We start from the raw sequence: 144179 nt of genomic DNA on the forward strand, positions 1-144179 counted from the left end.
ACGCATTACACTTTTCCACGCTATTATGCCATTGGTCCCGGAATGTAAACAAACGTATGCGGGTGTTGTGAAATAACGGGATGCTAAATGAGTTTCATTGTGGCAGCTCTTGCCGTTGTTTATTGTGATAGATGAATGAATAAATATTAAACACCAATCCGTATTGTTGCTTGAAGGGGACTTGCGAATCTTTATCGTAATATGCCCTTCGTGTAAGCTTTGTCTTCTTGAGACCAGTAATGCATTCATGTTAATTGACTCAGATGATGATTCCACCTGGGGACTGCTTATATGCTGGGAGGAAGAGAAGGAAGCCCATCCAAAAACAGTTGAGTACCACTACCAGATATTGTCACTTTTGTATTGAATGTTTTATTTGATTTGATTAATTAAATCATAATTGACCTATCTTATCAAGCTATATGATTGGAATAATGCAACCATCTATTTCTCATCTGTTGCACACTACCGATCATGAATGAATGATTCTATTTGACATGTGCAAAAGTTGTACAAAAGTGACTTGTTACATTCAATAATAATATTTTTTTTTATTAATCTAGGCAAGTCAGTTAAGAACAAATTCTTATTTCCAATGATTGCCTACCAGAAGGCTAAAGGCCCCCTGTGGGGATGGTGGCTGGGATTAAAAAAAAATTATATATAATACAATTATAGGACATAACACACATCACGACAAGACTACATAAAGAGAGACCTAAAGATGGCAGCAACACATGCCAACACAATAGTAGTCATGAGTTCTTAGAATCAACCTATTTGATTTTAGTAGTTCATCTCACATGAAATGCATACCTGTTGGTTACATGTGCAAACTAAAATATATTCTATAATGACAGTAACCTTGTTTAAAGTCTGGCATTGATAGATATTCCACACATTTGTAAATTAATTGACAAAAATAATTTATGTTCAAACATAGGCTACAATTTAAACAGAGCATCAAACCCAAAAGCATTCGTTGTTATATTGTGTTTATTTCCAAGGGTATTTGGTTACACTTTGAATTGTGGTGCTAATACCATGTATTTACATTATTACATTGGAGAGTAAGATTTGGTACAGTACACCTGTTACACCAGTTTATTTGATATAGTTCATGCTCATCTGTGAGCATTTGTCTCTTCAGCATTATTCTGTTGAAGGACCTGCTAGCTACAGAGGCTTTCCCTCTTCATTATTTAGTCATTGTTGTTTTTACTTTTTACTCAAGGACTTTACTGTTTCTCAGACCCCACAGACCACCCCTGACCATTCTCAAAATATCCCCTTAGACAGGATACAGGTTCCAATAACTATTGATTAATATACCAGAGGAGACTATATGTCATTAATGCATGCTTGCTTATTGAATAAACCAGTCATCATTGGGGAAATAGCACTGTATTTTTGGCCTCAGGAAATTGATCTAATACTTCCTAGATTATTTATTTTTCATAACATCAATTAACCTTGTTAAATTATTTGGCTCTATATCCGACAGAAAACAGACAGCGGCCAGCCAGAAGACCAACCCGTCTAAGAGGCACCGTGACCGTCTGAATGCAGAGCTGGAGCGGTTGGCCAGTCTCCTACCCTTCACCCCAGACATCATCTCCAAACTGGACAAGCTCTCAGTGCTCCGCCTCAGCGTCAGCTACCTCCGGGTCAAAAGCTTCTTTCAAGGTACGGACAGCACAGCGTCCCCATGTGGTGCAGTTACACCCTATACAGTCTCTCGTGACAGCAGTTACACCTTATCGTGACAGCGAGCATGCAGGTTTTGGCCCTGAATGCTAAGATTACAACCTATACTGTAGTATGAAAATGATTTATTTTTACTGCAGGATCTGTTGTATATTAGATGTCACACTTCATGGTGCACTAGTGTACATTCTATATCATATGCATACAGTACTGTGCAATTCATTATCACAACCTTACAAAGTTTGTTTTTATGATGAAAATTTTGTTTTGTACACTTGAGTTGCATCACATCCACAGTGCTGCCACACTTATTTTACCCTAGTGCTGCTTCCCTGTCATGAAGCTATAATTCTGTTAACATTATTAATGAGAACATTTAGACAACATTTTAGACAACATTTAGACAGCTGAAAGAATGTTATTTATCATACAAAAAGGGTGGTATGAATCATCAGGCTGGGTGTAACACATTCAGACAGCTAGCTGAACTAGGTTCTACATGTGCTCTGCTGTTTATCTCATGGACCGCTACAGCAGGCATACAAGACATCACGAGCCTTTTGATATTTTCACCATGCACACTCCTACCTCTCTCCTACTTTTCTACGTATTTGACAAGGTTTACTACATTGAGAAAATGAAGGTGGAAAACATGACCAAACAGATATTTTACCCATGCATGCATGACGCCACTGTGGCACCCTTGATCATTGTATTGGATTAACATGCCTGGTAGCCTATATGAACTATTGCAATATACTTATGACTATGTTGGTTAAATGTACCTTCTTGTTTTTTTCTGTGTCATTTCCAGTCCCTTCTGTAATTAAATATGTTAGGTCAAGGTGGGGTTGCCACATGTGTTAACTTAATTTGATTATCTGATTCAGAACAGGTTTTGACTCAAATGGCCACATGTTAAATGAGGTGTCAGCCATCAGCTATTTATGACTTCTTTGCAATATGCTGTACATCTTTAAAGCTTTGAATTGCATCAAAGGCAAAGCTCATACTGGAGGTAGCTTACCTGTTTTGAACAAAAAGGATAGATATGCTATCTAATGACGGAAATTAGTAGCTCTGCTCTTTTCACTAATATCAATAGCTACAAACTTAAAGTAATTGTCTTGTCCAATTGAAATCTCCCATCTACAGTTACAGCAGAACAGAAAACAAATATTAAACCATCTTCCCTCATTAGGGATGTAATGAGCTTGTCTCTTTCTGTGGCCATGCTGGAGCTGGTGGGTATCTTTGCATGAATAGTCTCATGTCAATAATTGTGTAGATTGGCACTGCACAACAAAAGGCGTGAGTGGCAGACCCCAAACCACTAAATATTTTGGTCCATCAAGGACAAGCTGAGAGCACAGCATGCAGCAGAGCGAAATCCTTTGTTGTCCCAACACTATTGTTGGACTATTGTCGGGCACAATTATGCTCAAATTTGATCACCCAGTACTCAACTCCCCGAGTTGATCACCAAGTCTGATTTTATGACCCCTGGATAAGACTAAATGAAGCACTACAAATATTGGTTAAGATTTGACCCTCAAACACAAGAATATATTCCAGTTTCAACAGGTGGTTGTTTTTTAATAGGTTTTTAGCACCCTACAAACCTTCAAGTTTAGAGCAGATGTTATTTACAGCTACAGCCTGAGACAATGCTGTAGCTGTTACACCACTAACACAGGATGTGTGCCAGAACTGTGGTTTTCTTGTTTTTCAGTCATCTCTCATTTTGTGTGCTGTTTGCTAAGTACATTTGTGAATAATCTTGATGACGTATCTCATTCAGCTGACACAGTGTGTGAGTAAGGGGGATCGATGCTGTTCTTTTAAAGGATACTGTATAAGGATATATCATATATCATAAGCTGGGTGGGTCGAGCCCTGACTGCTGATTGGCTGACAGTCGTGGTATATCAGACCGTATTCCACGGGAATGACGAAACATTTATTTTTATTGTTCAAATTACTTTAGTAACCAGTTTATAATAGCAATAAGGCACCTCGGGGTTTGTGTTATATGGGCAATATACCACGACTAAGGGCTGTATCCAGGCAATCCGCATTGCGATGTGCCTAAGAACAGCCCTTAGCCGACTTAGTCATGTGTGCATACATTTTTATGTATGGGTGGTCCCAGCGGGAATCGTTGTTAGCATCATGCTCTACCGACTTAGCCACACAGGAGCATAATAACGCTGTAAACCCCTATGGCCTTATGAATGGGTGTGCAGTACAAGTTGTGCTATGTACTGTTCCTCCTTTTTGTCAGCAGCTGTGGTTCCCCTTGCCAGGTTCTGTTCATCAGGCCCATTTAGACATCACGCACTCTTGTACGGTCTTCACTGCTGATCGCAATAAGCTCACAGAGTGGTTAATAGGATTGAGGCATGCACTTCACTTCATTGCAGTGAGCTCAATTATAAAAGGGCAGGTAAAGTGATGGGGTGGCAGGTAGCCTAGTGGTTAAGAGCATTGGGCCAGTAACCGAAAGATCACTGGTTTGAATCACTGAGCATGGGATGTGCCCTTGCGCATGGCACCTAAACCTAAATGCTCCTGTAAGTCGCTCCAGATAAGATCGCCTGCTAAATGACTAAAACGTCAATATAAAACGATAGAACTAGTACAAACTACACTGCTCACTGTGGTTTCAGGTATGTGTCCTTGCAGGTAGGATCACAGTGTCAATGGTAAATAATACCATGGTTCTGATACTGCCTGTTGCACATTCATCATGAAAAGGCTTCTCTTTGATCAGACTAGAGAAGGATGTGATGGATTCATAAGAATCCCCAAAAGTCCATAGAAATCATGTCATTTTCCATGCTGCCTGTTCCTTAAGTGTTACCTGAAGCTTGATGTATGCTGAGCGTCTTGTCAGCGCCAGCTAACTTGCCTGTTTGATTTCTATGAGCCGACATGACAGTGTATTTCTGTGAAATACAGAGTAACGGGGGAAAAGATCATGAAAGATATTAGGAAGCTGTGATGTGCTCCAGCACATGAGGGAGTAATTGTGCACTAGTGAAAGTGTCAGGGAAGGCATAGTCAGATCAGAGAGTTAATGAATTCTCCACTTTCTCCCGAGTACATCGCGTGACTGCTCCCTGGCAAGGCCCTGGGCTGCCCTCAGGGCTCATTGTAATGCTCAAGAAAGAAAGGTATGTACCAAGTGCACTATGCCACAATGTTGGGTTTTATAGATCAGCTTTGCTTGGTTGGAATCTGATGCCTTCACATGACACGAGGAGGATGCTGTGTGTGAATATGAATGATGGCTTTCAAATGTGATTATTTTCTGATTTTGTTTATGATCTGTTGCGTATTGTAAACACAATTTGAATTGGTTATAATCAAATCAAATAATTATATACTGTACCTAAATTGTTGAATCAGATCCGACTTTCAGGGAATTATATCCCAGATGTGGCCAAATTAAGTAATTAAAATGAAGCTAATCCGAGCTAATGTATTTGAGGCGCTGCCAGGTGAGTGGATTTGACCACATGAAAGCAAGAGAGGTAGACTGGGTAATCGTCCATAACCTTTAAATGCTCTTCTGGAAACACACTGTATGTACAGACTGATAGTCTTCATAGGGAAATGCAGAAAATGTTCTAGGTTTGATTTAATGACATTGAGAGTGATGAGTGACAGGGTTTTGAAATGTTATACAGTTGGTACAAAGAGAGGCACATTTTGAAGTACCAATGAGAGAGCATTACTTTTATGTAAAACCTTTTGGTGTAAGTACTGTGAATGCTTTGAATTGTGATGTTTCACACTGCAGTCTGGTTCCTTATTTCCCATTCCAGTTACATGTAGTGTTTATCATCAAGGGGCTAAAATGGAACCAGTAAACAGAAGAGGTCTTGAGTTCTCCCATCTCCATGTTTACTGGAGGGCAGAGTGTTACACTGCTGTTTGGCAGCTGCAAAACCTTCTCTGGCAGATTCCCTTCAGCTTGCGTGCAGATCGGGGAAATTCCAGTTCCCTCTTGTTTCTAGTCATCATGTTTGAATAGACTGTTTTTCAATACGGATCAGAAACATTCCTTCCAATGGATCCAAGCAATTAACTCCCGATTCTAATATGGGCCAGGATAATTTACAATCATATTAGCTTTTCTCAAATCCCATTTGTTGTTACACTTAATCCAGAAAGCTATTGTTCACTTCATTTGTTTTTAGAAAAGGGTACAATTCATTTAGCTTGTTCTGTTTGTAACACATAATTATTATCATTGAAAATGATTATCATTCTTTACAGATGTCATATTATATCATATAGTATGTACAGTATGTTTGATCCAGTGAATGTATTTTTTGTATTTTTACTGCTTTTCACTGATATTCAGTCACCAGATTATCGGTTAAAGTGTTCAATCAGCTCAAAGGCGATATTCACGGAGTGAAAATATATTCTGATTTGTCTGCACGCAATAGCGTGAGGTAGTGACCCCAATGTGTCATAAGGCAGGGGCACTACTCTTGGTCTTATTGCAGAGACTGCAGTGCTAACTGATTTGGCATAAGCCCTTTTGTCTAAACTGTGATTTTTAATGTGACATCAGATCATAAAAAAACATTCCATCAGCTTAATCTCTAGTCACACCCTCTTAACAAGCATTTTCACCACTGATATTGTGATGCATTTTGGCATGATAACAACGAAAGCTGCAAGACAACAAATGTATGTTAATGGAAACAGACAAATAGACAAATGTTCAAAAGTGAGGATGACAGGGGTTGATCATCTGTAATAGCATACAGTAGTAGCATACCATCTTCAGGGCTTCTAGTGTTTCAACGGACATGCTTTTCTACAACAAATCCAACTGCCCTTCGGACTAGTCACTCTACCACTTGTCACTTCATATACAACTCTATCGACTCAAGAACGTAATCTCTGATTAGAACTAAGATGATAGCTAAACTTCTCACCAGCTCTGTCGCCCTCGTGAGACAGACGCACAATTGCTTCCATCAGCTTGGGTGTCACTTTGGCCTGTAACCTAATTGGTGTTGGAAGAGCTACCATTACTAGGGATAAGTTGTCCATCTGCAGACTGCAGGACAGCACCATATGTGAACCATACGTGAACAAACCCCTGAAAACTGAAAGATAAGATCTCGGACTGGGAATTTAGGCAGTAACAATTGAGTTGAATTAATTTGTTAATTAAGCTTTTAAATTAGGTAGGTATATTATGGTAGTTACGGTAATGTGTAAACAACAATGATATAATTTCAAAAGATGTAGGTTCAACATGGCTGTGAAAGTAAGTAGTCTTATTTAGATTTCAGATTTCGCTCCTCAAGTAACTTCACTGATGTTTATATAGGCTTCTCTTTATTTTGGAGATTTTTTTTATTGATTTAACCTTTTATTTAACTAGCCAAGTCAGTTAAGTACAAACTCTTATTTACAATGACGGCCAAACCCTAACCCGGATGATGATGGGCCAATTGTGCACCGCCCTATGGGACTCCAAATCAATGTTGTGGTACAGCCGGGAATCGAACCAGGGTCTGTAGTGACGCCTCTAGCACTTAGACCGCTGCGCCACTCTTCTTGAGATTCCCAGTGATTTATCCTCTCCTCTGCACCTTACACTGACCCTCTGAAGACTCGCATTACTGTAGTAGCTACTCACAGTAATGTCAATCAGCAAGGGTGAAATGTTGCAGGTTGACGTTTATTGGGATGAGTCTAGTCCTGTAGGCAGAACTGAGTGATTTCCGCTATATGGGCCAGCTGCAAAGTAAAAATTGGATATATTGTAAAAATGAAGAAAAAAAAATGTAAGGTTATGTTTAGGTTTAAATCAGATTTTACGACTTTGTGTCTGTGCCGGCTAGTGACCACTGCAGAGCTGCCTCCAGAACAAGATTCGTCATGAAAGACACTAACCTGCAAATCAGTCCTAGAAATTAAAACCTCCTCCCTGCCTCTCATCCAGTTCACCTCACAAAACCCAGTGATTGATACAAAGGTATCACTCAAAAATACAAGGACGAGAGGTGAACATGTTTGCTCTTAGAGCCATTGAGGAGGAAAACCTCACAGTGTTAGTAACAGTAGAGCCCTCCTGATACAGGTAAGTACTGTAACTACTTGTGACTGAGTAATGACTTTTAGCCTCTTAGGAAGTCGGCACACGGTCTCTTTAAGAGGCTCTTCGTGTAGTAGTGGTGTAGTTAAGCTCACCAGCCGAGCAGTTGCGTGACTGCAGCAGACTGGGTTCTGACCTCAGAAACGGTTATGAAAACGATCTGTAGATCAGTGCAACGAGTAGAAGACCAGCCCTGCAGAAATGAGTGACCCTTATTGCCTTTACAGCACTACACAGAGACCAGGACATACGTTTTTACAGATGTTAAGATTGATTCACATACCCAGTCTAGAGGTGGTATGGAGCAGGAAGCTCCATTGACTTCAATGTGAGTTATTATACTGTACCTTTCTTAAAAGCTTTCTATGACATTTATAGCGTAGTTAAGTCAGCGTTTAGAAGGTTGATATATTTATTTGGTGTCCTTGATGTCATTATTTCGTATACGTTTTATCCCTCCATAGCCACCCAGACTTTTTTGCTTTGTGTAGTACTGCTGTATACATGTTCCAAGCCAATGAAATTAAAGAATTAAAGGCTCTGGTCTGAATGCATTAGTCATGGCATTGCTTATGCTTGGCAGCTGCATATTCCTCTTGTCTAATTCACTTCTCTACCTCATTACTCTACTGGCAGATGTGTTTTAGAGAGAAATGCTCATGGGCAATTGTTATTAGCCTCTACATTTGCTGGTTTGTATGACAATCTTTTGAGATAAATCTTGCTGTTTTATACTTACAACTGGGTCTGACAAGACAGCGTGACAAGGTCAATTGAATGGTATTAGTCAATATGGGGAGGGAGAAACCCTGTGTATTCTGCACCAGGATCAGGGAACTCCTGTTGTATATGGGACACCACTGACATGTTTGCAAAGGTCCCAATACCACCAGACAAAATGGTGGTAGCACAGTATCTGTATTGGCTGGCAATGACAATGAAAGGTGCAAATTGCTACAGTATACTAGTAGAACACTGCTTCTATGGTATTATGTAAAGGGTTTATTCTACATGGATCTGTTCCTACATTTGAAAGTTAACAAAACACTTAGTGTAGAATATCTACATAAATTCAGCAATTGCGTTTTGCTCATATTCATCTGTAGGCTATTGACCTATTCAAAGGTAATTTGCTGTCATTTGATTGCTGTTTAATATTGTGTTCGATTGTTGCATTGCTTTAATCAGGGCACCCTTGTGAATAAGACCCAGGTATCAATGAGAGTGTCAAATTTGGTTAACAAAAAATGTAATGGCTTATTTGCTGCGTGTGGCCTATTTGATCAAATAGATGTTTTGTGATGCTTAAGTTGTTACAAGTGTACTGATATACCCTGTCTTTGTCTAGAATGGCCCCACCTGATCTTGCCTCCTCCCGACTGCCTTCCATTTTTGAAAACATTTATTTTCATTGTTAGAGTGGTCAGTTGAGTATAATTTTTTTCTTCTGTGGTATAGCTAGGGCTTTTCAGTCTCAAACGGCCGTGACCTTTGATTGCGTTGGGGGCGATGAAACAACAGAGCCCTACTTAATGAAGGGATGCAAAGAGGGCGGAGGTGTGAATTACACGTGGAGTTTGGCAAAAGGCAGCATGATTTGTTGACATTATTGTAATCCAAACCCATCCTTAATTTACTCGTTGTGACGCACTGTTTTAAACAAGTCTGACTTTATACCAACATTATTTTATTTATACTTTTTAGTCAATTTTGATACTAGAATAAAGGTTTCTGACTCATATCGATGCCACATTGGCCATTTTCAAGAGATTGGTTGGTTTCAGGGGCAGTCGCTCTTTAAAGGTCAGTGGCTTTTTGTTGGATTTGATTAAATGCCCAGTGCAGTCAACAATGTGATTTTCCTGTGATTTATATACACTGAGTGTATAAAACATTAGGAACACTTGCTATTTCTATGACATAAATTGATTAGGTGAAAGCTATGATCCCTTATTGATGTCACCTGTTAAATCCACTTCAATCAGTGTAGATGAAGGGGAGGAGACAGGTTAAAGAAGGATTTTTAAGCCTTGAGACAATTTAGACATGGATTGTGTTTGTGTGCCATTCAGAGGGTGAACAGGCAAGACAAAAAAATGTAAGTGCCTTTGAATGGGATTTGGTAGTAGGTGCCAGGTGTACCGGTTTGACTGTGTCAAGAACTGCAACGCTGCTGTTTTTTTTTTTTTCACTCAACAGAAGTTGGAAAGGATGATAATGCCCTTTTAGCATAAGAGCTGTTTGAAAAGACCCGGCCTGAATTTCTAGCCTGTTTGGGTGGGATGGAGATTTGGCCTGCCTGGTGACATCACCAGTTAGTTCAGTTTCCCCCTCTCCACTCAGACCACTCCCAGACAGTCCAAACAAAATTGCTTGAGAAGCTATTTTAGTTTCTTTTTAACAATTTTAATTGAAAACAATCACAGTAAGGTACTTACCCAGGAATTATTTCATGTTGAGATGAAAACTGCTGCATTGGACCTTTAATGCAAGGCGGGACAAATACTTATTGAAAACACATTCTACTCAACCCCGGCTTGCTTTTTTGTGTGCTCAGTTTTATTTTGCATGCAAGCAACCATACAGAACAACACATAAACCAAGATTGGTATTAAGATTATTTTCGGCTCTTCTTTATGACTCCCATGATGTCACTTGGCTTTTATGCAATCTGCTCCTTGGCTAAATGGCTGTCTCTCAAACATAAAACCTACAACAATGGCATTATATATAGTTAATGGAACAACTACGAGGGCCTGCTGGCCTGGAATTCGAAAGTGGAATGGAATTGAGGGTATATAATTTGGGTAATTCTACACATAGTTGGTTGGCTATAGCTCAAAATCTGATTACATAAGCAAATTAGATCACTAATAGTTCCAAAACCTACAAAGGCGTTATTTTGGGGGTAGGTGTTCGTTGCTCTCCTTGATTCATTGTCAGTGGATTAAAATGATTGCCTTAAATCCAGAATTGAGAGTTTTTTTCCCCCTTCAAAGTTTGGAGGTAAAGAGTCATTATGATGGTCAATGTTAGTCCAATCACCATGGTTTCTGACATCTGAGATTGGTGTTTGTAATTCTCATGTTTTTAATATTACAAAAATATGTTGTTTTATAAAAAGATCATGAACCAGAGCATTTGGGCAGTGTTGTCATTCCATTCCCACCGACACTATTTCCCCTGCATAAACACACATCTGGTTGTAAATGTAACGTTGACTGTCTGTCAGGGGAGTGTCTGGGTTTGATTAGCATGTAATCTCCCATCAACAACAGCCCCAGCAGTGTATCCCAGGGAGAGAGAGGGTTGGTCCTTTTCAATATATTCTTTACTAAAACAAAAGATAAAGATACAGTTTTGTAGCTTTCATGCTGTAGGTATATCTATCATGTCAGAGTTGGATAGCTGTTGCATCAGGCCAGATACAGTATATGAGAAAGGAATGTGTATTTGGAACAAAACTTTTTCTGTGGGGAAAAAAATACTATTTTCAACCACAAATTGAGATATTGTTGAAATTAACAATGAACTATGCAATTCTTCAGTTCAGCGATATTACTTAGTGGTCCTCTGAGTATTTTTACAACAACCTGTAGGAATTTGATTTGACTGTTGCTAACTGTCCTCACTATTACAACAACGGCTCTATAACTGAAAACATTCTTGTTGTATTTGACTCTTTATTTAAAAAGATACGGCATTTGGATGTGCAGCATGCCCCTATAGTAATGAAGCTTGGTTTATGGACCTTTTGTTTTCATGTGTTCCGTGTCAATGTGTGAAGTAGCAGACATCTGCTTTCCTTTTAGACCACAGATTTAAAGATTCTCCCCACCATGTTTTTCCAGTCAAGCCCTGAAAGCTGCCCTGGCTCCAGTCAGTGGATTGCGTGTAAATTACAGTATGTATATGTGTCAGTATATGAGCCATTGTCTGCTGTGAAATTCTCCCCATTTGGGCTCGGAAAGTGAGTGCCATGAGGGTGACAGATTAAAACGTCTGAACACTGTTGGGTCTGTCACACCGCAGGCTTTTAACCTGAAGTGTTCAGGCCTCATTGACCCTGTCAGGGCCTGTTGTGGAGTGATGCCGCACACCACAGAAAAGTGTTGGGATGTTACTGAAAGAGAGCACGCTCAGAGCCAGGCGGGAGGAGAGCAGGAGCGGGAGCCGCCGGAACCCCCCTCACGCAACGCCTGGGATTCCGTGCAGGGGAAGGATTTACACGGCACGCTTTGGGAGTCCCACAGCTTCACACTCTCTTCCCCCCCTTTTGCCTACTAATTCCCTGCTCTGTTATTTTCTGTTCCCCTCCCCATTCTCGATAGGAAGTATTTACTCAGCTGACACAAAACAGGTGAAATCACACCCACACATTCTTCTGTTTCTCTCACACTGGTACAGGAGAGGCAATAGTCATGCAATGGTGTTGCTTGCTATCTCTTTTTTTAATTCACTCTATTTCTTTCCTCTTTGACTTATTCCCAAAGAACAAAACACTTTTGAGTTTCCAAATCCCCTATTGTTATATCACCAGGTAGTTTTGAACTATTCTGGGGTGTTGGCTCAGGTCAGCAATGACATAGTTGAAGCTAGTGGGGTCCGTTGTCTGATGGTAGACAATAGGATTCTTCTGCCACTCAGCAAACCGCTCAGACAACCTTACAACCGCTTCAATATTCATATATAAAGGATGGTATTGTTTTTCAGTCACAGTCAACGTGTCACTAAGTCCTGGCACAGAAACTGTGGGATCCAAGCTTGCTTTTAACATCTTTAAATGGGTGGTTTGTATTCTCACATTTTCTAGTTTGACCTCAACAGTCTCACCATGTTAACATTCAGCTGAATTAAGTCTGGTCCACTAATAACAATTCCTTCATTTTTATGGTCTGTGGACAATTGACTTTGTCCTCTTTTGTTTCTGGTGAGAGTCTGCCAGTATAGCAGCAGTGACCAACCCATGTCAATAGTCACCAGAGGGACATTTTGGCAACTAAGAGTACAACATCCAGCCATAGATACTGTACCTCTTTAAGACTGTGTTAATATTGGAGCTTCATAACACAAGTGCATCATTAGTTTTCCTGCTATTTCCTCCAAGGCAGCATCACATCAACATTAACATGGATGCTATTGCTGGCTACAGTCGTTTGACTTACAGTACCAGTCAAAGGTTTGGACACACCTACTCATTCCAGGGTTTGTCTTTATTTTCATTATTTTCTACATTGTAGAATACTAGTGAAGACATCAAAACTATGAAATAACACATATGTAATCATGTAATAACCAAAAAAGTGTTAAACAAATCAAAATATATTTTATATTTGAGATTCATCAAAGTAGCCACCCTTTGCCTTGATGACAACTTTGCACACTCTTGGCATGCTCTTAACCAGCTTCATGAGGTAGTCACCTGGAATGTATTTCAATAAACAGGTGTTTCTTGTTAAAGTTAATTTGTAGAATTGATTTCCTTCTTATTGCGTTTGAGCCAATCAGTTGTGACAAGGTAGGGGTGGTATACAGAAGATAGCCCTATTTGGTAAAATACCAAGTCCATATTATTGCAAGAACTGATCATTTGTTTTTCAACAGGACAATGACCAAACACACATCCAGGCTGTGTAAAGGCTATTTAACCAAGAAGGAGAGTGATGGAGTGCTGCATCAGATGACCTGGCCTCCACAATCACCCGACCTCAACCCAATTGACATGGTTTGGGATGAGTTGGACCCCGGAGTGAAGGAAAAGCAGCCATCAAGTGCTCAGCATATGTGGGAACTCCTTCAATACTGTTGGAAAAGCATTCCAGGTGAAGCTGGTTGAGAGAATGCCAAGAGTGTACACAGCTGTCATCAAGGCAAAGGGTGGCTACTTTGAAGAATCTCAAATATAAAATATATTTAGATTTGTTTAAGTAGGTGTCTCCAAACCTTTGATTGGTACTGTATATGTCATGCTATTCTGAAGTCCTAAGCAGTGGTTGCCTGCCCGTGCCCACTCCCCACAGCCTGGGAGTGATGGACAGAACAGAAGGAATGGCTGGTGATGTGAGTGGTGGTAGGTAACTGTTGGCTTGCCACTCGCCACTGCTTGACTCTATCTTCAGTCGGTCGTTCCTTCCCCTCCACAGCTACACATCCCTTCTTCCCTTTATCTCTCCCTCCCCGCTAGCAGGTGTATGCCTCTGCCTGATTGCTGGGTTGGTGGGATGTGTATCTCAGGTGTATCTCTTCCTCCCCCACTAGCAGGTGTATGCCTCTGCCTGATTGCTGGGTTGGTGGGATGTTATGTGGCCTTAAAGGTGATGTGTAGTGGTGGTGGATGCTGGGATCCATCCAGCAGCAATCCCACCCCTCCTACCCCAACGCACCACTCCCAGATCCCCCCTTCAGGCTTGCGTGATGAAAACTGCTGTTTGTATTGATAATGGAGAGCCAAACCTCCAACTGGAGCACGTGATAATGAAATCATGGCCTGGATTAGCGTGCTGATTTGCCCTGCAACCGATCACATGAGGAATCCTTGTGATGAGTCGGATTTCCATGGACTGTGGAGGGAACATTCATTAGAAATCGTGTCACAGGCAGACCGATGAAGTCAACTCTATCTGCTTGAATCACGCCATGAGACAAGCTATAGAGAGAATAAACTATGTGGAGTAGAGGGAATAGCATCCAGGCGATTCAATGTCAAAGTCAATTTGGGTGTACTTTCAAAAGCTTCAGTCTCCTGATGAAGAGTGATTGGTGCTGTGATGTGGTTATGAACCAGAGCCACTTTAGTGGATTCCGTTGTAAATACATCAGTGAATTAAGAACTAGCAAGCACACCATGTACTCTTCAGTTGATGGTAATAGGTCCATTTTTTGGGCATACCTAGTTAACTAGTATGGCTCCTCTCCATCTCGTGTAACAATGCGTGTGTACCTTTGACAAAGATCACTCCCTCCATATGATCCATTTGATCATACTTATTGTATACAGTCACAAGCAGTGCTTAGTGTTCATCTCACACAACCTACTGAATAAAACAACATCTAGAACAGATACAGTAGATACTCATCACAAGCCTCTGAAGGAAGAGTACAGTAAACGTGATGAAATCATCTGAATGATTTATGCCTTGCCCTTGCTGTGACTGTGAGGACAACAGAAGCAAATATGAATGACTCATTGTGTGTTTGAGGGCAAGTGTATTAAAGGAAGCTTGTGTTTACATTTCACTGGATCCGCTGTGATTGAGGCGTAATGATCATTGACTGTAACAATGGCACCTCTCCCATTGAGTTCCTGTGGTCAGTTCAAGCAGTTTGTCTGAATGTGGAAATGTCAAACCTGTGGTAATCTAACTGGACATATTGTGCAAACAATTTTCTCTTGTTTTCACTGGTTCTTCCAGATGAGGCTCATATGCTTTGTACTGTATGTGGTATCATTATCTTAGGAAGGGCAAAGATGTGCGTGCTCTTCGTCATTGCCCTCACATAAGTCGTGACCTCTTTGTTGTAAGTGAGCATTAACATCCATTGTGAGTGGAAATTATATTGAATGTGCCTTCTATGAAACATACCAAGTTGTCTGTAGTAATTCCCAGCAAAGCATATGCTGGCCGTTTCCGACCAATAGGGAATGGCTGGAAGAGGATTTGTTGGCACGATTGCTATTACTACTATTCTGTTTTTTTTCATATCATCCCCAGAGGTGTGTGTGTGTGTGCCTGCCACCAAGCGTGTGTGTGTTAGCTCATGTCCGTGCATGTGTTTGCCTGCTTGCCTGTGTGTTTGTGGGTTAGCTCCATTAGCTCACTCCTAAAAGTAGAAATAATACAATTGATAGAGTGCATTTCCATGTTATCCATGCTTTCACCAATGCAGTTGTCATGGCATGCAGTATAGACTGTTGATGCTAAAAGGTATATCAACTTAAGGACATGATGTTTGGACAATTCCACAAGGAATAATGTCATGGATTTCCCACAGTCTTAGTTATTACCTTGACAGCGTATGTTTGCATGTAATACTATACATATAAATGTAACTGCATGCATTATTTATCCCATCTACTAGGTATGTTGTTTCAGTTGCATTGTGGGCCTAATGTTTAGGCAGAGAATTCTGTGTAAGTTAGCGGTCGTCAATATTTAACAGCTGTAGGTATTATGAAATTCTTTGTAGGCTAATGTAGCTTGCCATCTTACATGCAATGGCTTGAACAGGCGCCAGACCACTGTTAGGGATATGGAGGAGATTGACAGACGTTTTAGTTGCGTGACAGTGTCACCTCAGCCAGCCAGCTCCTACTCCCTCTCTCTCCCCGTCTCTCTCTATCCATTTCTCCCTTCCTCCCTCTAGTGATCCTGACCTGGATTTCCTGGTTTAGTCATGGAGGGGGCAGCCAGGGAGCCAGGAGGGTGGGAATACGCTAATGAGGTGGCTTGGGGCCAATTTCCCGCCCATTTTCCTCCCTGACCCCCTTGTGCCGCTGGTGAATATACTGTATCTTTGTGCTGTGAACACGCAAAGGCTGTCAGACAGCAGGGACTCTCACACGCACTCTGGGCACAGTCACTTCTGCTCTGTGCTCTCCCTCCCTTGCCGTCCGGAAGATGCCACAGCACAGGGAAGCAGCAGAGCGGACCAGGAGCAGGGGCAGCCTGGTACTGTACTGCCTCTCTCTCTCCTCTGTGGTTCCCAGGGAGACAGGTGTAAACACTGCCTCTCTCTGGACACAGAATGTAGGATCCACACACCCTTTAATCATAGCTCCAAGAAAAAGGGAGATAGGAAATGATGCTGTAAAAAAAGTGTGTGTGTACTGTACTGCCTCTCTGTGTGTGCATATTGCAGTAATGAGTTCATATCAGTATGAATTGAAATCTGAATTGTGAGAATTGTTCTTTTGGAATGGAGAATGTTACCTTTTTTAATGTACCCTAATCATCTGATATTTCATTTTTATTTCACCTTTATTTAACCAGGTAGGCAAGTTGAGAACAAGTTCTCATTATCCAATTGAGACCTGGCCAAGAGAAAGCAAAGCAGTTCGACACATATAACAACACAGAGTTACACATGGAGTAAAACAAACATGCAGTCAATAATACAGTAAAAAAAGAAGTCTATATACAATGTGAGCAAATGAGGTGAGATAAGGGAGGTAAAGGCAAAACATTTCTTTGATTACTTATCATACACTCCACATCTACAGTAATAAACCTGTTAGTCCCTTGAAAGTTGTCTTTTTTTCTCTCATCCAGCCATCCAGGAGAAGCCATGCAGAAAGCACATCATGGAGTCGCCTGTGAACCACCAGGATACCAGGAAAGGGAGCCTGTCCATGGGGACCCCGGGGACCAGCAGCAGCGTGGTGGAGAGTGACCTCTTACTGGAGGTGAGACAAAGTGGAGCAGAAGGGTCAGGTTGTGATTTGTCCTCCCAAGAGATCACTGATGAGAGTACTGATAGGGCTGGAAATCAGAAAGGAATGGGACATCATAGTCTTGTGCCCAGTTGGTGAAAGCTTAAGCTTAAGACTAACAAACCATAAATACAACATGTTCATTAAACAGAATTAAATGCAGTCTGCCCTGACTGTGTTTTTTCTTAAATAATAAATACAATTGTTGAATGAAAAAATGACACAAAGTTGAATTTAGCCACATTGATTATTGAGGTTTAGAACATGTCTTGATGATATCGTGGCACAAAAGTGGAACTGGTTGGATGATGAGTAAGACCAACCCTCCGCCCGGAACTACCCTCAGCCCTCCGTGTCTCAGAATACCCGTCCTCCCCAAACCCCCGCCCTGCCCGAACTCCCGCCCTCCCCTCCCACAATAGCGTGACACCAAAGCAGCCGACCATGATTCTGCTGAATGAAGATGGTGACACGGTTAGGTCAGTATCACACCAGAGAGTGGGAAAAGAGGGCCCAGCTGACCTGGGCTGACTTGAATTAGACGGGAGGTGACAGGGCCTGCCAAGGAGCAGGCCAGAGTCACGACAATGTCAAACACAACAGCTCCAGCACCAGCCAACACAGGGAAGTCAATGAGGAACTCTGTGTGTTGTTTCCTTCCGTTCTCCCTGTTTTTCTCTTCAAATCAGGAGGCATGAAGAGAATATTTTGCATGTTTCATTCCGATATCCATTCATTATCGGAAAAAAACATTTATCAACAAACTACTCATCAATCAAGTGCAACTGAAGTTTGTCCCCTGTGTGTTCTTAGTACACACATACAGTATGAATGACATTTATTATTTAAGTTTTAAGGCAAACAAAATGTTGACTTTGGTAATACTGAAAGTGTTGGAAAAGTATAAGAAATACAGAGGACAAATATACAGAACATTTTCTGATTCAATTAAAAGAGATGATATCCTGAATTCATGTTCAGACATTTAACATGACTGTTAATGCCGTTGTGTATTAACATGTGGGTCTGTCTCTTGTCTCTTCTAGTCCCTGACTGGGTTTGCCTTGGTGGTGAGCACAGATGGGTTGATCTTCTACACCTCCACCTCCATTGTTGACTACTTGGGCTTTCATCAGGTATGTTTCAATCACACCTTGTATTCTCAAAGTCATGATAAATCAGCATTCACTTTGCTACTGAGGGTCAATGATCAATCAAGCCGTAATAAATGCAGTTGAAGTACAGTACCATTGTACAAGCCTTTCATAGAAAATTACATTCTGAGGAAACATTATACAGCATTGTAAAACTGTTTTATAGTAAACCACCAACAATAGAAAACATAACAAAATTGACATAGAAGAGTTTTTTATTACAAGGCCATGCCCTTTTAGTAATTAAATTAAACATAACAGAAATCAAACTGTGGTTGAATGAAAAAGATTCATATGACCAACCATGTCAAAAGTTGAAAATAGCCAATTGTGTAGTTCACTGGATTTTAACAACATTTATTTTATTCTAGAAGCAAACAGCTGGAACTTTTCCATTTAATTTACTTTGCAAGTTTGTAACTGTCCTTTTTGAGTGAATAGCTTTCTATTAGGCCTAATTAAAGCTGGGGTTTTAACATGGGAAGGAGACTAAAGAGACAGTGATCGTTCCTCTGATGGGAATTAAGATGGTGTTGCTGTGTGTTCAACAAGCGGGGTGCTTCACAGGGCAAGTGTTCAAAGCGTTGCATGCAAAAGAAGCGGATATTATGGGAAGGTTGAATATTTTAGTGGGAGTCTGTCGTTTTATGAACAGAGGGTATAGCTGAGATGGAAAAAAGAGAGGAATTACGAGTGTGGGCTGGGGTTGCAGGGTTTTTCATCAGGATAGTGTTGCGTCTGTCCTCATGCAAGCAGCTCTAGTGTCACGCAAAGCACAATCAAGGCAGCGAGGAGGGCCACCCATCATCCCACTAACTGAGGAGAGGGGAGGTCGGGATCTTTATTATACATGCAAACTGCAGGGAGTCATAACTCATCACTCACCGATTCAACTGTTGTCACCAATTACTCTGCTGTGATACACATTGTATACAAGTCATTACTTAATGCTTTCACTATTTACTCCTCAGTTTTATTGATTTAAATCATCATTTATAGATCTCTGACTGGCAAACAGTTAAACAAAGCAGTTTGAAATGACTGAACACACTCGGTAATGATGACAGCACAGTTACAAGCTCTTTATACATTCTGACTTTCCGTTTCACATCTAAGCTTTTCTTCTACAAAAACAATTATTTGAAAAAAACAGTTTATGCCATGTTTAGAATCAAGATCTCCCACATAGAGGGAGGGATGCTGATTGAACTGAGTCTGTCACAGAAGGTCCTCCCTCCCACACCCTTCTGGTCAGCGGTGGGAAACCGAAAAACAGAAGAGTTAAGTTCTCAGTGGGCTCGCTGCAGGCTGACACTTGCGGTGTCTGTCTAGAAACCTCCATGGCGTCTGACCATAGATGTGTTTCACCCGACCGAGACACAGGTTAAGTGGGGAGGTCAATGCGTTGACCAAACACAATGGACGGGTAACTGGGGGTTAATTGGTTGGAGGGCTGAATGTTTGATGACTCGTTCCTCCTTTACCACTGCTCCTCCCCATCTCCTCCCCGTCTCCTCCCCTCTCCTCCCCATCTCCTCCCCGTTTCCTCCCCATCTCCTCCCCATCTCCTCCCCTCTCCTCCCCATCTCCTCCCCTCTCCCTCTTCTCCTCCGTAGACGGATGTGATGCACCAGAATGTTTTTGATTATATCCATGTGGAAGAGCGGCAGGAGTTCAGAAGACAACTCCACTGGGCCATGAACCCCGGGACCCAGGGGGCCTCCCTGGACCAGCACTCAGCCACAGGAATTGGTGTGTAGATCATTTCCATCAACAGAACCTTTGTCTCTCTGTGGAACTGCTAAAGGATGCAGGAAAGCCCCTCATGATCACATGCAACTTGTCATTTACATTAGTTTCCATTCATGACCATTTTGTAGAGGGACAAAGGGATTAGTACATTAGTTGCTGTATACAAGACACAGAAAGAAAGAAAGGATACTGTATTTTATTTGTCATTTGCAATACTATCCTAAACCCCTCACTGTAATATTGGTGGTTAGGAGACCAAAACAAATTTAAAGTAGAGCGTTTATTACATAGGTTGTACTAACAAAAATGCTGTGGCTGTCCTGTAGGTGATGACTTTGTGATGAGCAGTCTCTTCCATGCCCAGGAGCCTGACGGTGTTCCTCTAGAGCGCACCTCCTTCCTCACGCGCTGTTTCATTTCCCGAGTCCGTTGCTTGCTGGACAGCACCTCAGGCTTCCTGGTGAGTGAGTACCTTGGCTCGCACAAGTACCTGACAATATCCACTCTTTTACAAACGGCATTAACCGTTATGCTCCACACAGTATGAAGTCAATTCTGATTGGCTATTCAGTAATGTATGTGCACTTTCTCCTTGGGGGTCTAGGTTAGGTTACTGTTACTGTAAAGCACAAATACTATGAAGATATATGTTGACATAAAAAGGGCTTTATAGTTCACTTTGATTGTTTGATTGATTTTTTTATGTTTGGCAGAGCATGCAGTTCCAGGGCAGCCTGAAGTTCCTGCAGGGCCAGAAGCAAAAGACAGACTCCGGGGCACTGCTGCCCCCCCAGCTGGCCCTGTTCTGTGTGGCCGTGCCCCTCATGATTCCCTCCATCACAGAGCCGAAGATGAAGAGCACGACGATCAGGAACAAGAACAAGGGCCCCGTCATCCCCACACCAGATAAGCACAGGTAAGCAGTACTGTGGGAGTGGTGAGCATGGGGAGAGCTGAGCAGTGAGCATTCTTTTTTAAATACTGTGTCTGTCTATATCATGGTTTTACTAAACACTTTTTGAAGGAGCCAGGCATGTACACCATTTAGCTTACAATCAATTTACATTTTAAGACACATGTTTATTACAGCATCAGTTTCAGAATCCAATCACTGGGTATGCTGAAATCAGTCAAATTACTACTTCATACTGTAAATGTACACAACTAGAAGATTATATAATGCATACATGACCATGGATATATTTTCCTTAGCCATTTTCCTAAATAAAGGAATGCTGTCTGTCATCTTTGTTTGTGTTCCCACAGTGACAAGAGGCATCGAAACACCAGAGGTTCATGTGACAGCAGTGACGTATTGCTTCTGAATTGGTCCAGCAGCTCCAGCAGAGACCCTTGCCACTATAGCCCATGGACACCCCTCTCCAAAGACGGCATCAGGTATAGGAACAATGGTTACTACACCCAGGAGGAGCCCATCAACTTCTGCCTGTCTTCCATGGGTGGTGGGCCCAAAGCTCAGAGCGTTAATCATCCATGGGACATCCGCACCGGGTCCACCATAAGAAAGGGCCCCAGCAGCAGCTACATACCATGCAGACAAGGCAAGTACAACAACCTGGGGAAGTCTGGACCTTACAGGATGTCTCCAGGATATCACGCTAAAAGACAGGATGCCTCTCAGAACAAACTGTACGGAGGCCTCCACAGCCCAGAGGCGGAGAGCTTCTGTGAGGACGGCATGAAGGCAGACAACAACTACATGGGCGGCCATCTTGACTGTTACAATGGCATGGTGTTGCCTGAGACAGCCATAAAGACAGAGCAGGACTCTGACTCTGAGAACGGTTGCAACATCTACAGCATGCCCCACAACCTAGCCTGGGTGGGGAATGAGAAGCGCTACAGCATGGCCTACTCAGAAGAACCACAGGTGAAGTCGGAGGCTGACTACCATGACCAATACACCACCTGCCAAAGGAACAAGACCAACATGAGCCCAACGCTCAACGGATACCACAAATACTTATACCCAGTGGGGAGCAGGGCTCAGAAGGATCATAGGATACCTCACTCAGACCCTCTGTGTAGCAGTCAGGGAGCAAACTGTATGGTCAGCAATGTGTATGGGAATGGTACTGTGGAGCATAAAGGCTACATACAGCAAGACAACAAACTGAACTACGAGTTCAGGAATCATCTGGTCCACTCTATAAAGAGGGAACCCATGGACTCACCTCCTTGGTCAGACAATGGACATGACATTAGCCAAATACCCATGCAGAGAAATATGATTCACAACTGTGCATTGAATGATATTGTACACAAACCAAACCCATATATCTACATGCAATGAGGTCAATGGAAAATCTCATAAACCATCTGGGCACCACCTTGCTTCTTTATTGTATTGATGCATAATATGGCAGGGTGGGTAGTTATTTAATCTCAGGTAATCAGCAGTGTTACAAAGCAAAAATATATGGAAGCAAAGACAGGTGTTTTAATAAGGACTTTGTACATAAGACACACAAGATAAATATAACTTTTTTTCAGATTTACAGGACCAGTCAAAAGTTTGGACACCTACTAATTCCATGGTTTTTCTTTATTTTTTACATTGTAGAATAATAGTGAGGACATCAAAACTATGAAAGAACACATATGGAATCATGTAGTAACCAAAAAAGTGTTAAACAAATAGAAAAAAAACTAAATAGATTTTAGATTTTATATTCTTCAAAGTAGCCACCTTTACCTTGATGACAGCTTTGCACACTCTTGGCATTCTCTCAACCAGCTTCATGAGGTAGTCACCTGGATTGCATTTCAATTAACAGGTGTTGCTTGTTAAAAGTGAATTAAATGAATTATTCTTTGATCGGTTGAATTAATGTATTATTTTAACAGTGAGTTTGTCATTTTTGTTTTAAAGACAGTGTTATAAATTAAGATTTAACAAAGCGTCACTTAACAGCTATTTACACACATTAATGTCTAAGGCGGTATCTGAACATAATAATGTCCAAATGTATTGCACAGCAATACTGTTAATTTATGTTCGTGGTCCATTGTTATATTTGTACATTTTTGTAAAATTGTAGTGCATTCAAAAGAAATGTTAGGAACTGTAGTTCTGTTTTATGAAGCCAATGTTTTATTATATTTTGAAAAGATTGAAAAAAATACAGTATGTGAAATTATGACATGTTCCCTTACATATTCCATAGCTGCATAGCTGCAACATTTCTACAGCATTCTATTATGCTGTTTTTAAAATAAAAATCTGTAAATTAATTTATTTCTTTCAAAGCTATTCTAAAAATTGTAATACTTTAATTGCAGACTTGTTTCTAAACAACTTTTGGTAACACTTTTTATTTGTGTATTTTTTATTACTGGTATTTCTGCCATTTGCCCAGATGGCCAGTCCAACCCCACATGAGTGAAACAATAAAAGATTTGTAGTAATACAGTGTAACAATGAATCGATACAACAGCCTGCTTGTTGCACTGTATGCTACATTTTTCAGGAAGGATTACAGTTATACAAGTTTCAGATATCAATTAAATTCAATAGGCATCTAACATAGAATATTACACTATTTAGCACAATAATATCACAAAACGGATAATACTCTTATCATTGTTAAAATAAACGAAATAGTATCATCTGTTTTATAATTTAATCGTGCCAAAAAAAATACAATTGTATGTTCGATGCCTATTGAATTTAATTGATGCTGGATGCCGGTATAGAAAGCAATGCTATTTAATATGAGAATGTGTTTGCATTCAGTGCTTAGTACAGTTGGGGAAATAAAAACAATTTTATGCGCCTACACATAGTAGCTACTGACTTGTATAAAAAGCAAAGGGATTATAAAATGAAGTATTGAGAAATTGCGTAGTCTGCCAAAAAATTGCACACAGAGGATCCTTTCGAGGGCGCTGCAGTCAGCTGGGCGGCGCTCGGGAACTGTCAACCAGGAAAAGCAGTTGATAGTGTTGGAATTAATATCATATTAATCGAACGACTTCTTACTTATTCAAACCGATTATTGGAGTTGGTAAGATATTGTGTTTTGTGTTTATCCCGTGTACAAATGTTTATTCCGTGTTTTGTACACGGGATAGCGTTGTGTTTATCTAATGGCCCGTGTGTGTCCTTCCTCTCGTCGACCTCGGTATCGTTAGTTAGCAAGCTAACTTAGTTGTCTCGCTAACGTTAGCTAGTTTGGCTGCTAGATGGCAACCCTACCATGATTGCAAATGGGCCGCTGCTTGCTAGGTAGTCAATAGTTACTGTACTCCAGTAAAATAAATTTTATGAGACAGTTGTCTTCGCTTCCAGCTTGTAGTAGCTAGCTAACGTTTTGCTGACATTTTATAGCAATATTAAGTAGCATTAGCCAAGGCTGCTAGCGTTAGCAAGCAGGCTAGCTAACTGTTGGTCTAGCTAACGTTACCCTGCTATGCAATGAGCACCCTCTCCACACACCGTTAGTACCAACGGATTAATAACGTCGTCGACCTATCAACAGGGCGTTTCAGCATTTTGGTCGTAATCACTACTTGTAAAATTCAGTTTCGTGAACATCTTGATCTTTGATAGACACAACTTGCCGTCGTTGTCATGGAGGAGACGAACAGGGAGGCGGTTGCTACGGCCGTGCAGAGAGTGGCAGGGATGCTGCAGCGCTCAGACCAGTTGGACAAAGTGGAGCAGTATCGCCGGCGAGAGGCCCGCAAGAAAGCTTCAGTAGAAGCCCGACTGAAGGTAGAAAATTATGACTCTAAGAAGACATAATACATTCTGTACAGCCCTATTATTCATAAAGCCCTAACTATTGTCTGAATGAGAGCTGTATATTTATTGTAAGTACATGGCTCTGGCCTGAAGCACCTTACATGGTCTGTATCACTCTCCCCAGGCTGCCATCCAGTCCCAGTTGGATGGGGTCCGCACAGGTCTCAGTCAGCTCCACAATGCCCTTGGGGATGTAAAGGACATCCAGAACTCCCTGGCAGACGTTAGTAAGGACTGGAGGCAGAGTATCAACACTATTGAAAACCTCAAAGATGTAAAAGATGCCGTGGTCCAACACAGTCAGCTTGCCTCAGCCGTCGAGAACTTAAAGAATATCTTCTCAGGTATGCTACACAACTACATACCTCAGAGATACCACTTAATTAGAAACTGTTATTGTTGTGTCGCTGTGCATTTGTGTAATTACTGACTATTGTTACAATATATTATTAATGTATATCATCACCTTCCTGTGCAGTGCCTGAGATAGTCGCAGACACCCAGGTTCTGATTGAGCAGGCCGAGCTGCTAGAGGCCCACCGTAAACTCATGGATCTGGAGTGTTCGCGGGACGACCTCATGTACGAGCAGTACCGAATGGACAGCAAAAACACTCACGACATGAACCTGATCCGCAACTACTTTGGCGAGGTGCAGGGCCTATCTGACGATCTGGCCAAGCAGCTGTGGATGGTGCTGCAGCGCGCCATGGGCACGGTGCGCCGCGACCCCACCATGCTGGTCTCAGTGGTGCGCATCATTGAGCGTGAGGAGAAGATCGACCGGCGCATGCTGGACCGCAAGAAGCAGACCGGCTTTATCCCCCCGGGCCGGCCCAAGAGCTGGAAAGAGAAGATGTTTGAAGTGCTGGAAGGCACAGTCACCACACGCATCGAGGGCAGCCAGTCGGTGACACGTGAGGCAGACAAGATGTGGATGGTGAGGCTGCTAGAGATCACCAGGAAGTACGTACTGGACGACCTGATTGTGGTGAAGAACCTGATGGTGCAGTGCTTCCCACCACACTACAACACCTTTGACAGATTCTTTAAGCTCTACCACAACGCCGTGTCCATGCGGGTGCAGGAGCTGGCTGCAGAAGACCTGGAGGCCAATGAAATTGTGTCCCTCCTCACCTGGGTCCTCAACACATACAAAAGGTATCCTGTCTTGGCCCGTATTCACTGAGTTTCAAAGTAGGAGTGCTGATACAGGATCAGTTTAGCCTTTTAGATAATAGTGAATAAGATTATATGGACAGGGGGAGCCTGATCCTAGATCAGCACACTTTGAATACAGGTGATGCTCTGATCTTCCATCTCTGTGACTGCTGTCGCATCAGTGATAACTGGGCACTAGTCCAATCATAGCTGAGTGCAATATGCAGGAGTTGTAGTACATTAGCTCTGTGCTGCTGCAACCAGTTTAGGCTGATGAATATCTTTATAGATCTTGTTGTCATAGTTATACCGTTCATTCCATTGTAGGAATATCTTGTTTGAATTTACAATGTGAAGAGTTGGAACACTAAGGAGAGAGAGGAGGAGGTATTCCCATTGTAAAAATGTTGGCCTGCACCATTTTAACCTCTCTCCTCATGTGTCTGTGGAGAGGTAACTTATCTCGTGTGTGTGTGGAGAGGAAACTTATTTCACTCTGTCAAAATCATTAAAATGATATAGAGGGAACATAGTCACGGAAATACTGTTGTACTCTCCTTATATGGGAAGGACTTGTAAGTGCTGCAAAGAGCAATTAACTCAATATTTAAAGCTAAAGTCCCCAGGCACAAGAGGTAGGGCATGGCATGTGATTTAAGCAAAACTGGTGTGGATAATCCAATGAATGCACATTGCATGCAACAACAGAATTGAACAGAGAAAGACTAATGAACAGCTTGGGGATGTAATGTATGCACATTCAAAACACAAAGAACTAGCCTTATATCCAATTATGACTTGAGCATCAGCCTGCTGTGCATTAGGCTACAATGGAAACCACGACCACCGATTGATTGACTGATGCTGTTTAATTATAGATATTCACTGATTTTCTGTGAATTTGTGTGTGTTTCTGAGTATGTGTGTTTGTGTGACTGCTTGTGAGTAGCCTATATTTCTGGGTATCTGTGTATATCATTTATATTCAGGCATTGCCATATGTCAGGGATTGTCAACTAGATTCAGCCACGGGCCAATTTTTATATTTTTCTGGATGGTCGGGGGGACGGAACATAATTACAAGACATTTGTAGACTGCAATTTGTCCGCAAGAAGCCCAAACATATATAATGTTTGATTTAAACATAGTCATTTCAAACTTTGCTTACATTTGTATACAATCACGTCTCTATTATGCGTGCGAATACTCGGGAACAGATGTCTTAAATTAAAATCACTTGGAGCTGATTTCTTGGTGTTTTTACAGTCTTAAAATGTCAGACAATAAAAATTCCACATTGTTTTGCTCGAAAAACTTGGGGGGGGGGGCAAATAAAACCGCCAGCTGCCAGTTAGGGGACCCTGCCGTATGTGCACGAGCATGTCATGATGTTCTGTCTGTAGCTGTCTGTCGGTCTGCTACGTTAAAAGACATGCAACATATGAATTTCCACAAACAGTATAGTACAGTCAGTATTGCAATATTCCCACACCCCACTGTGTTTGTTCCAGTGAGGAGATGATGGGTCACCCAGAGCTGCTGACAGAGTATGACATCAACCTGATGGATCCTCTGCTGCCTCAGGAGGTGGTGGATGAGCTGCTCAGCAAATACCTGCAGACCTTCACTGTAAGTCCAGACAACACACTATGATTACAGTGACATACTCTACGACAGCTCTTGTCAGATATACAACCCAGTCTCCGCGTTTGTAAACCTGGATTTGCCATTCGAAGTCTTTACAAGGGAATCCGCCTTTAATGAAATGTTTCATGAATTGTTAAAGACAAAGTTAACAGGGCTCTGGCTGACCCTCTCTCACCCTTCAACAGTCCAACATCACTGGCTGGCTGCGCAAGGCTCTGGAGACAGACAAGAAGGACTGGTTTAAAGAGACAGAACCAGAGGCGGATCAGGACGGGTACTACCAGACCACCCTCCCTGCCATCGTCTTCCAGGTATAACCAGTATCCACCTCTCTGGGACATCACCCTGAGTCCAGTTGTGGGTTAGAGATTAAGTGGACTAGTTGCTACTATAGTAAGGTTAATATACCAGACAATGTGTATATAACAAAATTGGGATCTTAGAATTGGCTGAATAAATACTACAGTGAGTCACTAGTGTGTACTTTAAGTCTATTGGAAGAGGAGGGGGGGGGGGGGGTGTCATCATCTGACATGTTTGTTCTTCTGTCCTCATCAGATGTTTGAGCAGAATCTCCAGGTGGCAGCCCAGATCAATGAGACGTTTAAAGAGCAGGTCCTGAAGCTCTGTTTAAAACAGATGAATTCATTTCTCGTCAGGTAACAAGGGTTTCATAATGTTGTGTTAGTAATTGTGTAGTGTTTAGTTGTTTACATTGATGGCAGTAAAGGTGCGTTACAAAGCATTCCATCCCTGATATACTGTATTTGACATCTACGATTGTTTTGTATTTCTGTTCAGGTACAGGGAAGAGGCGATTGCCTACAAGGAGGACCACTTGAGAGACCGGCAGCTCCCTCAGTGCTACGTCCAATACATGATCGCCATTATAAACAACTGTCATACATTCAAGTGAGTCCCGTTGACATTTCTCTGTAAATATTTCAGTCTCTAACTTAATGTGGGTAATGTGTACCTAACCATACCTCTGTCCCTAGGGAGTCTATTAACAGTCTAAAGAAGAAATACTTTAAATCTACGGAGCCCACCCAGAATGACGCTGCCATAGAGAAGACCCTGAACGACGTGGCCAAAGACGGCTGCCAGTTTCTATTGGATGAAGTCTTCCTAGATTTGGAGGTCAGAACTTAGTCTAATATTTATAGACTGTCAGAATGTTTGCCATGAATCCGGTTATGTTGAATGTAGATTATGTGGTAACATTCCATGGTTTTGATTTCTACAGCATCATCTCAATGAGTTGCTGACCAGGAAGTGGTTGACGGGGACCCATGCAGTGGACACGATCTGTGTGACAGTCGAAGATTACTTCAACGATTTCGCCAAGATCAAGAAGCCTTTCAATACGGTACATGGCGAAATCAATCAATTGATATCATCATATCAAATTAAAGGCTTGGCCAATTGCTTGATATGGAGAAATCCATACCGAGAGCAGTTTGGCATGTACATCCTGTGTATGTGACTGAGTGTGTTGTGTGATATGTTTAGGAGATGACCAGCGAGGCCCATCGCAGGGTGGTGGTGGAGTATATCAAGGCTGTGATGCAGAAACGGATCACGTTCAAGAACGCAGATGAGAGGAGGGAGGGAGCAGACAGGATGATTAAGGAGGCTGAGCAGTTCAAGTTCCTCTTCAGGAAACTCACTGCTGTGAGTGGTTTTATTTCAACTTGATACTGGAAGATTTTTCCCCCCTAAAGAAATCTGGATTAGAAACCACTGGCATCTTGATACCTTTTTTTAGTCAATTATAACCCTGGTCCTCCATTACCCCAACAGTACACGTGTGTTTTGTAACCCTGGACAAGCACACCTGATTCAACTAGTCAAATAATCATCAAGTACTCATTGAGCTGAATGAGGTGTGTTTGTCAAGGGCTACAAAGAAACTGTAGGACCAGGTTTGGGAAACACTGAATTAGTTCTAAATTCCCTGACTCTTGATTTACTGTACGTTTCATTCCTTCAGTCATTTGATGTAATGAAGACTACTTATCTGATCATTTCATCCTCTGTTACAGTAATTAGTATATATAGTGTGTGTTTGTAATGCTTTAAGTTATTGTCTCTGTCTTCTTCCAGGGTGAGGAGACTGACCGGCTGTGTGATGCCATCGCTGCTATAGCCGAGGTGTTCAAACTCACAGACCCCACCCTGCTCTACCTGGAGGTCTCCACGCTGGTGTCCAAATACCCTGACATCAGGTCAGATCATACCTCACTGAACACACAGGCTAGATGGGTATCATGGTTTTCGATAGAACCATTTTGTCAGTAGAAGTTACTCCAGATGTATATGATGTTTCGTTACTACTATAGATTGTTTATGATAGCCATTGCTATCATAGGTGTCTGATTGTGTCTGTCCTCTGTTGGCCCATAGGGAGGAGCACATCGTGGCCTTACTGGCGATGAGAGGGGATGCCAGCCGAGATATGAAGCAGATGATCATGGAGACACTGAACCAGAATAAGCCTACCTACGCAGGGATCACCCAGCCCATCTTCAAGGACATCACCGTCCCCACCGTGACCATGACCTCCATGTCCTCCTCTATGGCCGCCACTGCCAACAAACTGCTGAAATAAATAACCAGTCTGGAGAGATACACCTGGGTCGTATTCATTCATGCACAACGTAGCAAGATGTTTTGCAACAGAAAACTAAAACAAGCATTCCTTGTTGGACAAGTTTGGATAGTCCCTCCCTGTTTGTTGTTTTTTGTTTGGTGCCTAGAGATTACGACCCTGGCTCACAAGGCACGAAGAAAAGAGACTGCAGAAAATCACAGAATACAGATTTGTCACTTTTTGCACTTGTGAATCCGATTCCACTGACATCCAATGAAAGGCTTGGACTGTAGTCCTTAAGGATCTGTAAGGATATGATACTTGATGAAACAACCGTTGAACACTAACAAGCGATTTTGTTACTGAAATGGGACTCACCACCCACCCCTCCATGTACAATGAACAGAAATTGTTCCAGTAAGAAACTTTGTCAGTGCGTGATGCTGAATGTCTGTTAGAACATCTATTAAATAAATCCTTTCCCCTGTCAGTCTGTTTTCCTAATTTACTCTTCTGTCAGGGAGAGGTGTTAACATGCTGAAACATGCCAAACTACTGTACAGTGCACTCACACATGGAAACCCTGAATTGGTTGGCTGAGCTCATTTGAGGCCTGCTGTGAAAAAGCTTCAGTTAAGACATTACTTTGCAGAAGCACCTGTCTGCCTGCCCTACTGCATCCTTCCTCACAACAATACGATTGAGATCTCCTTCATTAATCTTGCTCCCTCTCCGCGTGTGACTTGCAGCATGCTGCCTCTTGATTTAAGAGGTATGGGTACTCTCCTCTTTCCCTGCCTGTGTAATATCTCTAAATGTTTAATCAGGCTGCACGCTATCTGTTGTGACTAACCGAGCAGCGGAAGGGGAAAGGCACAAACAGCCAGAGGGGACACATCACACTGGGTAGGGTAGCACAGCCTAGTGGAAGGAGAGGGGGGAACCACAGTGACAGCTGCAGGGGAGGGGTGGGGCCAGTTTTTCAGTGGTGTTAGTAATCAATCAATCAAATTTATTTATATAGCCCTTCGTACATCAGCTGATATCTCAAAGTGCTGTACAGAAACCCAGGCTAAAACCCCAAACAATGCAGGTGTAGAAGCACGGTGGCTAGGAAAAACTCCCTAGAAAGGCCAAATCTAGGAAGAAACCTAGAGAGGAACCAGGCTATGAGGGATGGCCCAGTCCTCCTCTGGCTGTGCCGGGTGGAGATTATAACAGAACATGGCCAAGATGTTCAAATGTTCATAAATGACCAGCATGGTCAAATAATAATAACCACAGGCAGAACAGTTGAAACTGGAGCAGCAGCACGGCCAGGTGGACTGGGGACAGCAAGGAGTCATCATGCCAGGTAGTCCTGAGGCATGGTCCTAGGACTCAGGTCCTCTGAGAGAAAGAGAATTAGAGAGAGCATACTTAAATTCACACAGGACACCGGATAAGACAGGAGAAGTACTCCAGATATAACAAACTGACCCTAGCCCCCCGACACAAACTACTGCAGCATAAATACTGGAGGCTGAGACAGGAGGGGTCAGGAGACACTGTGGCCCCGTCCAAGGACACCCCCGGACAGGGCCAAACAGGAAGGATATAACCTCACCCACTTTGCCAAAGCACAGCCCCCACACCACTAGAGCGATATCTTCAACCACCAATTTACCATCCGAGTATAGCCCACAAAGATCTCCGCCACGGCACAACCCAAGGGGGGGCACCAACCCAGACAGGAAGATCACATCAGTGACTCAACCCACTCAAGTGACACACCCCTCCTAGGGCCGGCATGAAATAGCACCAGTAAGCCAGTGACTCAGCCCCTGTAATAGGGTTAGAGGCAGAGAATCCCAGTGGAAAGAGGGGAACCGGCCAGGCAGAGACAGCAAAGGCGGTTCGTTGCTCCAGAGCCTTTCCGTTCACCTTCACACTCCTGGGCCAAACTACACTCAATCATATGACCCACTGAAGAGATGAGTCTTCAGTAAAGACTTAAAGGTTGAGACCGAGTTTGCGTCTCCCACATGGGTAGGCAGACCATTCCATAAAAATGGAGCTCTATAGGAGAAAGCCCTGCCTTCAGCTGTTTGCTTAGAAATTCTAGGGACAATTAGGAGGCCTGCGTAATCCCATCAGAATGTTGCGTGACCATTCATAATTATGGGCTCTGTCCCGTTGGCTCTCTGTGAGCTTAGAAACACCCACCCCTAGCTGTGATTGGTGTTAGTTTTGAAACGGGTAGCTTTGTGATATTGAGATTTAAGTGTCATTTGTATACTTCCATTAGAATTAAAATGAGGTTGTCCCAAATTTAACATGAAGTTTACAGTTGATACGGGATCAGGTATGATGGGGATACTAAACATGTCTTTCCGTTTTCTCCATATGCTTCAGTGTGGTCCAATGAGAGGGCTGCGTTTGCCATGCTGTGACTGGAAACAAGACCATGCAGGGCTGCAGCTGACTGGAGCACGCAAGCCTGTACTCTTGCATGGCACACGCATCATCAACCCGAAACCCTGGATGACATACACCCCGGGTTCAAATGAGACTACTGGGCCAAACGTTGCAGATAGAAAGGCCATGAATATAGCTGATGTGATTCTTTATTCTACATGTCAGAGGCATGTTTGATCTACATAGCCTATTTCTATCTGAATGTTCCATCCTGCTGAACGCGCCACTGGCAGCTCTATCACGGAGTCATCAGTCACTCAACTGATCCACCACTCTTCTTTACACACAGTGCCAATGGCTGGCTACTAAAACCTTGCTTTGACTTGACTATTCCAAGAAAATCTCCTAATGCTAACAGACTGTCTGGTCAACAGGGTTTCACTGGCTTCAGTCATGATCTAAATAGGCTACAACAGATTAATTTAAGTGACAGAGGAAGCATGCTCAATGCATTTGGTATACAGAATACATTTTCAAATGGTTGGCAGGACAATTCTGTTTTCTGCTTGTTACATTGAATTGTTGTCAATGTAGTGAAATAAGTAATAGCCTTAGTTATATCTAGATGTCTCTGACTTACACATTTTACTATGCTGATGAAATAAGATTTCTTCCTCGACATTGACGATTTGACATAGTTCTATGCAATGTTGAAATACAGAAACCCCTCTTTCTGATCAGTATTATTTTCAACCTGGACTCAATATCAAAAAAAAAAAAAAAAACTTACTGCTCCTACTATAAATACTGTTCTCATCAAGTACAACATTGATATCTACACTTGACATACACTGCCACCTTCTGGCTGGTGACTGTACAGTACAGAATTGATTTGACCCGGGACAAGTGAAAAACATTAATACAATAGTAAACAATTTATTTTGCCAACACGATATACACTGAACAAAATTATTAATACATGTAAAGTGTTGGTCCCATGTTTCCTGAGCTGAAATAGAAGATCCCTGAAATGCTCCATACACACAAAAAGTGTATTTCTCAAGATTTTGTGCACAATTTTTTTTTACATTCCTGTTAGTGAGCATTTGTCCATTACCAAGATAAACCATCCACTTGGATCATGTTAGGTGTGACATATCAAAAAGCTGATTAAACAGCATGATCATTACACAGGTACACCTTGTGCTGGGGACAAAAGACCACTCTAAAATGTGCCGTTTTGTCACAATGCTACAGATGTCTCAAGTTGAGGGCACATGCAATTGGCATGCTGACTGCAGAAGTGTCCACTAGAGCGGTTGTCAGAAAATGTAAAGTTCATTTCTCTATCTTAAGCCGCCTCCAATGCCATTTTAGAGAATTTGGCAACCAGCCTCAATCGCAGACCACGTGTATGGCATCGTGTGGGGGAGCGGTTTGCTGATGTCAAAGTTGTGAACAGAGTGCCCCATGGTGACGGTGGGGTTATGGTTTGGGCAAGCTGCATTTTATCGATGTCAATTTGAATGCACAGAAATACTGTGACGATATGCTGAGGCCCATTTCTTTTAAGGTATCTGACTAACGGCTGCATATGCCAGCAGCATTCCACCCTGCATACCACTGCTGGCTTGCTTCTGAAGCTAAGCAGGGTTGGTCCTGGTCAGTCCCTGGATGGGAGACCAGATGCTGCTGGAAGTGGTGTTGGAGGGCAAGTAGGAGGCACTCTTTCCTCTGGTCTAAAAAAATAATAATATCCCAATGCCCCAGGGCAGTGATTGGGGACATTGCCCTGTGTAGGGTGCCGTCTTTCGGATGGGACGTTAAACGGGTGTCCTGACTCTCTGAGGTCATTAAAGATCCCATGGCACGTATCGTAAGAGTAGGGGTGTTAACCCCGGAGTCCTGGCTAAATTCCCAATCTGACCCTCAAACCGTCACTGTCACCTAATAATCCCCAGTTTACAATTGGCTCATTCATCCCCCTCCTCTCCCCTGTAACTATTCCACAGGTTGTTGCTGCAAATGAGAACGTGTTCTCAGTCAACTTACCTGGTAAAATAACAGATAAATAAAATAAATAAATAAATATCGGTATTCCCAGTCATGTACAATCCATACATTAGGAGCAAATTTGTTTATTTAAATAGACTGATTTCCTCATATGAACTGTAACTCATTAAAATGTTTGAAATTGCATTTATCTTTGTTCATTATAGTATGGGTTTCTCGCCATATAAAAAAATATATAAACTTAGCTGTTTGATTGCTACCAACTTAACTGAAAAAAATTCTGGTAGCTTAATTTAGCACAGGAAGGAACTATTGTCGTCTTCCCTTTCAGTGACTACATGTTAACATTTAGTAATACAGTCATCGCATCAGAGGTAACACTACCTTAATCTACAGCACAGCATCTTTAACTATAGAGAAGTTAAACAAATACAACCCAAGCTTGATAGTCTATTTTTCCACTCAACTTTAATGTTCTTTATCAAAATAAAGATATTCATTAAAATAAAGTCAACAACTAGGCCTCTGAAATCCAATATAAAATACTTAAATAAAATAAAAAAAATTAAAAATTAAAAGCTGCTTACAGAAAAACAGAGGATAAGTTCCACTTTATAAAACAGTGATTTTACCTGAATGTAATTTCAAATAGTTTACATAGTTTTTGCCTGTGTGTGGAAAACACAAAACAATCCACCTCAACGAACAGTGAAAGACAAGTGGCTTTCAAACCCACAAACAACCGTGTTACCTTTTTTCTAATACAGAAGTTATTCTGTATAGTTGTCAATCATACAGGCAAGGTATGTGTGTGAAGTTAGCCCCTTACTGCTGTGCACAAATACACACTTACATGCATACTACAACCTCCTTGCTGCATGAGAAAGGAGGAATATGGCACATAGGTTCTGGCAACAAAGAGCTGGACACGCCTACACAAACAGGCAGGAGCCACACATTCAACAGGTACAGTACATGCATGGCGGTAGGACAAGGGACCATTGATTCTGTAGCCCAATCCAAAAATCAAACCTTAGATCAGGAAGTATTGTATTAGGTGAAGGCAATATGGCAAGAGTTCCACTTGGCTTATCAGAAGGCAAGCTCAGGTAAAGCTTTCACCATTGATTTAACCTATCCAATGCATTCAGATTTCCGAAGTGGCTAGGGTGATTTTGGATCGTCCCAAGTGCCTATTGGTGGGTGGGGGGTTGATTTGGACCTCAATAAATCTCTTCCTAGAGGAGAGACGCTCAAGGGATACAACCACAAGAGTCCTCTCATTGCCTGAGAGCATTGGGGACATGACCCACCCACATATACACAAATTAGTGAATTTTTGCCCCCAGGAAACAAACCAAACAGCAGCAGCATTAACATCATGAATGAGACAGGATTGACTTAATACACGCTTCACATTATATCAAGTGGTAACAAACGGCGATAAAACAATTTTTTCGTACAAAATTTCCCTCCAATGGAATACCATTAGCTTGTAAAACAGATCAAATACAGGGTATTTATGGTACATTCAGCATATTCTGTCAAAAACCTAATTATGTCATACATACGTTATCTTATAAACCATGCATCTTTTCTCCGCTTTATCACAATCCCCCAAAAATAAGAGCGTGAGGTTCTTCACATATTTTGTTCTCGCATGAATAAAATTAAAATTAGCTGGTTAACGACTAGCTGCTTTGAAACTGTATCTTGCATTTTGAACACCTATGAGATAATATAAAAAAGTAAGAAACTAATTGAAAAGTACTAAAAAGACCTGCTTTGAAATGTGGATATAACAACCTTCAGCCAATCCATTAATCCTTAATAAATGCAAGTTTACCACCTCACCATTTAAAGATGTGGTTCTCTTTCTTTAATAGACTAGTCTGGAAACGTGAGCCTGTCTTGTACTTCAGGGCAAAATACCACCGCCCTGAAAAGTCTGAGAATGATACAGGATTCCATTCTCTGCTGAGAAACAAGTCCGGATATTTGCAAAGTAATACAATTGGTGAAAAACTCAACCCACGAAAACATTTTCTGGAATCTTTACTGTAGTGAGAAACAAAGCATTGCCTTGGTCCCCTCATGTCAGTCAGTTTGGTCTGCTTCAAAGAAGTGGGCGGCCGTGTGCTTCAGCCGAAAGTCACCTGAAACACACACAGGAGTGTGTCAGTGTCGCGTGCCTAACAAGTAACCTAAAGAAATGTGATGTCCATAGTCTATGCTAGTCTTTCAGATTCAGAGACAGTCCTATCAAAACATGTTTTAACACTTGGCCTGGGTATTTAATAGAGCTCATTCAGACAATCCAGCTTCAGACATAAAAATGTTGGACAGTGCAAAACACAGTGAACAAAAAAAACAAACACGTTACCAAATAAAGCTTTGCCTTCCTATGCTGAAACTAAGGATGAGGAATCTCTGAAAGACTTCACCTCCTCTCTCTGCCACTAGCCTGGCCAATATTACCTTGCTGCCCGGCGTCCATGGAGGGCTGTTTGCAGTCCTGGGCATAATGCCCGCTTAGCCCACAGTTATAGCAAGAGAAGTTGGCACTGCTCTTCATCGTGCCCGTGCCCAGTCCCAGTCCCAACGAGGAGAACATGGGCGTGTAGAGGCTGTTGAAGGGAGCCGCTGCCATCTGCTGCAGGTTGTAACCAGCCTGGGTGACCAGCATGTGGTGGGAGTGGCGTGGAGGTGGCGTGGAGGTGGGGGTGGCCGTGTGAGGTGGAGGGGGGTAGAATGGTAGCTGGGTGGTGGCGTTGCTCTGGTGTTGGACCTGGCTGCGGTGGCTGGGATATCCAGTGCTGCACATGGATGGGAGGTGGAAGAGAGGGAGGTGGGCATTGCTGAAGACCTGGCGCCCCAGCTGGGGAGGGAAGGAGAAGTTGGGGCTGGGGGCGGTAGAGTGGCTATTACCACAGCTGCCACGGCAACCACAGGAATTGCAGCTCATCTGCTGTTGCTGTGGAGGGAGGGCCTGCTGCTGGGTCTGGGCCTGCCCTGCTGCCACCCAAGAGCTGCTGCAGGAGGCACCATCTCCCTGGGCCGTGCTGTGGATGAGGGTCAGGGCTGGGCTGGCCACGGGGCCGGGGGTGTGAGTGGGGATGGCTGGGGGCAGAGTGGCCTGAACCTGGCTGATTGCAGCTGGGGTGACAGTGGCCACTGAGGAGGGTGTCACGGAGGTAGGGGTGGGTAGGCTGGTGGGCGCAGCCAGGGCTTGGGTCCTGGTGCTAGGGTCAGGGAGAGAGGCTGGTAGGGGTAGGGTGGCGGTGGAGGCTGGGTCAGTGCTGGTGTATGCTGGCCTCAGGGGGCACACGTGGAAGGTCAGGGGGATGACACTGATGGCGCTCATTGGGGGCTGGTGATGGGGGTTAGTGCTTCTACTCTCTGGGCTGGTAGGGGTCATATAACACTGGGGCTTTAGGTGAATGCTGGATCCTAAATTGGCTAGCTGAGGTGAGCTCAGGGGGGCAGACACGTGCCCCTGCCTCTCAGGGTCTCCCAGGGAAGCTTGGCTTGGGATGGACTCCTGAGGAACCATGGAGGTGGTCCCAGTCAGTGCCCCATCTGCTGGTGAACCGTCCCCTGGCTGTGGAGTGACCATGACCGTCCTGTCTGGCATGGTTCGCCCATTCTGGACCGTCATTGATAGAGGGTGTACACTCAGGGGACTGCCAGTGTAGGATGTCTCTTCTCTGTAGGGGACAGGGACTATAGCGTGTACAGTAGCTACAACTTCCCCTCTGCTGTCATCACTCGCCCTCTTCTCCTGGATGGAGTGGTCTGAGTAACTCTCAGCAGTGTCTGGTGGAGAGAAGCTATCATTAAAAAGACATCTTGAGTTTCAACAGCACTAAAGACTCCGATGTCACGGTCCGGTTTCCCAGAACCAGTTAAAGCCTTGTCCTTGACTAAAATGGAGAATCTCCAATGAAAGTGCTATTTAGTTCAGGACTAGGATTAAACCCCATGAGTTCCCGACAGAAAAGAGAGGGGGGCAGACAGGGTTTAGAGAGGCCACTCACCTCTCTCGTCGTCCAGGTCCTCAATATCCAGGCTCTCATGTGCCTCGTGCTGGGGACTGGAGGGAGTACTGGAGCTATCGGACCACGTGTCTCCATACCTGTTCTGGACCGGCTCTACAGTGGTAAAGGAACACACAACATACATGTTGTTATAATGTTAATTGTTAAGCTGGAAAACAAATAGGGTAGGCTATTGCCACACCCATTGGTTACTTCCTCTTACTGGCACCCTGTCTGGTCATGTGTGTTGACTGTGGTCTGATGAAGCTGCTGGGTATGTAGCCTTTAGCCCCATCACTTCTCCTTCCACCTAGTCTTCTTCTGCTCTTTTTTTCTGGAGTGAAAGCCCATTTCTCATCTGCGTTCTGAAGAGAGAGGAGGTCATTTAACACCCTAAACAGATTCAAATGAGTATTATCGAAACAAAAAATAACAAATGCCAGTCAGCAGTATACAGCACATAGACAGTCCTCCACCGCCAACCTACCAGCGTCTCTAATGGCCAGGCCAGAGAGAGAAAGGAGAGGCCAGTGCGACTGACCTGATGTGGGTCTGGCCTACAGGTCATGATGCCTGGTTTCCTCCTCCTCTGCATCACTCCATTGTGCTCTGCGTGAACAGCAGGCCTCTGGCTCTCACTCTGGCTGCTCTTTGTCATCCGTGTGCTGTAAAGTGAAAGCAGGGATCCTCTTAGTATAACCCATCAGTGCATCAGACACAAGGTCACAAGTCTTACCCCTGGCCTAGCCTCTTGCTGCTGCACGCCGTCTGATGCCTTAGGTGGTGAGAACCTATGTCTGGGTGAGGGAGAGGAGAATGACGAGAGAGAAGTACTAGTGAACTTCAACTACAGGCAACGAATATCTGTCTCTATGAAATAGCCATTTACAAATACGATGTCATTTCAACCCCACAAAGAATGAGACATGCTAAATAAATCATTACTCTGCCTAAAGACAATATAACTAATACCATACAGCACACACACCATGGTCCTGACTGGATGGCTCAGTGCAGTCTTCTTTAAAGTGCTCAGGTGCCTTACAGGTCTTTCCAGGAGGTACTGTGTTATCTGGGTAGGAGAGACCGGATGGTGAGATATTAGGGAATGTGCGACGAGACCTCCTGCCTACACAACATCACAACTTTTCCACATCTCTAACAAAATAAATACACTCTTGGTTTATGAATTTCTGTGGTCAATTTGATGCAGCTGTGTGAAACCAACCAGCAATGGATGCTTGAGGAAACTTTCTCAATAATCATTTCACTAAGTCAATTTATAATGGCTGGGGTTTCATGTGGTAAAACAGCCTCCTGGCCCTGCAGCTATGCTGAGAAGTGTTCACTGTGAAGCTGGGTTTATTCTCTAAGCTTGCCATCAAGCAGTGCGTGTCTTATTTCTGGAGGATTTACATGTCCCCTGGTAGCACTACTGAAACATGGCTCAGGGCGTTGTCAAAGGAAGTGAAAAATATGGAGTTAGGATGACTGAGAAGATGTTCATTGGTACGATTAGTCATTAGGAACCGACCAGATCAACCCACATACAAATTATTTGAGAAGAGAGAGGGGTAATTGTGCTCCGAGTTCCAAGGTATCCCTAACCAATCATGTGGATGGTTCATGTAGACATGCATTCCTGTAAAGGTCAGTGGAGCATATGATATCTCACCTCCCTGAAGGCTGAGACAGGGGCACAGACACTTACAGTGGCTGCAGTGGGGGAGGAGGAACCTGCAGACCTCTCGTCTCCGCCTGAAGGCTGCTGGGGCTGACAGAAGCATCTCCCTGTCACAGTGGAGAGAGATGGGGGGGGGGGGGGGGGGTGTTAGAGATATAAATTATACAGAGGGAAAGAGGGAGAGAGAAGGTGACTTGGAAATTGAAATGTAATGTGTACAATCACCTGTTGTATACTAGTACATCAAACAGAAAGGTATGGTTATGGTACACTTTGAGTGGGAAGTCAAAGTGCTGGTGGGGCTTGAATGGGAGTGGAAGGGCGGAAAAAGTGATCCCATCCATATCTGTAAAGGATGGCCAGCGAATCCCTCTGGTAATGACATCATCACCATTGACCTAGATATCATTGCCTGGGTTCTATGGTTCTGACATATGTGAAGCCTGAGGTTCTTCACCATAACTGACAACACTGGAGCTTATGGAAGCGTTGGTGACAACAACTAGAGGGTAGACTACTCTACTTTCTACACAATATTGAGGCTTGAGAGTAAAGCAACATGTAAAAAAGGTAACAGGAAAGTGCTTGAGCTTCAAGTATCATACTTGGTATTCACATCTCAAATTATAAATGAACTTACCTCAATTAAATTTCAATAGAAAGCTAGCAAAAATAGAGAGACTTTGCAACCATGGAGAGGTAAATACTTGCCTATTTATGGAAAATTACATTGGTAAACTATTTGGTCCTATCACAGTTTACTTACTTACATACTAACGGCATTGTCTACTCCAGAGGATTTGTTTTTAAAATCATATGAGCAAAACATATTTCATTCTTTTTGGAATGCTAAGCCAGACAAAATTAAACATGCCTATTTGTATAATGAATATGAGTTTGGGGGGTTAAAATTATTAAATACTAAAAGCTTTAAACCCCTCTGTTAAAAGCTACACTCAAACATAAGTTATACTTAAACGCAAAATGGTTCTCCAGTAGATTATTAAGAAAAGCTCATCCGTTGTTCAAAATTGCTTTTTTGCTTTCATACAGATTACAATTTCTCGTTTCCAACTAATTGAAAATGAAATTTTGCTTAAGGTATCGCCCTTTCTTAAACAAGCCATACAGAGCTGGTTACAATTTCAGTTTTATCCTCCAGAAAATATAGAACAAATATTACAACAAATGTTGTGTTTGTTAAATGTTATAAACTCAAATATATTGATTAATAAGAAAAACATTATTTCATGGTATTATATTTATTAATGACACTATGAATAGAAATGGAGGAGTTATGTCACATATGCAGTTATCAAAAATATATGGGAATATCTGCTCAATCCAAATGTACAACTAACTGATTGCAGCACTACCACAAAAATGGACGAGGCAAGTGGAAAAGGGCGAAGGTAGGGAACGTGTTTGCCTGCCATATATTAAAGATACAAATTGGCTGAAAGGAATTGGCATAAATAGAAAAATATACCAGTTTCATCTGAGGACAAAACTGTTGACAGCTGCACCATACAGGTTGCAAAATATATGGGAGGAGATTTGATGTACCAATTCCATGGCACATGGTTTATGAATTGGTACAAAAAAACTACACTTGATTCAACACTTGAGTTTTTCCAAATAAAATGATTATATAAAATTCTTGCCACCGACAGAATGCTATGCTATATATATATATATACAGTGCCTTGCGAAAGTATTCGGCCCCCTTGAACTTTGCGACCTTGTGCCACATTTCAGGCTTCAAACAAAGATATAAAACTGTATTTTTTTGTGAAGAATCAACAAGTGGGACACAATCATGAAGTGGAACGACATTTATTGGATATTTCAAACTTTTTTAACAAATCAAAAACTGAAAAATTGGGCGTGCAAAATTATTCAGCCCCCTTAAGTTAATACTTTGTAGCGCCACCTTTTGCTGCGATTACAGCTGTAAGTCGCTTGGGGTATGTCTATCAGTTTTGCACATCGAGAGACTGACATTTTTTCCCATTCCTCCTTGCAAAACAGCTCGAGCTCAGTGAGGTTGGATGGAGAGCATTTGTGAACAGCAGTTTTCAGTTCTTTCCACAGATTCTCGATTGGATTCAGGTCTGGACTTTGACTTGGCCATTCTAACACCTGGATATGTTTATTTTTGAACCATTCCATTGTAGATTTTGCTTTATGTTTTGGATCATTGTCTTGTTGGAAGACAAATCTCCGTCCCAGTCTCAGGTCTTTTGCAGACTCCATCAGGTTTTCTTCCAGAATGGTCCTGTATTTGGCTCCATCCATCTTCCCATCAATTTTAACCATCTTCCCTGTCCCTGCTGAAGAAAAGTAGGCCCAAACCATGATGCTGCCACCACCATGTTTGACAGTGGGGATGGTGTGTTCAGCTGTGTTGCTTTTACGCCAAACATAACGTTTTGCATTGTTGCCAAAAAGTTCAATTTTGGTTTCATCTGACCAGAGCACCTTCTTCCACATGTTTGGTGTGTCTCCCAGGTGGCTTGTGGCAAACTTTAAACAACACTTTTTATGGATATCTTTAAGAAATGGCTTTCTTCTTGCCACTCTTCCATAAAGGCCAGATTTGTGCAATATACGACTGATTGTTGTCCTATGGACAGAGTCTCCCACCTCAGCTGTAGATCTCTGCAGTTCATCCAGAGTGATCATGGACCTCTTGGCTGCATCTCTGATCAGTCTTCTCCTTGAATGAGCTGAAAGTTTAGAGGGACGGCCAGGTCTTGGTAGATTTGCAGTGGTCTGATACTCCTTCCATTTCAATATTATCGCTTGCACAGTGCTCCTTGGGATGTTTAAAGCTTGGGAAATCTTTTTGTATCCAAATCCGGCTTTAAACTTCTTCACAACAGTATCTCGGACCTGCCTGGTGTGTTCCTTGTTCTTCATGATGCTCTCTGCGCTTTTGACGGACCTCTGAGACTATCACAGTGCAGGTGCATTTATACGGAGACTTGATTACACACAGGTGGATTGTATTTATCATCATTAGTCATTTAGGTCAACATTGGATCATTCATAGATCCTCACTGAACTTCTGGAGAGAGTTTGCTGCACTGAAAGTAAAGGGGCTGAATAATTTTGCACGCCCAATTTTTCAGTTTTTGATTTGTTAAAAAAGTTGGAAATATCCAATAAATGTCGTTCCACTTCATGATTGTGTCCCACTTGTTGTTGATTCTTCACAAAAAAATACAGTTTTATATCTTTATGTTTGAAGCCTGAAATGTGGCAAAAGGTCGCAAAGTTCAAGGGGGCCGAATACTTTCGCAAGGCACTGTATGTATATATATATATATATATATATATATATAGAGAGAGAGAGCATACAACAATCTAGCTCTGTAGATTTTTATTGCCACTATGTAGCTTGTTTCTGGTCACAGGTTCAGGAATGGGTAAAAAATAAACAAATCACAACATTCACTTAAAATTAACCTTACAAATAGCAGTGTTGGGCGATCTAGAAAGCCATAGACAATCAATAAATAATATAATAATACTCGCAGGAAAGGTTCTCATCTTTAGCTCACAATCTGTGGATAATATACTATTAGAAAGATAAAATGTTGTAAAACATCACAGAACAAGTGAAAAATATATGGCACATGGAAACCAAACAAGGGCGGTCTATGTTGATAGGTGGGATGGGCTGAGAGGGTGGTCTATGGTGATAGACGGGACGAGATGAGCGTGTCTGAGGGTTGGGATTAAAGAGTTTGTTTGGTAATGTATTGTTGTTATATATAAAAGTACCATGTATGTATATGTAGCAAAAAAGCTGTAAAAAAAACTAGGATAGTTGTCCTCCGAAGAGGTGGTGGAGGGGTAAAAAAATATATATACAGACACACTGCTCAAAAAAATAAAGGGAACACTTAAACAACACAATGTAACTCCAAGTCAATCACACTTCTGTGAAATCAAACTGTCCACTTAGGAAGCAACACTGATTGACAATACATTTCACATGCTGTTGTGCAAATGGAATAGACAACAGGTGGAAATTATAGGCAATCAGCAAGACAACCCCAATAAAGGAGTGGTTCTGCAGGTGGTGACCACAGACCACTTCTCAGTTCCTATGCTTCCTGGCTGATGTTTTGGTCACTTTTGAATGCTGGCGGTGCTTTCACTCTAGTGGTAGCATGAGATGGAGTCTACAACCCACACAAGTGGCTCAGGTAGTGCAGCTAATCCAGGGTGGCACATCAATGCGAGCTGTGGCAAGAAGGTTTGCTGTGTCTGTCAGCGTAGTGTCCAGAGCATGGAGGCGCTACCAGGAGACAGGCCAATACATCAGGAGACGTGGAGGAGGCCGTAGGAGGGCAACAACCCAGCAGCAGGACCGCTACCTCCGCCTTTGTGCAAGGAGGAGCAGGAGGAGCACTGCCAGAGCCCTGGAAAATGACCTCCAGCAGGCCACAAATGTGCATGTGTCTGCTCAAACTGTCAGAAACAGACTCCATGAGGGTGGTATGAGGGCCCAACGTCCACAGGTAGGGGTTGTGCTTACAGCCCAACACCGTGCAGGACGTTTGGCATTTGCCAGAGAACACTAAGATTGGCAAATTCGCCACTAGCGCCCTGTGCTCTTCACAGATGAAAGCAGGTTCACACTGAGCACGTGACAGAGTCTGGAGACGCCGTGGAGAACGTTCTGCTGCCTGCAACATCCTCCAGCATGACCGGTATGGCGGTGGGTCAGTCATGGTGTGGGGTGGCATTTCTTTGGGGGGCCGCACAGCCCTCCATGTGCTTGCCAGAGGTAGCCTGACTGCCATTAGGTACCGAGATGAGATCCTCAGACCCCTTGTGAGACCATATGCTGGTGCGGATGGCCCTGGGTTCCTCCTAATGCATGACAATGCTAGACCTCATGTGGCTGGAGTGTGTCAGCAGTTCCTGCTATGGACTGGCCCGCCCGTTCCCCAGACCTGAATCCAATTGAGCACATCTGGGACATCATGTCTCGCTCCATCCACCAACGCCACGTTGCACCACAGACTGTCCAGGAGTTGGCGGATGCTTTAGTCCAGGTCTGGGAGGAGATCCCTCAGGAGACCATCCACCACCTCATCAGGAGCATGCCCAGGCGTTGTAGGGAGGTCATACAGGCACATGGAGGCCACACACACACTACGGAGACTCATTTTGACTTGTTTTAAGGACATTACATCAAAGTTGGATCAGCCTGTAATGTGGTTTTCCACGTTAATTTTGAGTGTGACTCCAAATCCAGACCTCCATGGGTTGATAAATTTGATTTCCATTGATAATTTGTGCGTGATTTTGTTGTCAGCACATTCAACTATGTAAAGAAAAAAGTATTTAATAAGAATATTTCATTCATTCAGATCTAGGATGTGTTATTTTAGTGTTCCCTTTAATTTTTTTGAGCAGTGTATATTTTTGTTTTGACATTATAAAAACCCTGTTGAGATTTCCAGTTACACTGTGCTGCTCTGAGCTGAATGATCAAACAAAGAGGGGAACTCACTGTAGTGTCCTCTCCAGGTCCCTGGGCTCATACTGGTCTTCCTGGGCCAGTAACCTCACCAGGCCCTTCTCAAAGGGCTCAGTGGACCTCTGTATGGGGTTCAGGGAATCATGAGCGGTTATCATATACATTCATACAGTGGCAAGAAAAAGCATGTGAACACTTTGGAATTACCTGGATTTTTGCATAAATTTGTCATCAAATTTGATCTGATCTTCATCTAAGTCACAACAATAGACAAACATAATGTGCTTACACTAATAACACAAATTATTGTATTTTTATTGTCTATATTGAATACAAGGCAGCAGGTAGCCTAATGGTTAGAGAGTTGGGCCAGTAACCAAAAGGTTGCTAGATCGAATACCCGAGCTGACAAGGTAGAAATCTGTCGTTCAGCCCCTGAACAAGGCAGTTAACCACCTGCTCCTAAGCCGTCATTGTAAAAAAGAATTTGTTCTTAACTGACTTGCCGTGTTAAATACAAGTTTTATTTTTTTATTAAACATTCAGTGTAGGTTGGAAAAAGTATGTGAACCCCTAGGCTAATGACTTCTCCAAAAGATAACTGGAGTCAGGAGTCAGTTAACCTGGAGTCCAATCAATGAGACAAGATTGGAGATGTTGGTTCGAGCTGCCCTGCCCTATATAAAAACTCAACATTTGAGTTTCCTATTCACAAGAAGCATTGCCTGATGTGAACCATGCCTCAAACAAAAGACATCTCAGAAGAACTAAGATTAAGAATTGTTGATTTGCATAAAGCTGGAAAGTCTTTATGTTCATCAGTTCACGGTAAGACAAATTGTCTATAAAATGGAGAAAGTTCAGCACTGTTGCTACTCTCCCTATGAGTGGCCGTCCTGCAACGATGGCTGCAAGAGCACAGCACAGAACACTCAATGAGGTTAAGAAGAATCCTAGAGTGTCAGCTAAAGACTTACAGAAATCTCTGTAACATGCTAACATCTCTGTTGATGAGTTTACGATACGTAAAACGATGGAAGAAGCCACTGCTGTCCAAAAAAAACATTGCTGCACGTCTGAAGTTTGCAAAAGAGCACCTGGCTGTTCCACAGAGCTGCTGGCAAAATATTCTGTGGACAGATGAAACTAAAGTTGTGTTGTTTGGAAGGAACACATAACACTATGTGTGGAGAAAAAAAAAGGCACAGCCCAACTGTAAAGTATGGTGGAGGGAGCATCATGGTTTGGGGATGCTTTGCTGCCTCAAGGCCAGGACAGCTTTCTATAGTCGACGGAAAAATTAATTCCCAAGTTTATCAAGAAAATACACCTTCTGGAGTGGCCCAGTCAGAGTCCTGAATTCAACCCGATTGCGATGCTGTGGCATGCCCTCAAGAGAGCGGTTCACGCCAGACATACCAAGAATATTGTGGAACTGAAACAGTTTTGTAAAGAGGAATGGTCCAAAATTCCTCCTGACCGTTGTGCAGGTCTGATCCATAACTACAGAAAACGTTTGGTTGAGCTTATTGCTACCAAAAGGCAGGTCAACCAGTTATTAAATCCAAGGGTTCACATACTTTTTCCACCCTGCACTGTGTGTTTACACGGTGTGTTCAATAAAGACATGAAAACATATGATTATTTGTGTGTTATTAGTTTAAAACAGACTGTTTGTCTATTGTTGTGACCAGATCAAATTTTAGACCAATTTATGCAGAAATGCAGGTATTTCCAAAGGGTTCACATACTTTTTTTTGCCACTGTATATTCATGATGTTTACATACAACATTTAGGGGTATACATAAAGCTAGACGAAGAAATACATTTGAATACAGAAAGTCACAGTATTAGCTTTAGTCCTATTAGCATGCACACAGAGCATTCAGTGACTAGAAAACACATGACAACATTTGGAAAGTAAAAACAGCATCTGGGTTGACCTTTATAAGACAACATTTAGAGACCTCTCTGTACAAATGGAGGAGTGTGTGATTTCATTTCTCCTGACATTAAATACAGTATATTCTAGGCCTATAATCTATTGATGGGGATGTGTTTTTTCTCTTGTACCTTGGACAGGAAGTCACCCAGCTCATGGTGAGTCTTGGTCACTGTGGTCCATGTTGAGTCAGACCACTGGACCTAGAAGAAGGGAAGAGAAGGAGACAACATCACATCATAAGTATACTTTACTAAACACACAGCCGATACATTGCTTTTGACAGCATGATGCAATAGAGTACCACTGTATGAGTCATAATACCCATAAAACCTAGCGGTCAAATATGGAAATGGCTCCAATCATACATTTTTCCCATAGTGGATTTTAGAACCACTTAAAGTAAAGTTTCATGTAGGCTTACCCTGGCGTGACTTTTTCATAAGCGTGTAAATCTCTCTCAGACAAGGTCACTTTTATCAACGTACTCGGCTCTATTTACTCTCAGATTTGGAAATACTAATTAGCATCAAAGTAGACTATGCAAAACTACAAATCCCTACAAGCTCCTGCATGTAATCTCTAGCTGACACCTTTGCTAAGAGGTATTGTGTCAATTTAAAAACAGCTCTTTCACAGACTGGCAGTCTCTACTCTACCCTGTCCATCACAGAGTAACAATATTTTTGGTTATGGAAAAGATATTTCCCAGCAGTTTAGATGGTACAATGATTCTCTACACTATACTTGCTTGTTTGATCACATAAACGGAAATCAGGCAAACTATTAGAATTTTAGCAACCAGGAACTGGCTGAGGGATTTCTGCATAGTGCATCTTCAAAACTTTTTTTTTGTTTTTGCCCCATGGCAAAATGTGTATAATTGCAAGAAATTCACTTAAAAAAAGAAGCTAAATGCCTCTGCAGCCAACAAGGGCCTCAAAAATGTTTTGGTGCTCCCGGACCCCCCTAGCTAAATTCTAGGGGAAACAGTTCAAATGGCTGAGTGGAGTCCCCAAACAGCACCCTATTCCATCTTCATCATGATCCCTGATCTGACAAAGGTGAATGCAAAAGCACTCACAACTTGAAGTGGGATATGACACATCTGTTGCTCTTTGTCAAATTCAAATTTAACAAGCCAGAACAGTAAGGCCGGACAAAGTTTAATTTGTCGGATGCCCCACCTCACTTTTCTCTACACACCGAAAAAAAAGATGTGTTATTTTTTGGCCAATATATGCGGCTCTTTGTTTATAATGCACTGTCTGCTCTCCCTTGAGGCTTTCCCAAGTTGATGCCCAAGAGACCGAACAGCCTCAGATCACACGCTCGGATCATGTTCAAACCTGGGATTGGACAGTGAAACACACACTCGCACCTGCAGGCGACATGCAGATGTTTCATTTCTCTCTCATGCAGTCATGGCTGAAGTCTGCGCAAATTCCTACTATTTGTGTGTCCAGGTTAAACGTGGGACGTCCCTCATTATAAACAAACAGTCGGTTGAATGAATGGTTATTGTATCATTTTCAGATCTATTGGAAGCGATTAAGAGACGAAACAACAATGTAATTTAACCAATTGACTGGCCAGAGATCAGGACATTCATCAGCAAAGATGTAGTGCCAGCTGATAGTATTTTGGACAACCAACTTGAACTCAAAATGATTTATGAAATCAAAATGTGTCAGCTGTATGGTGATTTATGATTCATAACTTACACTTTACCGGTACTACCAGTAGGCCAACCGATAACACCACGACGGAATGCGTTTGAAGTGATGATGTGCCGCCGAAAACAGCTAGCATGTCCGGCAAAGTGCTGTACATCACCAGTGGCACGCACTGTGAGAGGTAGCCTAGGCATAGTAAACAGACTCTCACAGCATTGTTTTACACAAAACTCTGTAGGCCTCAGCACAGCCCTAGTTGTACAGGCTACTCTCACAACACCACGAAGAGTAGCCTGGGCGTCTAGGGCAGGCCTAGAGTAGACAGAGTGACGTGCATCCTGTGCTGAAGATCATGTTCTGGTCTCTTTAACATACTAATACACCATGCCCAGCGGAGCAGATGGCACTGCCCAGCAAGCCACCCCTCTCTCTAGTGTGTGTTTCTAGCACTGGCTGGCAACAACATTTTATCACTGTCCCCTTTCACATTTCAGCCAAGAGCGTGCCAGTTGATTTCTAACACAGTGCCTCTTAACTGAATCCTTTTCAAGTAGGCTATAAGACAGTAGGGTTCAATAACATATTAAACCCTTCTACTTCTCTACCACCCGTAAAAACTGGAAAGCGAGGTTCTATCTATGCCCTGTTGGACACAATCCCCTCGACTGAGACATGTCTTTCCCATAGACCAAGGGAAAATATAAAAATCCCTCACTTCCATCATAGATAGGCCATCATCATCTAGCCTAGACATTCATATCAGTGACACACCTCCACACAGGTCACACTAGTGCACACTCAGTACCACTGTCTCTGTAGAGCAGACTAAGCAGAAAAAATTAAATGAATTATTATTTTGCATCACGACACAAAATGCATCATACAGGGATCATTTCTGTATTTTGAAAGTCATACATCTTAAACTTGATTGGTGACATGCAAAAATGGATGAATGAAACAAATACCAAAATATAGTGTGTGTCCTTTTCCTTTAACTGATGTTATTCAGAAGTCTCAATACAGCCCATCTTGCTATCCACATAACATAGATCTGATTTGAACCGTTTAGTTTGCTCTAGCTACTCAACAAGCTACATGACTAGTCCACAGATAAGGACAACTTTGGTCAGATGTTAGTCTATTTTATTACTACTACGGCTATCTGAGCGAAAGCAGTCAAGATGACCCCTCATCATTTCAGTGCCGTAAAATCCTGGAGCTAACCTCAAGTCCTTCAACCCTCTAGTCTAAATTGAAGACCTTACGTTTTTACAGGCTGATATGCCGCCGCCGCAGGCTTGTAAAAACAGTCACGGCAGATGTTTTGGCGTGGCAAACGAGCTAGGACATATTTCCACCAGATTGTGTTCTCATGCAACGGAGGACAGCATGCGATTAGGAGGGCGCAATCCTTCCTGCTGTCCTATTTAACCTGGCGCTCTGTCTTGCTCTCATCCTCAGCACAGTCCTGCCTGTCATAATGATGCCTGGCCATACAGTCCTAACTGTTGATTTTTATTTGACCTTTATTTAACTAAGCAAGTCAGTTAAGAACAATTTCTTATTTACAATGACGGCCTATCCCAGCCAAACCCTAATGCAGACGACGCTGGGCCAATTGATTAAGGGACAGGCAAAGTCTTAGATCTCTGCCTGTCCAGATGTTGTAAGAGAACGTTGCATGATGAATGGGAGGTAGCACGAAGTAATCTGGTGGCCCACCATATATGCACCTAATAAAACATAAAGTATATCTAGATCCTTCAGCAGGTATGCCTCAAAATGTAGAAGAATAAAATACACAGGAAAATAACATACCAAGGCACAGAGTCCAAACATGAACCTACAGTACATACCTCAATACTGTATTCACTGCTTACTCGGTTCCAAGATATCGTCTTTAGCACAATCTTGTCAATGTGAACTTCTGCAAGAAGAGAGAAGACCAGGGTTATTTTCTTGAGTATTTAATTGCTGTTCACCCATACCCCTGCACTCCCCTCCCCAGATAGTATATGAACATGTCATAAGCAATGGAAATTATATTTTTGCCTCATGGCAAAATGTGTAAAATAGCATGAGATTAGCTATAAAACTGACATTTTGGGGTCCTGAGCTTCAGATTGCCAATGTTTCTCTTTGCCCCATGACATAAATGTGTAGAATTGCAGGAAGTTATCAATTTTCCACAAAACTGCAGTATGCCACTGTGTTCATCTAAATGTAATTTTGATTACTGTTCAAAATACAGATAATTTAAAATATATCCTGTCTATTGTATCATATCTGATAGTGTGGGTCTCATTTCACCTCAAATGCACTAGGCTAAAATACATCTTGCTTTGAACACTCCTCTCAACATGGAAATGAGAGACCTCAGAGGACACAATGACAAACCGGATTGAGACTACCTTCTCTCTGGGATGATGTCCTGTTGGGGAGTTGATTGGGAATACAGCAGGCCGACTGACCCATGTCAGTGCTCCTGGGGCTGAGATCCTCCCTTCGAAGGGCATGCTGCTTCTGCTGCAACCAGGAAAGTGAAGAGATTGATGGTTTAGTATGCATTTGTGCTTTCTCCCCCAATCAAGTTTCAATGTCACATGCACAAGTACAGTCAAATACCTTTCAAACAACTGCCCCCTTACAGCACTGAACAACTGGAACCAATACTAATTTTCTCTTCTCCGCATGCTTTGAGAATAACTCTTTTCAGTTTCATTTCTATTCATAAATCATCTCCATTTGGATTAGAAATACTGCCAATCCACAGGAAAGTGTAGGCTAACTAACTGTCTGAATGAGACAAGTCATTATGCTGAGAGCCAGCCAAGACAAGCCATTATGCTGAGAGCCAGTTTACAATTGGATCATTCATCCCCCTCCTCTCCCCTGTAACTATTCCCCAGGTCGTTGCTGCAAATGAGAATATGTTCTCAGTCAACTTACCTGGTAAAATAACAGATAAATTAAAAGACGGAATTATAGAATGCGGAATTAAGAGAGCAGTCAGCCAGCCAGACATGAGTAAGAGGGTGTGTCTCAAAACGCTTGGCTTTTTCACTGGATCACAGAGAGAGAGAGAGAGGTTTCTCCAACACAATGCAAAGTTAGATCACAATGCAATCATAAACAAGAATGCTGGGGGTTCCCATTCATATAGGCTACTGTAGCTAGCTGCTGTGGACAAGATGACAGAAGACACAGTAGCCATGGCCAGAATGTCTGCTAAAGCCAGATAAACTCTCTCTCTATTCTCCTGGTGCACAAGGGGCAATTCCATGGTAACGGAATTACAGAGTCAGATGTTTCACTTTAAAATGTATACCAAACCAACACCATTGATTTGAACATTTAACCAACAATACAACTCTATGCACAAGGACTACTTTTGACAATTTCCACTGACCATTTTACAAAAACACATTTACTGGAAGAACTGATACAAAGTTTGGTAACAGAATAACAGAGGGATATTTTACTGCAATTCTGTTAACAAACTTTGCATCTGCACAGTTTTCCAGTAAATGTTTTTTTGTTTGTTTTACTGTGTAAATTGTTCAAATTAGTCATTGCGCATAGAGTTGTATGGTTTGTGAAACTTCGAAATCAATGTTTTTTGTTTGGCATACATTTTAAATTGAAAAATCGGAGTCTCAGCATAATTCCATTAATGTGGAATTGCCCTAAGGCAAATTGAGAAAGTGATCTTCATTCAAAGTCTATGGTGTCTGTCCTTTTGTGACAGCGCAATGAACTCAGTCTGTAGTCATATGGCCATGGCATTCACGACTGTTCTTGGAAATTAAACAGTGCTTTGCATTACTACTTGGCATGAAAGGTTTGAACCTCTTTACTGACCCCACAAGCCTATTCACAGTACATGTTATTACAGCATATTCCTACATCAATTATTTGGCCCCAATTTACCAGAAATAAATTGCTACATTATGCCATCTAAACTAAGATGGCTGAAATTGAGAATATTTGATTCTATATAGACTTTGATTAAAACGTCATCTGTTCATTCCTATGTCTAAGGTGGCCAGTAGGGGATGCATCTCAATAGTCACAGTACCAGTGCCTTCACTGGCTTTCTTGTCGTTTCCTCACCTGTAATGATCTAATGACACTGGATAGTAAATATGGTGGAAGCCAATCAGAGGAGTTAGCTACTTTCACCTGCCCTGTGACCATAAGGAGTGGGGTAGGTAAGAAGCTAATCTAAGGAGAGGTGGTAAAATGAGGAAGCCACAAATTCCACTCTTGAGCTGCACTTCAGTCAATCACGGGAATACGCCGTAACCCGGAGACTATAAACTCTAAATACAAGACAGCCCCTCCTCCCGCGGTCCCAAATAGTACGAGTTTGTTTACAATGGCGGTCACTATAAACATGCCACTGTCAAGTGGTGTTTACCTGGAAACTCATGCGTTTGTGGCAATCCATTCTCTCCTCTAAGACCAGTTCCACATTATCCAACTGGTGTCTGACAGTATCCCTCTGGTAAAAAGGGAAAGCAGGGTGTAGTGAGGCCATGGTGAAAAGCAGCGCCAAGTGCTCCAGGGAACCCGACTCTGCCTCCAGTGGAGTCCCGCTGGGATGCACAGATCTCCCAGACTCAATTCCACCCTCGCGAGGGCAATGTTGATCAGGTACATTCTGAGTGTTCCCACCACGTGGAGATAAAGGAACGCCATGATAAGTATTTAAGTACAGCGCTGGGTCTATATGGCTCAAAGCACGATACAGTGTGTCCGCACATTCTCTGTTTCCAGATCGCAAAAGTGACAGGTAGACAAGTAGTTTGGAACGCACAACAGGATCGCTAACGTCCTTAAGGAAGGCCAAGTCAGTTTGACAGTTTGCTGTTATCTCAAAGTCCCGGAAAACGTGGACATCTTTCCGTGCAAGATCCTCAAGACATGATCCCAAAAAGCGAATCTCAAGTGGTTGACACATATGAAGTAGTCCGTACATAAACTCTATCCGCTTCGCTGGGCTGAGGTGCAAGCCGAACCACTCAAACACAGCCTTCTTGTCAATTTGCCACTGGCGATATGACTCCCCCGTTGAATGTTTGAACCTCACACTACAATATGGAACCGAATCAATAGTGTGACTGCTGCAATCGGTATTTTCCTGCTCGTCTTCGACGGTATGGTCTCCTTCCGCCGTTCGAATGGGAATCTTAATTTTCAGCATGATCAACTCTTCGGCAGGACTTGTTAGCAATTATCAATTCATTCAAATGTGTCAGAACTTTACATAATCGTTCAGTACTCATCCGTACACCGCAGCCGAGTGGTTATGGGATATTCGACGGAAATGACTGCGATTATAGCTAGCTCAGTAACTAATTTTCAAGACTAGTATTTTGCCAGCAGCACAAACGATGACGTCACGTTGTACCTTATTAAATACCTTCAGATTAAAGGCCCTCATTTCTAAACATTACAACGTGGCTCATTATACTGATTCAAAATATAAACAATATGCAACAATTTCAACGATATTGCTGAGTTACAGTTCATATAAGGAAATCAGTCAATTGAAATAAAGAAATTAGGGCCTAATCTATGGATTTTACATGACTGGGCAGGGGCCCAGCCATGGGTGGGCCAGGCTGACCCACTGGGGAGCCAGCTGCATCCAATCAGAATTAGTTTTTCCCTGCAAAAGGGCTTTATTACAGACAGAAATACTCCTGAGCACCCACCTACCTCTGCGTCTGACAAGCCCACAGGTGAAGAAGCCGGATGTGGAGTTCCTGGGCTGGCATGGTAATACGTGGTCTGCGGTTGTGAGGCCGGTTGGATGTACTGCCAAATTATCTAAAACGAACTTGGAGGCCGCTTATGGTAGATAAATGAACGTTCAATTATCTGGCAACAGCTCTGGTGGACATTCCTGCAGTCATTATGCCAAATGCACACTCCTGTTTTTCTTAACTTCTTAAACAATTGTTGGTTAAGGGCTTGTAAGTAATAATTTCACTGTAAGGTCTACAACTGTTGTATTCGGCGCATGTGACAAATACAATTTGAATTGATTTGTGGCATTGTGTTGTCACAAAACTGCACATTTTAGAGTGGCCTTTTATTGTACCCAGCACAAGGTGCAATGTGTAATGATCATGCTGTTTAATCAGCTTCTTGATATGCCACACATGTCAGCTGGATGGATTTTCTTAACAAAGGATAAAATGCTCACTAACAGGGATGTAAACAAATTTGTCCATACAATTTGAGGGAAGTCACCTTTTTGTGCGTATGGAACATTTCTGGGATATTTTATTTCAGCTCATGAAACATGGAGCCAGCACATTATATATTGCATTTATATTTTTGTACAGTGTAATTCAAAATATATTACATTTTTATTAATGTCTGTTTTTATTGTGCTTATAAGCAAATGCAATAATGACTTTGTGGAAGCATTTACAAATATGCTTCTAAAAACATTTAAGATCACTATCGAAAATACAATGTTCATATTGTTATGTTAACAACATTGGGCTATAGAGAGAACTATTCTATGTGCTGAGGTAAAAGTGGGGTTGGAAATACTCAGTAGGATCTGTAGAATCTATATGTGGTGTTATTACTTGGGGGACTGAGGTCTAAATGCCCAATAGCACTTTCTCCTCCACCAGTTCCATTCACTGCAATGCAATACATTATAGGCCTATAAATTACATATTGGCTTATAGAGAAAAACAATTCTATGTGCCGAGGTAAAAGTGGGGTTGGGATCACTCAGTTGGGTCTATGGAATCTATAGATGGTGTCATTTCTTTGGGGACTGAGGTCTAAATACCCAGCAGCACTTTCTACTCCAGCCACACCATTGGTCCCAATGCAACACACTATGGGACCAATGGAATGAGTGGAGTGAAAAGTACTGCAGGCTATTTAGACATCAGTTCCCCAAGAAATTAAACCATATATGGACTCTACAGACCATGCTACTGATTATTCCCAACTTAACTTTTACCTCTGCAAAGAATTATTATTTTTCTCTATAAACAAATATGTAATTCCATATACATTCTATTGCAGTGAATGGAGTGGGTGGAGTAATGAGTCACCAGCACATTGCACAAGTGACTAATTTAAGTTTTGCAGGCTCTATTGAGTTATTTCAATTACATATATTCGTATTTATTAAAAGTATATTTATTTAAATATAGCGTACAAGATAGCTTTCAACATACCAGTATTGGTGTAAACTTTCTAAAGAAATCTGGTATAAATTAATTCAATATCAAATTATCAATGACGTTTTTCAAAGGTGGTTTCAATCACCTTTGAAAAAATAAATGGGTAATTTGACATACAATATAAAAAGTATTATTTATATCAGCATTTCTTTAGAAAGTGCAAAAATAAATTTGATCTTGCCAGTCTAGCATGTCTTTGCAGGGGGACTCTTTAAAAAAAAATGTTTTAACAAAAATCAGCGATCGTGCTGCCAACAATATTCTGCTGTTAGGAGAACGGTAATATTTACGAGCGCTCATGACTATACCACTCGAAATTGCATCGCTGACTCCTCCCAACTTTCATTAGCTGCTGCTGGGTCCTAACTTCATCTAGCAGGACACCGGGTGGTGATAATGGTGATAACTCATTGCACCCGAGTTATATTCGCTCATGAACGCTAACAACATGTTTTTTTAAATATATGTTTCAATGCATTATTATTCCGTTCTATAACATTTTATTTAATTATATTTGCTATATGTGGCATGAAACTGTTAAACGCGCAGTTCACTGAAATACATTCACACAATATTGCTCACAATGTAGTTTTCAGATTCAATATCTCAGATAAAGGTCATGTAAATAAATTGGGTTGTCGACAGATGGCAGTATTTCATTACAATCCACCAGGCCCTGTAGTTTGCTTCAGTAGATTACACCAAACACTGTATAGACCTACTCTTGTCTTAAATAAATGCGTTATGAAACACTACCAGGTAACTTACAAATTTCAGCCAAAATGTGATCAATTGGTATAGACTAAGAATCACATGCCACTTCAAGGAATGGAACCCTACTCACTTTAATAATGTTTACATATCTGGCATTACTCAACTCATATGTATATGTATATGCTGTATTCTATACTATTCAACTGTATCTTAGTCACTTAATGTTTACATATTGGCATTACTCATCTCATGTGTATAAACTGTTTTCTATACTAGTGTACTGTATCTTAGTCCGTATTGCTCTGACATTGCTCGTCCATATGTACAGTCTTGGCCAAAAGTTTTGAGAATGACACAAATATTAATTTTCACCAAGTCTGCTGCCTCAGTTTGTATGATGGCGATTTGCATATACTCCAGAATGTTATGAAGAGTGATCAGATGAATTGCAATTCATTCCAAAGTCCCTCTTTGCCATGCAAATGAACTGAATCCCCCAAAAAACATTTCCAAGTCGCTCTGGATAAGAGTGTCTGCTAAACTACCACAATGTACAATGGGAGCTTTGGATTCAGCAGCAAGGGCATTTAACCGTCTGTTCCACAAAATGGAAGCAGATATACAAGCAAGTATATTTGACCTATAAAGCAGCATATGATTTCAGCAACAGATTTGACACTACAGTACATGTCTCAGGTGGCTGCAGACAAGCATGCTTCAGAGGCTGGGTGTAACCACTCCCCTATAATCCACATCCCAACCCAAAGCCACTAGGTTCTCATTGAGAAGTCTCAGGTCCACGTCACAGTTTGGTTTGGTATAAAAAGGCTTCCAGGAACATCTATTCATGTCTGCTAGCTATGTTACAGCCTGTCATCTTGTACAGCAGGGAGTAAGTAGCCTGTTTCAGTAAATCTAGACGCGCTGTGTTACTGCAGGACTGTTTGCATTTACATTGATGACTGGTATATTGGCAGCTGATGAGTAAAGAGTGAAGGTAAGATAACTGTCTTAACAATTGTTAAAGTTTCTCTTAAAAATGTACTGGAGTAATGGACAAAAGTCAAATCGATATTCCTGTAAAACATGTACAATCAATGTGCAGTTTTGGGTACAACATTAATTTATCGCATGGGACTTTGAAAGTCATTTTTACATGTTTTGCTATTATTGGCTTAATCATGTTTTGCTAGCTTATTACATATTTACAATATGTATTTTGCCATTTAGTTTGTATCCTCCATCTTCATTTAATTCAAGGAGAACTTTGCAGTACTGTTGATCAACAATGAAGAAATGGATATTAGGATCCGTATTAACATGGATGTTCCTTCCACATCTGAGGGGAGATAATTTAGTGGAAGATGTTGACGTTCAAGCGGGTAAATACATTTTCATGTATTGCAATTAATGATAATGATTAACATTGTGCCTGCAATTTCTAACTAATATTACTACTGTACACAGGCCTATAATGTCAATATTGTCATATTAATGCAGATTTATAAAGACTGGTTTTGATGTCGTTAGCCAGCGAGGTGGGTAAGATTTCTTCTTTCCTTGATTCCAGGCTGTAGCACAGCATCAAACGACCTGGTTTACATAATCGACGGTTCCTCCAGCGTGGGCACTCCAGACTTTGACTTGGCCAAACGATGGCTGGTCAATATCACCAGAGGCTTTGACGTGAGCTCCCGTCACACCCAGGTGGGCGTGGTCCAGTACAGCGACACGCCCCGTCTGGAGATTCCGCTGGGCAAACACCTGAGCAGCCAGGAACTGGTCAGCGCCATCAACACCATTGGGTACCTGGGGGGCAACACCCAGACGGGCAGGGCCATCAAATTTGCCACGCAGCACGTCTTCCCGTCCTCCAACCGCACACAGCCTGCCAGGAACCGCATTGCTGTGGTGCTGACAGATGGCCGTAGCCAGGACGACGTGGTGGACGCGGCCGTGGAAGCCAAGGCCCAGAATATTATCCTGTTCGCTGTGGGCGTGGGCAACGAGATCACCAACTCCGAGCTGGTGTCCATGGCCAACAATCCCCCCTCTACATATGTTCTCTACGCTGAGGACTACAGCTCTATCGCTAACATCCGAGACGCCATGGAGCAGAAGCTGTGTGAGGGTGAGTCTGGGATCGTGAGGCTAATGATAGCTTAGATAGCTTATTTTGAGACATTTCCATAATGCACAGTGCATGTGTCATAAACCTCCAAGATGAAATAACTGTGGTCTAAACTGACTTGCTCTCTATGTCTGTCTGTCTCTCTCTCAGAGTCTGTGTGCCCAATGCAGATCCCTGGAACAGCCAATGTAAAGGGATTTGAGCTGCTGTCCAGAATGCAGATCGACATGAAAGCAAAGAAAGTCCAGGGCTCGCTGATGTCAGAGACTTCCTACTTGCTTAGCCCCCGACTGGACCTCACCGACAGCACCAGGTAGGGGGACTGACCGTTTACACACACACACACACACACACACACACACACACTCTGACAGTAAACTCCTTAGAGCTCACATGAGATTTCTGTAACACACTTCTACATACAGTATAAGCCATTTTTATTGATCCTCCAGGGCCATCTTCCCTGAGGGTCTGCCTCCCTCCTATGTGTTTGTGGCCACTCTACGCCTGAAGAGCCCCACCAACCATTTGAAGTTGGACCTGATCAGAGTGCTCTCTCAGGATGGGCTGAAACAGTTCGCTGTGACCCTCAATGGACTGGACAAGTCAGTCATCTTCACCAGCACAACCACCAGTGTCAACAAGAAAGAACAGTGTGTCATTTTCAATGACAGAGGAATTAAGGTCTATAGAAACACACTGACATAACGACCCCCAACACCTTTGGACTGGTTTCCTGGACACATATTAATCCTAGTGCTGGACTAAAACGCATGCTAAATGTGTCTGGGGAAACCAGCTCTTTATGTTTTGAAATGATAGTTACCTACTCAGCAAGTTTTACTTTTTCTACAGAGACTCTTTGACTCAGAGTGGCACCAGTTGAAGCTGCTTGTTAAACCCAGACGTATCATCTGTTACCTGGACGACATGCAGATAGAGGAGCAGCTACTAGAACCTGTATTTCCCATCTACATCAAAGGAAAGATACAGGTCGCCAAGAAGGTCAAGATGGAAGCAACTGTTCCTGTGAGTAACAATGGGTGTTGTGCAAACTTGAAGAAATGCAACAACCATATATGTACAAATAATGGTTTGCTTTCATTTTAAGGGAGCTTCTATATTTAGATGAATTTTTTTTACTATAATGACACAGTAACATGACTATGTTCGTCTTGTAATCCTTCTTTAGATTGAGATACAAAAACTGAGGCTTTACTGCGATCCAGAGCAAAGTGAGAAAGAGACAGCGTGTGAAATATACTCTGTGGTGAGTGTAATGATACTGTAACTACGAGACTCATAATTTACTTCCACATGTCACTGAAGGTTTCTATTGAAGGCAGGGGGGGGCAAAGATAATTTAATCTTCATATCATTATCGTTCTCTATTTATTTCTATACAGGAGGATGACAGGGTGAGTATGTTTGTTGGTTGTCTGTCTTTACATTACATTGTAATTATTACATTACATTTGTAGACTTGTTGGGTTGTTCCTGTTATATTAAATCGTTTTCTGCTCCCAGTGTCCTCTGGAAAGACAACCTGCAGCAGTGGAGAGCTGTAACTGCCCTCAGGGGAAACCTGGGCCTCCTGGTCTTCCTGGGCCTATGGTGATAATTAAATCATAAATTGATTGAGAGATTTATGACAAAACAGCTGTACAGAACAAAATGCCAACTCCATCAGATGGATGACTGTATGTAAATCTCTAGTTCATAGCTTGTCTGTTTGAACCCTGTAGGGCTTCCGAGGTGAGAAAGGGAGGGAGGGGCCACCTGGTCCTGACGGTAAGCCTGTGAGTACTGGCTATCTATCTTAAATATATCTCATTTCAAAACATGAGGATCAATCAAACAGTATGGTGATTCTGATGAATTGTTGCTAATTTTCTTTGTGAAGGGGAAGCCAGGTGAACGTGGAATGGCAGGAGAACTCGGGAAGAATGGGAACAATGTGAGTGAAATATATGTCACTACAATTTCTGCATTTTGCTGATTATACTTACTGCCACTGTGTTTGTAATGTTGGTTTCATTATTCAACTTAGGGCAAAGCGGGCATACCAGGGCATAAGGGCGAAGCAGGACTCAATGGGGCCAAAGTAAGCATCATGAGATAGGTTCACAATATACTGTAACAAATAATTTTCATATCACATAATTCTTTGTATGGTTCATCATGTTAGGTTAGATCACTTGTTAGATATTACTGCATGATTGGAACTAGAAGCACAAGCATTTCTCTACACTCGCATTAACATCTGCTAACCATGTGTATGTGGCAAATACAATTTGATTTGATTTGATCTCGCTATTAGATCTAAAGGCCCCGGGCCTAAACCATGTTACTGTAGTTTTGAATTGAGGTCATGTCTTTGTGATTGAGCTGATTCATCCTGGCTGCAGGGTGACAAGGGAGCACCAGGCCTTGAAGGCAGACCTGGCCCTCCAGGACCTACAGTGAGTCATGACCCTTTAATAAAGTGTAATTATAGAGAGACACACACACACACACACACACACACACACACACACACACACACACACACACACACACACACACACACGGCTGTGGGAGCAGCCCAGCGTAATAGGCAGACTACTAAGCAGGTGCAAGTAGTGTAGACATGAATGATGAAAACAAAATGCCAATATCCAGTTTAATTTAGTGTTTGTAGACGATAGACGTATTCTCAGACTACCTTAATAACACACTACATACTCCGAGGGAGTCAGGTCTTAAAGACCATATAATGGTGGCGGTGCCAATGGACAAGGGTTTTAAAAGACTGTTTCCATTGTAGGGACCAGAGAGACAACTTAAATTGGAGGCCACAGGAATTCCAGGAGAAAAGGTAAGAGACAAACTTTGTCAGAAATATTTTATGGCAATTGAATGTAGTGCTATATTTTGTTGACTCTTTAATGCAGACATTTTTTCTCCAACATTTTCATATGTACAGGGAAGTCCAGGTGAAGCAGGAGCTCAGGGACCACCAGGGGAGCATGGACCACATGTAAGCTTGTATACACCTATTATGTATGTTGACCTTCATGTTCATATCTGTGTAAGGTGTGGAACTGTCTGGTATTCAACAGCATTTTCTTCATCGCTGTATGAGAAGTGCTATTTATCCTGTACTAGGGTTGGGCGATATCTAAGGAGACCTCTTCTACAATATATTGTGATATCCGTTGTTTATAACTTTGCACCGTTAATGACTAGATAGTTCCAGACTGCAATTTTTATGCTTATTTTTATATTAAAGTCACATTCTCATTAAATAACCTCAGTATGGTGAAAAAAATAAAGCTTAGAGTATTCATTTAGACTTAATTTTAAACATATTTTCATTTTCAACACAACACCCTAACGTATAAAACTGAACAGTTTTTTTGATTTGTAAAGTTCAAATAGAGTAGTCTTGCACTTAACGCCAATATAAAACATCACAATATTTGATTGAATCATGTTGGCCCAACCCTATTCTGTACAACAAAACATCCAATGACAACAGTACAGTATCAGTTTGCTTGTTGGTCAGAGGGAAGTCCAGGGTTACTATACAGCATTTTATAATTGAAATGATGTTGTTTTCTGTGCAGGGGGACACAGGGCCAGTAGGAAAGGATGGTTTTGTTGGACCAGCTGGAGTGAAGGTGAGTTGAGATTTCATTTCACATTCCCTCATAAAGTGACATGGAATCGTCCGTAGGCGATGGCAGATGTGACATGCAAGGGACTGCGAGCTATGTGACATCTTGTTAGAGATGATATCTGTGGGTTTCTTTTTTTTTGGGGGGGGGGGGGGGGGGGTTCAGAGGGAATATTTGTGGTTAATCTTTCCTTTTTCTATGGAGTCGGTGGTTCCATAGGAGGAGGTTTGAAATGTTAGAGTTTCACTCAGAGTTCTATATAAAGACACTTCCACAAGCTAGTCTAGGTGGCGGAAAGTCTGCATAAGCTAATTCTAGAGTTGAGGTGGTGGGTGCGGGAGGTAGGAACATTGTTAGATCACTTGTAAACATTGACTAAAGTATATTTGATGTTCTTTGCTTTGGTTGGAAAGAACAGGAAGCAGGTTACCCAGATTTGAACTGTATATATGTTCAGTTATTTTGTATTTTTTTTAATGAATGGGGATCATTTCATTACCCCATTTGTGGATAATTACTTTTGTAGCTAAACCCTATAACCCTGTGTTTAATTAGATGTTGAACTGATGATGCTTTCAACTACATACTGTAATGCAGGCTATATTCAATGAATACTCATATGCCCATCAGTACCTAGTAAACTAGCCTTAGACTTAAAAGGTTTATTTTTCCTGAGGGAACTTTGTGGTGTGTGGGCTGGATCTGTAGTGGATCTAGGAGATCCAGGGACACAAAGGATCGTTTCAGCTTCCAGTAGTAGTATGTGTAACCTGGCTCGCTACCTGGCGTGAGTTCGGTGTTCTATAATGAGGGGTGAGCGCTGCAGAGCGGAGCGTGGCTTCTGTTCCTGCAATCTATTTTCAGAGCTCTGCATCTGCCCCAGCATCTGTTTATCGCCCAGGGAACATGTCCCTTCCTTTTGGAGTGGTGTAAATTAGTGACACCCTACCATTTACCGGCTTATTAAACTATGCACACTTACCCGTAAAGTAGCTTTGATAAAGGTCTTGGCTTAGTAAGATGTTTGTGTCGTCTTGCAATTGGAGAAGGAACGGTTTTGTGAGGGATGTGACATTTGCGCATTGTAACCATGAAAAGTACAAGTGAAACCTCACACTGGTTTGCTGAAAATGTAAAACACCAGGGATGCCACCATTTGATTTAACTGTAAAAATCTTCTGTACACAGATAATATTTATCTTGGTGACATATTATTTTGAGTGTAGTTTGTAATTGCAGTGAGTCACTGTCATGGCTAATGGTCATCCTCTCGCTCAAATTCAATGAATAAATACTTTTTTTGGAACTCCTTGGCTTATTATCAGCTAAATGTGTCCTAAATATTTATTTTTTTTATATACATTTTTTCCCAACCTTCCCTCTCATTTTGGATTAGAAGCCAAGGTCCCCAAATAATTCTTCAAGCAAAACCCCAGCTTTTCCAGCCCAGCTCCCCATCCCCAGTCCCACCCCCAGTTCTAGCCTGCTGGTCTGGATCCAGTGCATGATCAGCTAACCGACTGGTTTGATGTGGTGGCCCAGATGAAAGCCTGTTCATTGGGTTGGGTTTTCACAGTGCGGCATGGCGCTGCAGCGGGCTTGGCTGCTGCACTCTGTAATCACGGCCCTGAAGCTCACAGGACACAGCAGCTGTAAAAACCAGACACACCATACTTTAGATGTCGGAGAGGTTTGGTTTAACCAGCCAGCGTACTTGCATTGACAACAATAGGAAAAAAGGTCTATCAGTACCAGGCTACACTTGGATCAAAATGCACAGGAATGTTTTGAGACGCATGCATAAAATTCCATGTAAAACTTGAATGAAAGTTACATGTCAGATGAAGTCTCATAAAGTTTTGGGTAATTGCTATCCTAGATGAGTAAAAATGGTTGTGTGGAAATAATTTCATAGTTTTAAGTTACAAAGGATTCCTGTTGTAATTCAGAAAACAGCTTGGTGTGAGGTCCTGTATCAAATAAGTTCTTGTGATTTTTCATGCACGGGAAGGAACAATGTTCCGCCGCATGTAGAATGAAGCAAGATTGTGCAAAGATGGGTTTTCTGCTCTTGCTTTTGAGGCTGTGCCTTACTCTAAAACATGGCTCTCCAATCCTGTCCCTGGAGAGCTGGCCCTCCTGTAGGCTTTCAATCCAACCCCAGTTGTAACTAACATGATTCAGATTATCAACCAGCTAATTATTAGAATCAGCAGAGAGGAAGAGGCAAGACGAGAGGGATAACTGGGCCCCAAATATGTTTTCTCTAGCAGGTGCAGTTTTGTTTCTTTGTTTCACTCAAGGAGGTTTTGTACGGAGTTCAATGAGAGTGTTGACTTTGGTTAACAAAAAATGTAATGGTTTATTTGCTACGTGTGGCTTATTTGATTGAATAGATGTTTCGTAATGCTTAGGTTGTTATGAATGTACTGATATAAGTAGGTCACATGACATCCTGGCAACTTTGAGAAAAAACACTTTATATTGGAGTTGTGCCTGTTGTTCACACGCGTCTCTGCCCTCTCATTTGCTAGAATGGTCTTGCCTCCTCCCGACTGCTTTCCATTTTTGAAGATATTTGTTTAAATTGATAGAGCGGTCACTGGAGTATCTGGTTAATATAATGGTATCAAGTGCGCTAGATTAGGGTTGGATTGAAAACCTACAAGAGGCTAGCTCTCCAGGAACATGGCTAGAGAGCCCTGCTTTAGAGTAAGGCACAGCCTCAAAAGCAAGAGAAGAATACTCATTTTTGCACAATCTTGCCTAAACATCCATGTCAAATAGAATGCTTCGTTCCACACGGGGAGAAACATTGTTCCTTCCTGTGCATGAAAAATCACAATACTTTGAAGAGATTAGAAATCTTGGAAGGAGTACCCACAGTGGGGAGAACAAGTATTTGATACACTGCCGATTTTGCAGGTTTTCCTACTTACAAATCATGTAGAGGTCTGTAATTTTTATCATAGGTACACTTCAACTGTGAGAGACGGAATCTAAAACAAAAATCCAGAAATCCAGGTGTTTTTTATACAGGTAACGAGTTCAAACAAGTGCAGTTAATGCAGGTAATGAGTGGAGAACAGGAGGGCTTCTTAAAGAAAAACTAACAGGTCTGTGAGAGCCGGATTTCTCACTGGTTGGTAGGTGATCAAATACTTATGCCATGCAATAAAATGCAAATTAATTACTTAAAAATCATACAATGTGATTTTCTGCATTTTTGTTTTAGATTCCGTCTCTCACAGTTGAAGTGTACATATGATAAAAATTACAGACCTCTACATGCTTTGTAATTAGGAAAACCTGCATATTCGGCAGTGTATCAAATACTTGTTCTCCCCACTGTAAGTGACTCATACTCAATCAAGTTTTGACCATGATGTGTGATTGATGTGATACACTTTAGCATTTTCAACAATCTTTCAGACTTTCATTTTGCATAACCAACATTTTAGATTAAAATAGATAGATTCCGTGTATTGACATGAAAGGTTAAATTGATGACTGACTTGTGTGAACTTGTTCAGAACACGTTCATTCTGTATGTGAGTACAGTAATCAATGCTATATTTAAAACACACAAGACAAGAACACAATTCAACATCCAACACCCTTTTTACTAAGAGTGTTCCAAAATAGGATTCCAGTGTCTTAAAAATGTAACTAATGTCTTGTAATTTGGCGAATCACATGAGTAATTGTGATATAGTATGCAGTATTCATTATAGCATTTTTGGGTGCTATGTAATTTGAGATTTTGATAACAGGGTTATTCTTGATTTCATGCCTTGGTTGCAGTTTTAATTTCTGAGCTTTTATGTAATTGAACATGCATTATTGCAGAGATGTAGTTAGCATGGCTAAAACTGAAGAGCATTCAATAAGTTTGACGGTAGATACTAACTCCTTTTCTGGATAACATCTCCCACACTGTGTTGGTTACACATTTTGAAAGCCATAATCAACACTTGTCATCCTCAATATTTACAGCCATTACAGTTTTACCATGTCTTTTTATAAGATCATACAGACCTCTTATGTTGCTAATGATAGGCTCTTTGTCGCACGTGTGCCTGTTAGATGTTCAGGAAGGCGAAGCACTTCAAAAGCTGCCCTCTGTGTGTCAGGACCTATAAACCCACAGCTTTCCCTGCTTACCTCCTTTATTATTGAAAACCTGACTGAGCAGCGTGTACTGTGGTCTGTGGTTTATATCATAAACCTATGTTGGAGGTGTATGAGTGTTTGAGAAGGACCGTCTCTTCTCTCGTGCACTCTGTTCTACTGCTGCACTCTACACTCACCTTGGAAAATGAATAGTGTGTATGTTGTGTTAGTGAGGATTTAGAATACATTTTTTGTTAAACATTTTTGTTAAGAGTGATAGTTTTAAACTTCACTGACGGGGTATGGAAACCCCCCAACTTGAGGCGGTCATCTGTCTCAAAGCTCAATGGATATTTTCACATGTTACAGTAGCTATTTCAGTATATCAAGTATGCGAATATCATACTTCTGTTTTATTATGTTTAGGGTGAGAAAGGAGACGTTGGGGTTCATGGTGGTGATGGACAGATTGGAGTTCTGGTGAGTCTTCATTGTTCAAATGAAACGTTATTTCTTAATAAAAGCTGGAACCATTCACTAAGCCAGTCCATTTACTCATCATCCTCATCCAATCCTATGCATTCTACTACCTGCTCCCTTTAAATGATCATAGCAACTATATTTTTCCAATATACACTAAAACCATGGATCGTTTATAAAGTCACCTAAAATGACATTAAGGACTTTTAACTCAAAATAGTCATGGTGTTTGCGTAGATTTTTCTCCAAATGTGGTGTTCATCCAACCACAATGTTTGCTACTTGGTGTATACATGACCCCAGGATCCACACTTGGTGTATAGAAAACCATTCATATGATTAAACATAAAAACATGTCTAAGCTTATTTGTCTATGTTTATCATCTGTCAGAAAAATTAAAATACACATTGATATAACACATAAAATAATAAACATTGTCCCTACCGTGTCCACAAAAAAAAAAATTAAGCCACATTTCCTCCTTGTCCACAATAGGAGCATGAAAACCTTGAGTAATATATGCAGCTAATGTTTTAGTGTGGTACTGTGGCCCCTGGCCAGAATCTGAACCAGCTGGCTGAGGGAGCACCAATAACCACACCCATCTTGGCAGAATCTGTCTTTGGGTTAAACCTTTCACTAAAAATAATTTTGACCAATTGCTAAAAAGACCTGATAGCATCTGTGTGTAATCCATATGTAGCCTACATCCACTAACTACCTTGTTTCTACTAAAGAAGATTAAGTGTTGATCTCTAACAACCTTAATTTCCTTTTTCCAAACCATATAAATATTATGAGAACCACTATGATGTAATATTCAGTCTCCTCTTTCATAGTCTTTGGAAATACTGCGTACAGTGCCTTCGGAAAGTATTCAGACCCCTTGACTTTTTCCACGTTTTGTTACATTACAGCTTTATTCTAAAATTGACTAAATTGTTCCCCCCCCCCCCCCCCCCCCCCCTCATCAATCTACACACAATAACCTATAATGACAAAGCAAAAACATGTATTTTTATTTTTGTAAATATATATATTTTTAAACGAAGATTACCTTATTTATTCAGACCCTTTGCTATGAGACTCGAAATTGAGCTCAGGTGCAACCTGTTTCCATTGATCACCCTTGAGATGTTTCTACAACTTGATTGGAGTCCACCTGTGGTAAATTCAATTGATTGGACATGATTTGGGAAGGCACATATCTGTCTATGTAAGGTCCTACAGTTGACAGTGCATGTCAGAGCAAAAACCAAGCCATGAGATCAAAGGAATTGTCCGTAGAGCTCCGAGACAGGATTGTGTCGAGGCACAGATCTGGGGAAGGGTACCAAAACATTTCTTCAGCATTGAAGGTCCCCAGGAACACAGTGACCTCCATCATTCTTAAATTGAAGAAGTATGGAACCACCAAGACTCTTCCTAGAACTGGCTGCCCGGACAAACTGAGTAATCGGGGGAGAAGGGCCTTGGTCAGGGAGGTCTCCATTCTATTTTTTCCATTCCAGCCATTACTATGAGCCCGTCATCCAATAGCTCCTCCCACCAGCCTCCACTGCATTGAGTAAACAAGGGTTATGTGGGATCAAATGAATGATTAATGCAGAAGTACACCTAGTCCTAGAGGCTAATCAAAAATACTTTAGTAACTACCAGTTCTCACCTCAATGAGGTGGATGAGGTAAACATTGGGACGTTCTTTCCTGTTTTCAACCTATTTAAAGAGACCACTGAAAGGCCACCAGGTGGAGATAGACGATTATATTGACAACTGTATTTGTCTATCTGGTCTCTGTCTAATGCAATGCAAGCCTGTTTTTTTTTAGCATTTCACAGACAACATTGAATTTAAGCTGGTCTGTTTGAAAATGGATGCAGCACCTAATGTGCTTACCAAAAATAGCACGAGGAGTTTGATAAATATTATACCATGAAATATTGACTCCCCAAAAATGTACGAGCCTGTAGTATGGCTCTCGCACAACATGAAACCCTGTGGCTCGACATGTAGCTAATGTAGCCAGTGCCCTCGCATGCCATTCTCCAATCAAGCTCAAAGTATTTGAAAGAAAACAAATACTATTTGAACTTAGGTGTGGTGGCCAGTGCCCTCAGATGCCATTCTGCTGTGCCACTTTGCCCATAATTACAATGTTCCTGTTTATGGGGAAATCAAGTAAAATCTAACTGTATTGAAAAATGTATGAAAGTCCTAATGAGCCAGTCAGCCAAGCCATCCTACAACTGTAAAATCCTGCAATGCATCACAAGGAGTGGAACTAACAGTTTATGTTGTCCTCTCTGCTAACTTTAATCATCATCATGGCTCCCTCCCTAAGTCCCATGAGTGTCATTACTTACTGTAGATAATGGGTGAAAGCTCTGACTGGCTGTAAACTAGGTTGATATTGTGGTCATTGCCAGCCGGGTAAACATGGGAACTGGAAATAGAAAGTGGGCCTCTAATTTCATGTGCACAATATCATCATCATCATGATACAGCTTTCTTCCCAGTTTCCAGGATATTTCAAGAGCAGTAAGAGACCCTCAGCTGTGCTGAAATAGAGCTGTAGAAATGATACTGTACATGTTTATTGATATACAGTACCAGTCAAAAGTTTTGACACACCTACTCATTACAGGGTTTTTCTTTATTTTTACTATTTTTTACATTGTAGAATAATAGTGAACACAAACTATGAAATAACACATGGAATCATGTAGTAATGAAAAAAGTGTTAAACAAATCAAAATATATTTTATATTTGAGATTCTTCAAAGTAGCCACTCTTTGCCTTGATGACAGCTTTGTACACTCTTGGCATTCTCTCAACCAGCTTCATGTGGTAGTCACCTGGAATGCATTTCAATTAAGAGGTGTGCCTTGTTAAAAGTTCATTTATGGAATTTCTTTCCTTAATGCGTTTGAGCCAATCAGTTGTGCTGTGACAAGCTAGGGGAAGTATACAGAAGATAGCCCAATTTAGTAAAATACCAATTCCATATTATGGCAAGATCCGCTCAAATAAGCAAAGAGAAATGACAGTCCATCATTACTTTAAGACATGAATGTCAGTCAATCCGGAAATTGTCAAGAACTTTGAACGTTTCAAGTGTAGTTGCTATGATGAAACTGGCTCTCATGAGTACCACCACAGGAATGGAAGACCCAGCATTACCTCTGCTGCAAGTTACCAGCCTCAGAAATTGCAGCCCAAATAAACGCTTCACAGAGTTCAAGTAACAGACACAATTCAACTGTTCAGAGGAGACTTTGTGAATCAGGCCTTCATTGTTTAATTGCTGCAAGAAAACAACTACTAATTGACACCAATAAGAAGAAGAGACTTTCAGGAGGACAAGAAACACGAGAAAAGAACATTAGACCAGTGGAAATGTGTCCTTTGGTCTGATGAGTCCAAATTTGAGATTTTTGGTTGCCAACCGCAGTGTCTTTGTGAGACGCAGAGTAGGTGAATGGATGATCTCCACATGTGTGGTTCCCACCGTGAAGCATGGAGGGGAGCTGTGATGGTGTGGAGGTGTCACACAATCACACTGTTTCATTTAGAATGCAAGGTACACTTAAACAGCATGGCTACCACAGAATTCTGCAGCGATACACCATCCCATCTGATTTGGGCTGAGTGGGACTATCATTTGTTTTTCAACAGGACAATGACCCAACACACCTACAGGCTGTGCAAGGGCTATTTGACCAAGAAGGAGATGGAGTGCTGCATCAGATGACCTCCACAATCACCCAACCTCAACCCAATTGAGATGGTTTGGGATGAGTTGGACCGAAGAGTGAAGGAAAAGCAGTCAACAAGTGTTCAGCATATGTGGAAACTGCTTCAAGACTGTTGGAAAAGCATTCCAGGTGATGCTGGTTGAGAGAATGCCAAGAGTGTGCAATGCTGTCATGAAGGCAAAGGGTGGCTACTTTGAAGAATCTCAAATATATTAAATATATATATATATATATATATATATATTTGTTTAGCACTTTTTTGGTTACTACATGATTCCATATGTGTTATTTAATAGTTTAGGTGTCTTCACTATTATTCTACAATGTAGAAAATAGTAAAAATAAAGAAAAACCCTTGAATGAGTAGGTGTGTCCAAACTTTTGACTGGTACTGTAGATATTTGCCTTTTTCATAGTTCTCCTGAGTGTGATATCTCTGTTTTTTCATAATCTTCATAGGGAATCCGAGGCCTTCCTGGGCAGATGGGGCCTGCTGGACCTCGGGTAATAAACAGATCAAACTTAGACAAAATAATCCAGTAGTTGGCCATGGCGCAATCAATGACTTGGTTGGCTCACCCTCTGTGTCATTATGACATTCTCTTTGCCTCCTCAGACAGCAAATGACTAATGAAATATTCAGTGAAAGAGTAACTGTAAAACGTGTGTTGAAAACAATATAAAATGCCTTTTTAATACATTTGATTTGACCTTGTTTTTACAAGGGGGAGAGAGGCCCACCCGGACAAGAGGGGCTGGTTGGACCAAAAGGACAAGAGGTAGGTGACGGATCGGACCTGAAAGTACAGTATGCTTGATGTTCATTACATATTTTCTTCTCTTTTCTTTTCACCCTATTGAAAATTAAATAATTATTTTGCTGCTCCATAACGCTTCTCTGCAAAATTCAGAGTGAGATCCTCCACAAAATAGGAATGTACGTGTAAGTAGGAACTGTACAGCACATTTAAGTGTCATTGCTGAACCTCAACTTTGCTGCCCTCAATTGGAATGTCAAGACATTGCAACTCTATGCTTGAATTGAACTGAGGTTCTTCTATCCGACTTGTGGCTTACATGACCACTTTAGAAGAACTGAAAAGTCAATGAGGACATTGTATTGTATTGTCATGTGATTTCAAATCATTCTCACATTTTCACCATTTTCTTCACCAATTATTTTCTGTGTATCTTTCAATTTGTTTTTGTCGCTATACCATTTGGTGTGATAAAAGTAACTATTTGCCTCGCCTTTGATCTATAATAAAGTCTAGTCCTCAGAATTTAACATGATTTAAAATCACATTATTTTCATGAGGTTCATTTCATTATGCCTTACAGATGATTAAGCCATTGTTTTAAAAACTGAATTTTCACTCATGTACAGGGTCTTCAGGGTCCGGTTGGTCCACCTGGAACTTACGGACTTGAAGGTTCAAAGGTAACTAGTGAATTCTTGCCGCTACTGCATTTCCCCTATCCTTAGTGAGTGTGTGTGTATGTATGAGCTGCATATACTTTGTCTGTGTATGTATTCTGTTATGTACATGTGCTTTTCGTGATGTAGTTTGTGTGTGTTCTGGGAGTGTTAATGTGTGTGTTAACACATCTCTACATGTGTAGGGGGCCCAAGGTGCACGTGGATCAGAAGGACATCCTGGGACACCTGGACTGAATGTAGGTATTTTTCAGCTGTGTGGGGATAGGTGAAAGATGCTATACAGTTGAAGTCGGAAGTTTAAATACGCCTTAGCCAAATACATTTAAAGTCAGTAAAATTCCCTGTCTTAGGTCAGTTAGGACCACCACTTTATTTTAAGTAGAGAGAATAATAGTAGAGAGAATGATTTATTTCATCACATTCCCAGTGGGTCAGAAGTTTACATACACTCAATTAGTATTTGGCAGCATTGCCTTTAAATTGTTTAACTTGGGTCAAACATTTCGGGTAGCCTTCCACAAGCTTCCCACAATAAGTTGGGTGAATTTTGGCCCATTCCTCCTGACAGAGCTGGTGTAACTGAATCAGTTTTATAGGCCTCCTTGCTCGCACACGCTTTTTCAGTTCTGCCCACACATTTTCTATGGGATTGAGGTCAGGGCTTTGTGATGGCCACTCCAATACCTTGACTTTGTTGTCCTTAGGCCATTTTGCCACAACTTTGGAAGTATGCTTGGGGTCATTGTCCATTTGGAAGACCCATTTGCAACCAAGATTTAACTGATGTCTTGAGATGTTGCTTCAATATATCCGCATCATTTTCCTTCCCCCTGATGCCATCTATTTTATGAAGTGCACCAGTCCCTCCTGCAACAAAGCACCCCCACAACATGATGCTGCCACCCCTGTGCTTCACGGTTGGGATGGTGTTCTTCGGCTTGCAAGCCTCCCCCTTTTTCCTCCAAACATAACGATGGTCATTATGGCCAAACCTTTTACTTTTGTACCTGTTTCTGTACAGATGAACGTGGTACCTTAAGGAATTTGGAAATTGCTCCTAAGGATGAACTAGACTTGTCGAGGTTTAGAATTTTTTTCTAGTCTTGGCGGATTTCTTTTGATTTTCCCATGATGTCAAGCAAAGAGGCACTGGGTTTGAAAGTAGGCCTTGAAATACATCCACTGGTACATCTCCAATTGACTCAAATTATGTTAGTGAGCCTATCAGAAGCTTCTAAAACCATGACATCATTTTCTGAAATTTTCCAAGCTGTTTAAAGGCAGTCAACTTAGTGTATGTAAACTTCTGATCAACTGGAATTGTGATACAGTGAAATAATCTGTCTGTAAACAATTGTTGGAAAAATTACTTGTGTCATGCAGAAAGTAGATGTCCTAACTGACTTGCCAAAACTATAGTTTGTTAACAATACATTTTTTGAGTGGTTAAAAACGAGTTTTAATGACTCCAACCTAAGTACAGTGCCTTGCGAAAGTATTCGGCACCCTTGAACTTTGCGACCTTTTGCCACATTTCAGGCTTCAAACATAAAGATATAAAACTGTATTTTTTTGTGAAGAATCAACAACAAGTGGGACACAATCATGAAGTGGAACGACATTTATTGGATATTTCAAACTTTTTTAACAAATCAAAAACTGAAAAATTGGGCGTGAAAAAAAAGGTCGCAAAGTTCAAGGGGGCCGAATACTTTCGCAAGGCACTGTATATACACCTGTTCTGAAAGAGCCCTGAGTCTGCAACACCACTAAGCAAGGGGCACCACCAAGCAAGCGGCACCATGAAGACCAAGGAGCTCTCCAAACAGGTCAGCGGCAAAGTTGTGGAGAAGTACAGATCAGGGGTCGGTTCTAAAAGAATATCAGAAACTTTAAACATCCCACGGAGCACCATTAAATCCGTTGTTAAAAAATGTAAAGAATATGGCACCACAACAAACCTGCCAAGAGAGGGCCGTCCACCAAACCTCATGGACCAGGCAAGAAGGGCATTAATCAGAGAGGCAACAAAGAGACCAAAGATGGAGCTGCAAAGCTCCACAGTGGAGATGGGAGTATCTGTCCATAGGACCACTTTAAACCCTACACTCCACAGAGCTGGGCTTTACGGAAGAGTGGCCAGAAAAAAGCCATTGCTTAAAGAAAACAATTTGCAAACATGTTTGGTGTTCGCCAAAAGGCATGTGGGAGACTCCCCAAACATATGGAAGAAGGTACTCTGGTCAGATGAGACTATAATTGAGCTTTTTGGCCATCAAGGAAAACGTTATGTCTGGCGCAAACCCAACACCTCCCATCACCCCGAGAACACCATCCCCACAGGGAAGCATGGTGATGGCAGCATCATGCTGTGGGGATGTTTTTCATCTGCAGGGACTGGGAGACTGGTCAGAATTTAAGGAATGATGGATGGCGCTAAATACAGGGAAATTCTGGAGAGAAACCCATTTCAGTCTTTCAGAGATTTGAGACTGGAACGGAGGTTCACCTTCCAGTGGGACAATGACCCTAAGCAACACTTAACTGGTTTAAGGGGAAACATTTAAATGTCTTGGAATGGTCTAGTCAAAGCCCAGACCTCAATCCAATTGAGAATTTGTGGTATGACTTCCCATGACTATCCCATCCAACTTGAAGAAGTTGGAGCAGTTTTGCCTAGAAGAAATAGCAAAAGTCCCAGTGGCTAGATGTGCCAAGCTTATAGAGACATACCCCAAGAGACTTGCAGCTGTAATTGCTGCATAAGGTGGCTCTACAAAGTATTGACTTTGGAGGGGTAATAGTTATGCACGCTCATGTTCTGTTTTTTGTCTTATTTCTTGTTTGGTTCACAATAAAAACTATTTTGCATCTTCAAAGTGGTAGGTATATTGTGTACATCAAATGATACAAATCCCCCAACTCCAGGTTGTAAGGCAACAAAATAGGAAAAATGCCAAGGGAGAATACTTTCGGATGCCGCTGTACATGTATGTTGTTATACAGTAGTGGAACTGTTATATTTTGTTGAAGCCATTATGAAGAATGCGTTTCTTGTTGATTCTCCAGGGACTGGAGGGAGAGCAGGGGGTTCAAGGGTTACCTGGTGACCGAGGACTGCCAGGGTTCAAAGGTCACAAGGTAATGAATTACAAAATGATAAACACTTTCACATATGCTTGATTCAGTAAGTAGTTATGTATAAACTACATTACAAAAGTAACTTAACTAGAGTAGAGTATGGCTTTTTGGTTTTTGGTACAGTCCTAACTGTTATCAATTGGCGCAGCGGTCTAAATCAAATCAAATTGTATTTGTCACATGTGCCCATGTTACAGTGAAATGCTTACTTACAAGCCCTCATCTCAATGCTAGAGGCGTCACTACAGACACCCTGGTTCAAATCCAGGCTGTATCACAATCGGCCGTGATTGGGAGTCCCATAGGGCAGCGCAAAGTTGGCCCAGCGTCATCCGGGTTTGGCCGGTGTAGGCCATCATTCTGAAATAAGATTTTGTTCTTAACTGACTTGCCTAGTTAAATAAAGGTTCAATTTGTAAACAAATACATATAATAAAAAAGAATAATATGACTGACTCGAGATAACATATCTGTCATGGTTTTCAGGGGGAAACTGGTGAACCTGGTCCCAAAGGAAGCCAGGTATAATACAATACAAGCAATCTGAAATGTATGTTATATTATGAGCAACAGCATTGAATGGTGTTTTTCATCACCACCCTTACCCTCCTATATCTCCAGGGTGAGAGAGGTAACAATGGAGTTCCTGGGAACACTGGGGCAAACGTATGTAACATTTAACCTTTCACCTCTTAACTCTGTTTAGGAAGCATGCATCAATGATACTGTAACTAAAGGATATTCATACTGCCTTTTAGACCATCCATTTATTTCAGTGTTTTTATCCTCATGTTGTGAATGATTGCCACTGCAGGGAGAAACTGGACTCAAAGGAAGCAAAGGAGAGGTGAGTTTAACTAGTTTGATCTGATTCATTTAATCTTAGAGAGTTCATGTTCTACTTTATCCTTTCATTTGACATAGGTCGAAGTTCAATTTACAAATGTAACTTCTCAGTTGTACAATGAGTAATTGAAAAGTGCACCTATGGTACAGAAGGTGTATTTAGAAGACGATTTGTCCTATCATGCTAACAAATAGAAACAAATTCTGATGAAGGGAAGGGAAATGTATCTAGTAGTCAGTTCTGCATTCTCTACTCTCTCATGAGAACCTTATGGTCTATGAAAACAAACAGACATACACTGCCGTTCAAAAGTTTGGGGTCACTTAGAAATGTCCTTGTGGCCTCCCGGGTGGCGCAGTGGTTAAGGACGTTGTACTGCTGGACGCCAGCTGTGCCACCAGAGACTCTGGGTTCGCGCCCAGGCTCTGTCGTAACCGGTCGCGACCGGGATGTCCGTGGGGCGACGCACAATTGGCCTAGCGTCGTCCGGGTTAGGGAGGGTTTGGCCGGTAGGGATATCCTTGTCTCATCGCGCACCAGCGACTCCTGTGGCGGGCCGGGCGCAGTGCACGCTAACCAAGATTGCCAGGTGCACGGTGTTTCCTCCGACGTTTCCGGGTTGGATGCGCGCTGTGTTAAGAAGCAGTGTGGCTTGATTGGGTTGTGTATCGGAGGACGCATGACTTTCAACCTTTGTCTTGTAGCGATGAGACAAGATAGTAGCTACTTGTCTATTAATTGGATACCACGAAAAAGGGGTCAAATTAAAATTAAAATAAATAAAAAGAAATGTCCTTGTTTTTGACATTGTTAATGTTGTAAATTACTCTTGTAGATGGAAACGGCTGATTTATTTATTTTTTTAAAATTGTTTTTTTAAATTGAATATCTACAGAGGCCCATTATCAGCAACCATCACTCCTGTGTTCCAATGGCACGTAGTGTTAGCTAATCCAAGTTTATCATTTTAAAAGGCTAATTGATCATTAGAAAACCCGTTTACAATTATGTTAGCACAGCTGAAAACTGTTGTTCTGATTTAAAGAAGTAATAAAACTGGCCTTCATTAGACTGGAGCATCAGCATTTGTGGGTTCGATTACAGGCTCAAAATGGTCAGAAACAAAGACCTTTCTTCTGAAACTCGTCAGTCTATTCTTGTTCTGAGAAATTAACGCTATACCATGCGAGAAATTGCCAAGAAACTGAAGATCTGGTACAACGCTGTGAACTACTCCCTTCACAGAACAGCGCAAACTGCCTCTAACCAGAATAGAAAGAGTGGGAGGCCCCGGTGCACAACTGAACAAGAGGACAAGTACATTAGAGTATCTAGTTTGAGAAACAGACACCTCACAAGTCCTCAACTGGCAGCTTCATTAAATAATACCCGCAAAACACCCGTCTCAACATCAACAGTGAAGAGGTGACTTCGGGATTCTGGCCTTCTAGGCAGAGTTGCAAAGACAAAGACATATCTCAGACTGGCCAATAAAAATAAAATATTAAGATGGGCAAAAGAACACAGACACTGAACAAAGGAAGATTGGAAAAAAGTGTTATGGACAGACGAATCGAAGTTTGAGGTGTTCGGATCACAAAGAAGAACATTTGTGAGACACAGAAAAAATAAAAAGATGCTGGAGGAATGCTTGACGCCATCTGTCAAGCATGGTGGAGGCAATGTGGTGGTCTGGGGGTGCTTTGGTGGTGGTAAAGTGGGAGATTTGTACAGGGTAAAAGGGATCTCGAAGATGGAAGGCTATCACTCCATTTTGCAACGCCATGTCATGCCCTGTGGACGGCGCTTAATTGGAGCCAATTTCCTCCTACAACAGGACCAGCACAGTGACAAACTAATGCAAAAACTATTTAGGGAAGAAGCAGTAAGCTTGTATTCTGTCTATAATGGCGTGGCCAGCACAGTCTCTGGATCTCAACCCTATTGAGCAGTTATGGGAGCAGCTTGACCGTAAGTGCCCATCAAGCCAATCCAACTTGTGGGAGGTGCTTCAGGAAACATGGGGTGAAATCTCTTCAGATTACCTCAACAAATTGACAACTAGAATGCCAAAGGTCTGCAAGGCTGTAATTTCTGCAAATATAGGAATGTTTTGGGACACAATTATTCTTTAAATTAAAAATCATTATTTATAACCTTGTCATCATCTTGACTATATTTCCTATTCCCTTTGCAACTAATTTCATGTATGTTTTCATTGAAAACAGGAACATTTCTAAGTGACCCCAAACTTTTGAATGGTAGTGTATGTGGTTTGGAAATTCCCCCTCCGTCTTTACATTGAACATATTCAATTAAATAAAAAAGATATTGAACAGAATGACACCATCCTATGCAGACATTGCTTTCAAAAGTCAAGTGAATTCAACAGACTGCTGTCTGTTTAATTGTTTGCATACTCGTATGTTTGCAAACATACAACAATACACCAACTGAATTAGCTGTGATGTTGTCCCCCACTAGAAAGGCCAATCAGGAGATACTGGAGCCAGAGGGGCGGAGGGGAGGAAGGGGGAAGTGGGTCTGATGGGAGCTGCTGGAGCTCGCGGCTCTCCTGGACAAGATGGGTTACCAGGGCAACCAGGAGAGCTGGGATACCCAGGCAAACCTGTGAGTTGACCGCATCTGTTCCTTTAGACTCGAGTCAAAGCCATTTGCCCAAAAATGTCAATAGAGTCATTACCAGCTCATTAACTACCAGCATACTGATGTGAATGTATTGTCTTTCAGGGGAAGCCACCAACTGATGACCACTTGATGAAGCTTTGCGCTAATGTTCTTCGGAGTATGTTTCCTGCTTTTTTATTTTATGCATGAGCATGACCATTATCTGTTGTATGGATTCTTGAAGATTTTCTGCTGTTAAAAATGATAAACTTCAAAATGCTTGCTAGGAATTTAGGCAATCGTCCATTGTTTTGTTTTTTCACCAAGTGCACATATCCATGCCGTTTCAAAATAGTGACTATGTTGGTAACTGTAGGTCTATGCATACAGTAGTATCCTGTTGAACTACAGTGCCTTGCGAAAGTATTCGGCCCCCTTGAACTTTGCGACCTTTTGCCACATTTCAGGCTTCAAACATAAAGATATAAAACTGTATTTTTTTGTGAAGAATCAACAACAAGTGGGACACAATCATGAAGTGGAACGACATTTATTGGATATTTCAAACTTTTTTAACAAATCAAAAACTGAAAAATTGGGCGTGCAAAATTATTCAGCCCCCTTAAGTTAATACTTTGTAGCGCCACCTTTTGCTGCGATTACAGCTGTAAGTCGCTTGGGGTATGTCTCTATCAGTTTTGCACATCGAGAGACTGAAATTTTTTCCCATTCCCCCTTGCAAAACAGCTCGAGCTCAGTGAGGTTGGATGGAGAGCATTTGTGAACAGCAGTTTTCAGTTCTTTCCACAGATTCTCGATTGGATTCAGGTCTGGACTTTGACTTGGCCATTCTAACACCTGGATATGTTTATTTTTGAACCATTCCATTGTAAATTTTGCTTTATGTTTTGGATCATTGTCTTGTTGGAAGACAAATCTCCGTCCCAGTCTCAGGTCTTTTGCAGACTCCATCAAGTTTTCTTCCAGAATGGTCCTGTATTTGGCTCCATCCATCTTCCCATCAATTTTAACCATCTTCCCTGTCCTTGCTGAAGAAAAGCAGGCCCAAACCATGATGCTGCCACCACCATGTTTGACAGTGGGGATGGTGTGTTCAGCTGTGTTGCTTTTACGCCAAACATAACGTTTTGCATTGTTGCCAAAAAGTTCAATTTTGGTTTCATCTGACCAGAGCACCTTATTCCACATGTTTGGTGTGTCTCCCAGGTGGCTTGTGGCAAACTTTAAATGACACTTTTTATGGATATCTTTAAGAAATGGCTTTCTTCTTGCCACTCTTCCATAAAGGCCAGATTTGTGCAATATACAACTGATTGTTGTCCTATGGACAGAGTCTCCCACCTCAGCTGTAGATCTCTGCAGTTCATCCAGAGTGATCATGGGCCTCTTGGCTGCATCTCTGATCAGTCTTCTCCTTGTATGAGCTGAAAGTTTAGAGGGACGGCCAGGTCTTGGTAGATTTGCAGTGGTCTGATACTCCTTCCATTTCAATATTATCGCTTGCCCAGTGCTCCTTGGGATGTTTAAAGCTTGGGAAATCTTTTTGTATCCAAATCCGGATTTAAACTTCTTCACAACAGTATCTCGGACCTGCCTGGTGTGTTCCTTGTTCTTCATGATGCTCTCTGCGCTTTTAACGGACCTCTGAGACTATCACAGTGCAGGTGCATTTATACGGAGACTTGATTACACACAGGTGGATTGTATTTATCATCATTAGTCATTTAGGTCAACATTGGATCATTCAGAGATCCTCACTGAACTTCTGGAGAGAGTTTGCTGCACTGAAAGTAAAGGGGCTGAATAATTTTGCACGCCCAATTTTTCAGTTTTTGATTTGTTAAAAAAGTTTGAAATATCCAATAAATGTCGTTCCACTTCATGATTGTGTCCCACTTGTTGTTGATTCTTCACAAAAAAATACAGTTTTATATCTTTATGTTTGAAGCCTGAAATGTGGCAAAAGGTCGCAAAGTTCAAGGGGGCCGAATACTTTCGCAAGGCACTGTATGTGTACAGCAGCACGCCTCCATCTAGCGCACCAATGCAGGTTTCATTTCTGCAATTTGGTGACAAAAGCGCATCCTCTGCAATGTGCATGGTTTCCTAATCACTGTGTCTGGGCATGTGTCAGAACAAGTTGCTATTTTTGACACGTAACACTCTTGGAGAGATTACACAATAACAGACCGACAGTAGTCCTGAAAATTAGGATCTGGCTCCAAACTAAAGAAATGTCATAGGCTTACTGGTCATTGCAACAATGTACTTTGTGTCAATACAGAAACAAGACTAGTTAGTATTGTGTGCTGCATACAGAATAAATGCTAATTTTCCCTATCCAGATCAGCTGCCGCAGCTCCTGGCAATGATGGCACCAAAAAGTCAATGTGGGCAGTGTGAGACAGTGAAGGGGCCACCTGGTGAGCCAGGCCCGGCCGGCCCCAAGGGCCCCAGTGGAACGCCAGGGTACCCTGGCACGCTCGGTTTACCGGGTTACCCAGGACAGCCAGGCCGGATGGGGCCTCATGGGCACAAAGGTAACACAGTGGGTTACAGGGATTGACGGTCAAAGAATTTTACTTCAGTCTATGTAGTGCTGTTGATGTAAATTGCAATTCCATGGTTTTGGGATTAAGTAACCTTGCTGGCTGTTTTTGCTATGCTCTTATGTGCAGGTGATATTGGACCAATGGGGTTAAAGGGGTCCAAAGGAGATGGAGACACAGGGTTGACAGGTCCTCCCGGCCCAGCAGGTAAGAATCCCCACTTCTTGTAGGAATGTTGAGTGATGCTATTCATGTTTTCACAAACAAATTTATACCAGTCATCTACAATTGAATACTGACCAACATACTGTCTGACCAATTGATCAACATGTGTAGGAGTCTGTAGATTGTCCCTGTGGCTGTCAGGGATATGTGATAAACAATTATACTCTTTGTGTCTTTATCTTCCACCTCTGCAGGTCTCCAGGGGCCCAGAGGCAGTGACGGACACGGTGTCTCAGGGCCTCCAGGTGAACCAGGGAAGTCAGGAATCCCCGGCATCCCAGGGAAGCGTGGCCCTCCTGGGGCCAATGGCGTATGTGACCCCACCTCCTGCTACCAGGCTATTTTCAGAGAGGAACGCTACAGCAAAGGACCCAACTTCTAGGCCTCACAAGGAAAGCAGGACATTTTAATTTGACATTTTGAGACTAACTAAGTCAAAGACTGCTCACTGAAAAATCAAGGGCTGCTGGAGTGAGTGAGTTAACCCTTTGTTTCATGTGGGATGATCCACTCAAACTTGAGATAAAGAAACAGAGGATATAGGGCAACAAAGTGACGCAAATTGGTATCCAGCCAAACAGGGTTGTTTGACACTGTCTTCAGGCCAGGGGTAATTCAGTGAACAGGCAGAAGTGATGAGGACAAGTGGGGATTAGGGATATTATTACCCCATCACTGGCTCATAATATCCGAGTGACAATGTTGTTTTTACTGTCTATCAGTGTCGAGGAGGTATAGAAACTTACAATGAGAATTGCACTGCCTTAGTTAAACTACCTCTTTGTTGGATCCAAAGCATTAAACATGATCTGGAGTGACAGGTAGCAATTGTGAAAAAGTTTTCTCCCAAATGATTTACTGTATGTTCAAGAGCAACACTAGGAACATACGACTCTGCATCAGAAGTCTTTCACTTTAAAACTACTAGCTCTTCACTACAAAGTACTATATTTTTTATATGTAGAAATTACTTTTATAAGTAATTTATTTTCCTTTTCAATCAAGCTTGTCAGTCATTAATTTGCTTCACTTCTACGGGTATAAACATATTTATTGTCCTAGTCATCATAGATATGCTTATTGTTACACAACTTCTGCATTTTCCTCTCAGTGTTCAGTGAACCTCCTGCTGGATGGAAACAAGCATGTTTACTGCCAGTATGCGTCGTCTGTCTGTAGTAACCATGAACAGTTTTTCCTGATTTAACTTCCATCCTTCTTATTATTATTCTTTCCCAAAATATGTTTTAATATATCAAATGGGCTATTTTGATACAGTTTGTAGTATACTTTTCAAATATTGTTGGCCTGTTACAATTGACTTTCTTATTTTGATTTCCACATTTTCAAAACAAATGAATACATTTCTCCTTGTATTTTCTTATCAGAGAAAACACTGTTGACTGTGAAGTCTTTTTTGAATAAACTTCTGTTGTAGTCTTGTAGTTGAATCCCCTGTTACAATCTATTTATTACTCATTTGAATATGGTTCCTCTATTGAACAGTGTCAAGAAATCCACTTGTTTGGGAGGCTCTTAGGCTGGAGTAGATCACATATCTCTAGCAGTACCAACACCTCTCGCACACAAAGCTTCAACCTACTATACTAGCATTGACACTTTAACAGGAAAACAACACTTCCTTTCTGACAATCACAACACCAGGACCAAGAAAAGTCACACTGGTAAGTTGTTAAAGTATTGCTTTAAGTATACAGTCCACTTGCAGATTGTAGGGTATTTACTGAGAAATTAAGTAGTTAAAATTAGTAGTTTCTCTGTATTTACTTAATTTGATTAAATAAATTAAAGCATATTTACCAGCTAAATATTGTGTTTATCTGTTTATCTTGCAATCTGCAAATACTAATAATAACAGACCAGAAAATAAAACATATTTACAACCTTTAAACAGGTTAAGAGACTGACAACCATGGCGGAGTACAAAGACTTCTTGGATTTGTTCAGCGATGAAAATGACATGGATTATAACTACACCGACCCCATCTATGTTGTGGATAAACTGGTGAATCTTTGTGCCACAGCTGATGTGAACAGATTTGGAGCCAAGTTCACACCAATATTGTACACCATCAATTTCCTGCTAAGCATCATTGGGAATGGGCTGGTTCTGTGCATTATTTACAAATACGAGAAGCTCACTTCCATCACCAACATCTTCCTCCTCAACCTGGTCATCTCTGACCTGCTGTTCGCCTCCAGTTTGCCCTTCTGGGCCTTGTACCACCTCTATGGGTGGATCTTTGACTCGGTCATGTGCAAACTAGTGGGTAGCTTGTACTTCTTAGGATTCTACAGCTCCATCCTCTTCCTCACTCTCATGACCTTTGACCGGTACCTGGCTGTGGTCCATGCCATCAACGCCCCCAAATGGAGGAGGAAGATCTACGCCTGTGTCTCCTCGGCAGTCGTGTGGTGTATCAGCCTGCTGGCCAGTGTCAAGGAGTTGGTTCTATACAATGTCCGGGAGGATCCTCGTGACGGATACCTTTGTGAGGAGACGGGCTTCTCCAATGCGATCATGAGAAAATGGCAGCTGGTTGGTTACTATCAGCAGTTTGTGATCTTCTTCCTGTTTCCCTTGGCTATGGTCATGTACTGCTATGTTAGAATCACGGTCCGAATCATGTCAACCCAGATGAGAGGGAAGTGCAGGGCAGTCAAGCTGATTTTCGTGATTATATTCACGTTTTTTGTGTGCTGGACCCCATACAATGTTGTAATTCTGTTGAGGGCCCTCCAGATCTCCACCAGTGATGATTCTGAGCCGTGTTCTGAAGTGCTTAACCACGCTATGTATGTCACTAGGAATATAGCATACCTCTACTGTTGTGTGAGCCCTGTCTTTTACACGTTTGTTGGGAAAAAGTTTCAGAGTCACTTCTGGCAACTACTTGCAAAGCGCATCCCATGTCTGAAGAGACATATCATGACTAGCCAAAGTGGCAACAGTAGAATAACTTCTCAGAAAAGTCCACATACCATGTATGAATATGAGAAAGGAACTGGTCTTCAAGCCAGAGCATAGGTTCCGGTACCCATTTAGGGTACCCATTTACTGTTTAAATTTAGGTGCAGGATCTCCACAATACTTTTGAGCTAATATTATTTTTTTTTTACCCCCTTTTTCAATTACGATCTTGTCTCATTGCTGCAACTGCCCAACGGGCTCGGTAGAGTCATACCTCCTCCGAAACATGACCCGCCAAACCGCGCTCCTTAACCCGGCTGTACCAATATGTTCGGAGGAAACACAGCTCACCTGAAGATCCCAGCCAAACTCTCCCCTAACCCAGATGGCTAATTGTGCGTCGCGCTATGTGACTCCCTGTCACGACACAGCCTGGGGTCAAACCCAGGTCTATAGTGACACCTCAAGCACTGCGATGCAATGCCTTATATGGCTGCATCACTCAGGAGGCCCCTTGAGTTAATATTCTACAAGAGGAACAGGAGATCAAGCAGTAGAACATTTTGTGCTGGTACTTACAGTAGCTCTAGTGATCTCCTGCCAGGTCAAAAACATGCCATTTAGCAGACACTTGTATCCAAATTGACTTATGCATTCCACATATGGGTGGTCCTAGGAGTTGAACCCACAATCCTGGCATTGGAAGTGTCAGGCTCTACCAGGTTGAGCTACAGAGGACAAACTGTTGATATGATTTGTAAATGATGTACAAGATGTCTGATAAGGTACATGTTTTCCATGATGTTTAGCTCTGTTTGCATGCTTTGAGGAGGGTTTTATGTTAATGTTCTCAGGGAATTTCAGCGCAACACAATGTGTACATGCAATTACAATTATGTGTACTTTTGCTTCTGACTTGATGTACTCAACATTTGTTGCTAAATTGTAAGTTACAATACAAATTATATTTTAAATAATTTGATTCTATAAAAGAAAGTGTACATTTGATTTGCTTCAGGAACTTGAGATGTTACTATCTTTGAATCTTTGCATTACATTTCTAATAAAATAAAAAATATATTTGTGCCTTGTGGCTCTGAATGTTGAGCAGCTGAATATCGGTCTACCTGTTGAGAGAGATGCATATTATATGCTCAATCATACTCTATGTACTGTAGGCCTATCATACCATATTCTAGTTGCCATAACTATGGTGAAAGAAAACCAACAATTTATTCAATATAGCTATTTTCAGAGCAGCCTGTTCTTGGTATTACTCAGACTTCCCCTACTCACACTTCTCTTCTCAGAAACTGGTTGGAGAGCATCCTGTTACTCATCCTATTATTTATATTTCACTTTGCTTAACATTTAGGGACGGTTTGCCCGGACAGAGATTAAGCCTACACTGTTAGAAAAAAAAGGATTCAAAAGGGTTCTCCCCATAGGATAACTATTTTTGGTTCTAGGTAGAACCGTTTTGGGTTCCATATAGAACTCTGTGTGGAAAAAGTTGTACATGGAACCCAAAAGGGTTCTTCAAATGGTTCTCCTATGGGGACAGCTGAAGAACCCTTTTAGGTTACAGATAGAAACAATTTTGTGTGTAGCCCTGGACTAAAAAGCATGTTCAATGAAGGTTCTCCATTGAATATGTTTTTAGTCTAGGACTAAGCTTAATCTGTGTCCGAGAAACCAGCCCCAACAATATTACAAAATCATTCTCCAGTGGAATTGTTTACCAGTGATTTACCAGATGATTGGGCGGCAGGTAGCCTAGTGGTTAGAGTGCTTTATTAGTAATCGAAAGGTTGCAAGGTCAAATCCTTGAGCTGACAAGATAAAAATATGTTGTCCTGAACCAGAGAATTTGTTCTTAACTGACTTGCCTAGTTAAACAAAGGTAAACATTTTTTTTAAATGCTTAACCTGACTTACAATATGTGTGTTCAACTAAGACAGGTGAGAAAACACATACCCTTATCTTTACAAACAGAGCCTCCTTTAAAAGCCAGCACTCAGATGGCAGAGGTAAACAGGCTTCTGTGAATGTCAGAAGCACAAGTTACTTTAGGTCTCAGGGAGGGTGATGCAACACTTAATGGGCACATGGTGGCACTATTCATCACAGTACAAAGGAAACATAAGCCTGGCAAGCAAGCCTTCTATAACACAGAGGAACTATAGCTTCATTCAAAAGTGACACATAAGACTACTAAAGAATTTAATTTATCAATGATTTCAGTCTCCAAGGTTTCACAATCTCTAGTAGCCCATGGTCTATAATTGATACTCAAGGTATGGAAGCCCATTCCCGCCAAGAATTTAAAAAAATTATACAACAAAATATTTTGAGATACTATCTAAAAATGTTGAGATACGCAAGTCAAAATCTCGAGAAACTATCTAAAAATATCTGCACACTAAGTTGACATTTTTAGATAAGTAAGTAAACATTTTGAAATACTGAGATACTAAGTTTTCCTGGGACCCAGAGTTTTTCCTGATCTGGTAGGCTAACCCAGTGGTTCTCAAACCACTATTTGGGGACTCCCAGCCGGTTCATGTATTTGAAATATTCCAAAACTAGCACACGAGATTGAACTTGTCAACTAACCCTTGATTAGGTGAATCAGGTGAAGTAGTTCAGGGCTAAAATTACATTTTGAAACATCTGGGGGTCCCTGAGAAGAGTTTTGAGAACCACTGGGCTAACCTAACCAGGTCCAATCCGAACCCAAGTTCAAGGGTCTGACATAGTAATAAATCAGCTGTAAAACGGTTTTATATGGGTTATGAAGGGACCAGAGTTTTTTTTAAATCAGGTCATATGGTTTAAAATAAAATGGGCAACAACTGCAATTGGACAATAGAACTAAAAGGGCTGATTTTGCTTTATGCAGGGTTGCATCAGGTAGGCCTTTGCATTTGTATTAAGAAGTGACTCACACAGTATGTCATGACTATTGTCTTGATTGATTAATTACAATCAATCATTGTGGATTGATAAGGTAGCCTAGCCACCCAAAGTTTGAATGTAAAACCAATTTGATCACATTCACATTTTCTCTTAATACAAATAAATAGGCCTATTTTAGGCTATAAATACACAGTTTAGGCTATAAATACATGACATTACCTCTTCATTTCCCCTGGCCAGAGAGGATCAGAGCGCTTAGTCTTCTCTAGGCTACCTGCAGCTGAAGTTGTTAGCAGTAGGCTACAGTTGATCAAATCAAATCAAATTCTATTGGCCACAAACACATGGTTAGCGAAAAGCGAAATGCTGGGGAGCCAGGACCAGTTTACTGAAAATAAACGCAGTTGACAGTGAGAGCACGTTTATATTTTTGCTGAGTTTATATACACTGAACAAATATATAAATGTAAAGTCTTGGTCCCATGTTTCATGAGCCGAAATAGAAAATCCCATACATTTTTCATAGCACGAAATGCTTATTTCTCTGAAATTTTATTGAGGAGTATTTCTGTCTGTCATAAAGGTCTTTCGTGGGGAAAAACTCATTCTGATTGGCTGGTCCTGGCTCCCCAGTGGGTGGGCCTGCATCCCTGCCCAGTTATGTGAAATCCATAGATTAGGGACTAATTCATGTATTTCAATTGATTGATGTCCTTATATGAACTGTAAAAGTGTTGCATGTTGCGTTTATATTTTTGTTCAGTATAAATACGTAATTGTGATATGCGTGCGAGTGCCTTGCAAAGCGTAGGCCTTTAATTTGTGCGTGATGCGTGCATGGGCGGGGGCAGCGAAACTGGCTAAATTGATGCAAAATGGTCCGCTATTGGTCGAAGCATTGTGGTACCCAAGAGAAAGACCACTGCACAGCAGCATCGCCGTACGAATGACCAGAAAATCGTCCAACAAACCTGGAACATGGCCCAACGGAGGATATGCTATATCTTATTCTTAAAACACCCACACATGAGAAATGCCATAAGAATGAGAAGTTTCATCTAGTATGATTCCAAGGCAGGTGACACTGACCCAGGTACGTTTAGATACATGTATTTGTCCATCTGTGAATAAGATAGTCGTGGCTAAATTGATACGTGCTCGTGTCTGAATCGAGCGCTAGTTAATTTTGATGCATGGGATCACGAGTTCTATGTGCTACAAAATAATACTGACTGAGGTTGACGCCTCGTATTTTCTCAAACAACGAAATTGTTTCCATGGGTGCTCTAAATCATGGCCAGCCACTAAAAAATCACCCCTGTACTGTATCTTACTACTATGGCTGACTATGAGAGGTCTCGCAGTGTTTGTTGATATTAGAAAGTGAGTATTGATATAGGCATTCCATTCGTAGGGTGTGTTTTGATCGAGTCTGTATAACCAAGTCAGAGTAGGTCAATCCTATAGGGATGCCCCACCATAAAACGGGGAGAGTGAGAGAGCGAGAGAGAGAGTCTCTTGCTCTGTGTCTGTGTTTGAATCTAAAATACAACACTACATAGAATGGAGTGGTTAGATAAGGAGGAAGGCAATATTTGTAATTTACTAAATTACTACTATAGTAGTACTGCTACCATAGTACTACTGCTACCATAGGCCGCCTACAACACACAGGCTGTTCCAGCCCGTTCAACACAGCACAGGGAGATAGAGACTGTTTTCATTATAAAAGGCAGTCAGTGCTCTTGAGTAGCAGTAATAGCAGTAATCCTGATCAGTAGCAGAGAGATTGACCAGATTACTATTGATTCACCTGTAACTGCCAAAGACTCAAGCTACCATGTAGAAGGGGGACCCGCAGTCTATTGATCCATGTTAAAATCACCACTGTGGAGGAGACAGCTTGTTCACAGTGAAAGGTCTATGAATACCAGAAAGGTATATGGAAAATCAAGCTAATATTACAGTTTCAGTGTCTGTCATATTGTCGATCAAGGAAAGTAAAATGTAATACATTTTATTTGGCATGTGTGGGTTGCCCCCATAGACAATCTTTTATGAACTGGCAATGCTGCTAGGCGTTTATACAGCATTTTCTTTACTTGGTTTTACTCAGTGTAAGTCAAGTGGGATAGTTCAGTGTAAAGAAAATGTAGTAAAACTGCCTGGGGCAACTTATGACAGAGACACTGACCGGAGTTGCTGATTTATTAAAACAACAAGGAGGAACAACAATGTACCACAGAATACCCTGTTTTATCCTACCCCTTGTCTCTCCATATCTTCGAATGTCTGATTAAACTCTCCATGTGGATTTGTAGCAATTCACACTAATTTGAACTATTTCTTTCTTTGTTCCTCAAGCTCCTTCAGGCTTTTGTCTAGTCAGGATCCACTTGTAAACTCTCTGTTCTCTGCTGCCTCCAATACTCACTTTTCTCCCAGACTCATACAAGTTGGAGAGGGATTGTATTTCCCTGCCTGCCAAGTGTCTGCAGCCATTATACACTTACATTTGGAATGGATTTGAGGGCCTAATTGATCACCCCTGCCGCCTCTTATTGGCTGGTATATATTAGACCTACTATACTGTCATGTATTTGAAGGAGAATTGATCTATTTGATACACCTTACTAAGCACATTTAATCAAGATGAATCTATTGTCTTCCTCACGTCTCTGGGCATGGAGTAGTAACAGTAGAGCTCCTAAATGGATGAGAGATGGGAGAGCACTTTTACAAAATCCCCCAAAATGCACCTCCCTGCTCCAGCCCTGCTTGGTTTAGCCCTGTGGATTTAAATGAGCAGAAGGAAGTAGAATGCTGAGCCACCGCTCAATACATAGTTTAAAAATGCATTGAGTGAGTCATCTAACCAACCAGCTAGGCAGTCCCAGTGCTGAGCTGCATTAGGAGGACTGAACATTGCTCCTTTGACTGGAAGGATATTTTTTGATGTTGCTGCTAATCTAGTGCTGTGAATAAGACACTCAGTATCAGGACCTCAGTATCTGGATGCAACAGAATGCTATATAGACTGTTTATAGACAGGCAGCCTATTTCTGATATTTTTTCCACTAATTTGTCTTTCGACCAATCACATCAGATCTTTTCACATCAGATATTTTTCAGAGTTGGTCTGATTGGTCAAAAGACCAATTATCGAAAAAAAAACATCCGAATTGGGCTGCCTGTCTAAATGCAGCCATATTGTCCTAGCTGCGTTCCCATGGTTGCACACTGCACGCTGCGATCAGCTATGTGGTTTGTTTAGCCTCACGCTGCTGATTCGCTGTAGTATAATTTGTGATGGCGGGATGATAGTGCACCAGGTCCTATTCTTCAGATTCGTCTCAGTGAGTAAATCCAATTAGATTAAAATCATGAGCTTTATGTAGAGATAGTTAGCCTACAGTATGGGATTCATTACAGTGGGGCATTTCCATGCATCATGCTGGCAACTGTCCAACTTTGTAGAGGCACCTTTTCTTTTTATCGCAAGACTTCTCCACAAAATGTCTTTGTATTTCACTCAACCTTTTTTACTGTTTTTAATCACAAGGGATTTACAACTCTGCTTCATTCTACTAGTATAGTGATATTGTTATAATGAGTTGGCAGCCTTTAAAGGTGATACGGAGGGTAATTTTACTGTCTGCATCCCTGCATGTATTAATTGGTTGGGAGCTTATGTGAAAGAAGAGCTATGTAGGCCTGGCCTGCTGTATTATGTAAGTGGACTAATGTCTTCAGTTGCTGCACAGTGCAGATAGTACAGGGAAACGGATGATCACTGAGCCACGTTATCTCATATGGCTCCTAAAAGGAGTTAAGTAATAGGCCAACTCTTAGATAGACAGAGAATAAACCACTGTACTGTAGTATTTTCTCTGTCTGGTGTTTTAATATGAATCTTTTACTGTATACCGTAACCTTTTTTTAAAACTAGCTTATTCACCATTTCAGTATTTTATCTACTCAACTATTCTATCTACTCAATTATTCTACTTAACCTGCACACACAGCAGAGATTGACAAGTCAAATTGTCACATTCTTCCCTACTCTTCCCTTTCTCTTTTTACTTCCGCTCAAATATTTCTTAAACAGTGTGTGTTGTGTATGGTGGCATTCCATCCATACAGAGGTTGTATCAAGGCAGACAAGTGACCTTGTTGCTGAAGAACAGTGGCATAGTTGTTGAAGAGGATGCTTGGCAGCTGCATGTACTTCCACACTGGAGGGCCAGAAAGTGGCTCTAATGAGACAGGCTATTGAGGGGTCATTGTGTTGGTGGATTGTTCTCAGCGCGGAGTGGGGGTCTGGTCTATTGTGTTGGCCAGCTGCCCGGGCAGACTAACAGACATATCTTCATCTTTCACTTGGCCAGCATTGACTGAGTAGTGACTAAGTAGAGACTATGTGTGTGTGTGTATGTGTGCACGCGTGTGTGTGCACTAGTGGTTTGTTCAACCGCACCTGCCCGAAATTGCTAACAACCACCTGACTATACAGTGCCTTCAGAAAGTATTCAGACCCCTAGACTTTTTCAATATTTTGTTAGGTTACAGCTTTATTCCAAAATGGATTAAAATATATATATATATATATCATCAATCTACACACAATACCCCATAATGACAAAGCAAAAACAGGTTTTTAGAAAATGTTGCTAATTTATTAAAAAAACTTTTAAAAAACTAAAATCTCACAGTTACGTAGGTATTCAGACCCTTTTATTCAGTACTTTGTTGAAGCACCTTTTTGTAGTGATTACAGCCTCGAGTCTTCTTGGGTATGATGCTGCAAGCTTGGCACACCTGTATTTGGGGAGTTTCTCCCATTCTTCTCTGAAGATCCTCTGAAGCTCTATCAGGTTGGATGGGGAGTTTTGCTTCACAGCTATTTTCAGGTCTCTCCAGAGATGTTCAATCGGGTTCAAGTCCGGGCTCTGGCTAGGCCACTCAAGGACATTCAGAGACATGTCCGGAAGACACTCCTGTGTTGTCTTGGCTGTGTGCTTAGGGTTGTTGTCCCCTTGGAAGGTGAACCGTCACCACAGTTTGAGGTCCTAAGCGCTCTGGAGCAGGTTTTCATCAAGGATCTGTCTGTGGCCTCCCGGGTGGCGCAGTGGTTAAGGGCACTGTACTGCAGCGCCAGCTGTACTACCAGAGACCCTGGTTTCGCGCCCAGGCTCTGTTGCAACTGGCTGCGACTGGGAGGTCTGTGGGATGATGCACAATTGGCCTAGCGTCGTCCGGGTTAGGGAGGGTTTGGCCGGTAGGGATATCCTTGTCTCATTGCGCACCAGCGACTCCTGTGGCGAGCTGGGTGCCGTGCACGTTAACCAAGGTTGCCAGGTGCATGGTGTTTCCTCTGACATTGGTGCTTCCGGGTTGGATGCGCGCTGTGTTAAGAAGCAGTGTGGCTTGGTTGGGTTGTGTATCGGAGGACACATGACTTTCAACCTTCGTCTCTCCCGAGCCCGTACGGGAGTTGTAGCGATGAGACAAGATAGTAGCTACTAAAACAATTGGATACCATGAAATTGGGGAGAAGAAGGGGTAAAAAAAAAGGATCTGTCTGTACTTTGCTCCGTTCATTTTTTCCTCAATCATGACTAGTCTCCCGGTCTGTGACGCTGAAAAACATCCCCACAGCATGATGTCGCCACCACCATGCTTCACCGTAGGGATGGTGCCAGGTTTCCTCCAGACATGTCGCTTTGGCATTCAGGCCAAAGAGTTTAATCTTGGTTTCATCAGACCAGAGTATAGTTCTTTCTCATGGTCTGATAGTCTTTAAGTGCCTTTTGGAAAACATCAAGCACACTGTCATGTGCCATTTACTGAGGAGTGGCTTCTGTCTGGCCACTCTACCATAAAGCCCTGATTGGTGAAGTGCTGCAGAGATGGTTGTCCTTCTGGAAGGTTATCCATCACCTCCCTGACCAAGGTTCTTCTCCCCCAATTGCTCAGCTCTAGGAAGAGTCTTGGTGGTTCCATACTAATTCCATTTCAGAATGATGGAGGCCATTGTGTTCTTGGGGACCTTCAATGCTGCAGAAATGTTTTGGTTCCCTTCCCCGGGTCAGTGCGTCGACACAATCCTGTCTCAGAGCTCTACGGACAATTCCTTCGACCTCATAGCTTCGTTTTTGCTCTGACGTGCACTGTGAACTGTAGGACCTTTGTATAGACAGGTGTGTGCATTTACAAATCATGTCCATTCAATTGAATTTACCACAGGTGGACTCCAATCAAGTTGTAGAACCATCTCAAGGATGATCAATGGAAACAGGATGCACCGGAGCTCAATTTCGAGTCTCATAGCAAAGGGTCTGAATACATGTAAATAAGGTATTTCTGTTTTTATTTTCAATATATTTCCAAAATTGTCTAAACCTGTTTTTGCTTTGTAATTAAGGCTGTAAGGTAACAAAATGTGGAAAAAGTTAAGGGGTCTGAATACTTTCCTGTATGTGATAAAGTGAAAATCTGAGGCCTGCACCCGACCCTAACGCGCTAATATAGAAAATGTGCCGTAGGCTACAGTCAGAGATGGCTGTCAACTTGTCTATAATTAGATACTGTATATGGAGCTTCTCTTCTGTCATTATATGTTGCCCTAGAACACAAAACAAATCCTTGCTCACCAGAATAATGTCATAAATTGATAGAAGGAATGCTTCAATCTAGTTGACATTGGTAAAGTTTTGCTTGTCATCTCTGCTTCTTTCACATAGCAAAGACGTTTAGGAAATGGGGAGAAAATGCAAGAACAAAAATACTGGAGTTTTTCGGTGGAACATTTCCAAATGACATCAGTTTGACCATTTGTAAGAAAATAGAAAGCTGTGAAAACAACCCAACATGTTTCTGATAATATTTCAGTTTGGCATGAATGCATATTTGATGTGATTGAAATACTATCAGCTTTTATGATGCTGATAAGGTAACACCTCTACAGAACCTATCTAAGTGTGCATTAGCATTCTCTCAAGATGCTCTCAGATGCTGAAAGAAATCATATTTCGACACTCCTGATCCTGAGTCCAAATTTAGCCTACATCAAATAAAATGGTATTTGTCACACAAAGACAACAGGTGTAGACTTTACTGTGAAATACTTACTTACGAGCCCTTTCCCAGCAATGCAGAATTAAAAAGTAAGAAAAAAAAAAAAAAACTAACCAGTAACACAATAAAATAACAATAATAGCTTGTGTACATTAGTACTCTGTGCCGGCCAGAGTGGCTCACTTGTGGGTGTGCTGGCAGCATATAGCAGCACGTTCGACTGTGCGTCAAGAATTCAGCATAGCAAGTTTGTATGAAGGTCTGGTTAGTAAATAGTTTAATCCATTCTTTATTTCATGAATTTATTCACAGGTAAATAGTAATATGCTCTAAACCGCTCTGGTGACAAACAAACTTTGCTGTCCTGTTTCCAATCGTTCACATGGCTGGGAGAACCTATTCAAGTAAGTAAATACAGTAAAAAAAAAAAAGCTTTTTAAACAATGTATTATTAGCTAACTAGCTATAGTGCAGGCTAACTCAAATGAACTGCTAACGTAGCAGTTCGCTATCTAGCCAACTTTACATACTGTGTAGCTAAGTTAATTAAATATCACCAGCTACCTAACTTAATTTTAGCTAGGTGTCTTGATGTGTTTATCATTGTAAAAACAAACTCCAAATGCATTTGTAGGTAGCTAGGTAACAGCCATTGAGAACGGTGAAAGGACAGCAGCCCCAATTGTCAAAGTGAGAGAGTAGGCTATGCTGGATAGGGCGGGTACTTTTGTGTAGTTCCAGTCCCTAGAAGTGAGAACAGAGATATAGTAACATAATATTCAGTGCTGTCTAATTTGAGTAAAATGAAGTCTGTTTATTGCAATGTTTTATGCCCTCAGATACAGAGAGCTTTGAAAGCCTGTCTGCAGATGAAGAGGTCCCAATGAAGAGCAGTGGTTTTCAGTCCTGGTCCTGGGGACTCAGAGGGGGGTGCACATTTTAGTTTTTAGCTTAGCACTACAGAGCGGATTCAAATGATCAACTCATCATCAAGCTTCAAGTGGTATTTATGTGCAGTTGAAGTCGGAAGTTTGCATATACTTAGGTTGGAGTCATTAAAACTCGTTTTTCAACCACCACAAATTTCTTGTTAACAAACTATAGTTTTGGCAAGTCGGTTAGGACATTTACTTTGTGCATGACACAAGTAATCTTTCCAACAATTGTTTACAGACAGATAATTTCACTTGTAATTTACTGTATCACAATACCAGTGGGTCAGAAGTTTACATACGCTAAATTGACTGTGTATGTTTACATACACTAAGTTTACATACACTCAATTTCCATGCTGCCTTTAAACAGCTTGGAAAATTCCATAAAATTATGTCATGGCTTTAGAAGCTTCTGATAGGCTAATTGACATCATTTGAGTCAATTGGAGGTGAAAAAGAAAGAGACACGCTCTGTCTCCTAGAGATGAACGTACTTTGATGCAAAAAGTGCAAATCAATCTCAGAACAACAGCAAAGGACCTTGTGAAGATGCTGGAGGAAACAGGTACAAAAGTATCTATATCCACAGTAAAACGAGTCCTGTATCGACATAACCTGAAAGCCAGACTACGGTTTGCAACTGCACATGGGGACAAAGATCGTACTTTTTGGAGAAATGTCCTCTGGTCTGATGAAACAAAAGTAGAACTGTTTAGCCATAATGGCCATAGTTATGTTTTCAGGAAAAAGGGGGAGGCTTGCAAGCCGAAGAACACCATCCCAACCATGAAGCACGGGGGTGGCAGCATCATGTTGTGGGAGTGCTTTGCTGCAGGAGGGACTGGTGCACATCACAAAATAGATGACATCATGAGGCAGGAAAAGTATGTGGATATATTGAAGCAACATCTCAAGACATCAGTTAAAGCTTGGTCACAAATGGGTCTTCTAAATGGACAATGACCCCAAGCATACTTCCAAAGTTGTGGCAAAATGGCTTAAGGACAACAAAGTCAAGGTATTGGATTGGCCAACACAAAGCCCTGACCTCAATCCCATAGAAAATTTGTGGGCAGAACTGAAAAAGCGTGAATGAGCAAGGAGGCCTACAAACCCGACTCCGTTACACCTGCTCTGTCAGGAGACAAAATTCACCCAACTTATTATGGGAAGCTTGTGGAAGGCTACCCAAAATGTTTGACCCAAGTTAAATAATTTAAAGGCAATGCTGCCAAATACTAATTGAGTGTATGTAATCTTCTGACCCACTGGGAATGTGACTGAAATAAATCTTTCTCTCTACTTTTATTCTGACATTTCACATTCTTAAAATAAAGTGGTGATCCTAACTGACCGAAGACAGGGCATTTTTACTATGATTAAATGTCAGGAATTGTGAAAAGCTGAGTTTAAATGTATTTGGCTCAGGTGTATGTAAACTTCTGACTTCAACTGTATTATTATTTGTGATGCTATCCTTGATATGATCCTGCTATTGTTTGCTACACATGCCCATGTGTGTGCACATGCATCTGTCTATCCAATGTTATCATGGTTTGTTATAAGAGATATTATACTTTCGAAATCCACAATGACCTGGGGATGTCAAAGTCTAATATTGACTATCTTCCATATTTCTACAGATACCTTGCAACTGGAGATTCCTTCAAAACGATTTGGTTACCACGCCCATCTGGGATTGCCTATCTGTGTCCTGCAGAACTTCATGAGGATGTAGATGAGGACCAGGAGGGGATCTGCAGGATTTTTCAAGGATGGGCGCTAACAACGCAGCACAGGAGGCAATCCGTGTGCGGGAGATCTTCACCTCCTACTTCTTCGAAGAGGGTGCTGTTCCTTGGCAACACCAAAGACTAGACTATGCACAACCAAAGGCTCTTAAGAGCCATCCACATTGCAATAAGTGTATTCTTCCATTTACTTCGCTATGTCAACTGCATTTATTCAATTCACAGTTTAGGTAAGGATCTGTACAAAAACAGAACAGGCTCCTTTAAGAGTCACCCATATTGAAATAGAAGACAATTAGACACCCTATAACCCACAGCTACACACTCGTGTATCAATCTGATTGATGGATTGTGTTGTGCAGTAAGCTGGCTCAGGTGTATAACTGTGGCTCCTTCCACCTTCAAAGAACAGGCAAGAGGGCCAACCATGGAGAATAGTAAGACATGGTCATTATTTCTATTTAATGTAGAAAATAATGTAGAAAATTATATATTGTTTGTCATCGTGTGTCTGTATGTTTTTCAGTATAAAGTACTTTTCAGCCATTTAATGTGGACAACGGGTGAGACGACACACAGATTCCTGTTGAACACTGTCTCTTCAACTACCTTATTTTCTCAATAACCGTCTCTCTCCTTCACGTCCTCCCTCTTCCCCCCCCCCCCCCCCCCTTCTGCCTAAATCCTCTAGGTTATATCAGCTGTGTCGGTGAACCCCTACCGAATCTGAACTGGCTACATAGAGGGCACAGTATGATCAGAGGTGAGAGGTCACTTGGTCGGGTCAACAGGAAGTATTATTAAATAGATGCTTTACACTGAAATGCAGCTAGAGATGTAGTAATCCCAGAGTTAATGATCCAAGGTCAGTTTTGCATTTCACCTCCTGATGATTATGATGACTGACAGTGTTAGAATAAAAAACCCACAAGGCTTAAACATGCTATATCTGTCTCTCGTCTACAGGTATGTCTTGATGTGAGAGAGGATGCCAACCCCCAGTCCCATCATCGCCACCTCACCCGCTCGGGCCAACTGGGGAGACACCACGAGAGACACTATTATACAATTGTGATGAACTGAGAGAATATTACATTTAGTCGCACTGTAATTCATGAATCATATGCTGTCATCCCTGCTCCTCTTTTCCTTTCTGTCTACTACACTTTTTCTCACACCTCTCTCCTCATCTCCTCTTTATTCCTCTGTGTTTATCATGCACACCAGATGTGCATTGAACAACAGACTGAACTTCTATTTATAATATAAGATTACAATTATAATATTTATAATGCATGTATTGTGTATTTATAACACTTCGATAACTTCTTTCAATAAAGCGTTTCACATTCTATCCTAGTTGAAATTAAGTCTCTCATTTGATTAAATACTACACCAATCCTGTGTCCTCAGATCAGTGCAGATGAAGGAAAGTAGATATTGAGATGAACCGGTTTTAGAGTATTTCCATAATGCATAGGAAGTATAGTGTACTGTTTTTAAATTCTGTTTCTGTGTATATCAGTTACAAATCAGCCTTTAACTAGTTAAATCATGTTTCTAGTCTATTGCATAGTTATAATGTGTAACCATTGCTGTCCCATGGGCATGATTGGTAAACACTGTTGAAGTGTATAATTTAGGGGTGCAACTTTCACTTTCTGAAATGGCATTTTTGTGCCCCCCCAGTATTATCATTGGAATATTCTAAAAAACAAAGCAACGATGTGCTTTAGGACCATGCGGATGCCACCAAGCAGTTGACGGCTATTTGGAGTGTTTATCCGACTGGATCAAAAAATATATATTTATTATGCCCCCCCACTTCTTGCGCTGCTGGTATGATTGTAATAGATACATGCAGACACAGCATCAAATACTGGAGTTTGATACTCCTGGTATTGGATATGACTGTAAAGGAACGTCTCACAGACGTTCATACCTGAACTGCACCTTTATTTGCAAAGGTAGAGTACATGATCAGTGAATACAGTCAATGTACAGGCTACAATGTGGGAATCTCATGCTTGGTATTAACTACATGCATCCTTGGCGCAATAAAGTTATATTATATTCTACTCAATCAATAGGCTTCGTTAAATCCATTCAGACTGTTTTGAACACTCTCCATTCCTTTGGAACTTAGTGTATAATGTTTACTGTTCATTATTTTATTGTTTAACTTTTGTTTATTAGCTATTTCACTTGCTTTGGCAATGTAAACATATGAGAGAGAGAGGCAGCACACTCAGTCACCTCTGAACAGTCTGAGCAGGACAGGACCTTGGAGTGTTCCTCACTCATAGCACTGTGCTGCTCCCTCTTCACTAACTAGGCATTGTTGTCTCTCCTCCCACTCAGAAGTTATTGCTACATATTGGAGAAACTTCAGAAAGATTTTAGGATTATATTTCCTGCTGGGAATATTCCCACTATAGCTCCACTTTCTCTGCAGGATGGTACAAATCACTACCTCTTAGTCTGCCAGAATAAACCAACAGAAAAACACACCTGCAATGTTCTTAAAGATGGCGATTAAAGTTTTGAATTTTATCTCAAAAACGCAGAAATAGCAATGCTAACATTTGGCCTCTTAAAAATCTCTCTCCAGTACCAGCTCTCCATCCTCCCCATTCACAGTTTCTCTCCTTCTTTCCTCTCCTCTTCTCCAGAACTTGTACCAGAACAGGTTTCTCGGACTTGGACGAGCAGCAATGGCATCCCCGTCACGTTCGTCCCAGAACCGCCGGCGCTGTAAGCACCCGATCCGCCACAGCTACAATCCCGAGCAGTTCCCTAACGTCAACTTCCAGAACGGCTTTCCTGAGGTCGTGGCGACTATGCACCGCTCGACCAGCGACACAGACCTGGTGACATCACATAGCCGTTCAACGCTCACCGTCAGCTCCTCACTCTATGCCATCGGTCAGACCCAGGACATCCTCATCTGCTGGGACATCAAGGAGGAGGTGGACGCTGGGGACTGGATTGGCATGTACCTCATCGGTGAGCACTGCCATAATAGTGATTTTCATAGAAGGGACCAAAGCAATACGTTATCGTAGATGATAGTGAGGCAGCTAGAGACAGTGAGATGAAGAGCAGCTTATTTCAAATCTTGTAAACTGTTACACATACTGCATGTGATCTTCTTCGGAGTTAGCTTTTGGGGAAGAGGAATAGGTGTGTAGGACAAGAACTAGAATGTGTTCATTCAAGTCTACAGTATTTGAAAGGGACTGTATGTACACTACATAGAGAGCAATGCGATGACTCAGGTCATGTTAGGTCAGGTCATGTCCAGTCTGCCTTCCCTTATCATTTGAGGTTATCTGAAGGTGGTGTTGTGGTGCTCAGACACAGTTAATGTTACGTATCCACAGGGAACTGACAATGCTTGTGTGATACTGTAATGGGACTTTGTATCTCACCTTCACCTCCCTCCCTTTCGACTCTCTCAGAAGAAGTTTCGTCTGAGAACTTTCTAGACTACAAGAGCCGTGGAGTGAATGGTTCGCACAAGGGCCAGATAGTGTGGAAAATTGAGGCCAACTCCTATTTTGTGGAGCGTAAGTGCATTTCTGGAAATACATCCAAAACCAGCTACATTACAGTACACTACATCCCCCACACACTGAGAGAGCTGTTTTATAACGGATGTAGCATCTACCACTCAGAACAGGACACTGCTTTGTCAGTGCATATTGTAAATCTTTACATACAGTGGGGCAAAAAAGTATTTAGTCAGCCACCAATTGTGCAAGTTCTCCCACTTAAAAAGATGAGAGAGGCCTGTAATTTTCATCATAGGTACACTTCAACTATGACAGACAAAATTAGAAAAAAAATCCAGAAAATCACATTGTAGGATTTTGTATTAATTTATTTGCAAACTATGGTGGAAAATAAGTATTTGGTCAATAACAAAAGTTTATCTCAATACTTTGTTATATACCCTTTGTTGGCAATGACAGAGGTCAAACGTTTTCTGTAAGTCTTCACAAGGTTTTCACACACTGTGGCTGGTATTTTGGCCCATTCCTCCATGCAGATCTCCTCTAGAGCATTGATGTTTTGGGGCTGTTGCTGGGCAACATGGACTTTCAACTCCCTCCAAAGATTTTCTATGGGGTTGAGATCTGGAGACTGGCTAGGCCACTCCAGGACCTTGAAATGCTTCTTACGAGGCCACTCCTTCGTTGCCCGGGCGGTGTGTTTGGGATCATTGTCATGCTGAAAGACCCAGCCACGTTTCATCTTCAATGCCCTTGCTGATGGAAAGAGGTTTTCACTCAAAATCTCACGATACATGGCCCCATTCATTCTTTCCTTTACACGGATCAGTCGTCCTGGTCCCTTTTCAGAAAAACAGCCCCAAAGCATGTTTCCACCCCCATGCTTCACATTAGGTATGGTGTTCTTTGGATGCAACTCAGCATTCTTTGTCCTCCAAACACGAAGAGCTGAGTTTTTACAAAAAAGTTATATTTTGGTTTGATCTGACCATATGACATTCTCCCAATCTTCTTCTGGATCCTCCAAATGCTCTCTAGCAAACTTCAGACGGGCCTGGACATGTACTGGCTTAAGCAGGGGGACACGTCTGGCACTGCAGGATTTGAGTCCCTTGCAGCATAGTGTGTTACTGATGGTAGGCTTTGTTACTTTGGTCCCAGCTCTCTGCAAGTCATTCACTAGGTCCCCCCGTGTGGTTCTGGGATTTTTGCTCACCGTTCTTGTGATCATTTTAACCCCACGGGGTGAGATCTTGCGTGGAGCCCCAGATCGAGGGAGATTATCAGTGGTCTTGTATGTCTTCCATTTCCTAATAATTGCTCCCACAGTTGATTTCTTCAAACCAAGCTGCTTACCTATTGCAGATTCAGTCTTCCCAGCCTGGTGCAGGTCTACAATTTTGTTTCTGGTGTCCTTTGACAGGTCTTTGGACTTGGCCATAGTGGAGTTTGGAGTGTGACTGTTTGAGGTTGTGGACAGGTGTATTTTATACTGATAACAAGTTCAAACAGGTGCCATTAATACAGGTAACGAGTGGAGGACAGAGGAGCCTCTTAAAGAAGAAGTTACAAGTCTGTGAGAGCCAGAAATCTTGCTTGTTTGTAGGTGACCAAATACTTATTTTCCACCATAATTTGCAAATACATTTATTAAAAATCCTACAATGTGATTTTCCAGATGTTTTTCCCTTATTTTGTCTGTCATAGTTGAAGTTTACCTATGATGAAAATTACAGGCCTCTCTCATCTTTTTAAGTGGGAGAACTTGCACAATTGGTGGCTGTCTAAATACTTTTTTGCCCCACTGTAACACTGAAACTATCTCATAACCATTTTGTTTCTCATTACCATTGTGACCATTTTGTATCTTCAGAATTCCATAAGTTTCAGGATTTCCCTTTAGAATCACAAATCCTTCTTACTCTGTACAGATTAAAGCAAGTCTATTTGGAAGAGATTCCATAAATAAAATAATTGACATCATTTATACAGCCAAATGATCCCATTAGTTCCTCTAGACTAGAGAACCGACACTGACTGTATAGTACAGTAGGCCCCGGTGTGGACAGCTCTGCTTAGACACAAAGTGCAGCTATGAGTAACTACCATAGTGCTATCCTCCCCTCATCTGGTTCTGCTAAAGTAATACGTTGTCATCTGTGGGTGATTTTGTTATTTAGCTAACACTGCTTATTGTTTATTTACCTAAAGTAAGACTCATCCCTCAAAGAGCTCCTCCCACCTCATCAGTAGGGACAGCTCATTCGCAAGAATCAGATATCTATCAATCAATCAATCACATTTATTTATAAAGCCCTTTTTACATCAGCCGTTATAAAATAAACCCAGCCTTAAACCCCAAACAGCAAGCAATGCAGATGTAGAAGTACGGTGGCTAAGAAAAACTCCCTAGAAAGGCCAGAACCTATGAAGAAACCTAGAGAGGAACCAGGCTCTGAGGGGTGGCCAGTCCTCTTCTGGCTGTGCCGGGTGGAGATTATAACAGAACATGGCCAAGATGTTAAAACGTTCACAGATGACCAGCGGGGTCAGATAAAAATAATCACAGTGGTTGTAGAGGGTGCAACAGGACAGCACCTCAGCAGTAAATGTCAATTGGCTTTTCATAGCCGATCATTCTGAGTTAGAGACAGCAGTTGCGGTAGAGAGAGTCCAAAACAGCAGGTCCGGGACAAGGTAGCACGTCCAGTGAACAGGTCAGGGTTCCATAGCCGCAGGCAGAACAGTTGAAACTGGAGGAGCAGCATGACCAGGTGGACTGGGGACAGCAAGGAGTCATCATGCCAGGTAGTCCTGAGGCATGGTCCTAGGGCTCAGGTCCGCCGAGAGAAAAAGAAAGAGAGAGAATTAGAGAGAGCATACTTAAATTCACACAGGACATCGGATAAAACATGAGAAATGCTCCAGATATAAAAGACTCACCCTTGGCCCCCGACACATAAACTACTGTAGCATAAATACCCAAACAGGGCCAAACAGACAGGATATAACATCACCCACTTTGCCAATGCACAGCCCCCACACCACCAACCTATGTTTTATTATTTTACCTTTATTTAACTAGGCAAGTCAGTTAAGAACAAATTCTTATTTTCAATGACATTCTAGGAACAGTGGGTTAACTACCTGTTCAGGGGCAGAACAACAGATTTGTACCTTGTCAGCTCAGGGGTGTGAACTTGCAACCTTTCGGTTGCTAGTCCAACGCTCTAACCACTAGGCTAACCTACTACCCTGAGACAAGGCCGAGTATAGCCCACGAACCTGAGGGGGTGTGCCAACCCAGACAGGAAGATCACGTCAGTGACTCAACACACTCAAGTGACGCACCCCTCCTAGGGACGGCATGGAAGAGCACCAGTATGCCAGGGACTCAGCCCCCGTAATAGGGTTAGAGGCAGAGAATCTCAGTGGAGAGAAGGGAACCGGCCAGGCAGAGACAGCAATCAATCTTTTGGCCAATACCATTCGCTGGTGCCTGTGTGCCACCCTATAGGCTCAATGGTGTTGATTCTCAAGCATCTCCATTTAGCTACCACAGTAGATTAGCAGCTTGTAAAGCAGCCACTGAGATTCTTATCTCTGTGTAATTAAATTGATAGTATTATCCCTCTGTGTAATTAAATAGATAGTATTATCTCTCTGTGTAATTAAAGGGATAGTATTATTTCTCAGTGTCAGGCTCCGCTGCTAATAACCATGTAGCTGAGGACCGTCTGCTCTCTCTCCCCCAGTTTATTGGCATGCTGCTCACAACAGCTTTCTTAGGTCACGCTGGTGTGTCTCTGGCCTGTTTTTGAGAGCTTTCCAACTGTGAAACCTGATTAAGGTGCCAATAAACAGAGAAATAGTGTATAATGCAAACAGTAGGTCATTCTAAAAAGATAGGACAATCTCTCTTAAACTAACTTCTGTCCTCTCTTCTGTCATCTGTCTCTTCTTTCCTCTCAGTGGAGACCAAGATCTGTTTTAAATACTACCATGGTGTGAGCGGGGCCCTGCGAGCCACCACCCCCAGTTTGACTGTGAAGAACCCCTCAGTTCCGGTGAGTGTGTAGGACTACTTAATCCAAGCCTGGTATTAGTGCTACTGTACATGGGCGCTATATGTTTATATGGGCTTCTCAAGGGGCACTGAAGGGAAGAGATGGTGAATTACTACAACGGATCTACTGTATGTCTTTCCATCTAAATATTTTTCCATTGTCTGGGTTGAAGCTTATCACTAGAGCCTAGAGTGGTAAGAAAAGTAAGAAGAAAAATCCTGACTGTTCCAGAAAGGGGTTATCATGTCATCTGTTGTCCAGTGTTACCTGGATTACTAGGGGTTATCAGACGTGATTTAAAGGGCAGATATAATGGATTTAGCAATCCATTAGATTGGTTACCCTTCTTTTCTCATTGACCGGAAAAGAAAATCCTGAAATTGAAAGTGGTGCTAAGTGTAAATTATTATATGCTTATTGGCTGGTTGACATTGCCTGTCTTGAGAGAGATCACACACAGACAGACAGCAGTCTGAGAGATAGACAGATACGCCACAGCCAGAGGTGAACAGAGAGGGGAATCAGATAATGTCCTTGTGTTGTCCCTGTGGAGTACACTGTAGTAGAGGTCCCCTGTGGGCACTCCAGCTGTCTGCTGGAGGCTCACTGCAGCCAGGGAGTGAAATGCATTAGCCCAGGCCTATGCAGGCCCTGCCCCCACAGCCTACATACGCCCACACTGCTATAATGACTACTCACTTGTCCTCCTAGAGATCACACCCAGAGGAACAATCTCAGAAACACATCAATGCCACAGCCTGTCAAAATGCCATTGTAGGGCCTCCCGGGTGGCGCAGTGGTTAAGGGCGCTGTACTGCAGCGCCAGCTGTGCCATCAGAGTCCCTGGGTTTGCGCCCAGGCTCTGTCGTAACCGGCTGCGACCGGGAGGTCTGTGGGGCGACGCACAATTGGCCTAGCATCGCCCGGGTTAGGGAGGGCTTGGTCGGTAGGGGTGTCCTTGTCTCATCCTTATCCTCCACCTCCATCATCTCTCAGTGGCCCTCCATCATCTCTCAGTGGCTATTTTCCACAAATCCACCTGCCTGCTATAAAGATCCTTAGGCAGGCTTACACCTGTGGAGGAGGAACAGGGAGGAGAGGTGCTGTAAAGGTGGGCGCTGATGTTGCTCTTTCTTACTCTCTCTCTCTCTCTCTTTCTCTCTATCTCTCTTTCTCACCCTCTCTCTGTGTAGGTGTTTAAGCCCGTCACAAATGAAGAAGTCCCCCAGAGCACAGGCAGCAGAAGACTCATTAGCTTCTCCCTCTCAGGTGAGCATGCCCCCCCCCCCCCTACCACCACGTTACCTTGGCAACACATCTCTACAGGGTTGGGCCAGCACATGTGCCAGCATTACTGTGGCAAAGGGCAACACACAGCTTGTGTCTCCATAGCAACTCATCCCAGGATTCAGATACAGTACTATCATCCATCTGGAGTACATCATGTGCATTACAGGAAGGAATGTTCTGTGCCAACTGGCATGATACAGAATGCTAGCAGTTAGAGAAATATCGACAAACCCACACTTACATGACGATGATGAAAAGGATTCCTTTCTCCTAACACTTCCATACTTAAATGCCGCTGTTTCATTCCCAAACGCTGCATGAAGAAATACATCACATCTGTAGAAATGTCACAAAAACATCCTAACATCCTGACTCATCATAGGAAAAGCACAGTGAGTCTATTGTGCTAAGTGTTTCCGACAGTCTTGAGTTGAGTTGGATTCCTAACTGAGGGATGCATCAGCAGCAGCAGCAGCAGTAGAGGCATGATCCAGTTCCACCTGATTCACAGTGAGGTAGTGCAGATGAAAGGTGGGTGTGACAGCTTGCTCAGTCGTGTATCCAAACGATTCTCTCCCCCCACAGCTGCATGGGAGATGTCGGGGGGAGGCAGATGGGATTTCAGACAGCAGCTCTTCCCCTTTCGTCTTCAGCTTTGATCAACACAGGCTTACAAATACTGAACAAACATACTGACTGTAGTAGTCCCTGTCTGGTCCCAGATCACTGGGAGGCTATGTATGACATGTCTGTCACAAATATTACAGAGCAGAGTTGGAGAGAAGTTCAAGTTAAATGCAACGTTATGCAAAATAATAATTCTGTCTAGACCTATTTTTCAGGGAGAGTTATTCTGTCTCTGCTCTGCTATAGTAGAACATACTACTACTATTGTAGAAGTACAGCATACTGTGGCAACACAGGATATTGAACCAAATTGATTTGCAGAGCTAAAAGGAACATTCTCTTTCTCAAGGACATTCCTGCTGACTGCACTCTGCTCTTCTTTGTCAGAAGTATGGGATTTTCTTAAGCCATTAAAGGTGTAATTTTAAAGCCGTTTATCCTCATTGTCTCCTCCTCTATACTCTTATCGTCTCTGGTAGATTTCCACGCCACGGGGCTGAAGAAAGGGATGTTCTTCAACCCTGACCCCTACCTGAAGATCGCCATCCATCCCGGCAGGAACAGCATCTTTCCAGCGCTGCCACACCACGGCCAGGAGAAACGCTCCAGCATCGTCTGTAACACCATCAACCCCCGCTGGCAGAGAGAGGTGAGAGGAAGGCCCTGACAAGGCTTTATATTCTATGTGTTCCAAGACAATTGTTGCTATCTGGCTCGAAGGACTATGAAAAAGCAAGCAACCTTGAGTATGCTCTCTGTAACAGGGCAATAAAGTCAGGCAGAGTGACAGTCTTAAGGTGCTTTATACAATATGTTATACAGGTACTGTTGACCTGGAACCACATGGAAACACTAACTGGGATGTACAGAATTTACACAGGTGTAACCAAAGTTGTTTTTCTTGTTTTTGCTCAAGAGAACAAGTGCTGAAAATGGGTTACAACAGTTGTGGTTTGGTTGTGATGAGTTTATAGCACTATCCCTGCAACATTCAGGAAGTATTTAGACCCTAGTATATTTTATTTTTTCCTCATCAATCTACACACAGTACCCAATAATGACAAAGCAAAAACAGGTTTTTAGACTTTTTTTTTGCTGTAAATATCACATTCACATTTAAGTATTCAGACCCTTTACTCAATACTTTGTTGAAGCACCTTTGGCAGGGATTACAGCCTCCAGTCTTCTTGGGTATGATGCTACAAGCTTGGCACACCTGTATTTGGGGAGTTTCTCCCATTCTTCTCTGCAGATCCTCTCAAGCTCTGCAACTCAAGGACATTCAGAGACATGTCCCGCAGCCACTCCTGCATTGTCTTGGCTGTGTGTGCTTAGGGCCCCAGTCCGAGGTCCTGAGCACTCTGGAGCAGGTTTTCATCAAGGATCTCTCTGTACTTTGCTCCGTTCATCTTTGCTGACGAGACTCCTAGTCACTGCAGCTGAAAATGGTGGTGCCAGGTTTCCTCCAGAGAGTTCAATCTTGATTTCATCAGACCAGAGAATCTTGTTTCTCATGGTCTGATTCCAAGAACACAGGATGAGATGTTACTATCCTTTGTGCAAGCACTTCCAAGAGTTAATGAACAGTGAGCCTGGTGAAATTTGGGGAGCGCATCGTCAGTAGTGTACCTTTGGTTCCTAGGGTGTTTCGGCCTTTCACACTATACACCCTCCCCAAAGGCGGCCAGCGACAGGGTGATCAATCCTACGCTTGCGTCCCATTCCCAATTAGTCATAGGAGTTGCCTTGTTGATGATAGCCAACATCCCATGGGACTACGCATGGCAGGGGCATCCTCCTCCCTGAGTCAAGCATTGTTGACCTCTTGCATTCCTGGCCCTCTCACTTCGGGGCCCAGCTGGGGTCTTTCCTCTTCATCCAGAGCCACTGACTGCTGCCTTCTGCCGCCTCCGATACAGCTTTGATTGCCGAACGCTGGCTCTGGCCCTTAATTCCAAGGTCTCTAAGCAGTCTGGTTGTAGATGTTGCCACAAAGCCCACCTCCACTGGTCGGACTTCTGTGTTCCAGCCATGATGCCGTGCTTCGGCAGCTAGATCGGCATAGCGCAGATGCTTTCGCTCATAAGCCTCATCTACTGAGTCCTCCCAGGGTACTGTGAGCTCAATGATGAAGACCTTCTTGAGCGAACGGGACCAGAGCACCATGTCAGGTCTTGGGTCAGGGTGGTGGTTGCGATCTCCGGAGGAAACACAAGTTGCCGGCCAATGTCAGCTAGCATTTTCCAGTCGCGGGCCAAGCGCAGCTGGTCTCGCTCTAATGGTGTCGAGCCGCTTCGGTGGTTTAGCCCCTTCGCGGACAAAGTTTGTCCGTAAGGGGTGTGATGCTGCTGGGGGTGGTAGGGAGTTGGTGGCAGCTCGCTTGTCCTCCAGGGCGGACGCAAGGTTTTTAAGGACTTGGTTGTCACGCCAAGTGTAGCGTCCTTGGGTGAGGCTTGTTTTACACCCTGTGAGAATGTGCCTGAGGTTGGCTGGCATGGAACAGAGGGCACAGTCCGGACCTTCACCATACCATTGGTGAAGATTAACTGGAGTTGGAAGGAAGTCATATGTTGCTCTGATGGAGAAGCTCAACCGCCTCGCTTCCATGGCCCACAGATCCTTCCAGCTGATCTTCCTCTTCTCCACACTATCCCATCGAGTCCACTGTCCCTGTTTGGAAAGAGAGACTGCCTTGGCCCACCTTGCAGCCTCCTCCTGATGGCGTACTTCCTGCACTACCATCTTCCGCCGCTCTGGTGCAGTGGCCTTACTCCTTACTTACCCACAATGTCAGTATGTCTGAGGGCTGCTGTTGCCTCCTGGACTGCTTTTCCTGGCCTCCATTTGCGCCCAGTTGCCAAGGTCGGCGCGTTGTTGCTCACCACTGGGTCTCGAGATTCATTCAGTGTCATCTGGAGCCTGGTTTTTGAACACTTGAATTCCTCTATTAGACTGGTGAGGGGCAGCTTGAGGACACCATCTCCATAGAGGCCTATGGTGGTAAGGCATCGTGGAACTCCGAGCCACTTCTTTAAGTAGCCTGTGACTCCTCTTTCCATCTTCTCCACTGTTGAGATTGGAACCTCATACACTGCTAAGGGCCACAACACCCGGGGTAGGAGACCAAACTGCAGACACCAGGCCTTTAACTTTCCAGGTAGCTGGGTGTTGTCGATGAACTGTAGGCTACTACTAATGTCTTTGCGCAGCTGTTGCACCTGGTCTTTGTCCTTCAGGCTTGCATCATACCACCTTCCAAGGCTTTTTACCGGCTGCTCAGACACTGTTGGGATTTGGTCATCTCCGATGAAGAATTTCAGGTCAGAGAGTACTCCCTTCACAATCGAGATGCTGCGTGACTTGGATGGTTTAATCTTCATACGGGCCCAGCTGATGTTCTCCTCAAGTTTTCTGAGCAGTCTCCTGGTGCATGGGACAGAGGTGGTCAATGTTGTAATGTCGTCCATGTAGGCTCTGAGTGGAGGGAGTCGGAAACCAGAGTCGACTCGCTGTCCACCAGCAACCCATTTTGAGGATCTGATGATAACCTCCATTGCCATTATGAATGCCAATGGAGAAATGGTACATCCCGCCATTATACCTACATTCAGGCACTGCCATGAGGTGGTGAACTCTGAGGTGGTGAAGCAGAACTGCAGATCCTGGAAGTACGACTTCACCAGGGTTGTGATGGTGTCCGGTATGTGGAAAAATCTGAAGGCAGACCACAGGAGTTCATGGGGCACAGAGCCAAATGCATTGGCGAGGTCGAGAAAGACTACATGGAGGTCCCTTTTTCCACCTTGGCCATTTGGATCTGGTGCCAGATCATGCTGGAATGTTCCAAGCAGCCAGAGAACCCTGATATTCCTGCCTTCTGTACAGATGTATCGACGTACGCATTCCTTTGCAGGTACTCAGCCATCCTCTGGGCAATGACCCTTAAGAAGATTTTACCCTCGACATTCAGTAAGGAGATTGGACGGAATTGGCTGATGTTCACTGCATCCTTCTCCTTAGGGATCAGGACCCCCGCCTGCCCTACGCCACACTTTGGGTATTATCTTATTTTTCCAAGCTGTTCTCATAAGCCTCCAGAGGAACCTCAGGACGTCTGGTGCGTTCTTATACACTTTGTACGGGACTCCATTTGGCCCCGGGGCTGATGCTGTTCTTGCCCGTCGAACTGTGTTTTCCACCTCTTTCCATGTTCAATGGGTGGGATATCTGATGGGATGGCCAGATGTTCATGTCGCTTTGAGTCAAAGTTTGTTGTTCTCAGGTGCTCCTCTAGGTCTTTCTTTGTTGTTTTTAGAGCTCCACTTTTTTCCTTCGTGAAGAGACTTTTAAGGAACTTGAAGGGATCTTTATAGAATCGAGTTCTAGTTTGTTCTTTCTTCCTTCTGCTTTTCCGTAGGTTCTCTGCTCTGCGGAGGGATGCCAACCGGGTTTTGATATCAGCCTGAAGTGCCTCTATGCCCTCCTTTTCCACTTCCGAGGCCTTCTTCCACTGTTTCTTAAGCTGTCGCCTTTCTTGAACGAGGCACTTGATTTCTTGTTGCCTCCTGGAAACTGGTGGGGTTGGAACCTTTCTCCCGCCTTTTGCCTCTTCCACTCCAAATCTTTCTGTCCCGTACTCATAGATAATGTCCCCCATCCTCTCCAACTTCTTCTCCACTGTGCCTCGAAGTTTCTCGAGGGTCAAGGTAAGGTCAGTATTCACTGTTTCCCACAACTTCTTGTCACTGGCGCCAGGCCACTTCACATACGGCCTGTGCCCTGGTAGTCTCCTCTCGACTGCAGGTCTGGGAGGCTCGGTGAGTTCCACTCCTGTTGTTGGTTCCACCTCAGTTGTTACTTCGGTGCTTGAGTTTACGTCCTCCATGACAGTGGTACTGATGCACTACAAACTATGGTTTGCGTCCAGTTGCTGTGCTTCATTCGACTGATTTGATCGCTTTCGCAGAAAGCAATCAATGTGAGGCCTCTGTCTCTCTTTACCCAAACACCCCTTCTTCCCCTGGTGGATCCTCAACCCATGGTGTGATGTAACTTTCCTCCAACCACAGACACATACCTGCATCTGTTTGTGGCCCGCTGTTGCAGCAGAACTTGTGACAGTTGCTGTGGTGTTCTCTTGTGCTGTGCTCTCATTACTCGTAGTCGTTTCCGGTCCAGTCGTTACCATGTTGTCAGCCGATGAGTCATCTTCCGCCCCCGCTCTCGCAGACTCTAGGGGTATTCTCGTATGTTGACTTTCTGTAGCTAAAGCGGGTGTTTCCAACATACTGCAAAGCATGGGAAACTACAGAAATGGGAAGCTACCCCATGACTGTCCCAGTGGGGTCTATTCCCTCCTGTCAGCCGTCTCTCCGTGCCGCCACAAGGACTTTCCCCTGTTGTCAGCTGATCTTTCTCAGCAGTCACTGGACAAGTCCAGATATTCAGATTCAAAGAACACAGGATGAGATGTTACTATCCTTTGTGCAAGCACTTCCAAGAGTTAATGAACAGTGAGCCTGGTGAAATTTGGGGAGCGCATCGTCAGTAGTGTACCTTTGGTTCCTAGGGTGTTTCGGCCTTTCACACTATACACCCTCCCCAAAGGCGGCCAGCGACAGGGTGATCAATTCTACGCTTGCGTCCCATTCCCAATTAGTCATAGGAGTTGCCTTGTTGATGATAGCCAACATCCCATGGGACTATGCATGGCAGGGGCATCCTCCTCCCTCAGTCAAGCATTGTTGACCACATACCTCCTGGCCCTCTTACTACGGGGCCCAGCTGGGGTCTTTCCCAGAGAGTATCTGAGAGTATTTAGGTGCCTTTTGACAAACTTCAAGTGGGCTGTCATGTGCCTTTTACTGAGGAGTGTCTTACATCTGGCCACTCTACCATAAAGGCCTGATTGGTGGAGTGCTGCAGAGATGGTTGTCCTTCTGGAAGGTTTACCCATCTCCACAGAGGAACTCTAGAGCTCTGTCAGAGGGACCATCGGGTTCTTGATCACCTACCTGACCAAGGTCCTTTCCCCCTGATTGTGTGGTCGGGCGGCCAGCTCTAGGAAGAGTCTTGGTGGTTCCAAACTTCTTCCATTTAAGAATGATGTAGGCCACTATGTTCTTGGGGACCTTCAATGCTGCAGACATTTTTTCATACCCTTTCCCAGATCTGTACCTCGACACAATCCTTTCTCGGTGCTCTACGGACAATTCCTTCGACCTCATGGCTTTGTTTTTGCTCTGACATTCACTGTTAAATGTGGGATCTTATATAGACGTGTGTGCCTTTCCAAATTAATGTCCAATCAATTGAATTTCCCACAGGTAGACTCCAATCAAGTTGTAGAAATATCTCAAAGATGATCAATGGAAACAGGATGTACCTGAGCTCAATTTCAATTCTCATAGCAAAGGGTCTGAATACATTAGCAAAAATGTCTAAAAACCTGTTTTCGCTTTGTAATTATGGGGTATTGTTTGTAGATTGCTGAGGAAATGTTTTACTTAATCCATTTTAGAAAATGTCAAGGGATGTGAATACTTTCCGAAGGCACTGTATACTTTTTTTTTTAAATAAATGAGTGCACAAAACATTAGGAACACCCACTCTTTCCATGATGTAGACTGACCAGGTGAATCCAGGGCTGTGTTCGAATACCCATACCGTATACTACATACTTAATGAGTATATACTACATACTATTAGTTCATTTTAGTATACTGTAAGTGAACGGTATTGTTTCAGTTGAGCGTACCAGAGCTTCGCCTGTCTACTGGAAGTTGATGCTGTTGCTATGCAACCTCGTGCTAGCTTGTTAGCATATCAAATGACTAGCTAAATATTTTATGATTTTCGGTGTGTTTGTAAATTCAATCTGGTGCGGCAGAGTGCACTCTGGGTGTTCGTAAATGCAGAACATTGTCAGATTGTCCGTTCGTAAATTTAGAGCGTTTCGCTCTCGGAGCGTTCATTTGTAGTCAAGCAGCCAAGTTAACTGGCTAACGTTGATTATATACTTCCAGAAACAACTGAGAAAACACCTCACTCTAACCATTTTACTTGCCCTAGCAGAGCTGGTTAGGCTGTTTTCATGTTATCCAGAGCGTTGGTGACTGTAACTGTGCTGCTGGCAAAAATGTAGTTGCTTTTTTTTTTGCCGAAGTTTACAGACACCGGCCATATTCAATGGGTGTTAAGCGTTTGTAAATTTATCAGTTATTCTGCGGGAGAGTCCTCTGAAATCTGAGTAAATAGCCAGAATTAACCATGTCCATTTAAATGCAAAATGACTATACCACTTAGCTAAGAATTGTGTGAATAATCAAGTCAATAAATGTTGGGTAGTTAGTTAGATAGCATATAGTTAATATACTGCCTGGCAAGTTCGATGTATTAGTAGCCAACTAATGTTAGGTAACTAGCTAACATACCGGTAGATGCTGCTGTAATGCTATGCGATTCATAAGGATAGCATAGCTAACAAATTGTCAACCAACATAACATGCAATGTAACTTATTTGAAAGTCATTACTTTATGACATTGCTCAACATTTTCTTAACATTTGACATAATTAGTTAAAGCAATGAGTTTGTATCCGCTCTTGTAGGACTTCTTTGCTTCGGCTGCATATTTTCCGCCATTTTCTACAAATCTGAAAATGTTGTGAAGCTATGCCCATTTTCTGAAGAATTGCATTATGGTCCCTAAATGCACTGAAATAGTGTCCACTGCTTGTATACTTCGTATTTTGGCGAATTTAGTTCGACATCCGTGAACTTTTGGCATACTAACTATATCCATGCTATGACCAATAACTATATACTCAATTCACTAAATACTCAATTCAAGTCACATATAGTACGGTTAGTGCGGTTAGTATGAGTATTTGAACACAGCTCAGGTGAAAGCTAATATCTCTTATTGGCTTGTCTAGTTAAATAAAGGTTAAATATAATAAATAAAAATGTAAATTATTGATGTCACCTGTTAAATCCACTTCAATGTGTAGATGAAGGGGAGGAGACAGTTTAAAGTACGTTTTTTAAGCCTTGAGACAATTGAGACATGAACTGTGTATGATTGCCATTCAGAGGGTGAATGGGCAAGAGAAAAGATGTAAGTGCCTTTGAACAGGGTATGTTAGTAGGTGCCAGGCGCACTGGTTTGAGTATGTCAAGAACTGCAACGCTGCTGGGTTTTTCACTCTCAACAGTTTCCTGTGTGTATCAAGAATAGTCCACCACCCAAAGGACATCCAGCCAACTTGACACAACTGTGGAAGCATTAGAGTCAACATGGGCAGGAAGCATTGGAGTCAACATGGGCGGGAATCGTTGGAGTTAACATGGGCCAGCATGCTGTGGAACGCGTTCACACCTTGTAGAGTCCATGCCTGACGAATTGAGGCTGTTCTGATGGCAAAAAGGGGTGGAACGTAATATTAGAAAGGTGTTCCTAATATTTTGTATGAGTGTGTATGAATGTGACAGTGTTGTTTGGTGAGCGATATTAACTTGAGGAACAATGTGTATTGCAAGGCATGCTGAGATCTCATTAAACCCATCCGCTGTGTTCCTCCTCCTCCTCATCATGGGGGGATTTACATTTACACTGCTAATGAGGAGAGTGCTTTGGAGGACATACAGTCAGAAAATTGGTGAAACAGGCAGGCATGAAGGCAGGCAGAGATAGACAGAGAGGGAGCGAGAGAGAGAGAGAGTAGAGGAAGGTAGAGGGGGTAGGAGGATAAGTGGGAAAGAGGAGGAATTTTATTTTACATGTCTCTTAGAGAGAGGGAAGGGAAAAGACATTTGAGGGACAGGCAGGCAGTAGGCTTATTAACATTTGACTTGTTTAGTGAGGGATATTCCCCTCCCTCGCTGTATCTCCTCCTCCTGAACACAGCAGTACTCCCTCCCTCACTCCCTGGCTGTATCTCCTCCTCCTGAACACAGCAGTATTCCCTCCCTCCCTCCTTCCCTCCTTCCCTGCCTCTTTATATTCTTCATCATTACCCTTCTTCCACTTCCTTTACTCAGCAGACAGTGTCTCCTTCTGATTCAGGGGCTTTGGTTTCGAAAGCTATTTCAAGGACAAGAACAGTCAAAATGCATTATAATTTATAATGTATGAATTATACATTTACACCGTGACTCAGAGTTTCCTCATGTGATAATCCTCTTTTATTACCATGCTGGTAAAAATCACCTCTCTCTCCCTATAATAGGCTATTACTGGGTTACCGGTACTCATTTAGCTAATGGTTCAATTAAGTGGTGTCGCCCTGAAAGGGCAGGAAATGTGTCACGGACCCAGCTCTGCTTTGGTACAGTATCAACACCCCTTCAGTATATTGAGAGGAAGGATATAGCAGCGCCACTCTGTATTCTTGGAAATTATCAGTATGGATAAGGGGAGGTATGACACCTGCGGTGATGGTTTCTGGAGGCTTCATGCTGGATCTGACTGTATAATGAAGAGTTTAGCTAATAGAGTAGGTCCCTCCCTCTTCGTGTCTCCCTCTTGTACCTCGAAATTATCCAGGGCTTCTGTGAGGAAGGCTGAAGGCAGCGGAAAAGTGCACCCTACTCCCTCACCCTCCCCTGTTTGATATTCAGATCAGCCGCAGCCTTCCTTCGCTCCCTCAAGACTCCCTGACAGAGAGAGTCATGGGAGTACAGGTAAGGGCGCACATCAGTACAGGCCAGGGTTATATATAAACCACAGCACCCCACCACCACCAGCTTTCTGCCTCTCAGGCACACTGTGCATCCCAAATGGCACCCTATTTCCTAGTGCACTACTTTTGACCAGCGCCCATCTACTATATAAGGAATAGGGTGCCATTTGGAATGCAAACAGCCTCACACCATCGTCATGTTCTATTCTCAGCAGCTGAAACACTTTTCAATAATAGATCTCCCCCTCTGTCTCCCAAATAGCACCCTATTCCCTTTATAGTGCACTTATTTTTACCACGGCCTACTCTGGTCAAAAGTAGTGCACTATATAGGGACTAGGGTACTATTTGGGATGTAGCCACTCCGTCTTCCTATAGGGCTCCAGAATCACATCACATGACTGTCTGCTGCAATCACAAATTAATATTTATTTCTCATACCATTCTTCGTGCTTGCATAAACATAATGCTGAAGCTGAGTTTTATTTCTGGATGTTGTTCATGGGGCAGCAGCACGAGGCAACCTTCGTTTCCAAAGATTAACGATGGGTACTGGCTGTGGTGCTTCGATTAATTGATCCATTATTAAGGCCTCTTTATAACATGTGCTGTGTTCCATCCAGGCACATACAGTGCCTTCGGGAAGTATTCAGACCCCTTGATGTTTTCCACATTTTGATGCGTTACAGCCTTATTCTAAAATGGATTGAAAAAAAGAGTAATCCTCAGCAATCTACACTCAATAGCCCATAATGACAAAGCGAAAACGGGTATTTAGATATTTTTAGCAAATTTTTTGCTAATTTATTTACACCTACACCTAGGCTCGAGTCATTAAAACTCGTTTTTCAACCACTTCCCAAATTTCTTGTTAACAAACGACAGTTCTGGCAAATCGGTTACGACATTTTCTTTGTGCATGAACCAAGTAATTTTTCCAACAATTGTTTACAGACAGATTATTTCACTGTATCACAATTCTAGTGTGTCAGAAGTTTACATACACTAAGTTGACTGTGCCTTTAAACGCTTGGAAAATTCCAGAAAAGGATGTCATGGCTTTAGAAGCTTCTGATAGGCTAATTGACATCATTTGAGTCATTTGGAGGTGTACCTGTGGATGTATTTCAAGGCCTACCTTCAAACTCAGTGTCTCTTTGCTTGACATCATGGAAAAATCAAAAGAAATCAGCCAAGACCTCAGGAAAAAAATTGTAGACCTTCACAAGTCTGGTTCGTGCTTGGGAGCAATTTCCAAATGCCTGAAGGTACCAAGTTCATCTGTACAAACAATAGTAAGCAAGTATCAACACCATGGGACCACGCAGCCGTCATACCGCTCAGGAAGGAGACACATTCTGTCTCATAGAGATGAACATACTTTTGTGCGAAAAGTGCAAATAAATCCCAGAACAACAGCAAAGGACCTTGTGAAGATGCTGGAGGAAACAGGTACAAAGTTATCTATATCCACAGTAAAACGAGTCCTATATCGACATAACCTGAAAGGCCGCTCAGCAAGGAAGAAGCCACTGCTCCAAAACCGCCATAAAAAAAGCCAGACTACAGTTTGCAACTGCACATGGGGACAAAGATCGTACTTTTTGGAGAAATGTCCTCTGGTCTGATGAAACAAAAATAATGACCATCATTATGTTTGGAGGAAAAAGGGGGAGGCTTGCAAGCCGAAGAACACCATCCCATCCGTGAAGCACTACAAACTTGACCCAGTTACACCAGCTCTGTTCAGAGGAATGGGCCAAAATTCACCCAACTTATTATGGGAAGCTTGTGGAAGGCTACCCAAAATGTTTGACCCAAGTTAAACAATTTAAAGGCAATAATACCAAATACTAATTGAGTGTATGTAAACTTCTGACCCACTGGGATTGTGATGAAAGAAATAAAAGCTGAAATAAATAATTATATTATTCTGACATTTCACATTCTTAAAATAAAGTGGTAATCCTAACTGACCTAAAACAGGGAATTTTTACTAGGATTAATGTCAGGAATTGTGAATAACTGAGTTTAAATGTTTTTAGCTAAGGTGTATGTAAACGTCCGACTTCAACTGTACATACTGTAAATATTCTGACCCTTTGCTATGAGACTCGAAATTGACTCGAAATTCATCATCCTTGAGATGTTTCTACAACTTGATCCACCTGTGGTAAATTCAATTGATTGGACATGATTTGGAAGCGCACACACCTCTCTATATAGTTGACAGTGCATGTCAGAGCAAAAACCAAGCCATGAAGTCAAATACATTTTCTGTAGAACTCAGCGACAGGATTGTGTCGAGGCACTGATCTGGGGTAGGGTAGAAAAAAATGTCTGCAGCATTGAAAGTCCTCAAGAACACAATGGCCTCCATCATTCTTAAATGGAAGAAGTTGGGAACCACCAAGACTCTTCCTAGAACTGGCCACCCAGCGAAACTGAGAAATCGGGGGAAAAGGACCTTGGTCAGGTAGGTGCCCAAGAACCCGATGGTCACTCTGACAGAGCTCTAGAGTTCCTCTGTGGAGATGGGTAAACCTTCCAGAATGACAACCATCTCTGCAGCACTCCACCAATCAGGGCTTTATGGTAGAGTTGCCAGACGGAAGCCCCTTCTTAGTAAAAAGGCACATGACAGCCCACTTGGAGTTTGTCAAAAGACTCTCAGACCATGAGAAACAAGATTCTCTTGTAAGATGAAATCAAGCTTGAACTCTTTTCCCTGAATGCCAAGCATCACGTTTGCAGGAATCCTGGCACCATCCCTACGGTGAAGCATGGTGGTGGCAGCATCATGCTGTGGGGATGTTATTCAGCGGCAGGGATTGCGAAACTAGTCAGGATCGAGGCAATGATGAACGGAGCAAAGTACAGAGAGATCGTTGATGAAAACCTGCTCCAGAGCACTCAGGACCTCAGACTGGGGCGAAGGTTAACCTTCCAACAGGACAACGACCCTAAGCACACAGCCAAGACAACGCAGGAGTGGCTTCGGAAAACAAGTCTCAGAATGTCCTTATGTGGCCCAGCCAGAGCCCGGACTTGAACCTGATCGAACATCTCTGGAGAGACCTGAAAATAGCTGTGCAACAATGCTCCCCATCCAACCTGACAGAGCTTGTGAGGATCTTTAGAGAAGAATGAGAGAAACTCCCCAAATACAGGTGTGCCAAGCGTGTAGTGCCATACCCAAGAAGACTCAAGGCTGTAATAGCTGCCAAAGGTGCCTCAATAAAGTACTGAGTAAAGGGTCGGAATACTTATGAAAATCCCTTTTTTATATTTGTATAAATCAGCAACAACAACAAAAAATGGTTTTGCATTGTCATTATGGGGTATTGTGTGTAGATTGATGAGGGAAAAAAACTATTTCATACATTTTAGATTAAGGTTGTAACAAAATGTGGAAAAGGTCAAGGGGCCTAATACTTTCCGAAGGCACTGTATGCACGTACATGCTATCTGCAGAACATGGACATCAATTTATGTTAGCTAGCACATAAAGTCACTGAGACAAACCTCTCTTGTCCCAATATGCCTTATGACTAAGATTTGCCTGATTGGTCTACTATCGGTTGGTTTACTTTAACATTTTACTATTAGCCTTTCATGTTTTTGACACTTTGCCCAGGTTATTTGTGTGTTTGTGAGAGCCAGATATCTCTAGTTTAAAACAGACATTTGAAATCCGCGGGGGTGCGGACACCAACTCTAGGGGTTAAATTAAGGAATCTCTCTTCACTTGTGAATCATTGTTTGGGTTGAACAATTAGTCTAGACTCACACAGCCATTACATTACAGCCTGTGGCCTACAGTAAAAGTGAAAGTCAATCATCCTGATAATAACTAACACAGGCCCATTCCCCTACAGTCATTGGCCCATGCAGCTAGGCCTGTCTGCTTGTGATGATGCTGCAGGTTCAGAACACACTGACCTTGAATCATCACACTAACACACTAGTAACTAGGAGAGTGGTGGTATAATCCATGATTAGTATGACTACTGCCCAATGGCGGTCTGTGCCGTTTAAGATGAGGCGTATGATACATTTTTTATGAGCATGGTCTTATTTCTATTGCAGCATATTAGATGACGCATTCATATTCCATTTACCCAGCTTAATGTAACATGGATAGGTTTAGGCTACTTACTACATGATACTTAAATTTTCCCTATCATTCCCCATCATGAGGTTGCTACAACCTAGCTTATGAATCAGAGTTTACAATGTAGGTGCAAAGAAATTTGAGTAATCAAGGTGACAGACATGGACATATTCAATACCGCCTTGCACAATATTGCCTGCATCTAGCTGATTTAGGGTGTAATCATTAGTCCAACAGTTGCAAACAAATTTCTATTGGACAAATTCAGGTATGTTTATCTCCGTTTCTTTCCGTTGGCTTCCTTTTAAGAAACGTTTTTCAACAGAATCGGTGGAATGAATACACCCCTGATCACATGCAAACACAGTTCACTTTCATAGCAGCCAGATTGTTGTAAAATTCCTTCTCGCATCTACTCTCTCTCCTCCTCTCACCTTTTGGCTTCGCTTGTAGACTTCAGTGCACAACACGTCAGTTGTCTGTGTCCAGACATTAAAACTTTTCCAAGCCAAACCTTCATATCATAACCACCACACACAGCTGGCGTCAAGTCAACATAGCTACTAGAACTAACGTGTTAGTAAACCCGCTACAATCATGCAGTACAGTGTACAGTTTGCAAGCAGTTTAGCAATTTTACCGGCGGACCCTGGTGGCAATAAATGAATTAAACGTAAAGCTTACCTTGACTTGGAAGAGCTCCAGTGTTGGATAGCCATAGTGAGCTAGGTAACATACTGTAGCATCCCTCTCTGTTTGAGTAGGCTAAACTAGCTAGCTAGTTGCATTTGCTAGCTAGGTGAAAGTTTTAAAAATCTCTCTTTCTCTTGCTTCTGCTTCATTTTTGAAGAATTGTATTTGTTAAAAACTGTTCCACTATTGTCTCTCTCTCTCTCTCTCTCTCTCTTTGAGTCAACTACGCACCACATTTTATGCACTGCAGTGCTATCTATTTGTAGCTTATGCTTTCAGTACTAAAATTAATTATCTGATCCTTTGATTGGGTGGACAACATGTCAGTTCATGCTGCAATAGCTCTGATAGGTTGGAGGACGTCCTCCGGAAGTAATAAGTAAGTAATAATTACTTTGAAGTCTATGGAATAAGGTGAGAACCACGAGCCTCCTAGGTTTTGTATTGAAGTCAATGTACCCAGAGGAGGATGGGAACTAGTTGTCCTCCGGCTACACCATGGAGCTACCCTAGAGAGTGCTTTTGAGGCTACTGTAGACCTTAATTCAAAACAGTGTGTTTTAATCAATTATTTGGTGACGTGAATATATTTAGTGTAGTTTTATCTCAAATTAAAATCATATCAAATTTTATTTGTCACATACACATGGTTAGCAGATGTTAATGCAAGTGTAGCGAAATGCTTGTGCTTCTAGTTCCGACAATGCAGTAATAACCAACGAGTAATCTAACCTAACAATTTCACAACTACCTTATACACACACAAGTGTAAAGGGATGAAAAATATGTACATAAAGATATATGAATGAGTGATGGTACAGAACGGCATAGGCAAGATGCAGTAGATGGTATCGAGTACAGTATATACATATGAGATGAGTAATGTAGGGTATGTAAACATATAAAAGTGGCATTGTTTAAAGTGGCTAGTGATACATGTATTATATAAAGATGGCAAGATGCAGTAGATGGTATAGTATATACAGTATATACATATGAGATGAGTAATGTAGGGTATGTAAACATTATATTAAGTGGCATTGTTTAAAGTGGCTAGAGATACATTTTTTACATTATTAAAGTGGCTGGGATTGAGTCAGTATGTTGGCAGCAGCCACTCAATGTTAGTGGTGGCTGTTTAACAGCCTGATGGCCTTGAGATAGAAGCTGTTTTTCAGTCTCTCGGTCCCTGCTTTGATGCACCTGTACTGACTTCGTCTTCTGGATGATAGCAGGGTGTACAGGCAGTGGCTCGGGTGGTTGTTGTCCTTGATGATCTTTATGGCCTTCCTGTGACATCGGGTGGTGTAGGTGTCCTGGAGGGCAGGTAGTTTTCTCACGGTGATGCATTGTGCAGACCTCTCTACCCTCTGGAGAGCCTTACGGTTGTGGGCGGAGCAGTTGCCGTACCAGGCGGTGATACAGCTCGACAGGATGCTCTCGATTGTGCATCTGTAAGTTTGTGAGTGCTTTTGGTGATAAGCCAAATTTCTTCAGCCTCCTGTGGTTGAAGAAGCGCTGCTGCGCCTTCTTCACCACGCTGTCTGTGTGGGAGGACCAATTCAGTTTGTCCGTGATGTGTACGCAGAGGAACTTAAAACTTACTACCCTCTCCACTACTGTCCCGTTGATGTGGATAGGGGGGTGCTCCCTCTGCTGTTTCCTGAAGTCCACGATCATCTCCTTTGTTTTGTTGGCGTTGAGTGTAAGGTTATTTTCCTGACACCACACTCCGAGGGCCCTCACCTCCTCTCTGTAGGCCGTCTCGTAGTTGTTGTTAATCAAGCATACCACTGTCGTCTGCAAACTTGATGATTGAGTTGGAGGTGTGCATGGCCACGCAGTCGTGGGTGAACAGGGAGTACAGGAGAGGGCTCAGAACGCACCCTTGTGGGGCCCCAGTGTTGAGGATCAGAGGGGTGGAGATGTTGTTGCCTACCCTCACCACCTGGGGTGTCCGTCAGGAAGTCCAGTACCCAGTTGCACAGGGCGGGGTCGAGACCCAGGGTGACGAGTTTGGAGGGTACTATGGTATTAAATGCTGAGTTGTAGTCGATAAACAGCATTCTCACATAGGTATTCCTCTTGTTCAGATGGGTTAGGGCAGTGTGCATTGTGGTTGCGATTGCGTCGTCTGTGGACCTTTTGGGGTGGTAAGCAAATTGGAGTGGGTCTAGGGTGTCAAGTAGGGTGGAGATAATATGGTCCTTGACTAGTCTCTCAAAGGACTTCATGATGACGGAAGTGAGTGCTACGGCGGTAGTTGTTTAGCTCAGTTACCTTAGCTTTTTTGGGAACAGGAACAATGGTGGCCCTCTTGAAGCATGTGGGAACAGCAGACTGGGATAAGGATTGATTGAATATGTCCGTAAACACACCAGCCAGCTGGTCTGCGCATGCTCTGAGGACGTGGCTGGGGATGCCGTCTGGGCCTGCAGCCTTACGAGGGTTAACACATTTAAATGTTTTACTCACGTCAGCTGCAGTGAAGGGGAGTCCGCATGTTTTGGTAGCGGGCCGTGTCAGTGGCACTGTATTGACCTCAAAGCGAGCAAAGAAGTTGTTTAGTCTGTCTGGGCGCAAGACATCGTGGACCGCGACGGGGCTGGTTTTCTTTTTGTAATCCGTGATTGACTGTAGACCCTGCCACATACCTCTTGTGTCTGAGCCGTTGAATTGCGACTCTACTTTGTCTCTATACTGACGCTTGGCTTGTTTGATTGCCTTGCGGAGAGAATCGCTACACTGTTTGTATTCGGTCATGTTTCCGGTCACCTTGCCCTGGTTAAAAGCAGTGGTTCGCGCTTTGTTTCGTGCGAATGCTGTCATCAATCCACGGTTTCTGGTTTGGGAATGTTTTAATAGTTGCTGTGGGTACGACATGCTGTGGGTACGATGCACTTGCTAATAAACTCGCTCATCGAATCAGCGTATTCGTCACTGTTGTTGTTTGACGCAATGCGGAACATATCCCAATCCACGTGATCGAAGCAATCTTGAAGTGTGGAATCAGATTGGTCGGACCAGCATTGAACAGACCTGAGCGCGGGAGCTTCCTGTTTTAGTTTCTGTCTGTAGGCTGGAAGCAACAAAATGGAGTCGTGGTCAGCTTTCCCAAAAGGAGGGCGGGGGAGGGCCTTGTATGCGTCGTGGAAGTTAAAATAACAATAATCTAGGGTTTTACCAGCCCTAGTAGCACAATCGATATGCTGATAGAATTTAGGGAGTCTTGTTTTCAGATTAGCCTTGTTAAAATCCCCAGCTACAATGAATGCAGCCTCAGGATATGTGGTTTCCAGTTTACATAGAGTCAAATAAAGTCCGTTCAGGGCCATTGATGCTTGGGGGGGAATATATGCGGATGTGATTATAATCGAAGATAATTCTCTTGGTAGATAATGCGGTCGACATTTGATTGTGAGGAATTCTAAGTCAGGTGAAAAGAAGGACTTGAGTTCCTGTATGTTGTTATGATCACACCACGTCTCGTTAATCATAAGGCATACCCCCCCCCCCCGCCCCTCTTCTACCAGAAAGATGCTAGTTTCTCTCGGTGCGATGCGTGAAGAAACCAGCTGGCTGTACCGACTTCGATAGCGTGTCTCGAGTGAGCCATGTTTCCGTGGAGCAAAGAATGTTACAGTCTCTGATGTCTCTCTGGAATGCTACCCTTGCTCACGATGTGCCCGTCTCCGGAGCCTGACCAGAAGACCGCTTCGTCTGCCCCTTTTACGGCGTTGTTGTTTTGGTTTGCTGGTTGGGATCCGATCCATTGTCCTGGGTGGTGGGCAAAACACAGGATCCGCTTCGGGAAAGTCGCATTCCTGGTCGTAATGATGGTGAGTTGACGTTGCTCTTATTTCCAGTAGTTCCTCCCGACTGTATGTAATAAAACCTCAAATTTCCTGGGGTACCAATGTAAGGGAACATTTTAATTGTTTCACTATTTATATTTTTATGAAAGTCACTGAGGATGGGCTTCCCTTTCATCCTCTGAGGAGCCTCCACTGCTACTGCCTCTTCTACTATTGCTACTACCACTACCACAGATCCTATATCTATTGTATGTATACATTATGGACTACTTTTACATCCCTTTACTATATGACCTGCAATTTAGGACAATTATTTAAAAAATGCATGCAAACATGCTCGCTGTATGCTTTAGGCAGGCATCTACTGTAATACTGAGCCAGTGATATCTGATGCATTGATGTTCTGTTACAAGTACAGAACAGCACAGTACACTACAGAACAGTACAGTAAGCTACAACCATAGAGGTCAGTTAATGTAGAGATATAGAGATATCTGGAGGGATGCCAGTTCATAGCTCATATGTTATAGAGATCACAGGGTGAATTTAAAAAATGATTTAAATTAAAATGTCCAATTTAATTAAAGAGGTTTCATTTTTTCTTTACCTTTACATTTTGGCATCACTGTCATTTGAGGTTACACATGGTTGGGTAATGCATTGTGTCATATCTATTATTCCCTCCATTCCAAAGTTAACCTTAGTCTTACTTTGAGTTCAGCACCATGGATAGCTCCCTCTTTGTTTCCTGTAGCTGCAAGTGTTTTCAATACTACTAACAACTACACAAGCATCTCACAGTGACACGCATCTCTAACACTACACGCATACTTACACACAGCCCCTATACAGGCATTTAAAAATGGATTCTATGTCTTTCTCGCTCTCCTCAGCGCTTCAACTTTGTGTCTCTGCCCACGGACGTTCTGGAGATCGAGGTGAAAGATAAGTTTGCCAAGAGTCGTCCCATCATCAAACGTTTCCTGGGCAAGCTGTCCATGCCTGTGCAGCGGCTACTGGAGAAGCATGCTATTGGGTATGGCTCAGGAATAAACAGGACGCTCATAGGATTATCAGGATAATCAAATGCTTATGAGTTGATATTTTGGAAACCCTTTACAAGAGCCCTCTAATTCAGGGCAAACACCAAAATGTGGGGGGGGTTGAATCATAAAGTAACACGTCTCCCTCTTGAATCCCCCCCCCCCCCCCCTATGTTCACCTCCCTTTCTTTCTCTTCCTTTCTCCCTCTCTCACCCCCCTCTCTTTATCTCTCACCTCTCCTCTCTCCCTCCCCTCTTTCTTTCCTCCTCCATAGTGACCGTGTGGTCAGCTACACACTGGGCCGAAGGCTGCCGACGGAACATGTCAGTGGACAGCTGCAGTTCAGATTTGAGATCACTTCCTCCATTCATCCAGGTTCCTTTTTCTCTCACACACATCATCTCACACACATCCAGACCTGGGTTCAAATAATACTAGTTTTCCTTCAAACACTTTATCTGCACTTGATCAAACTTGCCTGGCGTAATGGAGCTCAGGGAATAGTCCCACAGTTACAAACCCCACCCATCTGGTTCTCTCAGTAGGCTCAATCAAAACTCAAAGTTTTTTAACAGAAACACATAGTATTTGAACCCAGGTTTGTTCACATCCTGTTTGTCTTCTTCCTCTCATTTAGGTTCAATTAGTCTGTTTCTTAATACAGAGGTAGGACAATTAGAATATATAATATCTACTGTATGTCTGTAAATATCAACTGTCATATCTAGGTTTGGACAGGCAGATATTAAGCATTGATTATTCTGGTATTGTCATGTGCCATATTGTCATGCTGCTTCGGTCTATACAATATTTTATATTCATTGACATACCATAGCAGAAACAGAATAGTCTATTAAGAGTTAAAAGAGTGTGAGTTAATGTGGATATGCCCTACTGTGTCGTAGCCAGGCCCCTGACTGTGAGGTAATGAGCTCTGTTCTCCCCCTGCAGATGATGAGGACATGTCTCTCAGCACGGAGCCTGAGTGTGCCGCTGTGCAGGAGAACCTAGGGGAAGGCCAGTCCTCCCAGGCCCAAGGCCAGGCAGAGGACACCATGAGCCTGGATCCGGGGGCTCCTGAACTCCCCATGGATGAGGAGGAATATACTGGAGCTCCAGAACTCCCTATTGGAGGGGATACAGATACTGACACTCCTATGGAGGGGGATCCAGCAAGGCCTTCGAGTTCAAAGCAGCCCACAGATGGAGATGGAGACTCAGGGCCTGGCTGTTCCCGAGCCGAGGCCCTAAAAACAGAACCAAGCGAACCAGAAGTCCATGGTGCCCATGGGGAGGCGGTTGTGGCTGTAGCTGTTTCTGCAGAGAAGCTACCCACGGTAGAGGAGAACAGTGAGGAAGGGGACCAGCAGACCCCCACTAGTCCTCAGCCTGCTGTCCCAGAGGAGCAGAGGGCTATTGGGCAGGAGGCTGAGTGGGCAGAGGGGGTGGAAAGTGCCCCAGTAGAGGGTCAGTTCAGCTCTGCAGTACACTCTGCTGTAGTGCAGGACATGGAGAGTGCAGTGTTTGGAGCCTCTCGAGGGCCAGCAGAACAGCAGGCAGTGGGGCAGGAAGAGGGAGACGAGGACTGCTGCTCCCTGCGCGTCAGGACCACCCCTAGACGTAAGAACCGGCCCTGCTCCCTGCCTGTGTCCGAGCTGGAGACAGTCATCGCCTCGGCTTGCGGGGAGCCTGAAACCCCTCGCTCACACTACATCCGCATCCACCACCTCCTCCACAGCTTGCCCTCTGCCCAGCCAGAAACCCAGGAGGACGGGGAGGGAGAGCAGGCTGAGGCTGAGATGGAGTCCGACTTGGACCCAGATCCAGACCCAGACCCAGGCCCTGACCAGCTAAGCCCCAGGGACCAGGATGGCTCAGAAGAGGATGAGAAGGCCGAGCCCCTGACCCCTGGCCCAAGGAGGACCCTTCCCCGCAGCCTGTCCATTGAGCGTCTGTCCGACCTGGCCCTGCTGCTGGACAGCAAGGGCCGCCACCCCCAGGGCCAGGTCAGGGGTCACCAGAGAGTGTCCGACGAGGATGACATGGAGCCCTGCTGTAGTAGCTCATGCTACGAGGGCCGAGTAGGCCACACCCGGGCACCTCTACTGGCTGCAAGCAGGACATCTGAGGGGAGCAGTGCTTTCTCCTCCCAAGAGGATGAGGACATGGAAGTGAGCGGGGCAGAGAGCAGGGAGCCAGGGGATGGCATGCCCCAATGGCAAGAGGCCCCATCCACGCAGGTCCAGAGCCCCCAGAGCTTCATGGGAAATGGAGAATCACCCGTGGCTGGGCCCAGTGGGAGGATAGGACGTGAGTTGATCTCCTCACTGAATACTAACTTGAGATATGGAGATGTAGTTTGGATAACTTAGGGTAGACTGACCTGTTTTTGTCGTCCCATAGGAGATTGTCCCTTACCTTCCAGTCATCCTCCAGTTAGCCAGCTTCCTGCTCTGCGTCCTGATTCTCATCACTACCCCACCATCGATGAACCACTGCCACCAAGTAAGCATTTGGTATAAATGTTGTCAAATCATGCATATTCCTTGTTGATAAACAAGGAATATGCATGAGGAATGGGAGAAGGTCTCTAGAGATCTGAGATCCAGAGGTCTGGAGAAGGGAGGAGGGGATGGGGTCAAGCGCGCAGGTTGTCGGGCGGCCAGATCTCACTAGTTGCATGATGTCATCCAGAGAGAGAGGGGAGAAAGAGTTCAAGGTGTAGGGTAGCTCTGTGTGACCAGTGGACTCAATAGGGTAGCAGATGTTGTCACCCTTTTTTTCAAAGTGGAGACAAAGTCGTCCGCAGAGAGGGCGGAGGGAGGAGGAGGGATGGAGGATTAAGAAGGAAGGAGAAGGTGGAAAAGAGTTCCCTAGGGTTAGAGGTAGAAGCTTGAAATGTTGAGTGGTAGAAAGTGGCTTTAGAAGTGGATACAGAGGAAGAGAAGGTAGAGAGGAGGGAGTGAAAGGATGATAGGTCCTGCGACAGCGCATGACCATCTAGGTAGCGGCTGAGTGTTTAGGGTTGGAGGAAAGGGAGAAAAGGAAACAAAGTAGTGATCAGAGAATGGGGGGGGGGGGGGGGGGGGTTTGGAGTGAGATTAGAAGACGAGCAGCCTCTAGTAAAGATGAGGTCAAGTGTATTGCCTGCCTGGTGAGTTGGAGAGGTTTGGGAAATGGTGAGGTCAAAAGAGGCAAAGAGGAAGGAGAGAGTTGGAAAGAAATTAATCAAAGGCAGACGCCATCGTCAGGAAATTAGCTTATCAAGGTGTCAAGCCTATTGAGGAACTTTCCAAGGGCACCTGTTGGGCGATAGATGACAATAATGTTAAGCTTGAGTGGACAAGTTTAAGTGAAGCACGGGATTAAAATGAGGAGATGGACAGGTGAGAGAGGGAGGAAAGAGAAAAGAGAAAATTCCCACTTGCTCTCGGACTATGAGAGAAAACATAGTCAGATGAAGAAAGAGCATCTGTTGTGTTCTCTGGGGTGATCCATGTCTCCGTCAGGGCCAAAACGTCAAAGGACTGAATGGCAGCGTAGGCTGAGATGAACTTGTCATTCTTTACCGCAGATGGGCAGTTTCAAATGCTGCCAGGGACCCAGAATTCCACATGGGTTGTGTGTGCAGGGTACACTAAATTAGAAGGGTTGCAGCCAAGGTGTGGAGAGCATCTGTAAAGCCTACAGGGAGAGGTGTGAACAGGTATAGAAAACACACACATAGTTGACAAAGATACAAAAGAGAAATGGGATGATCTGTAAATAGCTGGGTAAGATACTCAAGTGAGAGAGTGGTGTGGAGCCTTCCTTGAATAACTCTGCAGAACAGTCATGTTTTGGCGACGGTCTTAGTTTCACAACAAAACTGCCACTGACATGACTGTCGCATACAGTTGCCACTGAGAAATCAGGGGAAACTGAAGAACTAACACTAATTGTTAATTGCCTAGCAGAGGTGGAGAGCACACCTCCCTGTAGTAATTGCTGATTGCCTAGAAGAGGTGACATCACTCCCCGTTCAATACAGCCACTGATTACCAAAACAATTTACAAATTGCCCTGCCCTTTGATCCTGGTTGATGTGTCACAACTATCTTTAAATTATGAGCAGTCAGCAGTTCACACACCAAGTAGGCCACTGGGAAGACATGTAGCACTTAAAGTAGATGGCCCTAGCTAGCAAAAAGATAGTACTAGACCACAACAGATAAAGACAAAATAAATTATACTTACCACTCCTGGAGATATCAGGAGTCCTCTAGCTACAGAATGAAGCACTCTGAGATTGAGCCTGTGAAGCTGGTGAAATACATTCAGAAAATAAATGAAACCACTCCTCCTCCGATACAGCCACTGATTACCAAAACAAGTCACAAATTGTCCTGCTACGGAGAGCAAGAGAACACAGTCGTCCAGAACAGCTGGTGCTCTCATGCATAGTTCAGTGTCGCTTGCCTCGATGCGAGCATATCAATCAAATGTATTTATAAAGCCCTTTTTACATCAGCAGATGTCACAAAGTGCTTATACAGAAACCCAGCCTAAAAACCCAAAAAGCAAGCAAGTAGAAGGAACCTAGGACAAAACCTAGAGAGGAACCAGACTCTGAGGGTTGTCCAGTCCTCTTCTGGCTGTCCCGATGGAGATTATAGGAGTACAAGGCTAGATTGTTTTTCAAGATGTTAAAACATTCATAAATGACCAGCAGGGTCAAATAATAATCATAGTGGTTATAGAAGGGATTTAGCTCATCTGATAGGCTTGTGTCACTGGGCAGCTCACGGCAGGGTTTCCCTTTGTAATCAGTGATAGTTTGCAAGCCTTGCCACATCTAACGAGTGTCAGAGCCATTGTAGTAGGATTCAATCTTAGTCCTGTACTGATATTTGAGGGTTCAATGGCTTGTCAAAGATCGTAGCAGGATTTCTTATAAGTGTCTGGATTAGTTTCCCGCTCCTTGAAAGCGGCAGCTCTAGACTTTTGCTCAGTGGGGATGTTGCATGTAATCCGTGGCTTCTGGTTGGGACATGTACAGTACCAGTCAAAAGTTTGGACACACCTACTAATTTCAGGGTTTTTCTTTATTTTTACTATTTTCTACATTGCAGAATAATAGTGAAGACATCACAACTATTACATAACACATATGGAATCATGTATCATGTATTAACCAAATAAAAATATATTTTATATTTGAGGTTCTTCAAAGTAGCCACCCTTTGCCTTGATGACAGCTTTGCACACTGTTGGCATTCTCTCAACCAGCTTTGAGGTAGTCACCTGGAATGCATGTCAATTAACAAGTGTTCCTTAAAAAGAAAGAAGGACAAAGGCACTCTTCAGATAATTAATTAAAATGCCTTTATTTGTATGGCATGTTCAATAGAAACACAATTTTAATAATCTGACGCGTTTCAGCTGCATGGCCTTCGTCAGTGGGTACAAAGAAATAATACAATGTCCTCTTTTGAACAGCTTTTCCAATTAGCCATAATTTGAAGAGGGACTGGTTGCAAAATTGATTGGACACACCTAGTAAGCAACATTATACACATTAAAAAGTTAAATACTGTAGCTATGTTATCAAAAAATGTAACTCCAAGCTAGAAGTATCAGAACGCCTAGAAAGGTAGTTATAACCTTAAATATGACTAGGAGAAGTGTCAAGAATAAGAGAGCAATATATTCCATAGTACACTCGAACACATCAAACATGAACAACAACAGTCTAAACATAGCTGAGGGAAATTGAGAAAAATGTCCACTAGATGACAGCAAATGGACCTATCACTACCCTACAGGAAGGGTGAGAAATCCATATCTTCATTTAAACGAGGGTACTTTGTGGCCTGTAGCTTGTAAATCCATATCTTCATTTAAACCAGGGTACTTAGTGGCCTGTAGTTTGTAAATCCATATCTTCATTTAAACCAGGGTACTTAGTGGCCTGTAGTTTGTAAATCCATATCTTCATTTAAACCAGGGTACTTAGTGGCCTGTAGTTTGTAAATTCCAAAACTTTCCCTTTGGTTTAACTGTTTAAGACGGTCGGTCCCCTTTTCTAATTGAGGCCGGAACATGATCAATACCCATAGCTTGTAGGGAGTCAGGGTTGCCATGGTGTAAGGACTTGTAGTGCCTTGGCATGGGGTAGTCTTCATTGCCTACCCGTATGGCGTACTTGTGTTCCACTAAGCAGTCTTGAAAGCGTCTCTTTGTCCGTCCAATGTAGAACACCTTGCACTGTGGACATTCCAATCTATAGATGACATGAGTGGTTTTGCAGTTAATTAAATGCTTGACGTAATACTCCATTTTAGAAGCTGTGTCAACAAAATACTTATTCTGTGCAATATTTCTGCAATGGTTGCACTGGTTACATCTGGGTTTGTGGTCCAGCCAAGTTTTTTGAGAGTCCCCAGGAAGATAACTATGGACTAATTTGTCACTTAGGGTCGGACATCTAGGGTCGGACAAGCGTATGACTGGTGGCTCAGGGAAGACTTGGCGTAGTAGCATATCACTTTGGATGATTCTTAATGTTCTCTGCTTCAGTGTTGTATTTTGTAACAGAATACACTCTCTCTGATGTATCACAAGGCACTCACCTTCGCAACAAGTTCTCTCTGTCAAGTATTCCAGCCCTTATACCTGCATCTTTCGGGACCTGAACGCTGTTGCCCCGATTCAAGAGGTGATTCTCCAATTCAGCAGATTTGACACTGGAGTCTGTTTCCTGATCTTCTGTATACACTCTTGGCCAAAGGGTTTAGAGAATGACACAAATATTAATTTTCACAAAGTCTGCTGCCTCAGTGTCTTTAGATATTTTTGTCAGATGTTACTATGGAATACTGAAATATAATTACAAGCATTTCACAAGTGTCAAAGGCTTTTATTGACAATTACATGAAGTTGATGCAGAGTCAAAATTTGCAGTGTTGACCCTTCTTTTTCAAGACCTCTGCAATCTGCCCTGGCATGCTGTCAATTAACTTCTGGTCCACATCCTGAATGATGGCAGCCCATTCTTGCATAATCAATGCTTGGCGTTTGTCAGAATTTGTGGGTTTTTGTTTGTACCCGCCTCTTGAGGATTGACCACAAGTTCTCAATGGGACTAAGGTCTGGGGAGTTTCCTGGCCATGGACCCGAAATAAATCAAATCAAATGTATTTATATAGCCTTTCGTACATCAGCTGATATCTCAAAGTGCTGTACAGAAACCCAGCCTAAAACCCCAAACAGCAAGCAATGCAGGTGTAGAAGCACGGTGGCTAGGAAAAACTCCCTAGAAAAGGTCAAAACCTAGGAAGAAACCTAGAGAGGAACCAGGCTATGAGGTGTGCAGTCCTCTTCTGGCTGTGCCGGGTGGAGATTATAACAGAACATGGCCAAGATGTTCAAATGTTCAAACATTAAAACATTCATAAATGACCAGCATGGTCAAATAATGATAATCACAGTAGTTGTCGAGGGTGCAGCAAGTCAGCACCTCAGGAGTAAATGTCAGTTGGCTTTTCATAGCCGATAATTAAGAGTATCTCTACCACTCCTGCTGTCTCTAGAGAGTTGAAAACAGCAGGTCTGGGACAGGTAGTACGTCCGGTGAACAGGTCAGGATTCCATAGCCGCAGGCAGAACAGTTGAAACTGGAGCAGCAGCACGGCCAGGTGGACTGGGGACAGCAAGGAATCATCATGCCAGGTAGTCCTGAGGCATGGTCCTAGGGCTCAGGTCCTCCGAGAGAGAGAAAGAAAGAGAGAATTAGAGAGAGCATACTTAAATTCACACAGGACACCAGATAAGACAGGAGAAGTACTCCAGATATAACAAACTGACCCTAGCCCCCCGACACAAAAACTACTGCAGCATAAATACTGGAGGCTGAGACAGGAAGGGTCAGGAGACACTGTGGCCTTATCCGATGATACCCCCGGACAGGACCAAACAGGAAGGATATAACCCCACCCACTTTGCCAAAGCACGACCCCCACACCACTAGAGGGATATCTTCAACCACCAACTTACCATTCTGAGACAAGGCCGAGTATAGCCCACAAAGATCTCCGCCACGGCACAACCCAAGGGGGGGGGGGGGGCGCCAACCCAGACAGGAAGAGCACGTCAATGACTCAACCCACTCAAGTGACGCACCCCTACAAGGGACGGCATGACCTCAAATATCGATGTTTTGTTCCCCGAGCCACTTAGTTGTCACTTTTGCCTTATGGCATGGTGCTCCATCATGCTGGAAAAGGCATTGTTCGTCACCAAACTGTTCCTGGATGGTTGGGAGACGTTGATCTCGGAGGATGTGTTGGTACCATTCTTTATTCATGGCTGTGTTCTTAGGCAAAATTGTCTGAGGCTGAGAAGCAACCCCACACATGAATGGTCTCAGGATGCTTTACTGTTGGTATGGTACAGGACTGATGGTAGCGCTCACCTTGTCTTCTCCAGACAAGCTTTTTTCCAGATGCCCCAAACAATCGGAAAGGGGATTCATCAGAGAAAATTACTTTACCCCAGTCCTCAGCAGTCCAATCCCTGTACCTTTTGCAGAATATCAGTCTGTCCCTGATGTTTTTCCCTGGAGAGAAGTGGCTTCTTTGCTGCCCTTCTTGACACCAGGCCATCCTCCAAAAGTCTACGCCTCACTGTGCGTGCAGATGCACTCACACCTGCCTGCTGCCATTCCTGAGTAAGTTCTGTACTAGTGTAGCCCCGATCCCGTATCTGAATCAACTTTAGGAGACGGTCCTGGTGCTTGGTGGACTTTCTTGGGTGCCTTGAAGACTTCTTCACAACAATTGAACCGCTCTCCTTGAAGTTCTTGATGATCCGATAAATGGTTAATTTAGGTGCAATCTTACTGGCAGCAATATCCTTGCCCGTGAAGCCCTTTTTGTGCAAAGCAATGATGACGGCATGTGTTTCCTTGCAGGTGACCATATTTTACAGAGGAAGAACAATGATTCCAAGCACCACCCTCCTTTTTAAGCTTCCAGTCTGTTATTCGAACTCAATCAACATGACAGAGTGATCTCCAGCCTTGTCCTCGTCAACACTCACACCTGTGTTAACGAGAGAATCACTGACATGATGTCAGCTGGTCCTTTTGTGGCAGGGCTGAAATGCAGTGAATTCTTTTGGGGGGATTCAGTTAATTTGCGTGGCAAAGAGGGACTTTGGAATTAATTGCAATTCATTTGAATGTTCATAACATTCTGGAGTATATGCAAATTGCCATCATACAAACTGAGGCAGCAGACTTTGTGAAAATGTATATTTGTGTCATTCTCAAAACTTTTGGCCACGACTGTACTACCCCTACCTTGTCACAACACAATTGATTGGCTCAAACACATTAAGAAGGAAAGAAATTGCACAAATGAACTTAACAAGACACACGTGTTAATTGAAATGCATTCCAGGTGACTATCTCATTAAGCTGGTTAAGAGAATGCCAAGAGTGTGCAAAGGTAAAGCTTATGAGGCAAAGCTTGGCTATTCAAGGCAAAGCTTGGCTATTTTGAAGAATCTCAAATATAAAATATATTTTTTGGTTACTACAAGATTCCATATGTGTTATTTCATAGTTTTTAGGTATTCACTATTATTCTAAAATGTAGAACATAGTAAAAATAAAGAAAAACACTGAAATGAGTAGGTGTGTCCAAACTTTTGACTGGTACTGTACATATCCCAACCAGAAGCCATGGATTACAGGCAACATCCCCACTGAGCTAAAGTCTAGAGCTGCCGCTTTCAAGGAGCGGGACACGAATCTAGACACTTATAAGAAATCCCGCTACGATCAAAATAAAGAAAAACACTTAAATGAGTAGGTGTGTACAAACTTTTGACTAATATTGTACATACAATCACTGTGGGGATGATGTTGTCGATGCACTTATTAACGAAGCCAGTGACTGATGTGGTAAATTCCTCAATGTTATTGGACGAATCCCAGAACATATTCCCATCTGTGCTAGCGAAACAGTCCTGTAGCTAAGCATCTGCTTCATTGGACCACTTCTGTATTGAACACATCACTGGTACTTCCTGTTTGAGTTTTTGCTTGTGTGTGTGTGTGTGTGTGTGTGTGTGTGTGTGTGTGTGTGTGTGTGTGTGTGTGTGTGTGTGTGTGTGTGTGTGTGTGTGTGTGTGTGTGTGTGTGTGTGTGTGTGTGTGTGTGTGTGTAGACTGGGAGGCACGTGTGGACAGCCATGGTCGTGTGTTCTATGTGGACCACATCAACAGGACCACCACGTGGCAGAGACCCACTTCAGCAGCCACGCCCGACGGCATGAGGAGGTCCGGATCCGTTCAGCAGATGGAACAGCTCAATAGAAGGTGAGTGAAGGGGTAGAGGGTAAGAAAGAGAAGAGAGCTAGGGAGACAGTGTCCAAAACACAGTTCTGTAGTCATGTTGTAGTCACTCCACTTTTTTTGAAGTCACTACGATACTTTTGGAATTGTTTCTTTATTTTATGTTCAAAAAGCACAACTGAAAACATACATTATATAGGGCCATTTGGTGGTTGTAGGAAGAATGTAAAGGCTCTTTGTTTTTTGGATGATTTTCATAGAAATGGTTCAGTTCTTTATGAGTATTGGGGAGTTTTGTATTAAGATCAAATGATTGAATCTCTGATACCAATATATTTTGTGTGCTGAACATTTGGTATGTGCTGTGGCTGCTTGCTATGTAAGGTGTGATTTTTTGGCGGGGCTAATATTAGAGCCATTACCAGAAGAACTCTCTATCAAATGCCTGAGATATTTTCAATGGAGAAAGAATTACTTGACAGTAAAAATCAAATGAGAAATGTGCAGAACAGGCTGTGAATAAGTGTTATTGCATAAGTGTTATTATACAACTGCAGTGCATTAAAATCTCTTAATGGGATTGGGGAGACAGAAAGGGAGGGAGAAGAAATTCATTATTGCTGCGCTGGTGGAATTCGCTGTGTGTGTCTGGAATGAGAAGCGTGTCCAATTGGAAGCATGAGCAGTGGACAGTGTCGGGGCTGTGTCAGAGATCTTTTTCATTGTCAGACTTTACATGTGTAGAAGACTATTATGGTGGTATAATCCATTGATCAATGGTCTCAAATTCAATTCCTCTCTCTCTGGGGCTTTGTGAGTATAAGCTTGAGTTCTGCCCCTCTTCTCTGGATGAATTAACATTGAATTCAATAACAAAAGTCCATATTCAATAGAATACAACTGTATTTTATCCCTACGGGCAGTTAAGAATCTGCACTAAATATTACTGGCAGACAAATTGTGACCTTTCAAGCTGGATTTGACTGCATAGACTCAATGAGTACGGTTACATGCACACAATAATGCAATTATTGTTGATAGTCAGATTACTATAATAGTTTGATTAAAACGTTGACATGCTTTGTAAGAAGAACGATTCATAATTCCATGTTAAACCAACACCCCAATACCCTCATAATCCTGTTTCCATGGACAGATCTGAAATCAGGATACTGAATGCACTCTGATAAATGCAGAAAATCACCAATCAAAATAAACATTCTACCACAGCGTCCATGTTATTTCTGGGAAGCATATTTGATTCTGAGTTCGCACATATACAGTTTGTATGTGAAAACTACTTCTAAGACGCATATATTCAGTTGTTTCCGAACTCACTTCATTCGGTCTAAAGAGGGAGGCTCTCGGCTGGTGTTAGCACATACACAGATCAAATACACCGCTGGAACACCGATTAAGATGTTTACATGTTCTAATAATTTGAAAGATTAAAACAAGTTGTTTTAATCTGCCTATGTTTACTTCGATGTTGACCGTACGCCAATTAAGATAAGCAAGGTAATGTGTTTACATGATTACTGCATAATCTTCCTACTGCCATAGTCAGTTTAGAATCAAATTATTACTGTGCATGTAAACATACTCAGATAAGAGATAGCATATGATAAGTCATGTTCACTAGTTTCTTGCACTCTTAAAGAATTGGTCTATATGCAGGCAGCGGTGCTCTGATTTCTGGATGTTTGGTAAATGTGTGCTGGTGTGTTTGTCAGGTACCAGAGCATCCAGAGGACCATGGCCACAGACAGGAGTGAGAATGAAGAAAGCAGAAGCAGGAGTGAGAGAACAAGCCTCAACAACAACAGCAGTGAGACTGACTCTCCTCCAATGGCTAATGGTGAGTAGGACCACACCACAATGTCACAATTACAGAATGCAATAAGCTGATGTGCTATTTAAGTGTAGTCTTGCTTTGTAAAACTAATGGGTCTACACATATCCTGTTTAGTGAGAGACTTATCAAAGTACTACATACATACAAAATTGTACATAAGTCACCATTCAGTGAATTGTTCCTTTGTTTCTCCTGGTGTGTGTGTGTAGAGCTGAGAAGAGACAGCTCCTCCTCATCATCATCATCTCCAGTCAACAGTCAGAAAATCACAGCTCTGCTACAGAGCCCAGCAGTGAAGTTCATCACACACCCAGAGTTCTTCACTGTCCTCCACGCCAACTATGTGAGTACCTGTCTCCCCAGTGGACATTTATAACTCTACACAGTCAGCATGGCTCATCTGACAAATAAGCATAATTTCCCTTTGAACAGCAATATCAATGCTTAGTAACGTATTGTCTTCAGTAACAGATGCTGAATATTCTTCCATTTTGGTTCAGATTGGTTGCATAAGGAGTTTCTAGTTTCCATGGTCATGCCGAGCTCTTCTTCTCTTCTCAGGGGGCCTATCGCATGTTCACCAGCAGTACGTGCCTGAAGCACATGATCCTGAAGATTCGTAGAGATGCTCGTAACCTTGAGAGGTACCAGCACAACAGAGACCTGGTCACATTCCTCAACCGCTTCGCTGACGCCCAGCTGGAACTGCCCCGGGGCTGGGAGATCAAGACTGACCCTCAGGGCAAGGTGCAGAGACAAAGATCCTCAGTTCATCCACAGATAACTCACCCACCTATTCACATAAGGGCTGATTGTACCTTGGTTGAAAGATGGAAAATATGTGGGAAAATTGAGGGGGTGGGGTGGGCTGAATAAGTATACTAATTATACTATTGATTTGGTATTTGCCTTCAGATCTAGCAGTGTTTAGATTTGTGTTTCTAACTTTGGTAAGTTTTTACCTGTAACATCTTCTCTTTGGTCCAGAACTTCTTTGTGGACCACAACAGCCGGGCGACCACGTTCATCGACCCCAGAATCCCCCTACAGAACGGTTGCCTGCCCAACCACCTGACCCACAGGCAGCACCTGCAGAGACTACGCAGCTACAGCGCAGGAGAGGTCAGGAGAGTCAAACAGCACACAGAAGACATTTCCTTGTTTTTAAGTGTAGTAACTGTTTAATAAGGGCCAATCATGTAATAGAATGATGGAAATATGGAATTGAATTTATGTATTTGCTTGTTTATAACTGATCCTTTTTTCATATGTATTTTTTCAGGCCTCTGAGGTCTCCCGTAGTCGAGGTGTGGCCTTGTTGTCACGGCCAGGGAACAGTGTGGTGGCAGCAATACGGAGTCAGCATCCCCCAGACCCAGTGCCACAAGGTGTGTACTGTACATACACAAAGAACACAGTCATAATTCACATTTACCATATAGTTTCTGTTGTGTAAGTCTGTCTTCTGAACTCAATTCCACTCACAGCTTATAATGAGAAGATAGTGGTCTTCCTGCGTCAGCCTGGAATACTAGAAGTTCTAACAGAGCGCCAGCCAGCCCTGTCCAGGAACCATTCCCTGAGGTAGATAAACACTGGGGGATAAATTGGATTTGTTTTTCAAATAAGGACCTTGTAGATTCAGAGAATCTGAATATTTCTCACTCACTACTGTATTGGTTCCTTTGGGAGAAATAAAGGGTAACGCCTTACATTAGTGCCTTTATTACTGTGTAACTACTCATGTAATTACAGTGTAACAAGTCTTGTAATTACTCATTATTACTTATAGCAGTAACCATAACCTTACCCCTAGCATTATATCCACATCCTGGTTCAACCCTAACCCAAGCCTCAACCCTAACCCTAACCCTAGCTTCATGTCCACATCCCGGTACAACCCTAACCCAAGCCTCAACCCTAACCCTAACTCTAACCTTAACCCTAGCTTCATGTCCACATCCCGGTACAACCCTAACCCAAGCCTCAACCCTAACCCTAACCTTAACCCTAGCTTCATGTCCACATCTCGGTTCAACCCTAACCCTAACCTTAACCCTAGCTTCATGTCCACATATCGGTTCAACCCTAACCCTAACCTTAACCCTAGCTTCATATCCACATCTCGGTTCAACCATAAGCCTAACCTTAACCCTAGCTTCATATCCACATCTCGGTACAACCCTAACCCTAACCTTAATCCTAGCTTCATGTCCACATCTCGGTACAACCCTAACCCTAACCTTAACCCTAGCTTCATGTCCACATCTCGGTTTAACCCTAACCCTAACCTTAACCCTAGCATTAATGTCCACATCTCGGTTCAACCCTAACCCTGAAGTAACCCTAAGTACGGTGTATTAATGAGTACTTGTTACACTGTAATTATAGGAATAGTTACACAGTAATAAAGATGATAAAGTTATTCTATTCTATGTCAGATTTGATAAAACACACCTACCCAGTCTAGTCCAGATTATAGTGTCATGTGTGCTTGCAGGGAAAAGATCCACTACATCAGAACAGAGGGTACCCAAAGACTGGAGAAACTGGCATGTGATGCAGACCTGGTTATACTATTGAGGTAGGATGCAACTGTACATATTACCCCTGAAAAAAAAACTGTTGTAGTATTGTAATTATTTTCATTTTTGTGACTTTTTGTTCTCTATGCAGCTTGTTTGAAGAGGAAATCATGTCATATGTTCCACCCTCCTTCCATCCTGGCTTCAGCTTCTCTCCTCGTTGTTCACCTGGGTCTTCACCACAGAGTTCTCCAGGTGGGTTTGCACTAATGACAAATGGAGAGATAGTGGGTTGAAAATGTACACACATTTGGTTAATTCACAAGAATTGGTCAAATAAAAATGTCACAGATAGTTATCCTGGTGTGGTCTGTGTCTCATGTCATGGAGTTGAATGCGCTTGTCAACAGGAATGTCAAGAGCGAGAGCACCTGCCCCGTACCGGAGAGACTTTGAGGCCAAACTACGCAACTTCTACAGGAAACTGGAGGCTAAAGGCTATGGCCAGGGCCCAGGAAAAATCAAGTAAGGAAAACTGTCCAGCAACATGATCACTCACACCTTTTTCAGGTATAGTTACAGCTCTATACAACCCTACTTTTTCTTTTCTCTTTAAATTTTACCCTGTTTTTCTCCCCAATTTCGTAGTATCCAATTATTAGTTACTATCTTGTCTCATCGCTACAACTCCCGTACGGGCTCGGGAGAGACGAAGGTCAAAAGTAATTTGTCCTCCGAAACACAATCCAACCAAGCCGCACTGCTTCTTAACACAGCGCGCATCCAACCCGGAAGCCAGCCGCACCAATGTGTCGGAGGAAACACCGTGCACCTGGCGACCTTGGTTAGCGCGCACTGCGCCCAGCCCGCCACAGGAGTCGCTGGTGCGCGATGAGACAAGGATATCCCTACCGGCCAAACCCTCCCTAACCCGGACGACACTAGGCCAATTATGCGTCGCCCCACGGACCTCCCAGTCGCGACCGGCTGCGACAGAGCCTGGGAGCGAACCCAGAGTTTCTGGTGGCACAGCTAGCGCTGCGATGCAGTACCCTAGACCACTGCGCCACCTGGGAGGCCACAACCCTACTGTTTCTAAGAAACTTTAGGGTTGTGTGTGCAAATTAGCGCCATGTTGTATATCCATGTCTGTGTTGCTCAGCATCCTATGATGTTGTTGTGTTCCAGGCTTATTGTCCGGAGAGACCACCTGTTGGAGGGTACCTTTAACCAGGTCATGGCCTACTCACGCAAGGAACTACAGAGGAATAAGCTCTACATCACCTTCATAGGAGAGGAGGGGTAAGCCAAAGCTGCTTCTATTGACCTGAACACAGACATTACAACAAAGAGGGACTTTGATCTGTGGAGTTCAACCATTGCATGAAAGTGCATGTCTTTACAATTATGGAATTAAATTAAGTTACTTGAAAAAGTAATGCATGTGTCAAGAAAGAACCCCCTCTCGTCTTTTAAAGAATGAACTGCTAGTTTTTGGGCTATATAGAGGATAGTGCATGTCTGTTTCATTCTTCTAGCATCACTGACTGCTACTGACAGATAACTGGTCTCTTCTCTTCCCACGCCGTCAGGCTGGACTACAGTGGGCCGTCCAGAGAGTTTTTCTTCCTGCTGTCTCAGGAGCTGTTCAACCCCTACTATGGCCTGTTTGAGTACTCAGCCAACGACACGTACACCGTCCAGATCAGCCCCATGTCTGCCTTCGTAGAGAACCATCTGGAATGGTGAGAGGACATCTGTTCGTCCTGGGTTTAAACTTGTCCTGGGTTGTGTTCATTAGGCACCAAAGGGAAGAAAACTGACTAACTGTGAGGGACGACCTTGACTTGTCAAATGAGAAACAATCTTTGTTGTGTTCTGTTGCAAAGCGTTTTCAAGTGTTTTCCATTGTCCTAATGAACATGACCATGGGCTTGTTCTTCGTTTACTTATTGGAGACAGAAAATGAATGGGTTTCATGGAAGTCTCATGTGATGAGACCTAAACACTTTCATTGCATTGGATTTGTAATTGTGTGTGAGACCTGTCTCTGTGTGTTTTTGTGCAGGTTCCGGTTTAGTGGGCGTATTTTGGGACTGGCGTTGATCCACCAATATCTCCTGGATGCCTTCTTCACGCGGCCCTTTTACAAGGCTCTCCTCAGACTGTGAGTTTATGTCTGTCTGCCCGCACACCTGCCTGTCTGTGTTTCTGTCTCTGTCTGTCTGAATTGGCCTTTACAATTATTCTATATGGAAACATGTCTCTGCCACGTACACAAGAAAGAAACATTATCCAGAATTGATTAGTGCGCAATCAGGCATAAATGTTGCCAGTAGTTTTAGACTTAACACAGTCAACCCAGATTGACTTTCTAGCGTGATAACTAAAGACAAGTCTCTCCAGATTGGATGATGATGATGATAGACTACTGACAGAACAACTGACAGAATCAGCATCCTTTACATTTACACAC

General features: G+C 42.7%; 6 protein-coding genes and 1 long non-coding RNA gene across 12 annotated transcripts in view; 6 read left to right on the top strand and 1 right to left on the bottom strand.

Moving 5' to 3' along the window:
- The first annotated feature begins 266 nt into the window (after window positions 1-266).
- Window positions 267-22782, top strand: LOC110530377 (aryl hydrocarbon receptor repressor). The gene is made up of 8 exons (XM_021613376.2): window positions 267-328; window positions 1505-1686; window positions 17107-17240; window positions 18314-18403; window positions 20038-20173; window positions 20500-20633; window positions 20887-21089; window positions 21440-22782. Exons 1-8 carry the CDS (start codon window positions 267-269, stop codon window positions 22485-22487), a joined length of 1989 nt encoding a protein of 662 aa, XP_021469051.2. The 3' UTR covers window positions 22488-22782.
- Window positions 22783-24044: 1262 nt separating this feature from the next.
- On the top strand, window positions 24045-30832 carry exoc3 (exocyst complex component 3). Its single transcript, XM_036985999.1, has 13 exons — window positions 24045-24201; window positions 24747-24911; window positions 25066-25285; window positions 25420-26101; window positions 27614-27731; window positions 27935-28060; window positions 28308-28408; window positions 28551-28661; window positions 28748-28889; window positions 28996-29118; window positions 29262-29423; window positions 29856-29977; window positions 30156-30832. The coding sequence occupies exons 2-13, from the start codon at window positions 24768-24770 to the stop codon at window positions 30358-30360; spliced, it is 2256 nt and encodes a 751-aa protein (XP_036841894.1). The 5' UTR covers window positions 24045-24201; window positions 24747-24767; the 3' UTR covers window positions 30361-30832.
- A 4014-nt stretch (window positions 30833-34846) lies between these two features.
- Window positions 34847-54984, bottom strand: LOC110530374 (zinc finger CCHC domain-containing protein 2). 5 transcript variants are annotated; one of them, XM_036986002.1, is made up of 13 exons: window positions 54013-54984; window positions 52004-52118; window positions 51449-51519; window positions 48048-48119; window positions 46007-46095; window positions 40501-40580; window positions 39778-39861; window positions 39526-39586; window positions 39277-39454; window positions 39013-39154; window positions 38790-38903; window positions 37231-38568; window positions 34847-36908 (listed from the first exon to the last, which is right to left on the bottom strand). In XM_036986002.1, exons 1-13 carry the CDS (start codon window positions 54796-54798, stop codon window positions 36850-36852), a joined length of 3189 nt encoding a protein of 1062 aa, XP_036841897.1. In that variant the 5' UTR covers window positions 54799-54984; the 3' UTR covers window positions 34847-36849. The 5 variants fall into 5 exon arrangements, with proteins under 5 accessions (XP_036841897.1, XP_036841899.1, XP_036841898.1 ...); XM_036986004.1 differs by having other exon boundaries at window positions 39019-39154; window positions 39331-39454; window positions 40465-40580; XM_036986003.1 differs by having other exon boundaries at window positions 39331-39454; window positions 40465-40580.
- Window positions 54985-58392: 3408 nt separating this feature from the next.
- Window positions 58393-83965, top strand: si:ch211-106n13.3 (vWFA and Collagen domain-containing protein). Its single transcript, XM_021613379.2, has 30 exons — window positions 58393-58526; window positions 58790-58911; window positions 59100-59660; window positions 59811-59973; window positions 60113-60344; window positions 60516-60689; window positions 60853-60930; window positions 61067-61078; window positions 61188-61274; window positions 61406-61459; window positions 61564-61617; window positions 61711-61764; window positions 62069-62122; window positions 62467-62517; window positions 62626-62679; window positions 63269-63322; window positions 67859-67912; window positions 72130-72174; window positions 72396-72449; window positions 73058-73111; window positions 73294-73347; window positions 76181-76252; window positions 76739-76774; window positions 76874-76918; window positions 77067-77099; window positions 79584-79730; window positions 79851-79905; window positions 82094-82288; window positions 82427-82504; window positions 82717-83965. The coding sequence occupies exons 2-30, from the start codon at window positions 58818-58820 to the stop codon at window positions 82902-82904; spliced, it is 2886 nt and encodes a 961-aa protein (XP_021469054.2). The 5' UTR covers window positions 58393-58526; window positions 58790-58817; the 3' UTR covers window positions 82905-83965.
- Window positions 83966-84045: 80 nt separating this feature from the next.
- Window positions 84046-86534, top strand: LOC110530382 (C-C chemokine receptor type 8). Its single transcript, XM_021613380.2, has 2 exons — window positions 84046-84207; window positions 84438-86534. Exon 2 carries the CDS (start codon window positions 84456-84458, stop codon window positions 85569-85571), a length of 1116 nt encoding a protein of 371 aa, XP_021469055.1. The 5' UTR covers window positions 84046-84207; window positions 84438-84455; the 3' UTR covers window positions 85572-86534.
- A 2600-nt stretch (window positions 86535-89134) lies between these two features.
- Window positions 89135-144179, top strand: part of LOC110530963 (E3 ubiquitin-protein ligase HECW1) — a 68525-nt gene continuing 13480 nt past the window's right edge. The window contains exons 1-23 of one of the 2 annotated variants that reach the window (XR_005052934.1): window positions 89135-89467; window positions 100810-101143; window positions 101599-101706; window positions 105625-105719; window positions 106913-106988; window positions 108116-108285; window positions 126835-126977; window positions 127260-127360; window positions 127937-129295; window positions 129389-129490; window positions 137197-137347; window positions 139057-139181; window positions 139388-139521; window positions 139740-139925; window positions 140166-140300; window positions 140461-140566; window positions 140666-140762; window positions 141679-141762; window positions 141855-141958; window positions 142114-142228; window positions 142892-143005; window positions 143296-143448; window positions 143772-143870. Coding sequence is in view for 1 of the 2 variants with exons in the window: in XM_036986005.1 (XP_036841900.1) it covers window positions 89438-89467; window positions 100810-101143; window positions 101599-101706; window positions 105625-105719; window positions 106913-106988; window positions 108116-108285; window positions 126835-126977; window positions 127260-127360; window positions 127937-129295; window positions 129389-129490; window positions 137197-137347; window positions 139057-139181; window positions 139388-139521; window positions 139740-139925; window positions 140166-140300; window positions 140461-140566; window positions 140666-140762; window positions 141679-141762; window positions 141855-141958; window positions 142114-142228; window positions 142892-143005; window positions 143296-143448; window positions 143772-143870 (4121 nt within the window). In the remaining variant the exon portion in view is untranslated. The remainder of the gene's footprint in view (window positions 89468-100809; window positions 101144-101598; window positions 101707-105624; window positions 105720-106912; window positions 106989-108115; window positions 108286-126834; window positions 126978-127259; window positions 127361-127936; window positions 129296-129388; window positions 129491-137196; window positions 137348-139056; window positions 139182-139387; window positions 139522-139739; window positions 139926-140165; window positions 140301-140460; window positions 140567-140665; window positions 140763-141678; window positions 141763-141854; window positions 141959-142113; window positions 142229-142891; window positions 143006-143295; window positions 143449-143771; window positions 143871-144179) is intronic. The other variant, XM_036986005.1, reaches the window with a different exon arrangement.
- Window positions 97767-99489, top strand: LOC110530386. The gene is made up of 3 exons (XR_002474518.2): window positions 97767-98234; window positions 98829-98900; window positions 99104-99489. It is a non-coding gene; the product is annotated as an uncharacterized LOC110530386 (long non-coding RNA).

This window comes from Oncorhynchus mykiss, chromosome 8 (genome assembly GCF_013265735.2).
Source record: "Oncorhynchus mykiss isolate Arlee chromosome 8, USDA_OmykA_1.1, whole genome shotgun sequence".
Classification (NCBI taxonomy): domain Eukaryota; kingdom Metazoa; phylum Chordata; class Actinopteri; order Salmoniformes; family Salmonidae; genus Oncorhynchus; species Oncorhynchus mykiss.

Excerpts from the sequence above, each read along its gene's own strand:
- LOC110530377 (XM_021613376.2), top strand. The coding sequence starts at position 267 with ATGATTCCACCTGGGGACTGCTTATATGCTGGGAGGAAGAGAAGGAAG. Across the intron at positions 329-1,504 it reads AGGAAGCCCATCCAAAAACA|AAAACAGACAGCGGCCAGCC; the intron begins GTTGAGTACCAC and ends TATATCCGACAG. Across the intron at positions 20,174-20,499 it reads GCACTCAGCCACAGGAATTG|GTGATGACTTTGTGATGAGC; the intron begins GTGTGTAGATCA and ends GCTGTCCTGTAG.
- exoc3 (XM_036985999.1), top strand. The coding sequence starts at position 24,768 with ATGGAGGAGACGAACAGGGAGGCGGTTGCTACGGCCGTGCAGAGAGTG. Across the intron at positions 28,061-28,307 it reads TCCCTGCCATCGTCTTCCAG|ATGTTTGAGCAGAATCTCCA; the intron begins GTATAACCAGTA and ends TGTCCTCATCAG. Across the intron at positions 29,978-30,155 it reads TCCAAATACCCTGACATCAG|GGAGGAGCACATCGTGGCCT; the intron begins GTCAGATCATAC and ends GTTGGCCCATAG.
- LOC110530374 (XM_036986000.1), bottom strand. The coding sequence starts at position 54,798 with ATGCTGAAAATTAAGATTCCCATTCGAACGGCGGAAGGAGACCATACC. Across the intron at positions 51,520-52,003 it reads GACATCATCCCAGAGAGAAG|AAGTTCACATTGACAAGATT; the intron begins GTAGTCTCAATC and ends CTCTTCTTGCAG. Across the intron at positions 39,587-39,777 it reads GCCATCCAGTCAGGACCATG|ACATAGGTTCTCACCACCTA; the intron begins GTGTGTGTGCTG and ends TCCCTCACCCAG.
- si:ch211-106n13.3 (XM_021613379.2), top strand. The coding sequence starts at position 58,818 with ATGAAGAAATGGATATTAGGATCCGTATTAACATGGATGTTCCTTCCA. Across the intron at positions 60,690-60,852 it reads AGATGGAAGCAACTGTTCCT|ATTGAGATACAAAAACTGAG; the intron begins GTGAGTAACAAT and ends ATCCTTCTTTAG. Across the intron at positions 61,618-61,710 it reads TCGGGAAGAATGGGAACAAT|GGCAAAGCGGGCATACCAGG; the intron begins GTGAGTGAAATA and ends TATTCAACTTAG.
- LOC110530382 (XM_021613380.2), top strand. The coding sequence starts at position 84,456 with ATGGCGGAGTACAAAGACTTCTTGGATTTGTTCAGCGATGAAAATGAC.